Genomic DNA, 144,179 nt, shown 5'->3' with positions numbered 1-144,179 from the left:
ATGCAAATATGTGAATACTACGATACTTTTTATCTTGCATTCCTGTCTGGGCAATATTGGAAGACTCAATTTACGGTGAAAATCTATCATTGATGTTCGAATGTGTTCTTGCAATTCTGACAATTCTTTCATTATACAATTTGATTACAATATTTTTATTCATTATTGTCAGGTAATTGTATCCTAATATATTCAACAAAATACTTCATTGTCCAATCAGATGGATGATTGTTGAAGTAGCAATAATAGTTTTCAAATGACACATCAAAAAAGAATTCCAATTGATCAAATGATGATGACACCAAATCGGATTTGGAATGATGATATCTGTCATTTCTCCTGATATATGTGTTTGTCACAATAATCTCTTGCAATGTATTGATTCCTTTAATGTCATCTTTACTCAATAATTTTATCCATGTGTAATTTGTTTTTGGTATTGTACCACTTTTTCTTCCTATTCTCATTGCAACTTGATTGTTGAGAAACGTTACAGCTTCCTGAGCTTGTTGAGCTTTAAACTGAGCCAGAGCTTGTTGTATTTGTGTTTCAATATATGGTTTGATGATGTCTTCATTGTTGTTTATTAATTGTTGGAGTGAAATTGCATGATTTGAATTAACTCCATCTTTGAAAATAAATGTCTGTTTTCTGTATCCAAATGACCATCATCATTCAGATGTATTGGTTCTCTATATTTGAATTCATCTGGTAAATTTTCATAAGTGACTGTAAATTCAATTTTATTTCCATTTTCATCAAGAATATGGTTTCCATTTTCATCTTCAATGTATGGCATTATATTAATAGTGTTGATAAATAAATTTCAAAAGTTCCTGTGACTTCTTGGTTTATAGTTGGAGAAGTAAACCCTGGACGTCTTTTAAAAATCCCCATTTGAATTATCATGGGTTTGATTGTTGTATTTGTAGTTACAAAATTTCTCCCAATTTTCATATTAAATTGTATTAAATGGGAAAATAAAGTTTTACTGTTAGCAATGGCGACAAAAGAAACTTGGTAATGATTTTTTGTATTAATTACAATATTTTTTATTTTAACCGGGCCTAATGTTCCAAATTTGAAACCATGAACATTTTCAAAAACTCCATTTTTTATGTTGCCGTTAACAACACTTGAAGTTTCAATATTTGACAACCAACTTTTATTGACAGCATGATATCTTTCAAAAAAATCAGAGTGTAATACTTTCAATTCAAAAGTTCCATTAACAGCAGTTCCTTCTCCAATATTATCCAATATTGACATAGAATCAATACTGACAAATTTTCTTGATTTAGGCAAAGCGAATGTATTGCTTCCACTTATTATGTTTCCAATTCTGTGGTATGTGTCAGTGTTGCTTGTTTCACCTTGTTTTTTCCCATTTATCAAAATTTGTGCATTTGCAACTTGTTGATTGCTTTGGAAAACAACGGAGTATAGATTGAAAAAGTTATTTCCATCAGCAGCGATTTGAAAATTATTTGTTGGATTTGTTCTTTGGAAAACACCACTGGCAATAGTTCCAGTGTATTTCGTTTTGAATAAGTTGGTAAAATAACCCAAATTCATTGCTTCAGAATCATATAACGGATTTATTAAACCAGAAATAATCTTATTATTCATATCCAAATTGACTTTCATGTCCATATCTCCATTTTTATATTCAAACATGACATTGTCCAAGCCATCATACACTCCTGGATAAACGCTATCTGACCAATCTTTGACACCGTAAACAACCAGATGACATTGTACTGGAGTCGCTGTAGCTGTTCCATGCATCGTCAAATAGATGTAATTTGGAGTTTGTTTGCTGTTGTTATTGAATTGAACCAATAGCTTGCTATAAGCAGTGAAATCACGTTGTACAGCTTTGTGGATGTATGCTTCAGATGCAGTACATGATAATTGAATATTAGTCATTTCTGGTGGGTAGAATTCAAACACAATTGTGTATGTTCCAATAGCAAGAGTATAAATATTGAAACCTATCCTTGATCTGTAATCATTACTTCCACTGTCTTTAATCAATGTGATATCATAAGCTTTTTTATTCTGATGTGGGGATTGATTGAAAGCAGCTATTCCATACACTGTGATATTATATTCTGAACTGCTTTCATCGGTATCTGTAAGATATTTGAATTCATTTGTTTTATGGCTGCTGACAAGATGACTTTGCTCCAATTTGTCATCAAAATATTTTTTGGTAGTAGCATCATTATCATCAGTTGGTTGAGCCATATCTTTGATTTGTTTATTATTCATATCAAGGTTTCCAGTCATTGCAACACTTCCATCTTTTTTCAAATATACACTCAAATCACTTCCAACAGATGGTATTTTAGCTATTTCTGTATCAACATATGCTTTAGTGGAAGCATCATTGGGATTGGAAGGATTTCCAAGAACGATTATTTTATGACCTCTCATATCTAATTCACCACCAAGAGCATTGGGTGTTAACCTGTTGAGAAAGTTATGATCAACGTAGTGTTTATTAACAGCATCGTTATCATCAGTTGGTTGAGCCATATCTTTGATTTTATGATTGTCCATATCGAGGTCACTATTGGAGACTTTTTGTAAATATTTAGTATCACAGAAACCTAAATTAACGACATCATATGTATTTTGTATATTGGCTCCAAGATTAGTAATTTGTTGATTACCCATATCCAGATTTCCAGTCATTTCAACAGTGCCATCTTTTTTCAAATATGTAGATAAATCAGGTGATGGTATTTTTTTAATCTCATCATCGACATATCTTTTATTCGCCGCTTGATCGTTATTATCGGGTTTTAAAACACTAATATCAAAAAATGTTTTCCGTCCAGTAATATGTTGTTCTGTTGATGTAACCATTATTTCACTTTTAGCTCGTCCACCATGGCCATCAAAGTTTTTCAAATCTGGTATATTAAGATGAATGTTTTCAGAAGACTGATGCTCAGTCAATAATCGAACATCATTGGAGCTGCCAGCACCGTCTGGTGTGTCTTGTAGATAGATACTATTGGTATGAACACTTCCACTGTTGCTGTAAATTACTGCTTTATTAGCTCGCACATCACCAGGCGCATTATCCAACAATTGTATTTGGCTCTTTGTGACAACATCATTGGGATCAGCTCCTTGTTCAACATTAACAAGTTTTTTGTTTTGTATATCATAATTGCTATTTTGGGTCAATTTAAACCCTATTCCTTGAGGCCCAGCGGCTCCTTGAAGAGGAACCGTTGTGAAAGAAGACGATGAACTATGTTCGTTGAATATTCCCATTTATATCATTTGGTTATATTGTTCCATAAAAATTTCTGTTAATTCTCTTCAGGGGCTTATCAACATATAGAAATGAAAATGGCTCGTTTGTTGCTTTAATGTATTTATCCTTTTCGACACCCAACTCACGGGATATCAGACTTCTTTCATTGCTGCTAGGAAAGTCATAGACACAGAAATGAGAGCAATTGAGTCGAATATCTTTTGGTGTTTTGTAGAACGATTGGCTCAGATAAATAAGAGAGCAGTTCTTGTGTCTGCCACGAATGAAATAATCAATCAATGGTTTCTGGTTTTTTTCACAAATAAAGTCATCAAATATTACTATCTTCTGGGCATCATCATCCTTCAATTCCTCCACTGGAATTATATCATCATTGCTACAAACAAGGACATTATACCCGACACTATTTGATATATCAGTCAATGTTTGAATCATATCCTTGTATTTTTGTTGCTCCAAATTTTTGGCATATAAATGTATTCTATCATAATACAAAAGTGGTTTCATCAGCATATGGTACAATAAATTTGTCTTTCCAGATCCTGAATTACCACATATTAACATCCGAAACGTGTCACTTGGCATGTAACCATACAATCTTTTGAAATTAGTGTTTTTATCATGTCTATCATAATTTGGGATTTCCATGTATATCAATACATTATATAAGTTGAAAAAGTTAATATAAGTTAATAATATAATGGATCTACAAAGATTAAAACAATTATCTGAAGCCAAGATTAAGGCTGGAACAATAACCAAACAAGTTAGAGATACATTGAAGGAGTACAAGCATGATAAACAAGATTTACAACAAGGTTTATCAGAAATTTTCAAACCAATTATTAAAGCTCAAGAGGAAACAAAACAAACAATTGATGAAAAACAAGACAAACTGATTGAACAATTGGAGAAAAACCAAAAAGCGTTGACTTCAGGTTTGGAAGACATTGCTATGTTAACTTATCAACCAGAAACAAAACCACAAACACAATCACCAGAAGCAAAGCTACCAATTGGCTATCAACCAGCAATGTCAAATTTGGATGCTGGTTTTGATGATGATGAGTTCCAAAAATTGATGCAATACGATCTTGCACCTCCGAGTTCTGTTCTCCAAGCTTCTATGCAAGGAGATATTGACATCAAGGATTACGATGCTAATATTGGCAAAATGTTGAAAAAACTTGGAATAAAGAAGGGTCCTTTATCCAAGGGCCAAGGAAAGACCAAGAATAAAGACAAAATTGATAAAATAGATGAAGATATAAAATTATTGCAAAAATACAGAGGGCGCATTAAAATAATCCCAGAAGGAATGAAAACCATCAAAAAAGGTTCTGGTTATACTCAACCAAAGAGAAATGCATACAAAATATCATCTTCTGGGAAATATGGTGGACTGATGATTGATATTCCAAAATTAATGGGACAACTCAGACTTGTGGCAACAAAAGATAAACGCAAAGTTATGGACAAAAAGGTTGATTTCGATACAATCGATTTATTGACCAAGAGATTTAATTCAAAGAAGAAATACAGTGATATTGCCAAAATGGTATTTGATGAATTGAACCAACTCAGTGAGATTCCAATCCATAAATCCAGCAAAAAATTCAAGAAATTGGGCTCTGGTGTTGTTTATTTCAATGATCCTAATGATTTGATTGACAGAATGGAATTGCTTGGTGGATCCATTTTGGCTGGCAATAATGGAGTCAAAGAGGAATTTTCACAAATAGCCCATAAATTGAATCAACTTGGCTTAATAAACAACAAACAACTCATTGATTTATTGCAACAATATATAATGTAATGATATATGCAAGAAAGAGCGATACATATTTCATCTGTTAACCGACAGAAAATAGGTCGAAGTCGGCCTGAAGACTTTATTATCAAATTTGATCCACCATTGAAGCTTGACACAACAATGAGACATGAGCTAGCTGTTGATCGAGTTTCAATGACATATTCATGGCATAATGTCAATGCAGGATACAACAATAATACAATAAAATACAGCCCAGATAATGGTACAAAATGGAAGACAATCACATTTGTTGATGGAATGTATTCATATGATGATCTTGATGATTATATCACTCAATCAATAATTCAAAATGGAGATAAACCATCTTCCAGCAAGGGCATCAATCTATATTTTGTGCTTTCATCATATAGAGTTGTCATTGAGCTAGACAACCAATGGAAGCTTGATATTAGAAACTCTAATTTTGGAGCGCTTATTGGATTTGAACCAAAGTTAATTAACCAAACTGAACATGGGACAAAATTGCCAAATATTACCAATGATATTGACGTTTTGAACATTAATTGTGATATAATAACTGATAGCCTCAGTGATGGACGATTCACAAATACACTGATAATGATACCCACTGACAATTTAACAAGGAGTTATCCATTTACTTTTGAGCCAAAAAGAGCATTATTCAGTCCAGTTTCCAAATCAATTATTTCAGAAATGGGGATAACAGTGACTGACGCTTTGGGTCGGCCAATTGACTTGAATGGCATTGACTGGTTCATGAGCTTGATTCTCAGGGCTAGTTTAATATAATATATCAATATATGGTACGACAAAGTGAATTTAAACCACGTTTTGACCCAGAATTGGGTCGTTATGCGATGAAACATATCCATGGTGAAGGAATTATGGATGTTTTCAGATCAGTTGGATCAAAACTTTTCGGAAAAACAGCAAAAGAATTAGCTAAGAAAGGAGCCAAAACTGCAGCTGAAAAAGCAGTCACCAAAACTGGTGAGTTTGCTGGTGATAAAATAATTCAATTATTGAGCAAAAAACAACCTTCCAAAACAAAATCAGTGACAATGAGCCAACCAAAAATGGAGCAGCCACTGACTGATTTTCAAATAGCTGAGAGAGTCAATAGGATGATATCTGGTGGAAAACTCAAAAGAAGGAGGAAATGAAAATAATGTAACATATCTGTATAAATGAAATCATTCAGAAATCCAAAATACATTGAGAGATACGAAGATGTCTTCTTCCAATTGGAGACACCATTGAATACTGGTAATCCAGGAAATAATAGGTCACAAAAGAAAGATGGTTATCGTTTTGTTGTTGACAACACAGGAGAAGTAACACCATTTGATTGGTATAATGCAAGAATATCAGTTGGTTTTAAAGTCCAAACAATGCAGAATGCAAATCTTGCAGATGAAGACCATAATGGTATTGTTAATGGTTCACACAGTCTTATACATGATTTCGATGTAAGATTGAATGGTAAAATGGTATATGATTGTAATGAAGCAAATCATTGCGTCAATATCAAGAATTTATTGGAATATAGTCCAGGATATGCTCAATCCACTGCAACCAATGATTTTTTCTATTTGGATACAAGCCGGCACGCTGAAGAACGATCGGCTGAAGACAACTACAATAAAGGATTTGCCACCAGAAAAGCACTTTTGGGTCTATCAGTGGTTGTCAATACAGAAATACCATTGAATCGATACTCATTCTTTGAAGCATTGATGGATGAGTTATTGCCATCAACAAGATTGGAATTAAATTTGCAGATTGAATCTGATACTATTCTAATATGGCAAGCTGGGGCTGATTGTCGTGTAATTATTACCAGAATGGAGTTGATTGTACCAAGAATAACTTTCAATTCAGAGGGGCAATCACTGTATATGAGTCAGTTTTTGAAGCCACATAAATGGGTTTATTTGCGAGAAAATATTGAGAGAAGTAATTCTTCAACACAAAGAAGTGGTCATTTTCAGATAACAAGTGGGATTTCAAAGCCAAGGCATGTATTTGTTTTCATTATCAATGATGCAAATCTTGCTGCACAAACAGTAAATCCATTTTTGTACAATACATTTAGTGTATCAACAGATCCCAGAACATTGCTAAATTGTCATTTATCTGTGGCTAATGGCAATGAATATCCTGATGTACATTACACTCCAGAGGCTGATTTGACTCGAGTTTACAGAGATGTCCTCAAATATGTGCATGCAAATAATGAATACAGTCAGGGGACTTTGTTGAATATCAATAACTTCAAAACACTATTTCCATTCTTGTATTTCGATTTAACAAAACAAAAAATGGATATCAAAGATGGTACCACAAAGCTGACATTCCACTATGAATTATCTGGTACAACTGCAACTGCATATTCAGTTTATGCATTGACATTATACGAGCAAGAAGCTGAACTCATCCAGAAGGATGGCAAACTATTGTTTCGATAAATGGAATAAATTTTTAATGTAACGTTAGTTATATAAAAGATATGACAACTTATCATTCACATGGAGTAAACCTATCAATTGGGCAAAAAGATAAACTAGCAAAAGCATTAAAAAACAACTCAGCAATAACAATAAGATTATCAAATTCGGAATTAACTGGACCGGATCAGCTGATGTTAACCAAAACACAAATAAATAGGCTGAAAAAGGCAATGCAAAACAAAACTAGAGCAGATATTAAAATAAGCAAAACACAGATACGAAAAGCTGTACAACAAGGAGGCAGTCTTTGGTCATCATTATTCAAAATTGGCACAAGATTGCTACCAATGGCAACGAAAGCAGTTGGACCATTAGCTACTGGAGCACTTTCTGGACTTGCAAATGTGGGAGTCAATAAAATATTTGGTAGAGGACAAGCTGGTGGTTTCCTCATTCCTCAAAATAAAATTGATCAATTAATAAAATACAAAGATTGGCTCACTGAAGCACAAAAGAAGCAAATTGTCAATGCAATACATACTGGTGGACAGATTGTAATTAAACCAACTAAGACACAATCAGGAGGTTTTTTGGGGACATTATTGGCTTCAATTGGCATTCCAATGGTTTTGAATGCATTAATGGGTAAAGGGTTGCAGGTGGATAGAAGTAGATCCAGAAGATCGGTCCCAGTTTTTGTTCCAAACACAACCAAAAAAGATGGTGGTTTGGTCCTACCAGTTAATTATAGGCCGCCTCCATTTTTCGGTACATGGGATCAATATGGCAAAGGGAAAAAAAAAACCAAAAAAGGAAAAGGTCTGTTATTAGGCAAAAACAGTCCATTCAAGGGGATTCCATTAATCGGAGACATTCTATGAAATTCATAAATAAACCACTCAGTAACTTTGAACTCATTGATTGGGTCAAAAAACTCAAAATAAAACACTTCAGAGGCATTTACAGCAGAGATAATCTACCACAAAAGATGAAAAAAGATGAAGTTGGTATCATTAACCTGGATTCACAGATTGGACCAGGTACACATTGGGTTGCGTATCGAAACGGAGACAAATATGTAGAATATTTTGATAGTTTTGGGTTAATTATGCCAAAAGAAATTATGCAATTCATGTCAACAAGTGGCAAACGATTAATGTATTCAGGTGATGAAATCCAGGAAAGAGATTCAGTATTATGTGGCTATTGGTGTTTGTATTATTTATTTGAGAGACAAAAGGGTACAAGTATATTGAAAACAATCCACAATGCACATTATGACATGAACAATCAAAGTGTCAATCATAATTTTATAATCCAATATTTTAAAAAATTATCTAATTAATTTGTATAATGGTTGATATAAGATATTGTGAAGAGTGTGATGAATACACAGAATTTTCAGGAAAATTATGTTTATGGTGTACATTGGTAACAGATTCTGAGTCAGAGGATTATGAGACGGATTATGAGTCTGACTCTGATGATAATTAATCTAATATAGTGATATAAAATGGTCAAATCATATTGTGTTAAACAAAAGAAAGAAACTGAATGTGTTCAGCCTTCAGGTTACAAGCAAGCCAAAAATGGTCGGCTCATGTTCTTCTGTACATGTGCTGAATGTGGTATAACTAAAACCAGATTTGTTAAAAAACAGGGAGACTAAATAGCCCGTTCGAAGGGGCGGGCATAATGGATACTTTAGCCTCAACTGGTGCTGATATGTTAATTCAACATGCAATACCATGGATGGGAAAGAAAGCAGTTGAAATGGGTCGATATTATGGGTCTGAAGCACTTAGAAACCCTAAATTGCAGAAAAAAGCTATTGATTATGCTATCTCTAAAGCAACACCTTTGTTCAAAAGACTGGATCAGAGATGTTTGATAAATTATCAACCAAAGTAAGGCCAAAAAGAAGGTACAAAACTGACCGAAAAGAACTTGATGGTGGTAATTTGAATACAATTTTGGAACAACTCGGTACACCAGGTAAGGTTGCGTCAAAGTCAATGGATGTTGTTGGAACATTAATTCCATCAACAAATGAAGTCTTTGATAGATACAAATCTGGAGACATTGCCAAAAGTGCATTTAGCACAGATACTGGCATATTGTCGAGTCAATTTTGGTCTGGCAAGGCTGGGAAAAAGACATTAGAAAAATACAAAGATTATCCTTCTGAAAGCATGGTCAAGATTGGAAGCAAATATCACAACACACCGAAATGCTCAAGCTATGATTCAATTGGTTGGCATCCACCAAATTGGGATGAGTATGAAAAGGGAATCAAAGGACGACCCAAAAGCGGTGGTTCAATTGATATACACAAAATGATTGGTAAGCTCCCAAAACCCAAAGCTGGGTGGGTATTACCTGGTCATAAATACACTGGTCCATACAATGATTTGGAGAATCAAGTAAAATATAACCCCAAAACAGGGCAAATATTGGAAATATATGATAAACCAACAGGCAAAACAGATGCAATAGCCATGCAACATGATGTTGATTATTCAGTCTGCAAAGATGACAAAAAATGTAAATTAAAAGCTGACAAAAAGATGGTAAAGTCATTGGATGCTGTTCCATATTCCGAACGACAATGGGGACATTGGTTGGCAAGAAATGCAATAAATACAAAACAAAAACTGGGTCTTGGGGTTCCAAAAAACGTCAAAAGCCGTCGGGTAAAGAGGAAAACTGGCAAGAAAAATTAGCTAATGAGCTGCATAAACCCATAAGGCGTAACTTTACTCGGCGGCGTGTTATTGTAAATAATATTGATGAAATATGGGCTGCTGACCTTGTTGAAATGCAACAATTCAGTAAATGGAATAAAGGTAGTAGGTATCTTCTAATGACTATAGATGTTTTCAGTAAATACGGTTGGATTGTTCCATTAAAAGATAAAAAAGGTGAGACCATAACTAAAGCATTTCAAAGCATATTCAAAGAGGGTCGAAAACCAAAGTATCTATGGACTGATAAAGGCTCAGAGTTCTACAACAAACATTTCAAAGACTTGCTCAATAAACATAACATTACACTATATTCGACTGAAAATGAAGAGAAGTCATCAGTTGTTGAGCGCTGGAATCGAACGATTAAAAATAAAATGTGGAAACGATTCACTGCCCAAGGCAATACAATGTATCTGGATATTTTGCCTGAAATATTGAAGCAGTATAATAACACTAAACACAGTTCAATAAAAATGACACCGACAGAAGCATCTAAGAAAAAGAATAAAGGGACTGTTTACTTCAATCTTTATGGCAATTTGAAGCAATTATCATCTTTGCCAAAATTTAAAGTTGGTGAAAAGGTTAGAATATCAAAGTATAAAAGAAAGCTGTTTGATCGATGTTATACAGAAAACTGGACAGAAGAGGTCTTCATTATCGATAAAATTCAATACACGAATCCAATCACTTATAAACTGAAAGATCTCAATAATGAAGAGATTAAAGGGAGCTTTTATGAACCAGAATTATTAAAAGCCAAACAGGAGATATTCAGAATCGATAAAGTCATCAGGAGAGATTACAAGAAGAAACAAGCTTTGGTAAAGTGGAAAGGATACAATGATGCCTTTAATTCTTGGATCCCAATCAAGGATTTAGTCGATGTGTAAAAATAAATAAGCTCATTTCACGGTTTCACGAATATTCGATAGCGAGTCGATCCAATAAAAAAATCTATTGTTGTGTGCAAGATAAATGATATTCTTACCTCAAAAAGCGTCTACAAACATCAGAACGATGAAAGTGGAGAAATAAATGTCCAAAAAATCCCAAAACATCAAAACACAACCTCTTCACAAAATGGCGACAAAATGGCCGACACGTGTATTAACAAACTAGTGTCCAGTCCCCTTTGGGTTGTGTCATCGTGAACATGATGATGTCATACATAAGGGACTTTCCCTATGAAATGAGTCATCAGAATTCTATTGTTTACAAGTCATATGACAGTCGTATGATTCTCTCAACCAATCACAATCGTCACAATTTTGCTTCACAATTGTGAAATTTTTCAGTGAAACACATAGTCATTTGTGACATTTTTCAGTGAAGTTGCGTGAATAAATTACAAACATTTGAAGTAAAGTTTACTCTTAAAGTTTATTTCAGATGTTATAAAGTGACTAAAACAGAACCGAGGAAAATTTAGGTTTTGAAAACCGAGGAAAAAAATTTAGGTTTTGAAAAACCGAGGATTTAGGTTTTTGACGTCTCCGTTGCAGGAGTCATTGTTGAATCAGGTATGAATTTTGCGAATATTTTGAAAGTGGGCTCATACACCCAAATATCTAACTACTCCCAGGTGGGATCCCGAGTGGGATCCCAGATGGGATCCCCAGGTGGGATTTTGGAACGGGATCCCAAGTGGGATCCCAGGTGGGATTTTAACTCTCCAAACATTTTCTATATATGTTGGGTTCACAGCGGGATCCCGAGTGGGATCCCAAAAACAAGCCCTTGCCAGAATTTCCAAGGTGGGATCCCAGGTTAAATCCCGGGTGGTTTTTGCCGGTTACGAGTTACTCAGTCAGATCTGCAACAGTGTCCTCTGTGAGAGACCGGGGACCTGACTTAATTGCCAACTGAAGTTCCTGCAAATATTTTAAAAGATCCTTGTCAGATTACGCAAACCAGTCAAATGATCATTCAGATGAGATATCTCAGACATTTATTGCAAAGATCACAAGAAATATTTAACAATTTACAAACTTCAACCAGGCGGGATCTCGCCGAGCGAGCATCCGCAGCGGTGTACTGAAAATTTGATCGTCAGACGTGAAAGTAAAGTTGAGATTTGAAATTTACGCTAGCGTTTTGGTTTGAAATTCTTAATCAGCGGAATAACATTGGAAGGATACTCATAACCGAGCTAGGTTCTCTAGACTCCGCTAAGCATTTTCCACGAAAAAGTGAATATGTAACTTCTTTAAGAAAACAACCACTTACTTTCTACCGTATCATTTGAATCATTACGGCTGGGAAATCTGGACAACCCGTGTAAAATATTTGTTGGGATCCCACCAGGGATCCCAGGTGGGATCTCAAGTGGCATCCCAGATGGGATCCCAGGTGGGATTTTGGAACGGGATCCCAAGTGGGATCTCAGGTGGGATTTTAACTCTCCAAACATTTTCTATATATGTTTGGTTCACAGCGGGATCCCAAGTGAGATTAGAATCCCAGCTGGGATACCGAGTGGGATCCCAAAAACAAGCTTTTGCCAGAATTTCCAAGGTGGGATCCCAGGTTAAATCCGAGGTGGTTTTCGTCGGTTACGAGTTACTCAGTCAGATCTGCAACAGTGTCCTGTGTGAGAGACCGGGGACCTGAGTTAATTGCCAAGTGAAGTTCCTGAGGGAATTTTAAAAGATCTTTGTCAGATTACGCAAACCAGTCAAATGATCATTCAGATGAGATATCTCAGACATTTATTGCAAAGAGCACAAGAAATATTTAACAATTTACAAACTTCAACCAGGCGGGATCTCGCCGAGCGAGCATCCGCAGCAGTGTACTGAAAATTTGATCGTCAGAAGTGAAAGTAAAGTTAAGATTTAAAATTTACGCTAGCGTTTTGGTTTGAAATTCTTAATCAGCGGAATAACATTGGAAGGATACTCATAACCGAACTACGTTCTCTAGACTCCGCTAAGCATTTTCCACGAAAAAGTGAATATGTAACTGCTGTAAGAAAACAACCACTTACTTTCTACCATATCATTTGAATCATTACGGCTGGGAAATCTGGACAACCCGTGTAAAATATTTGTTGGGATCCCACCAGGGATCCGAGGTGGAATCCCGAGTGGGATCGCAGATGGGATCCCAGGTGGGATTTTGGAACGGGATCCCAAGTGCGATCCCAGGTGGGATTTTAACTCTCCAAACATTTTCTATATATGTTTGGTTCACAGCGGGATCCCGAGTGGGATCCCAAAAACAAGCCCTTGCCAGAATTTCCAAAGTGGGATCCCAGGTTAAATCCCGGGTGGTTGTCGCTGGTTACGAGTTACTCAGTCAGATCTGACACAGTGTCCTCTGTGAGAGACCGGGGACCTGAATTAATTGACAACTGAAGTTTCTGCAAGTATTTTAAAAGATTTTTGTCAGATTACGCAAACCAGTCAAATGATCATTCAGATGAGATATCTCAGACATTTATTGCAAAGATCACAAGAAATATTTAACAATTTACAAACTTCAACCAGGCGGGATCTCGCCGAGCGAGCATCCGCAGCGGTGTACCGAAAATTTGATCGTCAGACGTGAAAGTAAAGTTAAGATTTGAAATTTACGCTACCTTTTTGGTTTGCAATTCTCAATCAGCGGAATAACATTGGAAGGATACTTATAACCGAACTACGTTCTGTAGACTCCGCTAAGCATTTTCCACGAAAAAGTGAATATGTAACTTCTTTAAGAAAACAACCACTTACTTTCTACCGTATCATTTGAATCATTACAGCTGGGAAATCTGGAGAAACCGTGTAAAATATTTGTTGGGATCCCACCAGGGATCCCAGGTGGGATCCCGAGTGGGATCCCAGATGGGATCCCAGGTGGGATTTTGGAACGGGATCCCAAGTGGGATCCCAGGTGGGATTTTAACTCTCCAAAGATTTTCTATATATGTTTGATTCGCAGCGGGATCCCAAGTTGGATTAGAATCCCAGCTGGGATCCCGAGTGGGATCCCAAAAACAAGCCCTTGCCAGAATTTCCAAGGTGGGATCCCAGGTTAAATTCCGGGTGGTTTTTGCCGGTTACGAGTTACTCAGTCAGATCTGCAACAGTGTCCTCTGTGAGAGACCGGGGACCTGAATTAATTGCCAACTGAAGTTCCTGCAAGTGTTTTAAAAGATCTTTGTCAGATTACGCAAACCAGTCAAATGATCATTCAGATGAGATATCTCAGACATTTATTGCAAAGATCATAAGAAATATTTAACAATTTACAAACTTCAACCAGGCGGGATCTCGCCGAGCGAGCATCCGCAGCGGTGTACCGAAAATTTGATCGTCAGACGTGAAAGTAAAGTTAAGATTTGAAATTTACGCTACCTTTTTGGTTTGCAATTCTCAATCAGCGGAATAACATTGGAAGGATACTTATAACCGAACTACGTTCTGTAGACTCCGCTAAGCATTTTCCACGAAAAAGTGAATATGTAACTTCTTTAAGAAAACAACCACTTACTTTCTACCGTATCATTTGAATCATTACAGCTGGGAAATCTGGAGAAACCGTGTAAAATATTTGTTGGGATCCCACCAGGGATCCCAGGTGGGATCCCGAGTGGGATCCCAGATGGGATCCCAGGTGGGATTTTGGAACGGGATCCCAAGTGGGATCCCAGGTGGGATTTTAACTCTCCAAAGATTTTCTATATATGTTTGATTCGCAGCGGGATCCCAAGTTGGATTAGAATCCCAGCTGGGATCCCGAGTGGGATCCCAAAAACAAGCCCTTGCCAGAATTTCCAAGGTGGGATCCCAGGTTAAATTCCGGGTGGTTTTTGCCGGTTACGAGTTACTCAGTCAGATCTGCAACAGTGTCCTCTGTGAGAGACCGGGGACCTGAATTAATTGCCAACTGAAGTTCCTGCAAGTGTTTTAAAAGATCTTTGTCAGATTACGCAAACCAGTCAAATGATCATTCAGATGAGATATCTCAGACATTTATTGCAAAGATCATAAGAAATATTTAACAATTTACAAACTTCAACCAGGCGGGATCTCGCCGAGCGAGCATCCGCAGCGGTGTACTGAAAATTTGATCGTCAGACGTGAAAGTAAAGTTAAGATTTGAAATTTACGCTAGCTTTTTGGTTTGAAATTCTTAATCAGCGGAATAACATTGGAAGGATACTCATAACCGAACTACGTTCTCTAGACTCCGCTAAGCATTTTCCACGAAAAAGTGAATATGTAACTGCTGTAAGAAAACAACCACTTACTTTCTACCATATCATTTGAATCATTACGGCTGGGAAATCTGGACAACCAGTGTAAAATATTTGTTGGGATCCCACCAGGGATCCCAGGTGGGATCCCGAGTGGGATCCCAGATGGGATCCCAGGTGGGATTTTGGAACGGGATCCCAAGTGGGATCCCAGGTGGGATTTTAACTCTCCAAACATTTTCTATATATGTTGGGTTGACAGCGGGATCCCAAGTTGGATTAGAATCCCAGCTGGGATCCCGAGTGGGATCCCAAAAACAAGCCCTTGCCAGAATTTCCAAGGTGGGATCCCAGGTTAAATCCCGGGTTGTTGTCGCCGGTTACGAGTTACTCAGTCAGATCTGCAACAGTGTCCTCTGTGAGAGACCGGGGACCTGAATTAATTGACAACTGAAGTTCCTGCAAGTATTTTAAAAGATCTTTGTCAAATTACGCAAACCAGTCAAATGATCATTCAGATGAGATATCTCAGACAGTTATTGCAAAGATCACAAGAAATATTTAACAATTTACAAACTTCAACCAGGCGGGATGTCGCCAAGCGAGCATCCGCAGCGGTGTACTGAAAATTTGATCGTCAGACGTGAAAGTAAAGTTAACCATGGGATAATAACCACCAAAAACTGTTTTATTTTTTCCACGGGGCTAATAACGACCAAAAACTGTTTTATTTTATCCAGGGGGCTAATAACCACCAAAAACTGTTTTATTTTAACCACGAGGCTAATAACCACTAAAAACTGTTTTATTTTAACCAACCAGCTAATAACCAGCAAACACTGTTTTTTTTTTAACTACGACGGTAATAACCTCCCAAATTAACCTTTTTTATTTTAATTACGAGGTTAATAACCACCAAAAACTGTTTTATTTTAACTTCGGGGCTAATAACCAAAAAAACTGTTTTGCTTTAACCACGGTATTAATAGACACCAAAAAACTGTTTTATTTTAACTATTGTATTAATTACCACCAAAAACTGTTTCATTTTAACCACGAGGATAATAAGCACTATAAACTGTTTTATTTTAACGACAGGGCTAATAAGCACCAAAAATTGTTTTATTTTAACCACGAGGGTAATAATCACCAAAAACTGTTTTATTTTAACCACGAGGCTAATAAGTACCAAAAACTGTTTTATATTAACCACGGGGCTAAAAATCACCGAAAACTGTTTTATTTTAACCACTAGGCTAATAAGCATAAAAAACTGTTTTAATTTAACCACGGGGCTAATAACCACCAAAAACTGTTTTATTTTAACCACTAGGCTAATAACCACAAAAAACTGTTTTATTTTAACCACTAGGCTAATAACCACAAAAAAACTGTTTTATTTTAACCACTAGGCTAATAACCACAAAAAACTGGTTTTTTTTTAACCACTGGGCTAATAACCACCAAAAACTGTTTTATTTTAACCACTAGGCTAATAACCACTAAACACTGTTTTATTTTAACCACTAGGCTAATAACCACAAAATACTGTTTTATTTTAATCACTAGGCTAATAACCACCAAAAACTGTTTTATTTTAACCACGAGGCTAATAACCACAAAAAACTGTTTTATTTTAACCACTAGGCTAATAACCACAAATCACTGTTTTATTTTAACCACTAGGCTAATAACCACAAAATACTGTTTTATTTTAACCACGAGGCTAATAACCACCAAAAACTGTTTTATCTTAACCACAGGGCTAATAACCACCAAAAAATGTTTTATTTTAACCACGGGGCTAATAAGCACTAAACTGTTTTATTTTAACCACGGTGCTAACAAGCACCAAAAACTGTTTTATTTTAACCACGGGGCTAATAACCACTAAAAACTGTTTTATTTTAACCACGGTACTAATAACCATCAAAAACTGTTTTATTTCAACCACGAGGCTAATAACCACCAAAAACTGTTTTATTTTAACCAACCAGCTAATAACCAGCAAACACTTTTTTTTTTTAACCACTTGGCTAATAACCACCCAAATTAAACTTTTTTATTTTAACCACGAGGTTAATAACCACCAAAAACTGTTTTATTTTAACTTCGGGGCTAATAACCAAAAAAAACTGTTTTGCTTTAACCACGGTATTAATAAACACCAAAAAACTGTTCTATTTTAACTATTGTATTAATAACCACCAAAAACTGTTTCATTTTAACCACGGGGCTAATAACGACAAAAAACTGTTTTATTTTAACCACGAGGCTAATAACCACCAAAAACTGTTTTATTTCAACCACGGTACTAATAAACACCAAAAACCTATTTTATTGTAACTACGAGGCCAATAACCACCAAAAATTGTTTTATTTTAACCACGGGGCTAATAACTACCAAAAACTGGTTTTTTTTTAACCACCGGGCTAATGACCACGAAAAACTGTTTTATTTTAACCACCGTCCTAATAACCACCAAACACTGTTTTATTTTAACCACTGTACTAATAACCACCGAAAAGTGTTTATTTTAACTACTTTATTAATAAAGACCTAAAATTGTTTTAGTTTAACCACCGTACTAATAACCAGAAAAAACGTTTTTTTTTTAACTAGTGTATTAATAATTACCAAAAACTGTTTTATTTTTGCCATTGTTCAAATGACCACAAAAATTGTTTTAACCATCGTACAAATAACCACCAAAAATTGTTTAAGGTAGCATAATTATGTTGCTCCGATATAAAGGAATTTGAAAACTTGGAAGATTTCTTGTTATGAATGAGATCATAAAGAAAACGATGGTGAAGATAAATATAGTTAGAGGTAGTGTGGTCATGAATAGGAACGTCGTTAATTATTCTCATTACCTTATTTTTTAATCTGACAACATCCCAAGGCGGATTTTCATAGTTATTACCCCCACAATATACAACCATTTGTCAGATAGGGATAAATAAGCTGGAAAGGGCTATACTTCTGCCGTTTCATCAGACCAGGTCTTGCCTATCTCATATTGACTCGTTGACGCTTGAAAAAATTCAGGGTAATTTAGCCGAAGCACGAGCATAGAACTGACTCAAAGAACTACCCCGCCCGGCCCCCGAGGGCACGTCAGTGCGGAGGGGGTTGGGCGGAGGGATGGTACACTCAACCCCTTAGTCTACACACTTGGTGCACTCAGTGGCTTGCACATACTTGTCTTGTTGGAGTTGTCGAGCTTGAAGATTAAGGGGATTCTGTTTTATTTTTTTTGTGTGTAATGTTTATTAATAAATGTTTTAAACGTACATGAATGTGGTACACATTACACGTAAAATTTAAGCACTGTGTGAGGGAACTCGTGAATTGAACAAGTGTATGAAACGAATTACTTGTAAAGTGGAACTTAAAGTGATTTGGTTCTTCGATTTTTATAGTATGAGCGGCAGTTGTTCGCGAATGTATTAAATAAACATCTCTGTGGGCGGTAATTTCTGGGTTGGTGTTGTGGTAACTCCTCGAGGGTGTAATCTGTACCTCCCGGGATCGCCTCCCAAAGGGCATATACTCTATCACTTTTTTTCTCTGCTTTTTTTTCTGACTGAGAGGTATTATACCGCATTTACCGTTCCGAAAACAACATTAACCGTCATGTAGCGCTCTCCATTTCAGTATTTGAAAATCCTTGTTAAGTCCGCACTTCGGTTTAATCGTTCGAGATCTCGTGCAGTTTATCGAATTGAGATTCTCAAAATCCCCAATGTCCTATTTTTTGGTGGTCGAGTCTTCTTTTGCAGCCTTAGGCTATTTCTTTTAATTTCTTCAGACTCTTTTTGTTACTATTTTTTCTCAGAAATTATCATTGCGGCGAGGAATATTTAAGGAGAGCGTTTACGAATGTACGTAAACAAACAAGTTGAATACCGTCGCGTTCTACCAATTTGCCAAACGGAGCACTTCGGACCTCTTGGCTCCCTATTTTTGTTTTTCTTTATGGCAAGGGGTGGGAATGTAAAAGTGCCAACGTTGGAACGAGGTGGCTTGTTCAAAGATTACGATCTTCACAAAGTCCTGTCCTTGGATGTGCCTTTAGCTGAGATAGAGGCTTTAAGCCTAAACTACTTTTTTCGATGACAAAATGTGTTCAACTTGAAGTTTTAAAGCCGTCCAAAGAGAGATATCTTCCAAAGGCGCTGTGTCAGATTGCATGTGTGCTATTTTGTTAACGTTGTTGTTGTGTTAGTTAAGTTTATGAATATGTAAGTTAAGAAACATTTTCGACATGTGTTTCAAATCAGCTGTTGAAACACAGCTAGTTTTCAACTCGTGTTTCACTGGGTTTGTAAACTCATTCACCTGACCTGACCAGAAAAGTAGCATCATGAATCATTAATTAATGAGTCTGAGAAGGTCAGGTGTGTGCCACTGTGAAGGATATGGTTTTACAGTTGGTTTTCAAGCAGTTCAGTCTGGGATAAGGTTTAGAAATCAGAGAGTTTTCTGTCTAGAATAGGGTATCATTTTCCTGGAAACTGATCAATAATTGAAAAATTTAGTGTACTAGGTTTCCTGAGTATTGACGCTCAAAAACTGTTTTTGTTGTTGTTGCATATTCACTTCAAGAAGATTTTATTTTTGCTGGACTGTAATAGTGACCGAGTTTCTGGAAAATAGCGAATCTGTGATAGCGTAGGGTTTTTGGTCTTTAGTCTAGTACAGGGTTGCAAAATGCAGCTGAATTTGTTCTGGTTTACTGGGTAAGGGTTTCAACGGTCCCAGCGGCAACCCCCAGCCCAAATTATTTTGAGTTCACTCCCCTTCCCCCAAGGGGGTCTCTTGATCTTGGTTTGGGAATAAAAAAATGTTAAATTCCCGTGGGTTTGCTCCCCGGCCCCCATCCTCTACTTTTATTCAGGACAATAAAAGTGGTTTTACATAAAGTAGTAACCTCGTTCCGGACTGTTGTTTGACCCAAGCCCCCGCAGGCACATACAACCCGCGATTTTTTGCTTTTTCCGAACAGGGAAGAGGAATGAAGCATTGGAAAGATCGGTTGTAGAGAATTTCTCTGTTGCCTATGGATATTAAGCAGTTTGTATCATGGAGCGCAACATTATCACAGCTTGGGCTTCTTTCGACTGGAATGTAAGTACAGATCGTTTAGATGAATATGATAGTACAATATATCTTATATGCTGATGAATATCAAAACTTGTAAAATGAGCCGTAAAATACAAGCTGTGACCGATCTTGAAAATTAAATTTACACGTTTACAATGGAAATTCCATAACAAAGAGAAATAAGGAAAGGATTTGTTCTTTTGAAAAAGCGTATCATTGAACCAGATTTTTTTCCAAGCGATATCAGTTTGAGATTACGAACGTACGCCAAGGTTATATGCTAGACTAGCTGAGAGGTTTATTTGTCATTTGTTCATTGGTTGAACAAATTTATTCAATGAATCTCGCTTTCTCGTTCGTTGCGCCTCAGTTAAAGCTTCGGTCCTTGTGAAAAATTGTGTTTTGTTCCTTTTCAGACAAGTTTGTTTAAAAATAAGACGACAAGGAAGTACGAAGAATATAACCTTCTTTCCATTCTTGACTACCTGTCTCAGGTAACAGTATTTCTGTAATGCAATGATCCATAATTAGTTTCATTATATTAAATTCTGGTCCCATTCTTTAGCAGGGGAGAACGAACTAAGAATATATTTCATGATGAACAGCCTTGTAAATTTTCTCTAAAATTAACGTGCTTGTTGTGGACATCCTTGGCTATTACAGCCAAGGGATCATACCCTCCCTCCTGATCACAGGAATTAACCTTATAGGGCGTTTTTCATCTGTCAGAACTGGCCGGCCAGAGCAGGCAGTTCACAAAGAGAATGCGCAAATTTGAAAGTCTGTTTACATGCTAGTCGTTCAAATATATTCTTCAGAATAAAGGGTACCATTTTCAGAATGTTCAAGTGTGAATCTATTTTTGTACAACAATGCCTTAAAATTGACCCACACCACTTAATAGCTGACTGGTCAAGCCGGCCAGTTCTGGCAAATGGAAAGCACCCTTATTTGAAGTCAGTGGCAACCCAGGACAAGGATAGGTGGGCAGGGTCAAACTAAGCCGACATGCATTGAATCACGCATAACAGCAAATTGTAAAGCAATTTTCCACATCTTGAAACTTTAATGGAAAATGTTTCTTGAACCTGAAGTAAAGACTGAGATTATCCTATTTACAACACAGAAAATACTATTAAATACTTTTTCTTAAGTTTCTACCTAGAAAACAGGTGCTGCTTTATTTCAGTCTATTCATCATAATTTGGGGATGAAAGATTTGCTCACAGGGACGGAATTGCACACCTGCTAATGTGCCCATTTTGCTTGCATGTGAGATTCAGTGCATGCTCTTAGGGTGCCCCCTGAACAAATGTTTGGTTTTGTCAACAGGGTTAGAGCACAGTTTTCAATTGGGGAAAGTAATTTCGTGTTTGCTTTGGTTTTCTATTACTACGCTCTGTGATTGGTTAACAAAACTTGCGCCACTTTCGAAACCAATGGGAATCCAAACAAAAACAAATCATGTTTTCGCCGCAAGCGCTTGCCAGTGCTTGGCACCAGTTACATGTATTTGCTTTGAATTCTGATTAGCTCGTTGTGTTGTTTACATCAGTTGCGATTGGCCAGTCAGAGTAATTACTTTGGTTTTAGTTTTATGACACTCAATTGGAAACCGCTCTAATAAGGTAATTTGGCTACCGTAATTATATTTGAGAACTGATGTTTCAAACATTAGCCCTTTGTCAGAGCAAATTGATTCACTCTGGTGAAGAGCTAATACTTCAAACATCAGCTCTCCAACCTCTTTGTGGTGGCCAAATTTAACCTTATCAACTCTAGAAACCAAACATTTGAAGGGGTGCACGGAATACGGCCCCAAGTGACTTTTAATGGAAGGTGAAATTCTTCTTTTGTTTCACAAGCCTATACTTGACAATTTGGAAGGAGAATCAAGCAATTTATCACAAGTCACCTATTGGCTTTTCTCCAGGCACCCCTTCATTTGTTTTATTCCCTACTGGCACAGCACCACTGACAGTTACTTTAAAACCCAACCCCCTTGCCCTTTTAACAGTCCTATTCCACTTTCTGCCTTTGGTGCTTGTGGTTAGTAACAATGCAATCCACCTACTCTTGTCCCAGGCTGTTTTTAACAGGATTTGACCATACCAGTCCATAGCTATCAACCCCACCCATGCCCTATTCCGTCAAAAACTGTTTGGTGTTTTTTGTTTGGATGTAAGTAGAAAAATAATATTGTTATAATAATACATTGTACTGAGTACTCTAGGAAACATTTTGTACAACTTATCTGTATCTAAAATTGTGACATATCAAAATCAAATCTTCATTTGCTTTCAAGAGCGATATTTACGCCATCCATTTTTTCTCACCATTTATAGTCATCTGACTGGCCCATGCCTTATTTTGACCATTAAAAAAGTTAAAAGCTACTCTGATATTAATGAAATGTCAGCTATCTTCTTTGCCGCTCCCCCTGTGGGTTAGGAGGAGGAGATTGCTGACATTTCAGATCATCTTAAGTTAGAAGTAGCAGGTAAAGGGGGCCACCCAATTCAGACACAGAACAGAGTATCATGGATGCTTTCTTACAAACTACAGACCAAAACATTTGTCTGCTTTGTATTTATAGCTGTCAGCTTCTACACAAGCATTTTTTGTACTTGCTCAGGAAACACAATTCTCTCCCCTTCCCTAGGGGGGAGGGGACTTATCGGCAACGATTAACAATATTTGTTTGTTGGTGGGCTAATTTTACAACAGAAATGCTTTAATACCACATGTACGTCTGCAAATTTGGCCTGAAAATACACATAATGTTCAGTCCCTTGCCATACTCAACTCTTCAATGAAGTTATTGCTACAAGCAAAACTTTGAGTAGATTTGTTGAAATTGTAGGTAATTTTGATTACAGTGTTGCACAAAAATTTCTCAAACTCATTAATAATTCATCAAGATAAAACAAAGAAAATCACTACAGTAACTGTGACCGTGGTTTGGATATGTGTTCCTAATCTGATAATAAAATTTTGCCGAATGTAGCCCTTGAATTTCTCCAAGATTTATTGATCATTTGAGAAGCCATATCAAACACTTGAAAGTGTGTTTCATCAGATATCCAAACACCCCGAAGGAGTTTAAAAAACTCGGCTGCACCTCGTTTTTTCAACCGACTTCTCAGTGTTTGGATATCTGCATGCATGACTAAGCACGCTTTTTCGTATTTGATATACAGTATTATGTAAAAATTAAAAATGTCATAATCCTCCTGTCATGATTAATTTTTGTATTTCTTTTTTGCCAGCTCCATTCTGTGGACAAAGTACGGGCTCCTGACAGATGATGTTCCTCTGTGTATTGTTGGAATTCTAGGAATTATCTTACAATCCACATATCTTCTATTTTATTACTTAAATACAAGAGATAAGGTAATAAGTTAATGGCATTTTCTTTTTCTTCACTTAATAAGCTGCTGCGTTGTAACTGCAATATCATCCTTCAAAAATACCGTCAGAAGCTATTTTTTGGACCCTCACATAACTTTGTTTTTTGAAATAATTTTAATTTATTTGTTTAATTAAAAAATAAATTTATACAGGAGTCCAATTTTGCTAGCTTGACAACAGCCCCTCCAGTAAGTGGCTGGCAATAAACCCTGGCTGATAAATTTTTGTAGCACCCTAAAAATAACCTAGTAGTATTCAGTTCTGATTGTCCAACTCCACTCAGAACTGCTATGTAATGTTTAAAACATGAGCAGCAGTGTTTTATTGGGATTTAAAACCGCAAGGCGCAGCCTCGTGGTTTTAGACCCGATAAAACACTTGCCGGAGTTTTTTGAACGGCTTCAAAAACATTTCTGGAGAAGCGTGTGTCAAGAGATCGAGTTCATAACAATGATGCTTTTGGGAACGTTGGAAATTAGCATTACGAGAAAAACATTAAACATCGCACACTAATAAGGAGGAGGTTTTATCGGATATAAAACTACTGCACGTGATGTTTTATCGACCATTTCATAGGTCAATGGCTTGTGAATTATTAATGAGCTGTTGAAATTTTGATTCACCCAGTGGGCTCATCAAAATACAGCTCAATATTCGTAAAAATGCTTCCCACCAAAACATCTAATATCCTATTTCTTCTTAAAAGGATCCTTTGACCCTGCTCGGCCAAACATTTTTGTTTTCTTAGAGGTCCACTGCAGTGATTGATGGCAGTGAAAAGCATAACTGTTGTTTGAATCTTGAACTTCACGGTCCACTTGTTATTGAAAGGCGCAGTAACTTTACATGCTAAATCAAGGCATGTTTGCGCATAAATTTGGATCATCAATCCTGGAAGTAGGAACCACTCAAAGAGCAGGATTCACAGCATGCCGCCTGCCTGCAAAATAATATTTTATTATAAATTTATTGTTATTTTGTTATATTTACATGTATGCTTCTGGTTAATTCATCTTGCAGAAACAGCTCTCTCAAAGACTGATGGTGTCTTTCCTAACAATCACTTCATTATTAATTTATATAAAATATTACACTGGAGATCATGCCACTGCAGTGTTTCATCTTGGTTTTGTTGCTAGTGGATTTACGATAGCAGTGTATGGATCGCCTCTTATATCTGTGGTAAGTTGATTCGTGTACTCATCATTAATTAAATAAATCCTTTCACTCTGGGCACCCATTTGCAAGTTCAGTTAACTGAAAAAAAAATTGAAGACGGACTGCTTATCGACAAAAGCTAATTATTTCTGATCAATGGTCATGCTTAAAAGCTCTTTCTCTACACAGACAACTGCTTTAGATGAATCATATAGCAAGGAAAGGGAATAAAAAGTCTTAGTTATTAAATTTTATAATTAGCTTTTTTCACTGTGGAATACTTTATGCTGCAACAGGAGTAAAATATGTCTTCAGTGTTGTGAATGAAAGATATCAAGACAGAAAATGGGTGAGGTGTATGTAGCAAGATTTAAGGATGACAAAAAATCTTTCTATTGCAAATCATTATCATGTACAGTACAAGATGTCATGCATTCATGGTTGAATGTGAGATTGAAGGAGTAACTGCCCGTGGATGAGGGTAGCTATTAAAGTTTGAATGTTTGTGGTGAAGTCTGAATACTTACATTGTAATGAGTGTCAATGTGGAGCAGGGTTGTTCCCAGACAGAATTCAGGATTGCCGGTTAACACCAGCAAACTTGTTTTAATTATTAATTTCCCGCACAACATTGATTTATCAAATTACAGCACTAAGCTTTAATCTTCACATCTCTGTACGGATGAACTCTTGCTCCAATATACATACACTTCAAGGCTCTAGAAATTTTTCTAAAGAACTAAACTTTAGCAGTACTACACGGTTTCTAAACCAGGATAATTACAGTCGACTCCCGATAACTTGACTGTACACAAGAAAAAGAACGTCCCAGAATGTTCAGATTATAGGTGACAGCTGAATCATGTACGGTTCTCAACTGTTCTATAGAAAGTTCTTGAAGTTTAACTTAGACAATTTTTCTTAACATACATAATTAGTAATAGTTATTTCTTTCCTTTTCACAGGCAAATGTGATAAGATACAGGAGTACAGAGTTTATGACATTTTCTATGTGCATAGCAACATTTGTGGTCTCATTTCTTTGGACAATTTATGGACACCTAGTTGATGATAATTTTATTCTGGTAAGTTGTACGTTATAGACCATTACAGAAATTAATAACATTTGGATTCCTGAGTTTCTCCAATCTTCATTTCAGCGTTTTTAGTGGCATTCAAATTCACGTGGTGTACTTGTACTCATAAGCAAGGCAAACTCAGAATTAAGTTTCATGATATATCATATTTACTCAAAAAAGAGCTGTAGCTTGTATAATTTGTATTACTTTTTACAGTGGATGATTGAATAACAGTTGTTACAGTGTTACAAGTAAATGATAGCTCTGTTACTTATCAGGAGAGGCACTTTTTCAAGTAATTTACAGTACTTATGTCCTCATTGCACCCACTTACATCATTCAATAAAAAATATTGTTTTCCTGCTCTGGAATCATGATTTCAAAAATAATAATAAAATTAATTTCCTGTACTCAGAGCGCAATAAAAGTTCAAAAGTGGAATATTTTTTCGGCTTAATTGAACTGCATTAGCCACAGTAAAGAATGTGAATGTTAGAGAAGGGTTATATCATGATCATTAGTTTCTCAAGGGGGCTAAAATATTGTCATAGATGTTGGATAATTTGCAGACATTGTCCCTATTCTCAGAGGGCTTTTGTAACTGGATGTCAGTTGCCTCACTTATGCAACATTGGGGTAATTGTGAAGAACAACTCACGTCCACCGACTGTTGGCCGACTGTCGCTCAATAGTTGACTGACAGTTGGCCGAAATTCGACCCACCATCGGCCGACAGTCGGTGGACGTGAGCTGTTCTTCACAATTACCAACATTTGAATCACGTTGTTTGTTCCCTTTCAGGTTCCTAATGGGATTGGTGTCATTTTAGGATCAATACAACTGCTTCTATTTGTAATTTATCCAAGCAATTCACAAAGAATCATAACTTACAATACGAGCGCAAAACCTCTCAAGCCTGTTTAGAACAGTCAAAAGTTGACAAAATCCAGCAAGTCTCACATGGTAAACAAAGGTTTACCATCACCTGGAAAGGTTTTAACTAACTGCATCGATTCGGCTAGGAATAAAACTGAAACAGGCTTTCTGGACTGACAAAAAAGGAAACTGAAACATTTTGTTTTCTGGTGTTGTTCTGTTTTTCGTTCACCATAGAGGAGCTTATTTGGAATGCTATGACTCGGAAACAGAAGAAGAGGTTTGCATTTCAAACACTATTAAATCTGATGGGTGAAACAGCATTTTCCCCCAAAAAGAAAAGCCATTTTCCCATCCATTTTGATAAATTTGGCCATCAGACAAATAGTTGTTGGTACCAGTTATCTTTCTTTAGTTGAATTATCCTTTCAATGATAACTGATGCATTAATTTAAATGAACAAGCTGACAATCAAATACGTTGTACACTCAGTCTGGTAAACCTGTGGCCCTAGGCTGTTGCCAGTTTTTAGATGGCAGCGTCAGATTAGTGATGTACTTGAGATTAGGTGCATTCTATTGCTCATTTTCCACAGTTAGAATAACTATCGATAAATATCCTGCAAAATCGCGTGGATGGGGTATTCTGCAAGATTGAGCAGGATAATTGTTTTATCATTCAACACATTGATAACAAAGCACAGTTTTATTGCACAGAAGCTGGAGACAGTCGTTATTTTGCCATTTTTCTCTCTGACACAAGAAATTACATATATCACAGGATATTTGTTGAATATTGAGCGTACCATGAACATATTGGCAATAGTGAAGAACAGCTCCCCCCTACTGACTACTGGTAAACTGTCAGCCTACAATTAACCGACGGCCAGTCGACAGATTACCTACAGGCTACCAACAGTTGCGTTCTACTTAAATTTCTCTGCAAAATAACTAAATGAACAAGACTCTTACTGAAAACATTATAAAAAATTATTATATAACCACCAATGAAATACCAGGTGAGCTTTCGCGTAAAAGCATGATATCTTCACACGTGAAAGTAACATGTTATCTTCACATGTGAACAGATCACCGCTGCTATGGTTACAAAATAAATCGCTTTTTTTCCAATGATTTAGTATTTCATTGCTGTTTATATAATAAACAGAACATTACATGGCCACTTGGAGATACAAAATTTCTCATCTCGTGTTGAAAAATATTTCACTCGTTTGCTGCGCTCACTCGTGAAATATTTTTCAACACTCAAAGAGAAATTGCATATCTCCGTGCGATGATGTAATATCCTCTATTTATTTCATTGTATATATTGTATAACTGTCGGCTGACTGTTGGCCGTTTGTTGGCTGACTGTTTGCAGTTTGTCGGCTGACAGTTGACCAACAGACGGTATAGGAGAGCTGTTCTTCACAATTTCCAACATATTTGGGCAGTGTTACAATGTGTTGAATAATACTACAGAATGGTTGCTACTTGTTGTTCAATAACTCTTTATGTCATGATTATATTCTAGCTACTGGAATACTCATTACAATATATTTTAAAAAAACTGTGTTAAAGTTAGTATTTTAAATAATATTTTTTAATGAAGAAAATACAAATAAATCAAGTCTGAATGTAAAGATTTAGCGAGATCCTGTGAAAAAAATCAAAATTTCACCAAAAAAGTGTTATATGCCCCTTATGAAGGAAGCCCTTTAATTATCATTATTATTACTATTATTATTATTATCATTATTATTATTATTATTATTATTATTATTATTATTATTATTATTATTATTAAATAGAAGACCAACAACATTTTAAAAATAGTAAATCTGTATTAGCAGCATAATTAACTCAGTGCTAATTGGCTGTTAATAAACTTCTTATAAAATAACATCTTTGTCCAGTTTGAACAATTTGTTTAGAGCAAAACAGTGAGGAGATAAGACACATTTAGCCTTCAAACAAAAATGCAGGTTCATGTTTAACCCTTTAACCCCTAATATCAAAGCACCAATTCTTCTATCTTAGTCCCATACTTTTCTTACAAAAGTGCTGGCGAGAAGTTTTTCATTAAAAACATGAAGAAAATTCACCTTGGGTGATCATATCCTTAATTCTCAAGACCTTAGGGGTTGAATAAGCATTGACTTTACAAGGAGAAATTTGATGCTGATCACTGGGCTTAAAGAGTTAATAACTAGTAAGGCTGGTCTGCAAATGTTCAGTGACTTCTGACAAACATGACAGTCTCTAAGGGCCTCTTCATATGAGCCCAGAAACCAGGCTGGCCCAGTAGGCAGGACGAATTTTGTCTTCTGTTTATATGGGAAATTTAATCCCGGCTACCGAGATGAAAAATGCCCAATAGGCCCCCAAAATAACCCGTGGAACTGCATTCCGACTTGTCAGTGACCTTACAAGCCATGCGCAGTTGAAAATGTTTCGTCACGGATGGTCCTGGTATCCAGGCTGGAGTGTTCATATGGCAAAAATTTCCAGCTCAGTTACCGAGATCTCGGTAACTGGGCCAGCCAGCCTTCTCATATGAACACATTGAAATTTTTGTAACGAAAAGAGTGGCGAGGCGAGATCTCAGAAACTGAGCCAGCCCAGTCGACCGGGCTCATGAAAAGGCCCTAACTCCCTTTTTCACACAGTCCAGCTTGTTTTGAGTTCAGTTGTTGGAGAGTTGAGGCACTGGCACAACAATGGGTTGGGCTACCTGAGTCCCACCAGTCTGCGGCATTACTATGACAATAGGCTGCTGGGCTTGAACTGGCGACTGAACCTGACTTGACATCTGCTGCGGCATGAGTATCACAAGTTGCTGCTGACTCTGTCCATCACTGCCTCCTTGTTGCGGCAACTGAACTGTGACAGTCTGTGGAGCGGTAGTGGTACTGCCTGTAACCACTCCTTGGCTTAGTGGAGTTTGGGGTTGAGCTGCTTGCTGGGTGCCAGACCCTGAAGTTTCTGAGGGAACTGTTGGGACTTGCAGTACTACAGGTTTAGGTACTGTCTGTTTCTGTTCTTGTGGACGTTGGGAGAGGCCATCTTTCTTCACGGGTTGAGAAGAATGGTTAACGCGCATGTGTTCATAGACGCCAGACTTGCGGATGCAAATTGCTCCACAAATACAGCAATGATAATGGGAATTAAAGACTTTGGTTCCACTCGGGCGTGAGCATCCTAGTTTACAGCGCAACATCTGATAACCTGAAATGAACAACATGGAAGAAAGTTGACAAACTTCTAAGTTAGTAGTGTGTGATATTGCATTCATCATTCAATTTCGTGTGAATTAATGTTGATCCTTTAAGTTCACTAGTGCACCACCATTTAAGGATGGTGCCTACTATTGTTACTGCGCATACGTTCTGCGCATCTCAAGATTACTTGGGTTTCCTATGGACGGTGCCTACCAAATAAATACAGGGATATTTTTTGCGCACTTTAAAACTATGCGGAGAAAGCAGAACTTAGCAAGTGATTTTGGTATCCAAAAAGAAAATTGGGGGTAACCATGCATTTTCCGTGGTTACCCCCAATTTTCTTTTTGGATTTCAATAGCCGCTACTAAGATCTGCTTTCCCCACATAGTGATAAACTGTGCAAAAATACTTCGCTATTACTAGGCACCATCCTTAGTTTCTTCTTACAATATCACTTCTTGAGTGAATGTCACAGGCATAATCAGGAAAAGGATCATCACACAAATTTGCTTTCCCTCCCTCCTGGGGGCACACAACAATATCTTTGGTCGCACGTTTTGTAGTCTGAATAAACAGATTTTCAGGCCCAAACGTGTCTCTTACTCATTCAGCGTCATTGTATTGTAGGTTGGTTATGTTGTGTCTTGATGGTTTCAAAACACAATATGAAGTCTGACAGTCCATCAGGTGAATTGTCACAATCAAGATTGAGTGAAACCATTCTTGTAGTTGTTGAATAAATTAAACTCACCGCAAAACATGTCTGCAAGCCTATACTACTTTCTGGTCAACAGTCGTGGATCATACTATACCCATGGATGGGGGTGGGGGTATGGTTTTCAAGCAGTTTAGTCTGGGATAGGGTATAGAAATTATCAGAGAGTCTTGGTATACAATAGGGTATCATTTTCCAGGAAACTGATCAATTGCTTGAAGAATTTAGTCTAGACTAGGTTTCCCTAAAACTGACACTTCAAAAAACGCGTTTGAGTTGTTGTTCCACACATAGCATTAGAAGACTTTGTTTTGGCTGGAACATGATAGTGACTGAGTGTCTGGAAAATAGCAAGTCTGGGATAGGGTAGGGATTTTAGGTCTTTAGTTTAGTATAGGGTTGCAAAATGAAGCTGAACTTGGTCTAGTTTAGGGGAAAGGTTTCAGAGCCCCAGTGGCACATCCCACCCAAATGTTTTTAGACCTGTGGACACCCCTCTCCTGGGGTCCATAGACGCTACAGAAACTGGGTAGAACTCTGATCACATGGGCCACCTGTAAGTAACATGGATGCATTCATGAATCTATCTCTTCCTCTTACCCTGATATCTGATGACAAGATCTTGGGCATGAATCTTCTTGAAGTGTTCTCTTATCCTTCCTGGCTTGTTTGGCAAACAGGTACACAAAGGACAGTGGTACAATCTGCAGTCACAGAAAGTGTTCCTGCATCTGCGAACATCCAAATTGTTCTTCTCGTTTAGAACTGATGGGTGGCTAAAACAACTCGTAGCAGGAGACAAGTTATTCAGCAGAACCCTAAATACCTGATCGTCTCCCTTTGGTGAAGACGCCGCATCAATCAACATCAGAGAATCCTGTCTGACTGCTTTTGCTTTGGGTGCCTGAGTTTGTGAGCTGGCAGTCTCTTCATCAAACAATGGTTTGCTCATTGGATTTACCATAATGAGCTCAGAAGAACCTCGAACTGGCTGCATTGAGCCTGGTGTCTGAACAACACTATCAGGAGTTGGTGTGATTAAAGGGGCTGTTGTTGTCGCCGCCCGTAATTCAGCAGCTTGGCTCGTAAGGACATCAGAAGCTTGTGTGACTTGTCCCAATTGAAGGTTACCTTGTTCCATGCTAGGTACCTCTGTTATGTTAGTGTCACTGATGTTGTTAGCTGCAGACAAATGGAGATCGGTTACCTGTAAGCAAGGTTCGAACTCCATAGCTTCATCTTGCACCTGTTTAGGTAGGCTACTCTGGGCATCACCTGCGTCAGGTTCCATGTCTATAGCAGATGGCTGCTGTGGTGTGTAAGACGGCATGCCTGTGCCTTCCTCCTCATCATTAAGATTTTGAAGATTATTCTGAGAGGTTTCTGTTGTCATTGAAGTATGTTGGGTATTTTCTCCACCTAAAAGAATATTTATTTTATCAACTTGTTAGGCTGCAACATTTTCTGCAAATCTCTTAATGACAGCTAATACAGGTCGGTCTCTTCACATGAGTTATATTTTCCTAACGATATATAACATATTTTCCTGAAATGCCAAAATAATTAATAAATATATATAAAATTAATAAATATATAAAATATATATAAAAATGTATATAAAGTATATATGTTAAATTAATAAATATATATATATAAATAATTAATAAATAATTATTAATTAATAATAACTAATAATTAATGGCAAAATAATTAATCTCTGGCCAGGGGTACCTTTCTTCTTAAAATGACATGCCAAAACATTTTTGGAAAACCAACAATATTTATTTAATAAATCCATCAATTTTTAAATGTCAAACTTTCAATAAAAATATGTAAACCCTGCAGTGTTGGTGGTGGTGTGGGAGGGGTGGCACAGTTATAATTATTTACATTACCTTAATTTATACATTTAATCGGAGATTAACGTTTATCAGCTTTTGAACAACAAGACCCAGAAGACTACATCAAAAAAGAAAATGCTCATAAATTATTTACCTTGGTTCAACATTGCCTCAACTTGCTTGACTGTTAACCCTTGTGGCAGCTGCTGTTCGGTATCAAGACTGGATGAGACTGACGTAAGAGCCTGAAGACCTGCACTTAAATCACCAGAGGTGGAGACAACAGTGTCATCAGAATGATCCCCAGGCTGGCTGAGCTGCAGAGCGTTAGATTGCTCATCAAGTGGAACGACTGTCAGTGTTTCACTGTCCTGAATAGACTGCACAAAGACAACCTGCAAGTGATTCAAAGTACAAGTAATGCTTGAATCTGAAATTGCAAAACTTTATTCACAACAGCCACTATCAGTCATGAATTCATTTGTTGATAATGTTGGTGATTATTTCTCGTGTGCCCTTCCACCTGAAGCCTGCAAAAGTGTTAAACAAAGCCTTATTATTGTACCTTAACTGTAACTAATATTACTACTTGGCTAAGAAGTAGAGCCTATTATAAATGCAAAAAATAAATTATTACAGTTACCTGAGTTCCATCAGATAAAGCTACGACATTGTCCTGTTCAGAGCCTTGCAATCCTGTGATCTGTGACGTGTCTAGGGTAGTGTCATTATCATCTTCATCATCCATTTCAGAATCTTCCAAAGGTCCTTCCTCTGTATCTTCTTTTGCATCCAACATCTCGTCAATTTCACGCATGCTTCCCACAGCATGAGCTTGCAGGTGACAGTAAAGGTGAACTTTTCTGACGAGAACTCTTCCACAAAGACAGCAATGGTAGTGAGAGTTATCAGTTACTCTTCCATTTGCTTTAGTGCACCTCAACTTACAACGGAGCATTTGGTAACCTGAGAAAATTAACAGGAAGAGGACAATTATTGTCATCCTAAATTTACAATGAAATGTAACTTTGCTAAGTTTAAATTTACTTTTTTCAAAGTTCCTGATTTTTCCCAAGTACAGAGCTGATCAATAAGCCAATGTCAGAGAAATGTGCTAATCAATTTGAACATTCAGCATCCCCCCCCCCCCCCCAACCCCGCAGCATTTGACCATGTACCATGCCCGGGGAGTGGGGCATTTAATTGAACTGGATTTTTTTTGGTCTAGCAGAATAGGAGTATGGGTTTTTCCTATTTTTTGCGTCTTAGGAGTTTTTCAAGGACAGAATTTCACCTTTTTAAGTGAATGGCTCACTCTAAAGGGTATTCAAATAGTTTTTGAAGATATCAATATATCTTTGCCTGCTAAACATGAAAAGTGATTGATTGAAACCAAAATTTTGTCCTTGAGGAGAGGCCCTTAGAGTACTTAAGGGAAGGGCATTTGAACAGCTTTTTGGCTCCAGGAGGCAGGAATTTTAACAATCCCTTGAGATAACCCTCTACCATCCAGTCCTCAAGCTTCAAAAGTTTAAATGTCTAGGGGGTTGCCTAGGAGAGGGGGTGGGTGGTGTTGAAGTTTCAAATTGATCAGCACATTAGCATCTTAGTTTGATTAAATTCAGGTGTGTCCTACAAAGACCTCAAAAGATTTCCCCTTGATTTATACAAGGAATATGAGGAAATGCAATAAAACTGTAAGTTCACTCTCATTTTCCCACTCAGATGATATTGTTGAGTTTGATCACAACTCAGTTAAGTTTTATGCCTGTTCTAAACCGTTGGTGCAGCAATAAGGTTTACATGTTTGATAGACAACAGTTTTGTGGTCAAACTCAACCAAAACTTATGCCCTGTTTTTTAAACATTTTCTGGGACAAGATTTACCCAGACCTCACTAGTCAAAAAGGACTACATGCCTTCGGTCGTTACAAAAGTCTATTCAGTGTCAGTCTAGCATCCAATAACATATTAGACCTGCTTTCTTCCAAAATAAAATTAATACCCATTACATCCCTGAGCGCTTTTGGAGGCTACAATGCCACTGACAGCACTGTGTAGACTGTCCATTACATGTACACCAACCCAGATACATGTAACTCTCTAACCTCCATGCTGTACAATCTGCTTTCCTGAATGCATTTTTTCAAAGTGTCTCCGCATGCGCCCCGGTTTCTGTGGTTTGTTGTTGCACAGTGGACAGTGATACCTCTTGTTGGTCTTGGTACAGAAGTGTTCGCAGCCTGGATCAGCGCACTTGTAGATGTCCAGGGTTTGGTCTCTACCCAGAACTGAGATGTGTACATTGTGCTCTGTGTTGTTGCCATCAGCAATGCCAACTTCAGCTTCCCTGGTAAGAGTATAAAAAAAGTGGGTGAAGTGTGAGCTGCTTTTAACATCTCTATACCTGCCAACTCTCACGCATTATGCGTGAGTCTCGCGCCTGCAGACTAAAGACATCGATCTTACGCATCAAGGACAATTTCTCACACCTGCCTCACAAATCCGGACGAGTTGTTCTAGAAAAACTTCATTTCATTTCAGATTTGTTTTGTATCATATTTCTTTGCTCTTTATAACAATCGCAAAAGCTTTCAAATGCATACAATCTGTTCGAATCGTAAGTGTTCCATAGTCGTCCCAATATCTTTGGACAATTTCGGCAACATTCGGAAGTCTTGGGAAAATCTTTGGAGGTGGCATTTGACTCAGAAAAAGTTGGCAGGTATATATCTCAATCAATGTTTCCGATAAAAGACCCTATCTGTTCAAAATCTTAATGAAACTCTTGCCAGAAGTCTTTGAATTCAAAGTAAGTGTGGCAGTCTTACTTGAAGTTGGTTACAGTCAGGAGGAGTGAACTAAAAAGATCTTGACTTGATTAATGAAATTTTGCAACCAGTGACCGTTTTGATGAAACCATGATGATGCACCAGATCAATGCTAAGCCACTGAGGGTAGGGGGGGGGGGGGTGTTGCTCAGCAAATTAAGATGAGGTCACCATAAACTTTCATCTGACTTCCCCCTCCACCCTTGGGCATAATGTTTTTGTTCAGACATATGTGGCACGGGTACATTTGAGAAAAGGAAACAAATCACCCCAAATGAAGGGATTTGACCTCATCTGAGCCACTTTGTTGCTCTGAGGAGGGGGTCTTGATGACACTCAGATTCTTAAAGAGTGACTCAAGAGTCAAATGCCAACATCTGCCTGTCCTACACCCCCTTTTGAGGCCTGACATAGCTAGATGGAAAATGTAAAACATTGAATGCATTTCAGCTGATTTTACAGTTGTACATATATGCAGAACCAGGCTATTCAAGCTATGATTTGACTGCCACAGAGCAACCATGGCCAGAAAATGGTGACACAGATTTGAAGACATCCCTTGAGTTTCTTTCTGGCCGTGCTTACATGTTAGGAAGTTGGGCTTTAATAACTCTGAAACTCAATTTACAAGTTGGAATATGGCCAAAGTGGTGCCACAAAACAGGGCAGGTTGGACAGACAGTGTGACTGGCTTACATGTGTGCGCCTTCAGGTGTGGAGAACGATGATGATGATAAAACTCAATTAAAGGGTTTTGTACAAGACTAGTGCAAGTGCCATTTTTTGCCTTAAAATTAAAATTGCTCCAGATAAGCCTTATTTTGGCACAGAGAGCGATTGCATATTAAAAATAGCTTATCACTTTTCTTAAAAACACAAGCAACTGACCCACATAAAAAATAAAATACTGATACCCCACTGATTTCTTTTGTATGTAAGACTGAACCAAGTCAAGCAAAGCAATGGCAGTAGTGAACAAAAGAAATCAGTCAAGCGTCAGTATCTCTTATGTGGGTCACTTGTGTTTCCAAAAAAAGTAATAAGCTATTTACTCTTTATTCAGCATTTTGCTCAAAAATAAGTTTGTTATAAGCAGATAACAAACAGGGTCTCTGTGCCAAAACGGGGCTTATCTTGAGCAATTTTTGATCTCAAGGCAAAAAAATCACTTATCCATTACAATCCTGGTCAAAATGTTCAGAATGGAGGCTTTCATTGCTGGGCTGTAATCTAGTTCCAAATGAGCGACATAAAGCAGAGATGTTGAGGCAAAATTAAGTGGAAAAAGTTTTTTGAAAACAGCAAAGTGCCCCTAACTCAATTGGCCAAGATTGTAGTAATTCACAAAATACTTTTCAATTTCAACAAATAAAATAAATAAATTTTCTCATCATGGGTGATCAATTCATTTGTCCATGAATAACATTTACAAATATATAAAACGGAATTCTAAATGGCAATTTTATTTTCAAGAATAGATGTCAATATACCTAACAAGACATGACAAAATTATTAAGGCCCCAATACTGACCTAAAAGTAGGTTGGCCAGTATTTTGTTTTCTGTAGCCTGCGCCGCAGATGGAATCAACCACCAGTTAATACCGTCTGCGAATTAGTGCAGAAATCCTTGTTCTAGCCACCCAACAAAGAAACAAAATGCCGGAAGTCACTTTCAAAATCCCCTTCAATCTAACTGGTTATAACCAGACCAATTGAACAGTGACCTTATGCAAAGGCCAATCACAGAGTGCACTCAGATCCTGGTATGCCATTTGTGGTCTAGAACAAAGATTTGGGTGCTAATTGGCAGAAGTTATTTACTGGCGGTTAATGCTGTCTGTTGCGAGGCTATTTTTCTGAGGAAAATGAAAACTCCAACTGAAGGGGAACTGATTAACTTACAAGTACATACAAATATTGAGCTGTCTCTTAAGGGAGTTTTGTTCTATTTCCAGTAACAGATGGTATACAACACTTGTTACAACCTCTCTTTTAAAATAAATCCTCATCACCTCTGTCAAATCTTAATTGCTGTTGGTGATAACTGGCAATTCATACCATTACGGAAAATTGTTTAGTACACAGCAACTTGACTCTTGTAAAATTTGAAGTCAAATGTTAAAAATACTGGCCCTGTGACATTCTTGAAGATTCTACACAAATATAGAGTGTTCAATTTTTGTAGACTGTAAACATATGAATAATGCCAAAATGCATAGGAAACAGCAAACAATCTGAAACATGTGGACCAGGTGAAACTTAGACAAGTTTGAACATAATAATTATTGGAAATTAAGAGTCTATTCTGTTGCAGCTAATCAAACTGAACTCCTTTAGCTGGTTTTAATCTGTTGAAAGAAAAAGAGACAGACCGTAACTCATGCAGTTTGCCTTCTGTTGAAAATGTCCAGTTAAAACCAACTAAAGGCCCTAATTTTACTGTAAGTTATTGTTTTATCATCATCATCATCATCATCTTCACCGTCACCATTACTCAAATATCATATTAATTAAATCCCTTGTGGCTGCAAGAACAGCAAGTTGTAACAGACAGACATCATACTCTGACTAATCCTCTATATAATATATATGCTTTGATAAAAAAAAAAACTGTCATTGAGTTTACACTCAATTGAAAAAACTTTGTCCCATGTAAAGTGCAAACAATGTGATCTGATGGAATTATGAGGTGATCAAATTAGCATGTGCGTATTTTGTATCTTTTTTTCATTTTATCATCCACAAGCAACATAATGTAAATTTTAAGCCCTAAAAACCCTGTCAATATAACTTTAAATCCTTACTTTCTACTTCCAGGGTTGATGAGGCTGTGACCTTGCTTTCTTTTCACAGGAAGAGCTTGGCTTGTCTTCTTTGATGGAATATCTATACAACAGTTCAAACAAAGTAACACACTTCACACTTATGAAGGGAATTTTTTCTTGGTAAATATGAAGAAAGAAAGTGCAGAGTTAGTCAAGGTGTAGGTTCCTTCGCAGATGCTCGTTTGGCTCGTCACACATTCCTCCCCACAAACCCAAAGAGCTTCTACCTAGGAAGCTAGCCAAGGTAATGATGGTGGGGAAGTACAGTGTATAGCACCGATTTTATAAAGATCAGGAACAAACCTAAAGGGCAATTTACACGGTACGACTTTGCGGCATGTGACAAGCTTATGACAGGCCTACGACACGAATTGTTTCGTGTACATCAAACCTAAAACTCGCTTACGACTGTCATGTACGTCACAAAAAATGTTGTAGGTATAGGCAATGACTATGGTTGTATGATGAGAGTTGAATGACGAGAGTTGGGTGCATTTTTTTTGCATGACAAGAGCAGCGTGCCCTCTAGAAATCGCATGCGACAGTGGTAAGCAAAAGTTGTACATTGTAAATTGTTGGCCTCAAGAAGACTTCAAAAACTCACCAAATATGGATGATCCTGTTGCAGCTCCATCCTGTTTAAAAACAATTTTTTTTACAAACATTAATATACAGGACAACCTTTTGAAAAGTCGTTAACTCAAAGTGTCATGTGATCTTAGACTCACTAGTCACCTCACTTCAAAAGAAGACTATTCAATGTTCTTCTAAATAATAAAATATATAGAGAAAAAACACATTTTGTTCCAAGGTCTATCATTGCGCATCCCTCTGGTTTGTATAAGCTCTCACCATTCATATTTACCTTATTTTGAATATATCATTAATTTTCAGTAAAATTTGTAATAATCTATAACTACAGCAATAATAATAATAGAAAGCAAACACTTAATTCTTCATTTCTGTGATAAATTTGATCATCCATTTGATGATTATTATAGTCACATGTTAATTTGCACAAATAAGAAATGACAAAATATTGTTTTATTGTAAACATTTATAGATTATAATAAGAAAGTTTTACGATACAATTGTAAAATGCAGTTAATGGAACGTGACGCCCTTACCAGAGGGGGGGGGGGCATCTTGATGTACTGTACTTTAGACTTAACAATGTAACAAGTTACACTGTAACTTGTCTCCAGACATCGTCTGGAGACAAGTTAGTTCACTTTTTCTGTATGGCTAAACCAGTGAATGGTGCATTCATGCCTGGTTTGCTATGATGTAAAGTCTATCGTAAGCATAGTGCAACCCTGGCCATTGGCCCTGACCTTGAACGCTGTCTAGCTTTAAATACTGTATGTGATAGAAGGACCTTCTAAGTCACACTTGGTTACGACGTTGTTTTTAAGAAAAAGGAAACCAAAGCCTATATATGTACCTTTTGGTTCTTCAATCTCTCCAATGAATCTGATGACACTGTAGAAAACAATCACAGTCACCATTTTTTTTTTTTTAAACAAATGACAAGTAAGTCATGGACTTACTAAGCAAGACATTTGTGCGTAGTGGTTTAACATGTTTTTGGTTTGAAAATTTTAAATCAGTTTAAAGTTTCTTCTTCTCCTTTGTCTCAGATTCATACCATAATTAAAAAAAAAAAAGAAAAAAGGAAAATAAAAGCCAAACTAATTTGGAAACTTTTAAACCAAAACAAATTTAAACCACTTGTAATGTGTATCGTTCTACATGTAGATCTTTATGATTTTTTTAATTTAGAGTGTGTACATTTTTTTTTAATTTAGGTATAGTCAGACATTTACCGTTTGGTTAATTTACCAAACTAAGGTCATCTGCCATCATCATCATCATCATCATCATTGTTTTTAAGAGTTGGTACTTTGCTTTGCATTATAGAATGATTTACGTGGTACAATGGACTGACTTTTGATCCAACCCTTGAATAAGGTTACTTGTTTAAGGCTTCCCAACGTGCATAAATCATGTTGACATTTTCTTAGGAATACTTTGACTTGAATCCCCATGATTTACCTAAAATCACAGCCATTTCAAAGTTTATTCAGTTCAAGGGAACCTTTTTTTACTGGTAGCCAAACAAAAGATGGATCAACATCATACATACACCATGATATGCATTTCTCAAACTCATTAATAATTCAAAAGCCAAAGACAAACTAAGGAAATCATGGACTGTGACGTGTTTGGATATCTGATTTTCTCCTTCAAAATCAGTTTGTTTGGGAAGTTATATCAAACATTCGTCACAGCGTTTCATCACAATATAACAAACCTTGAAGTTCCTCAAAAATACTCTGTTACGCATCGTATTTTCAACTCTCTTCTTGGTGTTTGACATGTGATGAAACACTGTGTCTCGTGTTTGATATATTACGTCTTAGAGAATCTTAAAATGATAATTATAATTATAATGATTAATAATATTTTATTGTTATTCACCAACAAAGATTTCAGAAATTTAGTGTGACTGCTACTTCCAGCCCAAGGGGGAGGGGGTTGGTACTTGCTCCCCTACAGTGTAGGTGTGCCTGGTGCCAAAGCGTATGGGTTTTGAACCATTTTGGTTTGAAAATGAGTGTAGATTTTAACCATTTTGTCTGCAAGTCTGAAAACACACAGGTCCCGATGTTAGAGACTGGCTTTAAAATTAGCATGAATTTTAGAGGCCAGGGACCTGTTTCTCGAAAGTCCCGGTAACTTACCGTTCAATCGGGCCCGGTAAGTTACCGGGTCTTTCAACAAACGGGCCCCAGGCCCCAGTTGTTCAAAGAGCGGATAATTGGATCCACTGGATAAGTTGCTATGCGGCAGATAACATGTGTGCAAGAATTTCCCTATGGCCCTATAATTTGTGTATAAAGTAGAAGCATAGAAATCCCTGTCTTATTCAAATATATATGGCCACGGGATTGTGTGAAAAACTTACCAAAAGCTTTGGTTGGAGTATATTTTATCCGCTGGATAGCAACTTATCCACTGGATATTAAGTTATATGCTCTTTGAACAACTGGGGCCTGGTCTGAAAAGGGTATTAGAAAATGACATATTTTGTTCTGACAATATAGGGTCACGGTTTGGAGAGCTGAGTCACACACACCAACCAAAATATTCCAAGTACATTCATGATTTGTTAAAAATACTCACCACCAACTGAAATTAAATATTATACATACCTTTCAACTGCTCAGTGAGTTCTGAGACTCTGTCGGCTAATCTGAAGAGGATTGTCTGTAGTTCAGACTTCTTTTCACTAGCCTTTGCTTCATACAGGTCGTAACTCAGAGATGGAATCCCTGTACCAACTGTTACAGTTACCTTGTTTGGTAATTGTGCCACAGATATGGCACCAGTCTGGAAGTCTGACCTGTTGGATAAAACCATGAAGTTCAGCTTACTGCTGTGCATGTCTGTCTGTCTGTCTGTCTGTCTGTCCATAGTGTTAAGTTTTATCAACAGATTGAGTTGATAAATAAAGGCAATTTGGCCACCATGAAGAGATTTGAGTGCTGATGTGATGAGCATTAGCCATTTGAAGGGGTGCCTGGAAAAAAGCCCTAAGTGACTTTTGATAAATTGTCAGATTCTCCTTCCAAATTGCCTTGTATTCACTTATGAAACAAAAGGAGAATTTGACCTTACATCAAAAGTCACTTAGGGACTTGTTCCACACACCCCTTCATTTTTATTATTTTGTCAATTCACTCTGACGAAGTACTAACACTTGAAATGTCAGCACTCAAATCTCATCATAGTGGTCAAATTACCTTAGTTTAGTTATCAACTCTGTTGATAAAACCAAACAATAAAATTATTTGCTTCCACTTCCCACCAACAAAGGACCACAGTTTCTTTAGAAACTAACCCCCTACCTATCTATCTGTCTGTCTGTCTGACGGAAGTGCAGTTGTCAAAGGGTAAGAGTAGTTCATAATAATTATTTCAATTTCAAGGTTTATGGCCCAAAATATCCACAACTAGTCTCTGCTGTCACTAAATCTAAATCTGCTTTCAGGAATTCTGAATAACTTTCTGTCACCCATTTTAATAACAGTTTTACTTTCTGTCTCCCCTGAAGTTTAACAAATAGCATTTAACTTATACAGTGTAATTGATACAGAAATAAAAATTGCACCAACAAGAGTCACACCCACCTGAATCGTGCAAAATAAGTTTCATATTTATCGAATTCAGCCAGTTCCCTCTGTAAAGATGCACAAAAAGTGTAACTAAAAGACATAAATGGCTGTAGTACCTTGCCTAGTGGCTCACAAAGGGGAGCAAAGAGCAACACTTTGCATTATTTGAGAAAACATGATTTATATATCCCTTGCATGGAAGGTGTTTTGTTTTAGAACCCCTCACCCTTCTGGAAATCCAGTTAATTGAACTTTTCTTCAAACAATAATTCCAGTTTAGCTCTGTACTTTTCTCTGAAAATTTGTCTTTTGAGACCGGCCAGCCACCCTTTTTCCCTTGGAATTTCCCATCACCTTCCCTGAGGTGAGTACCGTACATTAATGTATTTTTTCAGAAGCTACATATTACAAGGAGTATTGGCTGGGGTTACTGCAATATTAGTGCCCTTGATCCAATAAGCACTCCCCTTTTGCTAATAAATGTTGTATTCCAAAAATCACCCCTTTGCAGTAACCACTCCTATTGGGTAAGTGCCCCAATTCTGATAAGCGACCCATAATTCAATAAGCAGACATTATTGCATAATTTGCATAATCAGATGAACCGCTGTCATTTGGTTCCCTTCCTTTATTACATTATCAATAATTATTACTGATAATATTGGCTTAAAAACTGCCAAACAAGGGAATGCTCTTCTAACTATGTGAGCTAGTACAACATTTCAATTCACAATCTGACATTGAAAAAGAAATAAGCATCCCCACTCCAATAAATGCCCAACCTTGACCCTCCAAATTAAAAGGAACGAAGCACCCTGCTGGTAAACTGAATCATTATAATAGCCATTTATTCACAAATCCAAGTGAAAAGGTTTATGGTGGTATGTTTCATAATACACAATTTGAAGTGACCAGTCTCTCGGGAAATCAAGCCACAAGGGTAATCACTGTTAGATTTACAGTAACTGTAATATGCCCTGTGCGTCAAACTTGTTAATCTGATGACACATAGCGTATAGCCACCACTGGTCTTCCTGCGAAGACCCAGGTATTACACCACAAATGATGTCTGTTTACTCAGATCAGGTCATATGATACAACAAAAGAAGTAATTTCTACATTTCATGTAGTTTTCTCATTCTCTTTTGTTTGTCTTACGTGTGAATCCAGTTGCTCCTGATCCAGTCGTAAGTGCCACACATCAACTCCATCTGATGCACTTAAACAAAGAAGATTATAACTTACAGTTTCTCAACTAAAAAACTGAGATCACAACCAACTTACATCAAATTTTAGGTACTTTTTTTGCTTTGCTCAGAAACTGCAATCAGCCTTAAATAAGTTTACTGGAAGGTGTACTATTAATAACACTTATCCCATTTTTTTTTTTTTTCAAAAATACGTGTAGGCCAGGTCACAGGTGCCATTGACATTGCTAGAAAGAGTGCCTGATACAGCTCTGATCTCTGGCTCTGCTTTAGAAATAAACTTACCAGGGGAAGGGAGGGGGGTGGGGGTGGAGGGTAAAAGATATCTAACATGTCCAACACTACATATTTGTAGATTGCACAGGACCATACAACTATACATCATAAACTCAAGTTTTTCATAAGATTTGGGATTAAAATGGTAGTGAAACACAGCATTTGGTAATGCATTGTGAAGATGGTAATAACAGACCCCGTCACTGATGGGTTTTTGTTTGAAAACACATATTTTCAACCTGTATTGGCCAAGTTACGTCCACACCAAATGATAAAATATCACTGACAGGTTCATAGAAAATGCACAAATTCAAAACTGTGAGTGGAACAAAGCCAGGTATCACACTTATAATACTGTGGGGAATGAAAACATGCGGTTGTCACGTTATTTCAAATAATTTATTGTAAATGTTGTGGGCGTGTCTATTTATGTGATGTTACAGGAGATGATTTGCAACAGCAATTTTCAACATCGCAAAGTTTTGAATCGCTTTCAAATAGTTTTAGTGCCAAATCCAACAAAGTATTTCAGAAAATCATCTACGTGATACGTACACGAGCATCAACTTTCTACACAACAGATCGATTGTGTCTTGAAACATCATCTTTTGTCGCACATGCAAAATGACTGTTGTAATAATAATAATAATAATAATAATAATAACAATAATAATAATTAATAATAATAATAATAATAATAATAACAATAATAATAATTATTAATAATAATAATAATAAATTATAATAATCTGACTGTGGATCGGAGAAAATGAGGAGGAAATGATAGTGTGTATGCAAAGGTTTTGGTGCAGGTTATCTCATGTAATATCACCTTTTGTCGCATGTGAAAATGGCTGTCGTATAGAAGGATCAGAGTCTCACAGCGTTTGAGCTTGGATCAGAGAAAACGCTGAGGAAATAATAGTGTGAACGCGAAGCTTTTGATGCGTTCGGTAAAACGCAAAAAGGGCGTTACGTTTCGAAAACGCATTTGTGTGAAATGGGCCTGAAAATATTCTGTTTGTTTTCAGGATTTACCAACTATCTGGGGTCCTCTTCTGTTTACCTCAGTCAGCTAGCTTCGCGAGGAACTACGAACAGCAACGACCATAGTAACATATTTCAGCTGGTAAAAGGCAAATCGCGAGATGACAATGTCCCTGATTCGGTGATTGAGAACTGGGAGAAATTTGAAGGTTCAAAATTAGAAACTTACTTTATAATCCACGACGAACTGTCCTCAGGAAGCCGCGTCCATACCAGATATTTTCCAGGTCCACAAACGACTGTAGTGTGAAGTGCCTCCACCTTATTTGTCCTCAACAGCGAGGCCAAATCGGTGGACCCTTCTGAAGCCTCCGCCATAATGGTTACCTATTGAGTACACGAGCGCTAGGCCGGGCCTCGGGGTGGTCCTTATTGCAGAGGGCCGTAAGGGTTCGGATTTCCTCGTGCCATTACAGTGATTTCATATTTTTATGGCTTGACAAAGAGAACAGGTAGCAGAGAGCGTACTTTCGTAAGAGTAAAGATAGAAATATCATTTTTCTTGTAAATTTGAATGCTGGGGGGAACTTTATATGGTTGCAGAATGAGCTTAAATTGTCGTGTGCCGTTCGTCGATACTTCGGCAATCTTCGGAGGTTCTTTCGCAGTGAATGCCGGTATAGTTATTCTTCTTTGCCCGCCATGCGCCATCTGCTCTGAGTGCATCCGCTAAACGAAATCGGCTTCTTTGTGTGTGTCTTTAGCTGTTTTACAACCAAAATGAGTGACCCTGAAGATAGAGATCCTTCTGAAGAAAAGGTAACGAGGGTTTTTGGCTTATAGCATACGTCAGTGTGTACACAACTTGAACAAATTCATGCTGACGCCTTGCGTATTTACGTGCAGCTCAACAGTTTCCAGTGAGCATTGAATGAAGTTGTAACCTAACCTGTAGCTTGGGATGGGTGGTTTATACATTTCAAAACGAACTAATCTTCTTCTGTGGTTTATTTGCCTGCATATTTCTATGACCGTCAGACTTAAGGCGTTTTTATCATCAGAGTTGATAAAGTAATTTGGCCACGATAAATATAAAGGCGTTTATGGTTTGTCAAAGTTGCTCCAAACAAGCGTAAAAGCTTACAAGACATTCATTGTGTTTTGAGCTTGAAAGCGAACCACTAAAACGTCACACTGCCGTGTTATCTGTTAATAAATGTGGCCAGATACAAGTGCGCTAGCTATATAAATAACTTATTATTTTGCAAGTGCCCTCAAATTAAACTTGTCAGCCCTTGACACCCGTTGATTCGCTATGACGAAGGGCTAACGCTCGAAACGTTAGCACTCGAATCTCTTTACGGTGGCCAAGTTACCTTTAGTTATCAACTCTGTTGATAAACCAAACATGTTTTTCAAAGACTGCTATCATATGGTAGTATACCAAATGCTTTTGAAATCTGTGTCTAAGATTTCTGGCATAGCCTTCATAAAGGTTCTCTTACACGTGTACTAGGTAGTTTTTCTTGCAACTTGTCTCGCAATGTAACACAAATTGTAGGGATCATTTAACAATTTTTTACAGTCACTGTTGCAGGAAGTAGAACTGACTTCTTCTCTCAACGATTGTAGCAACAAAAGCATTGTGAGACATGTTCATGTAACGGCATGTTACACTAGGCAACAATTCTTGCAATTTGTGTTGCAACAAAATTTCAAGACAAGGAGCAACAAAAATTGCCTTGTGTAACAGTGCCGTAAGTTGCAGCTTGGGACAAACTATGATTGTGAATGTATGGATGTTATCCCTGGTTTCTGATGCTTATTACACAGGAAGCCAGCGAAAGAGACGAAGAAGACCAAGGTGATGGCTACAATGGTGCAGCGTCAAGGTCATCGGGTTCAAGATCTCGCTCAAGGTCCCGCTCCAGATCACGTTCCAGATCTCGTTCAAGATCCCGCTCATACTCCAGATCCAGATCTCGCTCACGATCAGGCTCAAAATCTAGATCGCGTTCACGAAGCCGTTCACGCAGACGCCGCTCCCGATCTCGTAGTAGGTCTCATTCACAGTCACGATCAAAGAAAAGGCGAAGATCTAGATCTCGATCTGCTAGTCCATATTACTACAGACACAAAAGGTATTTCTTGTCTGTTTAGTATTCTATATTGTGTAACTGAAAGGAAGTATTTATGACAGATATTTCCACGCCTGTATAACATGGCTTATGTGGCATATTGGTAGGTTTCTTATGAAGATTTTAAAGAAAGTTAAAAAAATGATGATACATGGATATGGATTGGTAAAGACCATTGCTACTCCCCCTCCCCCTCCTTGAAATTATGGATGAGACTTGTGTGGTGAAATGAACACGCAGAGAGAAAAACCAGCCCCTGGTCTTGAAATGATGAGTAAAATTATGTGAAAATGCAGTTGCAGATTGCATGTTGTCAAAAAAGATGCAGCTTACAAGTTATGGTTTGACTTGCATGTACATGTAAAATGCTTTGCCTTTTATTTTCCTGCAGAAATCATTACATCACAGATTTTTATTACAGCAGATGGAAACTGAAAACCATTGCAACGTTTGCAAGATTACTGCCCTGCTTGAATTCACATTTTCAGAATTTATTTCCCCTTCACCACAAGTGATACAATAAGTTTTATCAAGCAGCTGCCATTTCCAATTCTTGTGTTATGAAAAAAGTAATGCTTTTTTTTTTTGTCAGATCCCGGAGTACTTCTCCTCTTTCCTCCAGAAAACGTCATGTTGGAAGTCGGGTACGTCCAATGTCCTGCTTTAGTAGTGGTCTTGCAGGTGCTATAATTTAAACCAATGTCTATTGGCATTGTCATTATTTATCATCATAGTTATTACTATTGTTATTGTTGTTATCTTGGTAGGACAACCCTGAATCAAGCAATTGTCTGGGCATTTTTGGATTAAGCTTGTACACGACAGAAAGAGATTTACGACAGTACTTTGAGAAGTATGGCAGTGTTGATTCAATCCAGATAGTCTATGACCGTCAGGTAAGATACATGTAACATTCACATGATGATAATGTGGGTGATGGTGGTGAAAGTGGAAGTCGAAAATTAGCCAATAACACTGTTGTTTTAGGAACTCCATAGTTTCGCAAAGTTCTTGTAAATGATACTTAGAGAATTCAAAAAAAGTGATCACCTTGCGAATTCAAAAAGATGGTTTTAACTAGAGCTGGTTGCTTATGACAGCAACTCTGGACTGAAATAGCAGAGGCTGGTTGCTTTCAAGAGCTTTTGGCACAAAGCTTTCTTATTAAATAGTTATTGCATATCACAGAAGAGGTTTGTGAATGTACAGGTCATGCATCCAAAGATATTGAACGTTCTAATCTGTTATTCAGATGATTACAATGTCTGATAAGTGCACAGCGCAACAACTGCCCTAAAATGTGTTAATGTATTACTACTATACAGTAATACTGCACACTCGCTTACCAATCAGTGCATTGTCAGTGGAAAACAAACTTTTTGAATGGTCTCTTACAAGGGACGTGTAAAGAACTCTACGTTATACGTAGTTTTGGCCTTAAAATTGATTAGTGCAGTGTGCATAAGGCATTGCAAAATTTTATATTATTACATATAAATCATTATTTTGTGTTATTGAATCATGCAGAGTGGCCGATCCAGAGGATTTGGATTTGTCTATTATGAATCAACTGAAGATGCCAGAGAGGTTAGTTGAAGTGATTAGAACCTTTCAATTTCAATCGTAACATGCATAATCTCCCCAGGAGTCTACATTCTCCATATATTTTGTACTGCACTAGTTTGAAGGATATGTTTAAACATCCGGGCCGGGTTGTTCGAAGGCCGATTAACGCTAATCCACTATTAGAAGTTAATCGAGGTTTCCATCTCGCTCATTAAAAAATGGTTTTAAAGGTTAATTTCGAGCTAAAGGTAAAGAAAAGTTGAAGTGAAAACTAAGGGCCAGAAATCTTTTGGAAGAATCTTTATTGATAAGCAATTGAACTCGAGTCATAGTTTGCGTTAATCCAGGATTAGCTTAATCGCGTTTTCAACAACTGGGCCCTGGGCTTGGTTGTTGGAAAGCTTCTTGACAAAATGCTTTTGATAAGCTAATTTGAATTTAATTATAAAGAAAAGTCAAAGTTAAAATTGAGGAACAAAAATCTCTTTGAAGAATCTTTATTGATTAGTAATTAAAACTCATAATTTTATCAAAGTTTACGTTAATCCAGGATTAGCTTTTGTTGTAATTAGTATCAAAGTAGCTCTGCTTTCCAGTGATGAGTAGCACAATCACCGTACCCATTTCTGTAACATGCCGGAAAATAATGATTTTTTTTATTTTGGGGTATAATCACTTCTTTTGGTTTATTTGAAACTCATACTTACAAATCTTGCTGATTTTTAGGAAAATATTACATTTTTGTCTTGTTTAACTGAATTTTTAATTTACCCATGAGCCCTTGCGGGCATGGTCTTTCCCACAAATTATCAATTTTGTGTTCACTGGTGCAAGTAAAAAGTAAAAATGAAATGTTTTGACCTCTAAACAGATCTTTTGGACTACATAGAGGCTAATTTCTCCTCATTCAGATCTACTGGCGCTCTAAACACTGTCTTTCTACTCCTCTTTACAACATGAAGATTGCTCAATATCCGGAAAAATTAATTTCCCTGAAAAATGTCTCAGGCCTCCCCTGTAACATTCATATCAGGAGAGGTTACTAAGCTTTTTCTTCGACACGAAAGCATGGCGTCTTTGCGAAGTAAACGACAGATTTCCAAACGCTCTTAGCGGGGTTAATGGCTGTACTCCGCTTTCAATATGGGGTCAACATCGCGAAAAACGTAGCGACTCAATGAAAAGGTAATATTTTGGCCGTTTTAAAAGCTATGAGGACGAGAGTATGGAAATAACAAGGGGAACTTGTGAGCATTCAGATCTGCTTGGTTTCATAACCCAATTGTACCTTGTTTGGATTACGGCGGTGAATGAAAAGGTGAGTTCTCAAAAAATATTATTGCGTAATTGCGTTTCAATAAACCGTAGCGACTTCTTTGAGCTATCATTTCTCCGCTTATAGTGGATGCCTTTGACTGATTTTTCCCTATGTTAAAACATTAAGTATGAGCATTTAGTTGATATGTTTTTATTCCCTCAGATATCAACTTGAGCTCTACTACGGACAACAACAGAGTGAACCTCTAAATTCTTCGACGCAGCGTTACAGGAAGGATACTCCAGAAAGATGAATCCTTTAAATGTGTTTTAATAAACTTGAAATGTTGAAATTTTGCTCAAACGTATTGTTTATTGTGTGTTATCACTAGGTATAATCCGTTTGGCCATACAAGCTTCCTTTTTTATGAAAAATGTTTTTGAAAATTTTTACCGCGAAGATTGTGTTACGCGTTACAGTCAAAATTTGCTCATTTTCTCATCTTTTCCCGTTATTTTTTCAAAAATAAAAATGTAGTTTACAGTTTTTACACTTTTATGGTAATTAACAATGTCAACCACAGCTTTATGCAAAAATCTAGCTTTATTGGAGGTGTTTGATAGAATAAATCAATGAAAGTTTTCCTACCACCCCCAAATGGGCATGGTGATTGTGCTACTCATCAGTGTATTCCCACTATGACCAAAGAGGTCAAAACAAAACAAGAAAATTATGACTACACATAACTGTCGGTATTGTGGATAGTGAATTTCAATGTAAATAATTTCATTTTCTTAATCTTCAGGCCAAATCAAGCACCAATGGCTTAGAAATTGATGGCCGGCGTATACGAGTTGATTACTCCATCACCAAACGAGCACACACACCAACCCCTGGTGTCTATATGGGCAAAGCTACGCAGTATGTTTTTGTGTCTAGAATTATGTTGTAACTTTGTAACTGGCAATAACTGATTACAAGGAGTGATTCTACATAATGTGTGTTATCTCTTGGAGATATGATACTATAAGGCTTAAAACATATAATCTCAGATCAAGATTTTTGCATGTTGGGCTGTTTGTTAAATAATTATTCATACAAACCGCTCCTAATGTTTTTATTCTCTCCTATCTTGTTTTTTGTTTTACCATGGAGCAATAGCCCCCAAACTAAAAAAAATTCCTGTATCAGTATGTTTAAGTCTCTCCCGGATTCTCAAAGTGGCAGATTCAGCGAGGCGACAACAGTTTTACTTAAATTCACTGTTTTACCAGTAGCAAATCTGAGAAACACAGTTGTGTATTTAGTTTTCAAGCAAAGTGCTAAATAAGTGAGGAATAGCTTGTTACTTTTCTAGAAAAATCAAGCAAGATTCTACAATAATGAATAATGTGTCTGCATGTGGCACTTTAGATATAATTTTTATAAATACAGCATGCTATTTTTTTATGATCACAGTTTGCAGGGTTTTAAACCTGTTCCTCAACTGACTTTCTAACTGTGCTTCAGCAAATTTGTTAAGTTACAAAACAGTAGAAGTAGTGTCCCTCATATTCCATTTTCACATTTTTGAATTACTCTGATTTTCAGGCATAGAAACTATCGCAAAGGTCACTATGATGATTATACCCGTGATAAGGAGTACTATTCCAAGGATCATCACCGCGACTACTATGGCAGCGGGTACAGTTATCGCTCTCGTTCCAGATCCTACTCACCACGTAAGTTAACATAGTTATTTATTGCACTGATGTTAGTAATTGTCTCTCCAGACTAAATTACAGCTGCTGTGACAGAAAGTTATGGAAGAATTTACATTTTATGTAAAAAGTTTGTATGGGCAGGCAATGAAATGGGCAAGAATTGATTGAATATAAGAAGTACAAAATGTTCAGTGCCAGTTACTCAAGTTTTTTGTTTGTTTCAATGAGATTTGACATTTCTTCTTTCTCAAGAAGAAAACACCATTACATGTACTTCTAGTTGTAAGTTCATGTCACAAAGTGTTGGCAGTTCTCGAGGGGTGGGCGGGGGGGCTTAAACCTGTAACACAACTTGCCTTGATACTTAACCTTAATGCAACTTTCCTTGATACATTGGACACTGGACACTCCCCCTGCAAGGTATTTGTTTGGTTGTTTGTTCGTTTTTCCGTTATAGACTTGTTTTCTTTCATCCTTTTCAGGCCGTTACTGATGCCAGTGAGATGTGTGGCAGATTAAACACAACTTGTATCTCAGTCACTAGAGAACTAGACACAACAGGTGTAATATAGTTAGATGGTGCTATATCCAATATTCTCTGGCAAGGGAAATGTTTTTAGAATGCTTGTGTCACCCTTTTGATTTTAAGTAGGAATGTCAGTTTGTTTAGACTGATTTATCAGTAACGTGAACAAGGATCAAAACCAGAGAAGATAAACATGTGAACAGCGTTACATTTAGTGTTCAGTATAATTGTTTTGCCGTGTCACACGATCATGCAGTCTGGAAAGACTTTTATGTGAAGTAAGAAAACCTCTTCATAGAAGTCTTCATTGCATAAGGATAAGTTCTTCCAATCACGCAGTTAGCCTTTAGTGGTTTTTTTTTTTTTTTTGGTTCTTCGGACGCCATGTTACTCGCCCCCGACTGTTCATTTTTCCTACTCCGCGATGGCAAGGGAAAATAACCCTTTTGACGGTCTCTTGCTGGTTCATGAAATAAGGCTGCTTTGCAGGATAGCCACACATAGTACTAATGGCCTTCAGCACAGCACTTATCAGTTATCAAAGCCCTGTTGAATGTGACTTGAAGCACGTTTCTGGCTTTCAGATTGTGTTTAGCAAAGAAAAGTTGCTGTGTACGCAAAAATTGCTTGACGTGGGAAAGAAGTCTTCTCTACTCCCTCGTAATTTTCAGTATTCCTGACCTCGCGTTTAATTCACAGTTTGAACGCCAGAAACAGGCTTTGTGATTTTTCTAATTCTAAACTATAGAAGGCAAACTTTCATTGTATTTGCAAGCTCCACAACGTTAAAGTTTTATCTGTGTTTGTCTTCTGTTTAGTCGAAGTGTAACTTGCACCCGGCCAAAGTTTCATGTCAGATTTTCGCGTTGAAGTAAAACGAAAGGCAGCGACGACAATAGTGACGTGATCGTCTAGGAAAAAGTTCTCTTAACAGACCTTTTAACTCACTAATATGTTAGCCGGTAAGGATGATGTTAACTCAAAGTAGCTCACTGAGTTTCCCCCAAAATGTGTTACGAAGTCGTTATCCTATATTGGAGGACCTGTTGAGCATCTCGTAAAATATTACTTGTAACCCAGCATCGCACAAGGTGATTTTTATCCGCTGGCCGCGGAGAATTTCGCTTAGGAGCCGGCAAACCAGCCGATCACAAGCGATTTTTGCGAAGTTGCCGGCGAATTTTCATCGATTTAGATTGCTCGTCGGCAGTGACCAAAATGGCCGTCGCAGTAGCGGTCACATCTGGTGATTTCCACAAGTGGCTGTGGCAAGCGTATAAAATCGATCGCCTAGTGTGTGGTTAGCTTAGCGGACAGTTGAGTTCAGTCTTGCTCTTTGTTGTAAGTATTTGGAAGGTTCGACCCAAACTCCGTTAGAAGGTAGCTTTCTTGCTTGGGTTAGTCACTATTAACAAGTGTTTTTAATTGTTTTTAAAATTTGTAATGGAATAAAGTACAACGTTTGGCGTGCCTGTCGATTTTAACTTAACTTTGTTTTGCCGCAGGGCAGAAACAAGCTTGAAACGAGAAGATTTGAAAGAAAGCGGGCCGAAGAACAACGTTTGGTCGCGAAATTTGCCAAGTAAAACAAGAAAGAAGAGAAATTGAAGATTGAAATGAAGAATTTGCGAAGTTAGAAACGAGGGGAAGATTCGCGATTGTTTCGAAGAAGCCTTTAAGAAATTTGCAAGTAGCGCAAGAAAGAAGAGAAATTGAAGTTGATGTGAAGAATTTGTGAAGTGAGAAACGAAGGGAAGATTCGGAAAAAAAGGGAAGTGAAGATTCGAAGAAAACGTGAAGTTTTGAAGAATGAAGAATTCAAAGTTAATTCTCGGCAAGGTTTTTAGAATTTCGCGAGTACTGCCGGCAAGAACGAAGAAAATTTGAAGATAAGAAATCGGTCCGATTCGGACGGAAAACAAAATGGCGATTGATTTGAAGCAAAGAAAGAAGAGAACGAACAATTTCAAAGTTAGCTCGGAGAATTGAAGTCTTGGCATGAAATTGAGGGTTTGAATGCGAGAAAATGTCGTTAATGCCAAGTTACGAAGAAACCAGCCAAAGGAAGTAAAAATCACTTGCAAACAAGACGAGTGAAGAAAGGAATTTAGCTTGCGCGCTCGGAGTTAACCGGGGGTCATTCGCAAACTAGTAGTGAAATTCTAGCGAGACACGAGATCTGGTCCATAACAAATGAAGAAAGGTTTTTGCAGGCAAGGTAAGAAAATTTTGGAGGTGCGTTGATTTACCGTAAAAGCTCTATTAAGCGTCCCCCTTCCACCTTGCTAACAACCCCCTTCCCCGCGTTTTTATGGCCTCGCATTTTTCAGTTCTTGGTAAAATCGCCCCCTAAACAAATTACCCTTGACTTTTCTCCTCTCCCCTCATTGTTTATCTCAGGCCACTTTTATGAAATCAGTAGTGGATTTTAGGCCCGGGATGAATTTTTTCAGTTTTGGAAAAAAAAGTTTTCTTTGCTCAAATGGCGAGAATCCGGAACCCCTTATCCCCTGGATCGTTGGCAAGATACGTACCTAAGATGTGGGGGAGTAGAATGCTGTAGAAACCGAAGCCGGAAACATTTTCTGTCTTGGTAATTCACAAACGTCGGAATTATCTTTTTGTGGTCACCGACTACTATTCTGCTAAAGAAGGGAGTTGCATGTAGCATTTGTGGTTTCCCTTTCCCAGCAATACTTGCTAATTTTAGTGTCCAAAAAAATGAGTTATGTCAGTATTTAACTCGTAATTGACCAAAGATTACATGAAGACCATTTCTCGTAGTTCAGGAGCCTTAGGCTGCAAACAGTCCCGCATTTATCTCTACATGGAATGTTCAAGAGAAAGGAAGAATGCTCGCTCGCCCTCGCAAAAGTGAACGGCCGCCAGTGAAAGGTCAATGTAGCATGTGTACATGCACACGGCCATCCGCTCCTCTAAAACTCAAAAATTCGGGCGGGAAGCGAGGTTCTGGAACGTGACGTGTTTCGGTTCTAGGTCCACTACCCGCGGAAGGCGTGACTATTATCGCGATTTGTGATAGGGTATACTGTTTACATCAATGTGCTCTGGGATGGCATTGCTCCTCCAACTCGCTCTGTCCGGTTGGTGAGGTATTCTGGCAAAGTGCTTCTCTGCGCTGGCCCTGGCTGGATGGTTTGCAGTCCTGAATAGGCCTTATCACGGTTTTCGACGCAATTGTGACGGGTAGGCAAACAGGCTTGAACTAACGGTGTTTGTATGGAAATCCGATGTCAAATAATTTTCATAAAACATCGCTTCTGAAAAATTCATGAATTGGAAACTTTTGGCACTCGAAAAAGGATTTTAAGAACAAAATTGGAGGGATGTAGTTGTGACCCATAGCGTCCCGGTCGTGTTTGGAACTTTCCATACATTTGTCTGTATAGCGAACCAGCCGTGAACTGCTGCTGAAAATAGTTCGCGGAAAGAACACAGGGAAATGTACAGAAAGTTCAAAACACGACTGGACGCTTTCTGTCACAGCTACATCCCTCAAATTTTTTTTCTTAAAATCCTTTTCCTAGTGCCAAAAGTTTCGAATTCATGAATTTTTCAGAAGCGATATTTTATGAAAATTCTTTGACATCGGATTTCCATACAAACACTGTTATCTCAAGCCTGTTTGCCTACCCGTCAAAATGGCGTCGAAAACCGTGATAAGGCCTATTGACTGGTGGCATAAAAACTAGAGTAAAAGAATGACTGATAGTTGTAGTTTTTCAGTGAATGTCTGATTTTCTTTTTCTTTGTATGTTTGTGTCACCCACTGAAAAAAAAATCAACTGTCATTTATTTACCATGCGTAAAACATAACATTTTTCTTAAAAGAATAAAGTTGCAACTAGACTTGGAATGCCAACGCAAAGCTGGGATGCTGTCAGTCTGGCGAAATGCCGGTCTTTAATCCACAAATGAGTCCTATCTATATTTTCTAGTCCCAAAATGTAAAAGCTATGTAAACGTAGCAACGGCCTCCAGAGTCATTATCGGCTCGGTTCAGACTGTCAAGGGAAACACGACTATTTTGATGGACTGTGTGCCAGGACTGACGATGCAATTGAAAATCGTCGTTCTGTAGATATCTATTTCAGCGTAAAACGTGTATTACTAGGCACTGGTAAGACCTAGGAATTCACGGAAGCAGAAGAGTTGGTATAAGGACAAACGTATCCGTTTTCATTTGAAAACGCCAATCTTTCTTTACTTCTTGGCGTCCCGTCCACACGTATCCGTTGAAAACGCAACTTTTTAAAAACGCTCTCCAGAGTGAAAATTTTTGAAAACGCCGTTTTTGTCGCGTTTTCCTGAAGAACTTTTCGACGACACGACGGTGAATTCAACCGCCATTTTTTCGAAAAGTGATCGTTTCCATCGGATACGTGTGGACGGCAGGCAAAAAAGGAAAAAAAGCTTTTGCGTCTCCAAACGAAAAAGGAAAAGGTTTTGACGGATCCTTAGCACCATTTTGATTGCGTTTCTGAGGATTTGTATGGAGTCTCATACTTGCACTTTTTGTACTTGAGCTTATTGTAGGATATGTGATTGAGGATTAATAAACTGTTATGAACTGCCTGTTATTGTATGCTTCTTTTTATCTTTTATTGCCCTTTTGAGTTGACATCTAATTTGTTTCATTTTCTACATTTTCGTTAATTCCCCCGCCAATCCACCGTGGTGGCTGGTACATTTATCTATAATTCTTAGCGTATGAAAATAAAAATAAAAAGCACAGAAAAGTTCAAAAAAACTTCAACTGTTGCTAGTACGGGGAAGAATTGTGGCCTTCTATTGTGGCTAATGGCTGCGTTAGGTTCGCGAGGTGTTGTGGTAAAGTGTACTGCCGGTCACCTTTTCCGTAGGGTGGATTGTACCTTGGATCCCTGAAATTTTTGTACTGAAGCACGAGGTACGAACCCTGGAGTAAAGCCACGAAGCTCAGAGGCTCGATTTTTTTTTTCTGTCTGAAGCACTGGAGCCCTAATGGTGGATTGGCTGTGAAGAAAGCCCATGGTAGTTAACCTTGGTCGTGCTTCGAACAATTTCATCTCGGCTCTGGTGTTTTCAAATTTTTGGTTTCATTAGCAGGGTTGATAACTGAAGAAATTTGGCAACCAGAATTAAGAGATAAGAGAGATGACGTTTCGAGCGTTAGCGCTTAGAGCAAACCTCTACGGCGGCCAAATTACCTTAACAACTTTGTTAATAAAACCAAAGATCCGTTCCCAACCCCCCTCCCCCGGGGACGCAGCATCACAGTTACCTCGCTCCCATTGGGACTCCTGAGAGGTTCCTTGGTCAGCCTTTGTGTAGGCGGCCGAGGCGGGTACATATACAGCTGTTTCGGCAAAGAAGCGTAAGCGAAAAACCCGAATTGTAGTCTGGGAAATACCCAATGAATTTCAATAAAAGCTCAGAATCGATATTGCCCGCCATCTCAAGTCTTCGCTGGACGGTCGAGGCATTATGGATTCTGAGCTTTTATTGAAATTTATTGGGTATTTCATAGACTTTCGGCATTGTCGCGTAGGCTTTTACGCTTTTTTTTTGGACAACCTTTGTCGAAACAGCTATATACATACGCCAGTTTCGATGTACGCGTTACCAAAAAGAACTCAGTACAAAAGCAATGAGCGTAACCCTGAAAGCAATACAACTGGTAGATATGGAATGAGAAGCTTAACTGAGTTGCTGCATTCCATCAGTTATTGTAACGCAATTGAAACCTGGAGCCAGATCCATTAAGCTCTGTGTAGGAAGGCTGCAGGGGATTCACGAAGCTTAAGCCCAGCTCCTGAGTAAAGATACAAATTTGACGCGTTTTGACGTTGCGTTCACACTAGAACGGTGGAAATCGCTGATCCTGTCTGCGTTATGAAATTATAAATCAAAAGACGAATACATTCGAAAATATTTTGAAAACATTTGAAAAGGCAGCCCTAGCTATAGGTTTAAAGGTGAGGACAGCAAAAACGGAGGCTTTCGAAAGCGCTGTAGTTATTGAAATCGCAAATATCGAGTTCGCGCTTATTTGTCGCATGGCCAGATGATTGATTTCCTGATTTCTTCGTAGTGCATTAGTGTTTTCGGAATGCAGAACGTTTAGTGACGGGGAACAAATGATATCCAGGTTCGCCAACCCTTAAGTTTAGGGAGCTTTAGCAACGACGGCGGCGACGGTAATGAGAACGTGAAAAACGCAATAGGCTTAACAACCAAACAACAACAATTTATTTACAGATTCAGATTTTATAAAGGGCTTGTCCCGCAAAAAGCCACAAAGCTAGTCGAGGCGGGACAAGACAAAAAAAATTACAGTAAATTACAAACTGCTACAACAACAACTTCGTTTGATCTTGTGAAATAATTTTTAGGTAATTTTATTTTTTATTTCATTTTTAGTTTGCAGGGCCCCACTGAAAACCGCCAAGGCGAGTGGGCTCCCTGGACAAATATTATTATTATTATTATTATTATTATTATTATTATTATTATTATTATTATTATTATTATTATTATTATTATTATTATTATTATTAACAACAACAACAACACTTTATTAAAAACGGAAAACGGAAAACTTTACATAATAACGCAGATTTAGATAAGGCTATACATCAAAATTAATAATGGTAATTGAACTGAGTGGAGTGCAATTTGGTCTGAAATCATACGCGTGATTTCAAAATCGAACGAGCGCGCAGCGCGAGTTTGATTTGAAATCACAAGTATGATTTCAGACCAAAATTGCACGACACAAAGTTCAATTACCACTTTATTACACCTATTTTGAAATCACAGAGTATCATTGTCAATATTAATATTCTATTTTTGTTACTTCATTTCCATTTTGATGGGCTAAAGAAAGGATGCGATTTAGAGCAAAAAATGGCGCAATTTGGAAATAAATCGCACTGTTGAGAGCCAATCAGATTGCAAGGATCACCATTGATTTCAAAATGGGTGTAATAAAAGTAAAAACAACACTTCTACACGTGCATTACACTTTTTGGTACATTTCTTTGCCGTCAGTGCACGACTACGACCTGAAGTTTCCTGATGGGACGTTTTATGGAGGACGGAATCACACGACGACGAATTTTTCTTTCTTTTTCTAAACCTGGGTGCGGTCTCCAAGAATTCAACTCCAGGAATTTTCACCTACATTGAGTTGCAGTAATCACGACGACGTTTGAAAAACGCGAACTCATTTTAATAGTAACTTTTTCTCTGCCGTTACCGTCGTCGTCGCTAGAGCCCCCTTTCGTCTCGTGAAGGTGAGCCTTCGAATGCACGCGTGAAGCTTAAAAAATGGCGAAAGCGAGAAACGAACAGCTGACGCACGTAAACAAACGTTCTTCACTTCAACTGAAATCTTACAGAACTGAGTAACACAGATTGCGCTCCATGTTTTAAAAACACTAAGGACGTTACAAGAAACTCGGGAGATGTCTGACGAAAGAACTAAAGGTGTGTAAAAATTGCAAAAGAAGAGCACCATCATGATCAGTTTATTGCGGCGATTTGTTTGTTAATGAGGATTCCTGATTTTTTCGGTAAGTAAGCTTGAGTTTTGTAGCTAACCTTTCTCTGACTTCAAGTTGTATGCTATGGTAAGCTGAAACAATATTTTTACTTTTTCTCGTTTTGCAATGCGCTTACACTCCAGTAAGAACATTAGATGTACGTAGACTTGTGGAAGGTACGCGGTTTTTCTTTAGTTTCTCAATACTTCTTATTTTCACTGTCTCCAATCGCATGGACTCGCATAGTATTTGACCCAAAAGAAATTTCCCGGCGAAAGCCAGTGAAAAATTCACACCCATGGTCTTAAAAAAAAACATCGGGTTTTAAACCAAAAATTGCGTTTTAAGAAAGTATTGTACACTTGCTACAATGATAGGCGATAGTGATGCTTTTGAGTTCTACTTCAGCTAAAGCGCTTATTTCAAAACCACGGGAACAGTACAACTAAAGACATACTCATTAAAAAAAAATGCAAGGGCGTGCACGCTTCCAAGTACCCAGCGAGAACAGGTTACTTGGATGCTTTCTGCGCCTGCGACTAAGGAACCACTGCTTGCAGGGTAACTCATAAAATTACAAAACATCTTTGCGTGTATGCATTGACTCTTCAACTGCGCATTCAGACACTCGTTCTCAATTCGTAAACAGCAACTGAGCGCTTTTAATTTGGGGGCTGTTCACACAGTAAAAGTAATATTTTGTGCGTGAAATAATTTTGGGCCCAAAAATGCACAGTTTTCAGCTAAATCTGTGGGCGCCAAAATTATGTCACGCACAAAATATGTCACCCCTTGCACACCTTTTCGCTTGTTTCCTACATGTAACTCCGCTCTCGTAGGTGCGGTTTTACGTAATGTAAAATTTATTTTAGTCTCTTATGTTGTATTGTAAAACTCCCTGACGAAGTGTGCGTTAGTCACACGAAACGCGTAGGAGAAAATAAATCGTTTTACAACTGTAAAAGAGTTCGCAGACGTGCTGCTCACTAGTTTTATCTTAAAAATTAAGTCCAACCTTCTTTATTACGGACACCAAGGGGACAGGAATATGTGTGCGCATTATAGAGGTGTCCGTTTTAGAGAAGTAGGCTTTATATGGATTTCGGTCTCTTAGGGACCAAGTGAACTGTCCGTAATAGAGAGACGTCCGTATTAAAGAGGTGTCCGTAAGGAGAGGTTTGTATTTTTTTTCGTAATTTTTCAAATTTATGTCCTCTTCTGTTGTGTATTACTTTGTGAAAGACTTCTAGGAACTATTACAAACGAGGAAACCAAACCAAAGAAGGACAAGAGACGGAAGAAATCAAGACGAAGCCGTAAAAACAGTCTCGTGAGTAAAATATAGAGTATCCCTTTAATACGCTGCTTAATCTTACATAGCTAAACTGTAGTTGCAAACAAGGTACAAAACTGCGCCCAATTCTACGTTCCCCTCAGGTGTGCCCTTTCAGTCCAGGAAAAATTGCGGATGGGCACGTACGCTGGTTGCAATTTTACTGCGTACCATGCAATTACACGGTGCAATATCATTAACAATTATCCTGTGAAATCGCGCGGAATATCGCCTGATACTTAGACGATATTCCGCAAGATTAAACAACTAGGACTATTACAACTCCTCCCTGGATGGGATGCTAGTCCATCGCAGGGTTACCCCCAGCAGTATGTCGCCGGCACCCATTTATACACCTTGGTGAAGAGAGACAATGTGGAACAAAGTTTCTTGTCTAGGGCAACAACACAGAAATGAAGAGACCAAACTAGTTGTTCTTATGTTAGAAAGTCGCAGTAACAAGCTTGTCCACAGTTTACAGTGCTGATACAATACAGAAAAGCTCGTTTAGAGAAACTGCATTCCTTTTGGTCTAAAAAGGCGCACGGGTTCTCGGGGCGAGCTCGGGACGAGATAGCAATTTAGTCGGCAAGCTTGTGCGTGTCAGTAACAAACAGAATCACAGAAACGCAACTTGTCAATTTGTGCCTTGTCGTTCAGTATGCTCTCGCCGAATGACTCGAGTTGAGGGTGTGTCTTCTCTCGCTTTCTTTTATTCCAGTTTATTTCCAGTAGAGTAACCTGTTTTTGAGAATGTTTTTTTTTGTTATTGTTGTTTTTTGAACCTGTTTTTGTTGCATCATCAGGAACGATTGAACTGGGAGGCGCGAGCACGCTGTGACGTCAAACTTATGTGGCAGATAACGGTACGAACGGTTTGCTCTTTACAAAACCTTACGGCTGTATGCCACAGTTTTCAGTATCTGTAATTCTCGAATTAATTCCTTATTGCGTCGACGAAGGAGACGTTTCCTAATCGAGTCGTCCCAATACTGTCCATCATGCCCAGCGCGCGTGTTTCTTAGCGCAAAAAATCGAGAAAATATGTCGGTGCAAAATCGCACCGTCACAATAGCATAATGAATATGACAGTCCATCATGCCCAGCGCGTTTCGTACCCAGTGCCTACCGCTGTAAATGTTCAGCGGCAGCAGCCTACCGCTGTAAATGTTCCTAAGCGCGAGTAATCGAGAAAAGAGGTTGTATATCGGATAGGATTGTATATCGGATAGGATTGATATCAAAATAGATATTAACTAGTAGTAATCGAAGATTATAGTGAGTCGACTTAGGCCCCTAGGCTTCTAACTGGGTTGCATAAATCATGTTAAGATTACAGGAACCTGTAAGTATAGTTGCAAAACATTAGGTTATTTTCTGGGAACAATTGTCAACAGCCGTTAGAAACGTTTTATGCTACCTGTCCCAGGTGTTTATAGGGCATCCTACCAAGGATGCGGCGGATATTTCAGAAAGAAAAGGATCTTACCTTGTCTTGTACTTTTCGTTTTGTACTTTTCGCAGCGAAACCACGAGGAACGGTACGAAACGCGCGCGGGACGTCAAGATGCTATTGTGACGTTTTTATAATGAACGGTGAAAGAAAAGTTCCTCGGAGATGCATGACATGACCACACTGAAGAAACGTCTATGTTTTTTAAAACCATTTTTGACACCTTTTGATATTCATTCAGTATAACAATTTAACTTACAGGTTCCTGTAATCTTAACATGATTTATGCAACCCAGTTAGAAGCCTAGGGGCCTAAGTCGACGCACTATAATCTTCGATTACTACTAGTATGTAACTAAAATTGTTTTCATTGTAGTTTTGGACTTGTGCTTGGTTAGTTGAAGAAGCTGTGCTTTAATTAACCAATCAGAACAAACTTACTGTTTTTTAACCAATCATTCGCAAGATCTAATTAATCGTGACGTGCGCTTTGCATCTCCAGTTCATAACTTGGCGCATTTTTTGCGCTTGGCACCGGGTGAATATTTAACTTCTACAGCGTTTATTTTGTTTAGTTAGCTATTAGCGGAAAATTCATTGATTTGTTCAGTGTTTGGTAATTTCTGTCTATCTCCTCCCTCTTTACTTAAGATTGGCGAAGGATTTGACGTATGCCCGGGACAGCAAGAATACTTATATGAAAACGAGTGGTAAGCTTGACATGCGGCAATTAAAATTCTGTTGATTAAAAAGAACTAACTTGCGTGAGGCCTGGATTGTACAGTGCAACCGCGATCAAACGTCTGCTCATGCGTCAGATCAGATCATTTTAATAGGTGAATCGGTTTTCCGAATGTTTCGCATTTAAATAGAAAAAAAAAAAACACATAACACTAACCAGTCTCCAAAAACTTGAAAACTTCTTTTTAGTAAATTGCGAAAATGATTTGGTAATATAAACTCACCGATTTACAGAAACTTATTAAAGCATTGAGTTCTTTCTCGGTCTTTTCTTATATTTTACATTTTGCTGTCGTTCAATCTAAACTTTTTCGTGACACCGAGTTGTTACAATGGTCTGTTTTGAAGTTTTGCGCAGGAAATTCGTGCAGCTGGAGCTAGGCTATGGGATGAAGGCATTGCGCATGCTCACCATTTGACCGCGGTCAAACTGCGGACCAATGTGTGTTTTCTCACGTCCCGCGCTCGCTTCTCGGTAGCTTCTCGCCCTAAAAGCTCACAAAAACTCATCCTACAGCCTCCAGCCGCAAGAATTTCCCGCGCAAAACTACTCGTGTCTTGTTCGGAACGTTACTTTCGCTAATTAAACTGATATGAATGACATAACAAGATACAATTCAATTCACTTATCTGGCTTCTTATTGTTTTAGGACTCCCACAGAGGAAGATTTTAAACTTCTCGATCAACGGAGAAAAAACGCCGAATGTAGTCAGGGTATGTGGTTCTTTCTGAATGTTTTTCTGCCGAAAGCATTTGCGTATATTCTACACTGAATCAGTTCACTTGAAAGAAAACAGTTTTGTTCGGGAACGCAGAAATGCGGATACTCGATTCTACCCGATCGCATTTTTATTCGCCGCACACTATAAGACTATGCTAGTCCCGTTCTGACACGCCAAATTACCTTGCCGTCTTTCGTAATAATCGCGGAGAGCGGAAATTACCTGTTGTCCTTTTTTACCCGAAAATTTCAGGGTGCATTTCGTAAATGCAAAATTTCTGGTTTCCAAAATGTTCTCATCTTGCGCAAATTAACAGCACCCGCCATTTCCGCCCAAACGAAAGATCGGAAAAAGAACTTTGTGGAAGATGTGAGAACTATTGCGAAATTTTGTAGCCCCGTTTGGCCCTTTAGACCAGGACAGCATCTAACCCCTCGGTAGCTCGTGTGGGGTGCGGTGGGGGTAATCCTAGGACGTGCTGAGATGGAAAAAAGACCACTGAAAAAAAAAAAAAAAAAATGAAAATGCACGAGTCTCAGGAAAATCATCCAATAATGATGATGATGATGATAATGATAATGATGATGATGGTACAACCGATTTTCATTGTTTTAGTGATTTTTTGTTATCCTATGTTGCAGAGTTTTCTAGTTTTAGTTACAGCCCCAAACCGTTCCAAGAATCGTGTGGAAAAGAAAACTGCTTCTTCGAAGACGGATCAACACTTTATTTATGACTACCTAATAAACTTGTGTATAACAATTTTAGCAGCGCAAAATATGAACCAATAAGAACTACTCTTCACATATTTAAAGTATGTACTTTGTAATTATATAAATATATCAATATTTTGTTGAAGATACGTCTTTACCAAGGGACATGTTCCCTTGGTCCCTAGCTATATTAAAAAATATCTTAATTGTTTAATAAATCTGTGAATGAAATCAGTTTCTTGAATATTGTTACAGTAAAAGAAACAGTTAAGAATGAAAATTGTACGCAAATTTATCTAAAAAATTGGGAACGTTCAGAAACTTCATCAATTCCCCGCTTTAATCGATTAACTTCAAGCACTCAACAGCCGGAGTGAGCGTTCGTTCGCATTTCCGGAACCATCGTCATTGTAAATCACATACTACCTGAGCGGTTGCAATACAATAATATTGCTGGCGCCGGTTCCGAGATGAGCTCGTACTGATAGAGAGCATCAATTAAGAGAGACAGAAGGACGGATTGACAGTGGCGAACAATTAGAATGCCTTTTCTCATTTGATAGTTCAAAAAAAGGAAACATTAATCTTTCTATTACTCCGCCTTTAATACGGTAAGTTCTACGGTAAGTACCAAGTCGAGACCTGCTGGCGTCATCCTTTTCTTTTTTCGATCGATTGATAACTAAAGCTTTTGACAAATTGCATGGCGTTTTCATTTGCATTTACTGGCGTCATTAAATTTACCAACTGAGCTACAAGGTCAAACATCAGCAGATATGTCATATTGAGATATATTAAGGCGCTATAGAAGGTCTAGGAGCCGCCATCAGTCCCTTTGAACCAGTTCGCGATATTTATTTATTTTTGTCGATCTCCCCCTCCCCCCCCTCCCACGTTCACCCAACCCATGAATAAGCTATACCATCGAGTACAGGTTAGACTTTCTCAAAGTCCGGATATCGTGGGAGCTCAGTAAGGCGTTCACTCTTTCGGCGCATAAGAAAAACGACTTATGACAAATCTAAGTACAGGTAAACGTCCGCTGCTAATTGCGGAAAGTGACGCGGTTTCTCAGTAAATGTCCCCTCAATACCAGATTAAAAGTCAAATATTAAAGTGGGCTCGTTTCTGCCTACGATCACCAAGTAACGGACCAAATGAGTGTCAGTCGAGTCTCAGAATATTGGTTTAGGATCCTTTACCGAAAAAAAAATAATTTATTTGAAGGATTAGGAACTGATCAAAATCCATGAGGAGCCGTAGGATGTAAGGCCAAGAGGTAAATCAGTTTAGCGCTCAATTTAAAGTTTTAGTTCAACAGTGATTTTTCAAAGCTTGTAAGTTCATTAATCTGTTCCTTTGCGACAATCCACTTCAGATATCACGTGATCAGTAGTGCTATGGTTTTGGCTGTAGTCTTAAGAATAAACGCGAATATTTCAGGAAATTTGGTCATTTTTGTTGAAAGTGCGTATACTGATGCATATACTTATTGCGTGTAAAGACAACTCGATCTAAAATGTATTTTTCCCCTAACTAGCTATAAAAAATTGTTTCCAGTGAGCAGAACACCGCCACATAATCTACAGATCGCTCATAGAACGTATCTGTTTAGGCGCGGGCAGTGAGGGGTGGGGGATTGGGGGTTTGGGATGAACCCCCAAAGTGCCCGAAGCACCCCAGTCTACGGCCGCGACTGAGTTGCTAGGTTTCAGCTGATAAAATATTGCAATGCAAGTGCCCGGGGGCTGGGTGGATATGCCGTCATAATTTTCAGCGCAATTAAGTTTTGGCAGCATTTATAAACGTTTGCTGCAGGATCATGGTGAGAATTTCGACGAGAAATTATCGACCAAACAAGAAATGTGCCAGCAGACCCTCCCAGAAAAGAAAGCATAGCTAGCATAGGAGAAATATTTGTACCACTATTTCACCAACCAAACCTTCCTATGCCTAGTTCAAATTATTGTAAAATTTTAATAATATAATTGAAAAGATCAAAGTAAAGAGTCAAAATGGTGGAATGAAGCCGTACGTTATTTTAGGTTATTTTGATACTTTCCTTTTAGTTCCAAGCAGATCGCAATTCACGCGCATTTACTGCATCAGTCAGTGAGAGCGAGCGTGCATAATTATGAACAGGAGCATAATTGGCTATGTTTCAAACGCTGCCTAAAGGCATAACATGTCAGTCCTTTGATATATTCAGTATTATTTGCGCAAAGAAAATTACGTGTCAAGCTAGCTGCAGATGAACGTTTTCTTGTTTGTTTCTTCATCTCACGGCTTTGGTACGCGCATAGAAAAAACAATGAGGTTGGCACATTTTCTACAAGGGATTCCGATTTGGAATGATCAGTGAATGATGGTAGAATGTAAAGCCGGTATTTATCTTTTATCGTATTAATTGATACAGTGTACTTTGACGACAAGCATCCCTTCTGCTCGTAATGGAGAACAATATGCAAAGGGAGGGGAACTTTGCGACGCAGCCGCGTTACACGGAAGATGATTTTTTTTGCTCTGGCTTTCGCGTCAAGCGAGTTTGGTTTTCGCTTAGTAATCTCACTTGACTACCCGAGCACTGGCCGGAGAACGGACTGTTTGTAGTTTACACTATGCCAGAAAAAAAATAAGCTTTTTGACTCGGATAGTTAAAAGAATTAAAACCTCACAATACAGTGGTTTTTTTTAGCCTGCCAATACGGTCGCTTGTCATCGTTCACGTTCCCGGCCACTTGGAGCGCGCGCGAACGGTCAGTAGCGGCCGACTGATGCTGGATTAGGGGGTTATTGCTTTCCTACATTTCAAAACAAACAAACATAGTAAATAAATAAATAAATAAATAAATAAATAAATAAATAAATAGAGAGATAGATAGATAGATAAATAAATAAATAAATATTGTGTGAAATGTTCTTTTAGCGGTTCCTCTTTACTCTCAGCTTAGCGAATCGCGTGATTGCGTGTCAGTGAAAGTCACCTTTCTCGCAGATTCGCGCGCAGATACTCGAAACGCGTGAAGGGAGAATGGTTGGAGATCGAGTAACGAACTTGCCTTCACTCACGCCTTTCGCTATATTCCCGTTCACCAGCAAAGATATGAAAAAAAAAAATTAATAGAGTTAATGATTTAGTACGGCAAAAAATGAGCAGTGCGCACTTTTGCAGAAATTAGACAAATAACGATAATATCATAATTCCCTCCATTTTCCACTTTTGATAGCTGTCTGTAGCGGTTAGGCTAACAAGAAAATTTTACAGGAGCCCATATACAAAATCTCTGAAACGTGGCCTGCAGCTGTGCTGCAGATGTTTTGTCAACACGTGAACTAAAATAGTCATGATGTCTGACGTGACATTACCTTTGAGCATTGTGTGACACATTGTGTGACGCTTGTTTTGAGCTTTGCTCATGGCAAACCTGAGCACCCGTAGTATAAAAAAAAACACTTCTTAGATTTATATTGATTTGCATTTGACAATGCTTAACATTTGCAATTGTTTTGGTTGTGGTTCGGTATAAATTTACTTCGCGCCATGGGGGCTCTTTAATTCTGATTTAATTTGCAATTCTCTTTTCATGCGCCATGACGTCACCACCTCGCATTCGTTGAAATCTAAAAATGGCGGCGAAATCGAGTAGACCGTGAGAGATAAGTTTTGGCTTGGATAAACGAAGTTGTTGTTGCCTGGATTTAATTGTTTGGAACGGTTCATTTCGCAGATAGACAAAGGAAGTTATCAAGAATGATGGATGGTTTTTGCGTTGTGCCAACTTAACTTTCAAGCTACAAATCGTAAAGCGCTTCTCGGCAATGCCGTTCTAAAGGCCCTGAAAGTGAAATATTGTGAGATTGTTCTCGTGGGAACTACTTTTGTTTGCCCTACAGGACGTCTACTCAGGCAAAGAAAATGAAAGATCTTGTATTCTTGGAAGGCATTCTGGCCGCTGTAAGCTGCCAGGATACACAAAAAAGGCTGAAAGCCGCCGAAGATCTTGCGAATTACCTCAGCGATCCTTCCAATGGCATTGAATTTATCGGCTTCGACAAACTTCTCGATGGACTTGTTGGGTGGGTCAGCAGCAGTAATTTCAAGGTAAGAAATTTTCAAAAGCGAATTTTGTCTTCAAAATTCGTTTTTGTTCTTGTGTTTAGGAGATCGAGAGGTATTTTGCAGTGAATTTCGCAAGCTTGTCTAATTTTGGAAACGATGCAACTTAGCTCAAGAATTGGTGCTTGTTCCTCTCAAAGTTTTGCACGAGTTTTGCTCATGATTGGGGGCATTTAACTAGTAAATTACGTTTGTTTATTTTGAACTCAGTGGTCTGCCATCCAGTGAAGACAGGCGTTTATTAATAAGGTTCAGGGTATTACTGCAAATTAGTCAGCCATTCTTTATGGCTTGCCATCGAGTATATTGGCGCCCTGGCCAGCCATTCTTCGTTACAGTAAGCCTAATTAGGTGGATTTTCTTCATATTCTTTCACTAAAAAAAATACAATAAAAGTAAATGACAAGATTTTATTTTGCTTTTAAGATGAGCCTAACTGGACTGGATCTTCTCCATCAAATTGTAGACCGGCTTGGAGCAAATTTTCGCAGCCATCTTTTGCCAGGTTAGTGAGTGAAATATAAAGGAGATGTATTAACTGTCTGTTAATTTATAATTTATTTTCCACATTGTGTTGGCGAAGCAGTAAGAGATCAAATTCGTCGAGTTCCTTGTCTGGAAACGATTCGATGATCGATATTCAGATCTCGAGGCCGTAAAAAATAAAACACGAAAACCAGTATTTATTTGGGCTCTGAAGAAGTTACGAAACATGCTTTGTTTATCATACATTCGCTTCTCTGTTTACTCATGCGCTAGTTGTAATTCAGTGCTACTCCCTCGGGGAACACAAATGCAAACTAAACGAGATCCGAATCTTCTACAAGAGCTTACAGTTTTGATTTTGAACTATTTGAGAAGCATTGTCAAGTTCAAATTGGCAGTGAAGACATATGTTATTAGGTCATTAAAAATAAATAGTCTTTCTGGTGGATATAACCTCCTACCACAAGTGTGTAGGCTGGTAAAGCATTGTACAAATCGAATCCCGTTTCGTTTATCGTTTATGGGAAAGGATAAACTTTCTGTCAGGTAATTTGTAGCGATGAACAGGCCCCAAATAAAAGTGTTTTGCTTAATTTTGTGGAGTGTTTATTCAAGTTCACACACTGTAGGTACATGTGTTTGTAGATTCGGTGTCAATTGGTATGGCGCTATTTTAATAACCCCCATATCGCAATAGCCATTTAGTCACGATAGAAATACATTCCTCATTAACTCATCATTCTTACTTGCTAATGTAACATGTAGGTTGACATGACTTCAAAACTATCTTTTGTCTAAAAGAAAATAAATAAACTGACTTTGTCAGCATTGATTTTTTGCTACAAACTTGTTTAGATTGATAGCAACTTGTTATCTACTTTTGCTTCTCTTTAATGCCAATTGATAACCAGACATTCCTGTTATCTTCAACTCTATTACACTAATTATACAAGTATGACGCCTGTGTCTTACATAGTTTTGTATTCATAAGCGTTGTGTTTACCCAAGCAAAAGAAAAGTTTACATATTATAAAGCATTGCATTAATAATTCTAGTGTGGTAAATTGTAACCAACACTGTGCATAGTGGAGTTGCAGGGTTTGCATAATTATTTTTGAAGGAAAACCTGGAAGCTATTTGCTTCTGGTGGTAAGCTGTTACATTTGACATGTAAGTCTCTGTACTCTTTAATATTAAACTTATTGATACATTTTTTCCTAATTTGTCATGATTCATGAATAGCTGTTTATTTTAGTGTATATTACCACAATGTCACATAGCTTTTGTAGTGGGACACTGAAATGTGATCACTTCCTATACATTGTATCAGAGGTAATTTAACGTTTACTAGCAAGATTCTTTGAGACCTTGTGTGTTATTTTGCAATTGGATGTTTTGGTTCCAGAGTGAGTGAATATTTTATATGAATTCACCAGTCCAGTGACAATCATTGTTTACTTGAAACAAGCAAACTCATGAAATGTTGCTTACGGTTGTTGGATTAATGAGGCTTAAATCTACTTAAAGAAAAACCGCTTGTGGCGGACTGCTTTGGATAAGGTTGCATGTCAATAATTGCTCCAAAAGACCACCTCTAGTCTAGCCTGCCACACATGAACTAGCCAATTTTTTGCTGGATGGTAAAAGAAATAGTTTACAGTGAATTTAGACAAGTCTATGCAAGATTGGAGATTTTTAGGTAGTGCTAGAATTCAAAATGTCTTGTTGGGCCTTGTCTTGCTGGTTAGTGTGCAGCGGATTTAATTTTTAACATTGTTTTTTTGGATATTGTTATTCATTTTGGGTTGAAAAGACATTGAAACAGCTGGAAGGAGCCTGTTAGCAATTCAAATTATTTGGTTTATATGTATTTTACATAGACGTTATTGAAGATCGTCTGATCAATCTTTGACGGATGGATAAAAATAATTTACTGATGTTAAATCCTAATAACATGAACTATCGGGGAAAACAAAATGTATATAATTTGCTGTTTGCTATATGCACATGGAGCATTCAAGTTATTGGGGGTAGGTTACTCACAAGACTGATACTATGCAAGATATGTCCTTCAAAAGTGACTTTGGAGGTTTGGCCATGTCAACATTAATTCCTTCCAAAATAGCTATTAATAATAATATTTTGTGAATAAATATCTGAGATTAATTTGTATTTTTGTTACTTGTTTAGATATTTTTATCTGTTTTTTTCTGACTAGATTACTCCCACAATCAGCTTAAACAAGAAGTTCTGCTTTAAAAAGGACAAGCCCATTTTTGAAAATTTAGTCGCCGTTCAGTCATGGCATGTTGTTGACACAAGCATCCTGCAAAAAATATCCCTGAAAATCTAAGAATATCAACACAGCAATAATTATAGTACAGCAGTTTCTAATTTGGTTAACAGGGTTTATTCTGAAAACAAAACCAATTTTATCAATAAGGGTTGTAAAAAAGACTCAATCCCATGTTGTTTGTCAGTTGTTTATGTTCTGATGGTTGATTGACAATTGAAATTGAGAATGGCCTGCAGGTGAGGCCCTTTATACAGGAATTCATTTCCTGGTTAAGGGTAATTACCTTTTACTGCAGGAGACTTTTAAACATGTCACATAATCACAATGATAAGACTGGAACTGAAACTGAACTGAACTGAGTGTATGCAGTCACTAACCCTGCAGAGTGCAGTTGATTATCATGATAAGTTTTTACACTGCCGTTCAGTGTTTGGAAATACCTACCAGTATAAATTATGTTAAGCCAAAAGCTATCCAAGATTTTGCAGATATTCATTAGTTAGGAACTTGGGTGAGAATTAACTCTGGGATGTGATAAAGTATGCTGCTTCTCACTTTGTGTATCAACAACTTTACCTGAATTGCAGTAGCTTACTGGCTTTTTTGGGGGGGACAAATTCCTGACAGTATTCCAGAATCAGAATACCTGGAAAAATGAAATATATTCTTCCTCTAAAACATTAATAAGAACTTGATTCTTTTACTTTGGCCATTTGGAGATTTTTTTCAGTACTGGGCAACAGATACAATGAACATATAGTTTTCAGTGTATTCCTTTTTCAGAATACACAGAATATGTCCCAAAAAAGATGCCCTTAGTTTATACTTCCGGCAGTAGTCACCACATCAGTATGCTAGTAAAGGAAAAGCTACCCATCTAATCTCAATCTGAATGGCAATCCCAGTCACGAAATTAAACTAATTTGAGCCAATCTGGTTAGGAACTTTCTTCAAATTAAATTGGCAGAAAAAAAAATACATATACATTACAGTATAGTACAATTGATGGGAAAGCTGTGACACATAGGGAGCCAATCACATTAGAAGATGAATACTTGAGTCACATTGTGTTGGCTGCCTTGATTGGGTGTAGTAGGACACTTTAGGATCCTTACATGATCGGTATGTTGAGCCTGGGTGGGGTAGGGTGGAATGGGGAAGAGCGCTTCTCCCCTAGGAAGTAAAGGACGGTACAGATTTATGTAGGTTGTATTTTATTTGACAACGCTTTGTTTTTTGAGTTTAAAGCCAAGGGGATCTTGTTTCTGGGGTACCAATTTTTAACGAGAAGGAAATTAAAGAAAGGCTGTTAAATAATTCCAAAAAGATTGTAATCAAGTGTGGGAGGGAGTGTCTAAGGGAGTTAGTTTCTTAAGAACCTGCAGTGATGCATGCATCGGTGGGGAGTAGAAACAAATGTCTGGTTTATCAACAGGGTTGATAACTAAAGGTAAATTGCTCCCTTAAAAAAGTGTTTCTTTTTATACTCCTTCCAAATTTGACCAGTTGTTAACAGTATCACAACAATGGCTTTTCTTCCGAAGAAAAACAATTAAATTGTGCTGTCCTGTCAAAAGAAAGAACCCTGTTGCTCAAAACCTTAATGAACTCCTAGTGGGAATACAAAATGATTGTTCAATTGTCGTTGTCTGAATTTATAAAAATAATGTTCGTATTTTATGTGATATTAAGAGGGTGACCTTTTGACGTCTTCTATTACCTCACTCAGCAACTGTTACAAGACATAGTAATTTAATCATGAAAAATATTGCTTCCTCAAAAAGGCTGAAGTTTGAGTGGGTTACTTGAAATTTAATAAATTTAAAATATGGCTTCCCTTACTTTAAGAGCACCGCTAACATGATAAAATGCACTCACAACATGTGTCTTTCAGGATGCATTGTAGCCATAACAATTAACATATATTCTGGCTACTACGATTTTAATTTTCGATGGGTTGGAAAAAGAGAAATACATGTGCATGGTTTGTATAAGCTTTATGACAGGGAGTTTAATTTATTTCATGTAAGTAGCAGACATGCTTGGTGTGAAATGTTTAGTAACTAGAAACCTTAATATTGATCCTGCTGCATGGTGAGACCAAACAGTGGGAGATAGCCAAAATGTTCATTTGATTAAAAAGGAAATAGATTTTATAAATAGCATTTTTGTTAGCTGACTCACTGTAATTAACATATGAAATATATTTTGAATACCACCTCTTCGAATACAACATCGAACAATTTACTGCCAACATTTTCGATTGTTAATCTGTGGATAACCTCTGTAGTTTTGATCACTTTTTTCTGATATTTCTACATTTTATTTGAAATGGTGTTCTATATTTGGTAAGATTTAAGCTTATATCTTAATCAGTTATTTGTGAATTTGATAATAATTTGCATGTGTTGGAAAAGGTGAATTTTGAACTTCATACAAGAAACCTACATTTTGAAACGTCAGGTTTGTGAAAAGGGGAAAAAAGCCTGTCGTGAGTGTATGCCTTGGTTTTTTTTAATTTTCAAATGATTATATCCTTTACTTTTCCTTGATAGAGATTAAATGTAAAATTAATTTATTTCTTGATAGTTTGGAAGCACAACATTCTCCACACACATTCTAGCACAACATTCTCCACATCCACAGTTTTTTCCTTTTAATTCTGTTCAAAATCTAAACATTTGTTGTTTTTTTTTAGTTTTTCAGTCAATTGATTACAAATTTCATTCTGGGGTGTTTCTAAATTTAGTTTCAGTTACCGATGTTCTACATTAATGCTCATTTGTACAAAATGTAGTTTAAATGTATCTTCCCCTTTAAATAGGATCTCACTTAAGTGGAAAGTGATTTTCGAGGAATATACATTCAGTTATTGTCAGACAAGTACATTCTTTTCTCATTAACAACATTTTTTTACATCTTAAGTTACAATGATAAATTCAGACTTTGTAAATTGATCGTGTTAAAATGGTAGTATTTTCACCAATTGTGAATTTAATCTAACCTTTATACATTTTGAATCAAACTCATTTTCAAATTGTGTGATTTATTACAGTTGTTCCGGCAATCATCGATAGACTAGGAGACAGTAAACAGCAGGTTTGAACCGTTTATCCTTTTCTCTTGATATAATTTTTGTTATACAGTTATATTAATAATACATAGTTCCTCCAGATATGCCAACTAGCAATACTCAATCAATCCATTGGTTTTGTGTTCTATTGGTTTGTTTTAAAGTTTGTACTTTTTTAAATCCAGTTTAGCTAGTTTAGCCTTTATTTTGATGGTAGTATTTTCAGCATAATAATATTGTAAAGCTTGTCATAATTCAGCGGGCCAGGCCTGGGATCTGTAAGGTACATGTATAAGTTAATAAACTATGTATTATCGAAACTATTTATGACATCTATCTACATGTAAGTTTTTATACAGTCCATGTGTATTTAATTATTTGTTTCTTTTTTTTAATTTTACTGTTTCTCATGTCCCTTTCTCGCTCTTTTAGGTGCGTGATTCCTCTCAAGAATTACTCCAGAAGTTTATGAATGTGTCCAGTCCTCAGGTAAGGTATTTCAGTTACTGTCACATAGCAAGTTTTAACTTTGATTGTAACAATTTTCCTACAGAAGTCAAACTTTGTATAGAGTTGCAGTATAGCAGGAGTAGTAGCCAGTAAAAGGTGATTCTCTTGCCTGTTAGAGGTTCAACAAATTCAAGTGTGCAGAAAGCTAGTTTATTATATAGCTTAACTGGTCTGCACTGAAAAGGGGAATTCTGATTGGCTCCCTGAGCAGTCTGAATTTTCCTATGGACTGCTAACTAAAGATGGACTGGTCACATTACAACATACATTTTAGAGGAGCAAAGTGTCCCAGTTTTGATGAAAATAAAGTAAAAATGACAGTTATTATTTTTATGAAATATGAGCTGTTCAAACCGTCATGTCAGAGTTTTACTATGAGTGCGACAAATTTTATTATCCAGATGAAAAACATAAATAAGTTTCATGCAGACTTGAAAGTTGTTCAGTCCATATATGGAAAATATTGGTCTCCTCCTTTTTTTTTTGCAAGTTTTTGGCCAAGCTGAAAAAAAAAACCCTTGACCAATATTTTCCCAATATGGACCTTACACTAGTTTAATAACGTAATATTTTGAGAGGGTGGTGGATAGTGACAGGATATGTGATGCTGACCACATGAAGGGTGTGGTTCAGGAGGGATGTTAATGTGTATTTTTGACCTGAAAATCTGAACCACTCCAATCAGCTCTATTTTTCGTTACAGACTGGATGTTATGTAAGATTCATAGGGTCACTCATTAAAAGATATTTTAGACGGTGTTTAACAAAACCATATTCTAAGCCATTTTCAATTTTACCACCAATCATACTAATTAAACATTGGCTGCTGCTGATGGTAGCAAGAAGGCTTGCATCGCGGACTAGAAAACTATTTATCAACTTAAAATAAAACACTTATAAAAAGATTTGTAGGACCACTGATTGTGTTAAGCCACAGCCTAAGTTAGACTTTGTTTAAATAACTGGCCCATAGTTTCTGCATTTATTTGAATGTTGATCTAAAGGCTTTAACTTAAAGAATGAGCTCATTACAAATAATAGTTTCTTCTTTAGAGCAAACCACTCAAGTGAGGCAATGTTAATTTATACTGTGTCTGTAGCAAAAACAATTATAGAAATCAAGGAACCATGACTTGGCTTGTCTTTTGTGTGAATTGTTCGAGTGATAATTTATACTGTATCTGTGTTGATAAAAACAGTAAAAATCAGGGGAGCATGACTTGACTCATCTTTTACAAGTGTGAATTGTTCAAGTGATAATTAATAGACAGTGTGTTAGTAAAAACAATGGAAATCAGGCATGCATTGGCTCATCTTTTGTGTGGGTTTTTCAAGTTAAAGGAAGCAGTAGAGATAATGAGTTAATTCCCTGAATATAACCTCAGGTAAAAAAAAAACAAAAAAAAAAAACAAAAAAAAAACAGAACCAAACAGAACTTCAGTGTTTCTTACATGAAGTTCAGTCTGCAAGCCAAAAAAGAGTTGATTTAAAGCTGTTCAGATTTAAAGGCCAAAACTGTACATACACTGTCAATCTTTCACCAATCTGTTCGTGTATATTGCAACATGTGATGGGCTGACTACAGCTGTAGATGAAACTAGAAATAGACCCTTCTCCAGAATGGCGGCAACAGATTCGAATGAGTTAAAATTGAACTGAATGAAAAACTGATACCAGCACTGGGAAGAGCACCTTTACTTTAGTAACCTTGCAGAGTTTCAGCATATTTAGGTGTTTTATCAACTTGGGAAATGTAAGATGAAATTTGACAAAGTTACAGACGTTTGTATGTACCTACAAACATCTGTAAATTTTTCATTTTTCAACTTATATTTTCTCAGCTGATATTACACCTGATGTGCTGAAACTTTGCAGGGTTACTAAAGTAAAGTGCTCTTTCTAGTGCTGGTATACGTTTTTAATTTTAACTTATTTGAATTTTTGGCTGCCATTTTGGAGAAGGGTCTATTGCTGGAACATGAAAATTTAAGTGTTGTTTTAATTTTGCTTTGTAAATTATGGAATGCTCTTCCTTTGGTCATTCGGTCTACTACAAGTCTCTCTTCCTTTGAAGTTAAAGTTAAGACTTTTCTATTTAGGAAAGTCTTCAATTAATCTTTTTACACTGTAAAGCACTTATTAGAACATTTTATGGTTAATGTGCCTTATAAGTATTTTATTATTATTATTATTGTTGAAAAGACTGAAACTTCTTTGTAATATACAGCACTGTGTAACATGCATTTGGTAGTTTAGTTGTTCTGGACAAGTCCATTCATAGTTTTCCATTCAGATATCAGGCTCTTTTCAAGAGCATTGTTGTAAAAAGCTTGTCTTAGAGTATTAAGTTATCACCTTTAAACCATACAATTCAACAAAATCAATGATTACGGCACCATAGTAATTTTCTTTTTTTACTTTACACAGCATGTTCTAGAACAGTTAATTCCTGCGTTTGGTCACAAGGCCTGGCGAGTGCGAGAGGAAGTGCTACACTGCCTAGTTACTTCTCTTAATGAGTGAGTTCATTTATTACATCTTCAGATTTTTAAATTTTTACACTGTACCTTCCCTTTTTACTAAGTTTAATTTTTTGTGTTGACACCATTCAGGTTTGGCCCATCATCGTTGACTGTTTCCAAATTTGTGCCACACATTTGTAAGCTCCTAGGGGACCCAAACAGCCAGGTAAGAACATGCATGTTCAGTTCAGCTAAGACCTGTTTAGTTAAAGTAATCACCTCCAGTATTCTTGCTAGGCCGAGACGACAGATGCTGCACCATGTTGTGTTCTTCTGAGCAACTGCCCCAGTTAACTCAGTTGCTGGAGCACTGGACTGCAGAGCGGGAGGTCGCAGGTTCAAATCCCGGCCCAGACCAACACTTGGGTTCTTAAGGGGGCAATGTCACCTAGCCAAAAAACGTATTTGTTTCAATGGAATCATTAAAATAATGGTTGAGTTGTGTTACAATAACCCTACTAGTGCACAGAAACTAAGTTAACTATTAATTATCCTTAGCTGCAGATGGCTAGGATGGAAAAGGATTGCAACTTGAAAAAGTGGGCCAACTTTTTCAAGTTCTTCCTCTGTATTTTAGAGGAGTTGTTAAAGTAAAACACTGATTATAGGTTGTTCTTCCTGGGAGAAAAACCTTGATATTTTCTTCCCAGTGTTGTAAGAGCAATTTCATGGTACAAACCAGGTTCTTTGTAAAATATGTGGGCAGTTTTGACCAAAATACAGAAAAATCGCCGTGGCAGTGCCCCTTTTAAATGTCTGGGGAGAAAGTGCTGCCTTTGCTTTGACACCAACAAATGGTTAGACTTTCACATGGCTCTGATGACCACATAGAAATGGTGCTTTCATCTCCAATTTGGAGGTTGTAAAAGAACCGCTGACGATGTAACAAACCCATGCTGTGACTGTCCTCAGTGCCGGCATGTGGTTGGCTTGGCGCGATTAGCTTGAAGGGCTTTCTGAGCAACTGAGACAAGAAAATTGTGTAACAGCCAGAAGTCAGGCTGTTCAGTTGTTCAAAGCCCAGTTAAGCCAATCCTAGGCCCAGGTGTATAATAAATTTTTCAGGAAATTTAAAATAATTTGCAAAATAACAGATGCATGTGAGATCTTTTTTGGCTTCAAGTAATATGTCAAACACGAGGATGGATGGGAGAAGTGGGTTGGAAAAACAGGGTGGAGCCAAGTTTTGTATAACTAACCAACTTCAAGGTGTTTGGAAATCGGATAAAAGACTCTTGAGTGTTTGATAACAAATAATAAGTATAAATCTTGGAGAAATCCAAAGCAAACATTCACCAAATTTTTTGATAATTAAGATCTCATCTCCAAACCTCCTTCAAAGTAGTGGTTTCCTAAATGATTTCTCCTCATGAATTATTAATTAACTAGTTTGAAATTGATATAGCTTCTGAAACTGTTAATAACGTCTGGAGAAATTCAAAGCACATGTTCACCAAATTTTATGACAATAAAGATCTCATTTCCAAACCTCCTTCACAGCAGTGGATTTCCTAAAGTTTTCTGCTCGTGAATTATTAACTGGTTTGAGAAGTTATCTTCACTTGCAGCTGTAAACTTGTGGGGATTTGCCTTGGGCTATTCATTTCAATCAACATTAGTGTGTTGTTAAATAACTTGAACTTATTGTCTGTGTTTGTGTTAGGTTCGTGACAGTGCTATCAACAGTCTGGTGGAAATTTACAGACATGTTGGCGAGAAAGTACGAGTTGATCTGAGTAAGAAGGGAATTCCCTCATCCAGGTGGGTCATGGGGCGCCTTTTGTTTAACCATTTTGTTTTAACATCTCAGGCCGAAATAAACAAACAGTTGCCATTTAAATTTAAAAGAACCAGAACACAGTCTTTATAATTTTCTGTAATAGGAGCTTGAATTTTTTATTTTGTAACTTGTGTTTTAAATTTTGTAATGAAACAACTGTGAAAAAGCTACTCAATTGTTATTCTCTTTGTAGTAGGAAGGCAGGATTCCTGGGTGAAATTTGTGTACCACAGTATTATTTAATTGATACTCAAGTGCAAATTTATGGGCCAATGTATTTTTGTGTAATTTTACAATGCTGCAACCGTAGGATAATTTGTTAACAAAGTAGAATAGAACCCCGCTAATATGAACTCGGTTAACTTGAACTCCCTGCTAACTTGCACAAACTCTGATTTCCCCCGGATTTGACCCCATTTTTTCAGTCATTTACTATCAGCTAACTCACTCGTGCATTTACCAACTTGAACTCCCTGTTACCTCAAAACAAATTTTACTTTCCCCTTGGCTCAAATTTACTCTTACTGATAATTTCAACTCTTTTAAAACGTTGGTCAGTAAACCTCAAAAAAGAAGGACATAGCTGACTGATGTGTTGAAATCTTGAATCTTTACTGATGATGTGTGTTATGTATGGAAACAGCCGTCTCAACCTATTTTTGTCCTTAATGTGTTCTTAATATTGGCTAAAATTCCCAAACTAAGCATTCTTATCAAAAGGCCCTTATAAAGCAAACTTAATGATCCAAGGTGACTCATGATTGTGAAAGAATGATAATACCGTGCAGTATTGTTTTTTAGTTGTTAACAGGATACTTAAACTTCAACACCAACTCCATTAACTAGACCCCTTGCTAACTCTGACTATTTTTGGTTTCCTTTGGGAGGTCAAGTTAGCAGGGTTCTAAGTACTGTTAGTAGTTGCTGTTATTCACAGTGTTCCAAAGAGAGTCAGTGAAGAATTTTGAGGGGTCAATAGCTCTGGTTCTCTCTAAATCTTCTTAAGTTTGCCATTCATTCTGTCGGGTCATGAAGCCAGGCTTCTCGGGTTTTTGATCTGGGACCCCTCTCTTATCTGGAACACTGTATTTGTACACCTACATGTAGATGGAGACTGACAACATTTTTCTTATTACTTCCGAGACTAGTCAGGACTCATTGAGAATGACAGGGTATTAAGCAAGTTATTTTCTCACGTATCTCACTACAGATTATCAATTATTTATGCAAAATTTGACGAGGCAGCCAGATCAGGAAACATGGTGGTCAGTGAACCAAATGGTAAGTAACCGTGACTTCTTTGTTTTTGTTTAGATTTTTATTAGCCTTAGACACACAATACAATATTTACAGTACTGCGCATTGCTTACAGTACTCACTGAATTGGCAAAGCCGCACACTTGTTGCACAAACTATATAAGCATATATTTTTTAGGTACGAGGTGGCCTCAACTATAAGCCTGGTGGTTTCTAGAGGTCACCTCGCCATACATTAACCACTCAATAAATTGTAAATATATTAGAAAGAAAGGCGAATAAAACTTCAAACTTCAAACTATAATTGTAACTTTGTAAGTAACTGTGCCTTCATTTAGAGCAGTTTTCATTTGAGTGTTGTAAGGCCAAAACCAAAGCACTGTAACTTGACTCTGGCCAATCACAACTGATGTCAATAGAACAATTAATCAATCAGAGTTCTCAAAGCAAAGTACATCTAACTATGTAGCAGGTGCCAAGTGCAGGGGAACTTGCGTAAGCAAGGCACAATTGGTTTGGTGTTGTGTGTTCTGTAGAAAAATTCCAAGGTTTAATTGATCATTCACAGTACCATATAGAAAATGTTTAGTTATTAATTTTAATACTAGAAACCATGGACTAACCCGACCTCTAGGATGAGCTTGGGGAACTGTGGGGCTTGGGTTGAAGGGGGGGGGGGGGGGGGGAGGAGAAGGGGATAATGGCAATTTGATTTTAAAAAGGAAAAAAAAAACATGGTTTACAGATGAGCAAATACAGAAATCAAGCAGCTACTTTATGTTTTAATCTTGGATTAAAAATAAAATAAAATAAACTTCCATATTTTTAATAAACATTTTGTTCATGATTTTTGTGATGTGGAAAAAAATATGACTTCAAAGTGAAAGCTACTTTTTAAAACATGTTTAAGGCTCTGAACTCTTAGTTTGTTGATGTTGCCAGATGACTGAATGTGAATTTTTCAGCTCTATGTGTCATGCATAAGGAAACATATTGTCTTTTATTAATGTAGAACTCAGGAAATTGTTAAAGAAGTGGATGAGGATGAGTGAAAAAAAATTATGTAATTCTACTTCTAAGATGGTCATGAGATGAAAGTCAATCAAAGGTGATTTGATGGTAAAAAAGTAGAAAGATTTAAAGAAAAAGAAAATTGAGTACAGACTCACAAATTTAATACAGTACACTGAAATTAAAAAAATAATAAGTATCAATGCAAAATACATGTAATCATGGGATAATTTACAAAAGTTACCCTAATCTATTCACTTTTCAAGCAGCTTTTTTGTCCTTTCCAATTATTAATAAAAGTTTTTAAGAAAGGGTGACAGTGATGGTAATTAGAACGCTACAAAATAATACTAGCAAGGTTTAATGAGCAAAAACAATCACTTTGCACATGAGTTTTCCTTTTTTAGTAACGTCCATGGCAAAACAACAGCATGAAATAACCAAATTCAGGTTGTGTGGAAAACATTGGCTCATTATTGTCAAAGTGAAGTTTTGGTTCTCTTTCTTAACTTGAATGCCATTCCTACCAATTTAGTTCTTGAAAAGTTCGTAATTAATGGAGTTGTACTGATAGTGAAGTAGTTTAATTAACTGGATTTATATTTTCAAGTGAACAACGCCATCGTTTCTTAAATTTCCCATTGTAAATGGCAATGAAACATGCATAAATTAGCAAACATTTGTACGTGTGGGATAAACTGTTCCTATTAACATTTGCATTCCTCTGATGCCAAGGAAAGCTATTTTTAGTGCTGTTAGTTCATCTTTCTGTGTCTGTTCCCATTTCAAGCAGTCAAGCTTCCCCTGTTTCTATATTTAGATTTATGATTTTGAAAAGAAAGCCTTAAAGCCCCATAAATAACTAACATTTTTTGTCCTTTAAGAGCTTGTGCATTATACCCATTTTTTTTGTTTGCATTGTGTCTGTTCCTTATTGTGCTTGCTTAGTGTTGTGTAAACTGCTTAATTTAAATTCAACATTTTTCACAGTAGTCATGCAATCTAGAATATTGCTCATCAACAGGAAATGTGCTTAAATATTACTTTTAATAGGCATGGAAAATACCTTTCTACAGGAAGCTCATGTTTTGTTCCTCTTTTGATACTAGCACAGGAAAGTAGAGTATTTTTCACCTCTGTGTGGCATTTGTAATGAGCTTGTGAATTTGAGTAAATTTACATAACGCATACCTCCAAGTTGCGTTCGTTTCTATCCTTAAATTAGCTTTTTATTGCACTATTAAATCAAGGTTTAGCTTCATCTTTAAGAAGCAAGAATCAGTTTGTAGCATAGAACAAATTTTTTTTTTCTGGTTTTGATTAATAAGTAATTACCCCCGGCTGCTTTGATGAAATATTAACCAGTGGTGACCCTTCCATTGGCTGAGGCCACTTTTAAATTTAATTTCAGTTACATGCAAAATAGGTTGCAGAATCACTTATTGGTTTGGGCAGAGAATATTGCTTCACCTGTGAATGTGTTGTTTTTGTGAAATCAGCCACTCAAGCATACTCTTATAGAGTAGATTTCCAATATAGAACAAGAATTACAATTGGCTGCTGGCAGGAAAGGGTGTTCTGAAGATAATTTGTATGCTTTTAGCCAGAGACATTTTAAAATCAACATGGCTTCTTGTGTGTTTGTTCCCTGAGCATGGCAGTTATTTGGCAACTATGAATTGAAGACAGGTTTCTGTGCATGTATGCGGCTCAGTGAAGGCAGCCTTGTTTTAGTTGAAGCCCAAAATTGGGCATCAATTTCACATGTGCCTGTTCATGAAGTGAGAATCATGAGGCAAGGATCCAAGAAAGACCGGCTGTTATAATTTTATGCGCTTGAGGCACGGACATGGTGGATGATCTTTTGAGCTCTGATGGCATTTCAAGGGAATATTTGGTGATTTTGAAGCAGATTGAAGATTACTGTAGTCGGGGACCAGAAATAGATTTGGATATTCAAGGGATCACAAATGGTAATTTGTCTCAACTTTTGAATCAATGTTTAATACATGTGTGCTACAGCTGAACCAGAAGCTTTCAGTTTTCATGTTCCTGTAATTTTCATCAAAATTATACAATCATTTTACAGACCTGCCAGAGTTAAATTTGCATTTTATAAGCTACATCTTATATTACTTTCATTTGACAAAAGACCTGAATGTTGACATGTGTAAACTTTCATTGTCACACAATTTAATTTCAGTCTCATACATTAATGTTTTGTGATCATGTGTATCCACAATGATCACAAAATCAGGAATAGTACTTTTCCTAGTGTGATTTCAAGTTCAACACCAGATCATTAATTTATAAGTCCACTTCTCTCTGTAGTATATTTTGTGTTTTGACTTGGATCTGTGATCATTGTCAATCATTTTTAACCCTCATCATGTTACTTTGAGTTTAGTGTAGTACGTATAAACTAATATATTCAAATTTTGCTAAAATGCAAATCAGTAGTCAAGAGTACTAGTTTCAAAGTTGCACACCATAGATGTATTTCTTGAGTCTGGGGGACCATGGTTTTAGATTAAATCTTCAGTTTTCTCCTGTGTTTATGAGTAGTTCCAGCTGTTACACTATTTTCTTCAAAATCGTCTTTCAATCCATGTATTCTTTGCAAGAACCAGGCCATGAGAAATGTTTTTGTTTATCACTTAATCATTTTATTTTTATTAATATATTTTTTTTCATGTAGCAGTGTCTTAACCAGAACCAATGTAATTCTCTTATACAGTACTTAAAATTGCCGGTAAAATAAGGACTTTTCTCTAATCTCTTTTCTCTTCAGTGCGCAATATTTATCACTTGAAGAAGTATTCTTTTCTCAAGTTGAACATCCCTACTGTGAAGACTGTACAATCATGTAGTCATTTATGACAGCTGTCAAGTCTTCTTTTATTCTGCTTTATTGTGCAGGAAATTCACTCAAAAGGGCAGCTTTATTTCCTACAGCTCTAACCAGTTTAGTTCTTCAATAAACTTCAAGGTTGTTAAGTTATGGCATTTTGAAAATTGGTGAACCGTGAATTGAAAACCAGTTAACTATTATTTACATCTAGTGCAATATACTTGATCTAGAAAACTTGTAGATATTGGTTAGCCTTTGATTGAGGCAGTCCTTTATAAAGTAACTGTAGCAGAAGTAAACAGAACTCTAGTTTCAAGAGCTTCCTCTAGTGTGTTTTCTTGGCTTGACAAATTAGTCTTTGTGTTGAAAGATTTATTTGCCAGAATCGAAGTTTGTACAGTGTACATTTCAAATCTTATTTCAATGCTTGTACTTGTGAATTTGGGCTGCAGCGTCAGTTGAGTAAAAAAACTTTGTTTTAGTCTATGAATTCCAATACTAGACTTTTCGGCTGGTATTCAGTAGCTTCTGTGTTTGATTAATCTGCCTTCTGTGTGGAGCTTTGCCACAAGGTCAATGTTGACGTTGGTGCATGCAGATAAGATCAGACAAGCTGTCTTCAATTGGCGAGGTTTCATGATATGATCTTCATAACTGGGTCTATTTTTATATCATCCATGACAGCATGCAGTTGGTATTCCCTTGGGATTAGTAGCTTTCTGTCATTGACATATGATGATACAGTTTTGTTTTGGATAATTTTCATCACGATTTTTCCACACAGTAATTGATGAAAATAGAAACTTGAATAAGGTTTATGGACTCTGTTCACAGCTTGATGTGGAATGTCGTTTCACAGCTTGTAACAATACACTGGCTTGTGAATTGTTCAGTGTCTAGCACTTGCTTTTGTTTAGATTTGCAGTCATGCGATAACAGTTTTACTGTTTGATAATGTGTAGCCTGTAATATGTTTAGCACAGTAATGAGAAATGATAGTAAAATAATGCCTTAATTAATTTCAAAAACTAACTTGTCTGTTAGGTTCCAAAGTAGGAATTTTATGTGGAATTTTCTGATAAAAATTTTGCTTCAGAAAAAAGTAAAAATACAGATAGCCTCTTAGTACATGTAAGGTACAGTTGTAGTTATCACAACAGGTACTATTTCAAAGGTAACATTTTTGTAGGATTTAATCCACAGTCAAAATGTAGAACTACATGTTTCCTGTACAACAACAAAGCATGACTGGAAAGTACTGCTCAATAGCTTTCATTGGAATGGTCATACTTTAGAATTTTATCTACAGACTCAAAAGATAGAACTTCATTGTAGAGCACAACAAACACCACCACAGGAAAGAACTGCGCAGTAGCTTTCATTTGAATGATCACACTTCAGGACTTCATCCACAGAATCAAAAGCTTTCATCTTTGGTTGGTAGTAGTGCTATTTGAGAAAGGTTTCTTTGCAGGGATGCTTAAATTCTTATTGGATAATCAGTGCAAAAAAGGTTTGTAGATTAAGGCTGGGCTGGTATCAATATCAAGCATTTGATATACTGGAATTTCTCCAAAAAATATTGATTCCCTAGAGAAATATTGGTTGTAGCAATACCTTTTATGCTGCTTACAATTTTTTTTATACCTGACTACAGCTGTACTTGAAATGAGAAGTGGCATATTAATACTTTTTCCAGTATATTTACGTGCTGTTCATACTTCACTTGAACAACACCCTGAGTGATGATGTCACAATAAATTATAAATCATAGATGATGAGACCACAATATTGTTTTCACTGCAAAAATTAATATCATACAGTACTTGTAATGTATTTTATCAATATCAGCCCAAACTAGACTTTTGTCCATTGTGTTGTTAGAGTAGTAATTAACCCTTTAACCCCTAATATCAAATAACAAATTCTCCTATCTTGTCCCTGTACTTTTCTTATAAAAGTACTTGCGGAAATGTATTAAAATATCAAGAAAATTTGCCTTGGGTGATCATATCCTTAATTCTCATGACCTCCTGGGTTGAATAAGCATTGACAGTACAAGGAGAAATTTGAAGATGATCATTGTTAGGGCGTGAAGGGTTGATGTTAATGTATCGATCAGCAACTGGGACCTAATAATACTTCACTCAGTTCATGGGTGATGTGGCTCTAAAAAAATAGATTGGACTGTACTCCTCTCCTGTCTACAAGTCTGATAGATCCATTTCTGTTTGCGGTTTTAGGATCTTCAAGGTTGAATGGTGAAGTAGAGACAGATGGGGCTAAGGTAAGACATTGTTAATAAAATATCAGTTAGACTCTTGTACAGCATCATTTGTCCTAGATAGATACTCCTGTTTTGAGGGAATTGGGGTTGGGTCGGGGTGACGTGGGCGGTGGTGGTTACAGTCAGTGTACGTCATGCATGACCAGTGTTTCTGAGGAACATATGAAATGAGCATTCAAATTCCTCTTTGTAATGTCAGGCATACTTGAATGGAATCTTGAAGATTTCTCTTGAAATCTATCAGAAAAAGACATATCAACTGGAAAAAAATTCAAAATTATACTTGGGAAGGAATCTTTTTGAAATAATGCTCTAATGTTAAGAAACATTTGTAGCTCTTTGACTAGGAACGCTGAAATCTTGCTGGCAATGTTCAAATCTGACATGTAAATTTCAGAACTCTGTTCAAATTTCAAAAATACTGGTCATGCGTGATGTAGATTGACTGTAACTGAGTTCCCTGAATGGGCGATGGATGCCAAGCGGTTAGGTAATATCAAGGGTTGGGCCTAGCACCATGATTGGAACCTTTCAGATGTTGTTTATTTTTTTTTAGTCTTTATAAATACTCAAGCTTTTAATAAACATTACACTGGGTTGTAGTTAAGGTTCAGAGTAAAATGCTAGGATGTAGAAATAGGCACTTTGACAAATGAGTATTTATGCAGGTTTATTAAACACGTCAGCATTTTCACCCAAAAGTCAGGCAGCTCAAACTTTGAAATACAGTAGCTTGTCTTTAAGCAGCTGCTGGCAATAAACGGCAGTACAGGAAAGTACAGCTTGGTAGCTTTCATTTGTAGTGAATTTTACACTTCAGCATTAAATTCACAGTTCAATTGCTCATCATGGAAAATTGTGATACTATATTTGACTTTCCCTGTTCCTTGGTGTGTTAATGTACTGTTATTTCCCAGTTCTGCTAATGTTTTGCTCTTAATTTTGTCCTTGGAAATTTTATCCTCATGTTTTGCTCATAATTGTGTCCTCGCAAATTTTATCTTCGTTTTGTATTAAAAAATGTTTACATAATTGCAGAAGCCTTTTCATTTGATTGTAGATCTGTCATGGTCTTATTTTTTATCTTTTTGTGGCTCTCTTATCAATGACATTTTAAGATGAGGTGAAATGAATGAAATGTTTTTATGAAAATCCAGAGTCTAGTTATCTTATATAATTTTATGTTATTAAGCATAAATTTGTGTGACATCTGTTTGTCTGCTAGTAGTAGTGGATCTGTATAAACAGTATTTCTTTAAGTCCTGTTTTAACTTTTGAGACCATGCAAAATCCTTAGGTTTTTACTAAATATAAGCCATTGAGTAAAGTACTTTCTCCTTAGCTTGCTGTTTACTAATATTTCATATAAAGTAGTTTTAACCTTTGACTCTTTGGATTATCATTCAAATGAAAGCTACTGAGCAGTACTTTCCTCTGGTGCTGTTTATTATGCTGTACAAATTGGTTCTAACTTTTGAGTCTGTAGATAAAATCCTAAAGTGTGACCATTCAAATGACAGCTACCGAGCGGTACTTTCTTAAGGTGATATTTGGTTTTCAAATTTGGTTGGGCAATTGTTTTTACCTTGTAAAGTTCATACATGTGCAAAATGCTAATTTTTTTATCTTAGTGTCAGGAAATATCCATATATTTAATTGCTGTCTGTAAAGATTTCAGTTGTAGCCAGGTGTTGTAACCAGGGATAATATTTCATTAATGATGAAGGAGACAGCTAGTCTGGAACTGTGAAAACATGGGCAGTGAGAGTAAATATTCTGTTGAAGTTTGAGTAACCTAAATTCAGAGATGCTTTGTACAAATATGTAAATTTACAACTGAGAGTGAAAAAAGACATTAATTCAGTGCAGGTAATGTAAAAGATCTTGTGTTTCATCCATTTCAAGTTCTGTTTGCAAAAGGAATATTCATGCTTGAGGGTTTCGTTAATGGCAAAATGACGATGGGTTAGTGCACTTGTAATCAAATGTAGAAATTTATTCACCACAGATCGTTTTAACAGAGGAATAGCTGTGATGAAAATAATTTGGAGCTCAAATGGTTCAGAACAGTTCCCCCTTTAGATATCAGAAATGTCAATTTTTTTTACTTTCTGAAAATCATAAAAAATGCATTCGATGCCAAGCCTAAAACAAGTAAACATTTACATTGTTTTTAGACTTAACCACTTGTTTTGCTTGCATAGTAAATGGAAGCTAAAAAAATATGCATATTAGGTAGTTTTTACTTTATTTCATGGCAGGCGTTTTTAGCACAATAATTATCAAGCAATTGATGAAGGAAACCCTAGTTACTTTTGAAAACTGGACTCCCATTTGTAAATACTGTTCAGTTATTTTTAGCACACACTGTCCATGACTCGACTATGGATGGATCACCAGAAGGCATTCTGTTAGACATGTTAATGTAAGAGCAATTTGTCTACCCGCGGAACATGAAAGAGCTCTCTAGGAACTCGTTCAAAGGTGACCGAGCATTCCAGGTTGAATTGGAACTTGGAAATGTTGGTTTTTTGGAGGGAGGAAAATCGGAGTACCCGGAGAAAAACCCTCGGAGCAGGGGCGAGAACCCACAACAAACTCAACCCACATATGATGTCAACTCCGGGAATGAAACCCAGGCCACAGTGGTTGAAGGTGATTCTCACCACTGTGCCATCCCTGCTCCACCTCTGGGAGAACTCATATGGGAAGCTTCAACCCCTTACACTATCAAATACCACTGTTTTGCCAAAATGATGAATACCCAATTCACATACATAAAGCAGAAAATCGTACCTGTTACTTTCTAACTCTAAGATAAGCCAAAACCTTTATTTTCCAGCAGCAAGTATAATCTTTGTGTTTGGCTCAGTTTTTACAACCCTTTTTAAAACTTGATCTAATTGCTAACCTTTCAGTGCACAGTCTATTTTTACATTTTTTACTGGTGGATAGAGGGGTCGCTATGCAATAAAGACACCATTTTTGAGGTTTAGGAAGGAGGGTGCAGGTAGAGACCACTATCTGTTTTGTGGTTTGGTGGGTCCTGTTTGGGTATACTATAGTAGTTTGACAACTTCCATTACATTTCTGTCAAATCATGACAGAATCCTGTAGGTGATGAATTTCTATATTCTCTTCATCTGGCTGTTCAATAATGCATACGTATTATAAGGAGAATTTAGATGTTGGTAACTATGGAATTGGAGGCTTTGGCTATCGATTAATAATTATTATTACATCTTTCAGCTGTCCACGGCTGCACCGTCCAGAGCTGGATCAACAAAAAAGACCATGCCCACAAGAAAAATCAGTGGAACAAAAACTTCAGGTTCTTCATCCAACTCAGGTACAGCTGATTTGCTAATTAAATCCTCCCAAAGTGTGTGACGTCACAAATATTTGAATTTTTGAAATTATGGGATTTATTAATATGCTTACAAAGAGCATGATGTAAAATGCCTACTTGGCAAAATCCAGCATCTTATTGCCATTTGGGAGCGAGATATTGGGACTTTTATGCTCTAATGACTCCATACAAATCCTTCTAATGTTGTCTCTGTTCCTAACCTTTAGAACAGAGACAAAATTACAAGGATTTGTATGGGGTCGTCGGACATAACAATACTAATATCTCACCTCCAAATTGCAATAAGATGCTGAATTTTGGCAGGTAGTCATGTTTCATCATGCTCTTTCAAAATATCTCAACAAATCCCATAATTTCGGAAATTTAGTTTTTGTGACGTCATCACTTTAGTACTCTACATAGGCACCGTAGGGACAGGACCAAGTGTCTGAAATGTTCCTTGGTAGGGGTTCAAAGGTACTTCATTGTACAGGAACAGTGGCGTAGTGTCTATTGCAACATAGTTTCTGTCTGTAGGGTCTGTTTCACAAACCTGTTTTCTGTTGCTTTGCTGCCTAAGGTCGTTTTCCATTTGTCAGGGCTGGCTGGCAAGATCGAACAGTTCGCAAAAGGGAATGTTCAGAACTGTGCTGCCAAGTGTAATTTACCTCTACAAGCTTCGTGAAACAATTTGTTTCATATGCAAACAAAACTAATTTCCCAATGGAAAGCTTTGCAATTAGCCTCGCTTTCATAATAAGGTTCACAGCAACTCGGAAGTGACCAATTCCCTCTCTACTACACCAATTATTGGTGTAATAGGGTCCGTCAAATCGCATGCACATCTGGTGATCTAACTGGGGTCTGCTTAACTGGGTGCATCAAGGTTTCAATTCTTTTCTTCATAAATTGTTTCAATTTTTTTTTCTTTTCCTAATAGCTTCAGCAGGTGCAGTGGATGAATCAGATTTTGAAAATGCATTTTTCGATTGCCCTGATGTTAAGGTATGTGAAAACAAAACTAATTAACTAGTGTATAGTGCTAGTGCGGTTGTCAATTGAGTGTGGACAGTAATTTCGCGTTTGCTTTGGTTTTGCATTACTGCGTTCTGTGACTGGTTATCAAAACTCGCGCCACTTTCTAAACCAATGGGAATCCAAACCAAAACCAATCGTGTTTTCGCCGCACGCGTTTTCCCGCGCTTGGCACCAGCTATATGTATTTGCTTCGAATTCTGATTGGGTCGTTGTGTTGTTTACATCTGTTGCGATTGGCCAGAGTAATTACTTTGGTTTTGGTTTTACGACACTCAATTGGAAACCGCTCTAGTGCTAAAGTAGGTTGCATCTCTTTAGTTTGAGCTCAACACGAGAGCTCGATTTACTTATCAACCCTTTGACTAACGACGTGATACTTGAGGGATACCTATCTCCGTTCTTATGTTTTCAGATTTACAACGCAAGGGACCTGAACGAAGAAATGACGAAAATACAATCAGTTTTGTCGGACGATAAGAATGACTGGGAACATAGAGTAGCAGCGGTAAGGACTCCATTATGGAACATGCAGACCCGAACTGAAAATCAAATTCCGCGACCTTGCGTTTTTTATTTTCTTCTAGCTCAAGAAAATTCGCAGCTTGGTTCAAGGTGGGGCACTGGAATATGACAACTTCGTCTCGTTACTAAGACTTCAAGAAGGCGCGTTCAAACTTTCGGTGAGTGTCTGGAGTGGAAGCTGTTTACTGGGATATTTCCTCATGTTCAGGGACAGTTTTTTTCCCTATCCTTTCTTTTGTTACTGTTAAATTGTAGTGATTTTTGTCGTGTCTTAGCAAAGGAAAAACTTAGATTTTAGTGCTAAATCCTTCATTATACTTTTACTACCAAAAGTTTTGAATTCAAAACTGGAGAGAAATTCAGAGCGCACAAAATAAATAAACAGGAAAAAAATAAATATAAAAATAAATAAATAGGATTTCATCCACAGACTCAAACGTTTGAACCACCTTGTACATCAAAATAAACAGCACCACAGGAAAGTGCTGCTTAGTAGCTTTCATCTGAATGATCACACTTTAGGATTTCACCCACAGACGCAAAAGTTAGGACCACCTTGCACTGCATAATAAACAGCACCACAGGAAAGTACTGCTCAGTAGCTTTCATTTGAATGGTCACACTTTAGCATTTCATCCACAGACTCAACGAGTTAGATGTCTTGTACAGTATGAAGCGGTACTGTTTTAAGACAGTTTTAATTTAAGTATTCACACTTACTTGAAAGTATGTTTACCTTGCATGTATTTGTTTATTTGTAGACAAAAGACCTAAGATCAACTGTTACAAGGGAAGCATGCGTAACGCTGAGGTCAGAATTTCTTTGCAATTACATTTACAGTGCTTATCAAACTCGTTCTATCAGACCGTTGTGAATTTACTGAGAAAATAACATGGAATTCTCGTTTTCTTGTCAACAGCTATCTGTCCACAGTGCTGAAGAGCCAGTTTGATCACACAGCAGAAGCTGTCTTACCGACTCTGATAAATTTAATACCAAACAGTGCGAAGGTAACAGAACTGTTGTGTTTCTCTCTCAACCTTTTAAGTCGAAAAGACGAATATTAACTAAGGTGGGCCCATGCCGATATCAAATACTCGATATTATCGATACTGAGGTTTACTTCAAAAATATCGATTCTTGCGAGGAATATCGTCTCTTTCGATCCTTCGATACTGTTTACATTACCGCTCACTTGGATATCTGAAGGCTGTTTTAGTGCCGAAAACCGATCTTTTTCCGTTTGTGTTTGTGCTGTTGCACTGAGCTCGAAGAAAGTATCACAAAATTAATATTGGTAATTGAACTGAGTGGAGTGCAATTTGGTCTGAAATAATACGCGTGATTTCAAAATCAAACGAACGCGCAGCGCGAGTTTGATTTGAAATCACAAGTATGATTTCAGACCAAAATTGCACGACACGAAGTCAATTGCCACTTAATTACATCCACTATGAAATCACAGAGTATCATTGTCAATATTAATATTCTATTTGTGTTACTTCATTTCCATTTTGATGGGCTAAAGAAAGGATGCGATTTAGAGCAAAAAATGGTGCAATTTGGGAATAAATTGCACCATTTTGGACCAATCAGATTCCAAGGATCACCAGTGATTTCAAAATGGATGTAATTAAAGTTGAAACACCCTTGCCAGGCCGGGCTTAAAGAGTGTTTTTAGAGTGTATTTGATAACATCACCGAAAAGTCTTGGTTGATGAGGTCACAATATTTGTATCGATATTAAAATATCGGTAAATATCGTATTAGTATCGGATCGATTTGTAAAAACTGGTATCGGCCCACCTTACTTTTCAGTCGAAAATACGAATGTTAACATCACCAGGGTCTATCAGCTTGTCAGAGTTTTCCCGCCAAAACTAGCGTTCACGCCTCCCGGGCTCATTGCCGCGAGTTGGTGCGTTTCTTACAGTGATCGCACTGTCTCTCACTGTCTTGCATTGTTTTGTCTGGTGTTCTAATCTTGTTTTTATTTCCTTTTAGATCATGGCAACCTCTGGCCACGCATGTATCAGGTTTATTTTAAAGGTGAGTTTTTTCAGCTGTTTTCGCCGTACTTGTGGTCAGGGTCCACTTGTTAATGTAAAATGACAGATATCAAATGTCCGATGAGATGGTTTCCTGGCAGCTATCGTCAAAACTTAGTCATAATGTCAAGGAGATGTTTATACACGACACAATCTTCAACGACGATTTTTAACGGAACAGTAAATTGCCCCTGTACGGTGACATAGCGCGGGACGATTTGTACGGTGGCTGTTAAAAATGTCATGTGCGCTGTTTTACACCGCTGTTGATGTTGATGATATTTCGTATGTTTCACTTTAGAGAAATGCCGCGTTTGTCATTTTGTTATCTGTGTTCTGCAAAGTATCAAGATCATTGAAGTTTCTTAGTTCTAGACCCACTAGAGCAAAGAAAACCGCTTCAAAATTTTACTTTCGAGCACTCGCTTCATGATTAAGATTGTCTTTGTATTTTTTGTCAAACAGAATACCCCTGCTCACCGACTTATTCCAATTCTTACGAACAACATGACCTCCAAGTCAAGTATAATTCGACGGTAAGAGGAACAAAGTACAAATTTCTCAAACTTTACTCTTGGAAAACTTTTCTTTTTTGTTTTTGCCAACCTGCATGTCAACCGGTTTCTTTTGCAGGCGTTCCTGTGAATACATCGACTTGATTCTTGTTCACTGGGACACTTCAACAATTAAACCGTAAGTATTTATTTTGGCATCGGTCTGCGGGTCGTTTGACTGGTACCACAGCCTAACTGAAGTGTTGTCCTTCCAAAGGAAGGAAGTATCACGGTTTTAGTTGATATCAGTACTTTTTACGTGGAACAGTTTGGCGTGAAACTTGTCTTGGGTAGTATTTTGTGTTTAGAGGTTCTGCGTGCGAAAGGTTAAATCGGTTTCAAATATCTGCGGCTAATGTTTTCCAGTTACACGGAGCAAATAGGTCAGAGTTTCCTGTGTGTCCAAAAAAGTGAGGAAATTGTTGTAGAATTTTTTTTAAGGCGGAAGGAAGTTTAATTGGAAAATGACTGAGAAAGCTAATATAGAGATAATGAAGACTCGAAAGAAAGCTAAAGGATTGTGGGCAGCGGGCGGAAAAAACGAGGGCAGCGCATCATCGCAATCACTTTATTCCAAAATTTTCCAGTTTAGTTTGGCTGAAAATGTGTAGCAAAATGTAATCAAAATTCGCATTCGTCTATTGCGCTATTCTTAGTTACACATTTACATTTGTTGGAAAGCTTTTTAAATTTTAAAATTTTCGTCCACACTAATGCCCTTGGATTTCTTCTACATTGACTTCTCCTTCGAAAACGGAGCTCTGCCTCCACGCAATTGTATACGCTTTGGATTAAAACGTGCATTTTTTCGGCGTTGAGAAGGGGCGGCCTCAAGGCCAAGTGATATATATTTTTTAATAAACAATGAAAACACATTAAAACACTTGTTGCATTTTCGAAGGCAAAGACACATGAGTGTTAACGGCGCCTCGAGTAGATAGAAAAGTTCTCCAGTCATTGTGACATTCATTTTTATTTGTTTATTTTCTTCCCAGACGGCTAAGTGAAATAGAAGAAGCGATCCGGAAAGGAATCTCAGATGCGGATGTCGAGGCCAGGGCGGCCATGCGAAGGTAAAAAAAAAAAAGAAAAAAAAATCGTTCACATTCTCCTCATAGATTTTAGCCGATTTTTGCCTGCCTAGCTAGGAGAATTGTTCGCGTAGAAGTAGCAAGTTCTGGCGGTCAAACCTGATGCCAACGAGTAACCGTGAGAGGATTGGGGCGAGAGCGAGTTGTTCTCTGCCTTTTGACAAGTAAAAAATACCGTCTGCTACGAAGGCCATACAGCTTTTAGAAATTTGTATTTTTTGGAAAGTTTTGTTGGATATCAAGGGTTACGTTTTTTTTTGTGATTCTCGCAACACAAAGGTCATTTCCAAGATGCTCCTTTTGGAAAACTGATCGTTCCACCAAGAATCTTTTCTTGATGACGGAAATCACCTGCCTTTTCATCCAGAAGTCAACGTTTGAATCTTGTGATGCGATTCTGACGTTCAGTCCCTAAGTGAAATTATTAAGGTTGGCCATAAATGAAAGCTAGTGAGCAGATCTTTCCTATAGTGCTGCTTATTATCTTGCGTGGGCTTGTTCTGACTAAGTTATATGGAGACAGAATTCTCAAGTGTGGCCATTCAATGAATTCCTGTGGTACTTTTTATTGTGTTGTGCAAGGTGGTTCCAACTTAGACATTCACGTACGAGAGACATTTGAATTGTGACCATTAAATAAAAACTACTGAGCTTCACCGTGACTTTCCTGTGATGGTATTTTTGTTTCAATTCTTGCCACGTGAAGAAGTTGTTAAAATTTTTAAGTTGTACTTTTGATCTTTCTGTGAAGGGGAAGCTATAATGGTCGGTTGCTTGTAAGTTTACCAATGTCTTTGGGTAATGATAGCGAGGCAGTTAGCCGTGAAAATAGCTTCACACCCCCTTTGGATTACAACACTATACAATGCCTTTTCTTTTCAAACAGAAGAATGTTTTTACATAGCTGTTGATGCGAACATGTAAACCTCTTAAGCATACAGGATGAAAAGTAGCAACTTTAATGAAGTGCAACTACCTGAATTTCAGTGCCTTTATGACATCGTTTATTTTGTCTGATTTTCAGGGCTTTTTGGCATTATCACGATCATTTTCGGGACAAGGCCGAGATGTAAGTTTGGCTTTACTCATCTTGTATTCCTTTCAGCTGCCTTTGAATTGCTGTTATAAATATTCATCACGAGTTAATTAGCTGCCTGATACAAATCACCAACATAATAGATTCGCTTAAGAATCAACTACTTGACCTTATTTCAGTGCTCGTATCTTGCGCGCGAATCTCGTAATTAGAGGGGTTTTTTTTCGACTTGTGGTCGCAAACGTCAACGAGTACAATGCGAATAGGCAAAGATCTATGTGATTATAATATTGATCGTGACATTGCGGGATAACATGAGTTGTGTGCAAATGGAGTTATGCTACTTCGAAGACCAGCCATCTTGGGTCTATTACTACAAGTATTGCGAAATTCGCCCGTTGAATCTACCATCTTTTTTATGCGGGAAATTCCAGTTTTCTAATCATCCTATGTACGTTTTTTTCCCTTACAGTTTGCTGAAATCTTTCGATGCCTCGAAGCAGAAACAACTTGAAAACGACCGCAATCTTTCCAACCTTGGTCCAGCGAAGTCGTCTTCATCGGGTCGTTTTGTGGCCGTAAAATCAACGAAGCCGTCAGCTGGTAGCAGAGTACGTTCTTCGAGTGCAACGAGTGAAGACGGTGCCGTGAGGTATGTACACGTACTTTTGTGAACGCACGTTTTAATGTTTTAAACCATGGGGCATTTATTTTGTGAATAAACTCATAAGAGGTCGACATGTAAGCTTGTTCCTTGGTTTGCAAGGATGGAATCTTCGGGGGATGAAATCATTTTGCATGTTATGTTGGATTGGCTATGGAAGTTCAATCTAAAGTGTACAAGAGTTCGTTCTGATACTTTGATGAACACATGTATTAATACAATGAAACGTCGATTTAATAATTTAAATTCATAGAGTTTGAAATTATCTTGGGAACGTCCATTGCTTCGGGGTCATTTGGCTAAGCTCTGTTTTGCAAGCTCTTCTTTGAGTTTTGCTGGGATTGCCTCTGATGCCTTTGTGAACGTGTGGCTTAATCCAAGCGGACATTGATCTGGTGAATAAATTCAAGGCATACTGCCCGGAAATCATTTCACGTGCTGTCTAGACTGTGTTGAAAGTTCAACTGTTACGAGATTCAAGTATTCGCTTTATTATTTTTTAGTGCATTTCGCATAGTTCTTGCTAGTAAGCACGAGTAGAGTTAATTAACTCTAATTGTATAGTTGTTCAATTGAACACCATGGGATTTGATCCTATGGGGCTTAGAAGCATGTAGCAATTAAAAACCAGCGTGAATTCACGGCTACTCTTGTACGCTATCTTTACCAGTACGTAAATTATCTTTACAGGCGATTTGTCAAAGTGTTTTATCAGTTCATCCTTTTGAAATGTAGTAAAGGACCCGCTTTAGATTTCTATGTTGATATTTATATCTTATGTTAATTTTTGCCACGGTTCATTTCTTCTTTAACTCTAAATATGCATGAACAAATTCTTTAACACGAACTGGTCGTCCAAGAAACTCTGCTCAATATATGAAAGTTATATTTGCTCAGAAGTAGATTACAGAGATTGATTTCTCGTGGTGCAAAATATTTCACTTTTCTTACACTCGTATCTCGTTATTTTAGTTGGTAATTAGTCAAACATGAGATACAATAGACAATTTGATTACTATAAGTTAACAGAGCGAAGCGCTTGGCGTTAGTTTGATAAATTGTCCAACCTTCAAATTGGGTGAAGACGAAATAATTATCCTCCAATATATTGTTTATGCAAATATTGCCCACTTTTGCCGCTCCTGAAGAACTACGACATACAATTAGTTGTGGTCATTCTTTACGCATAAAATTTTCTCCAAATCAGTAAACTAATGTTTATTCAGGCAGAAAAACACCAGAAATATGATTATTAGACCGTGTGGTTCAAGGATGAATAAGATTGAGAAAGATGGAGGTGAATTACGAACGGCAAACTTGTTAAATTTGGGCTAGCTCTAGTATTTTCTAAGAGTTTCAAACGGTGGTTAAATATATTGTGTATGTTATAGTGACCAATATTGACTCTTAAGGTCAATTGCAGTGTTTACGACCAATTAATATCTTGTTGTAAAATTTAAAATATTCTTAACTGCTCCGAATGAATTATAAACGGTAAACATGGTATCGAAACGTTTGTCCCAGATTTCGAATTTATGGAAGATGAGACTGAAATCTGCGATTTCTGGTCTTGTTTTTGAGTGCAATGAATTAACCGTGTTGTTAAATGGACAACTGTTTAGTGCGGCCACTCCATTACGTGGACACCAGGGAATGTAAAGCCGGCGACACACCTGGCGAATCGCCAGTAAAGTCAGCCAATCAGGTTGGGCGATTTTATCACATGACTTTTCAAAATGCCCCTTGATGGAGCCCGGGCGGGAAACAAGTTTGAAGTGCCACATCGCCGCGATTGGCGATAAAAAGCGCCAGGTGTGAAGGCAAACGAACAAATTCCCTTTGAGATTTAGCTCTTGAAAGTGTCCCCATCAAGTGAAAAAATTGATTCGAGAAAACAGCGCTAAAAATTCGACAATTCATTTTATTTAAGATTCTCGGTATAGTTTGATAGCCATCTCTATTAGCTTTAATTTGATATAGTGGTTTAAGTATCTACAGTTTAAACCGGGCGCGCTACATCGCTTGGACACGGGACACCTTTAAAGGTATAGGGTAACCTTAACTCTTTATATTCTCGTTCTTTTAGTTCCCGTGCGCCTTCCCGTCAAACAGTTGGAGCTTCGAGCCGCGCGGCCAGAACCAATCACAGAGAAGGTAAGAAACAGGGCGGACCCTTTTAAACACACATTTTGAAATCCTTATTTTAAACCCATTTTCTCCTGTCACAAATGCCCTTCTAAAAAATGGTAGCAGATTTTGAAAGGTGTTGATCTTTTTAACTGGTGTCTGGGACAACAGATGGCCTGGGAAAAGTCGAAAAGTTGCGGTGGTGGTAAACCATGTCATGTACTTGACGTGGTTACCTAAAACTAAAATAAGTGTATCTTGCTGAGTTGCTAATAACATGTTGTTGGTATGTTGACTTGTCACAATCTACCAAGTAATGAATGTTTGGTTTATCAACAGAGTTGATAACTAAAAGTAAATTGGCCGCTGCTCTGACGAATGACTAACGCTCGAAACGTCAGAACTCGAATCCCTTGACGGTGGCCAATTTACCTTGAGTTATCAACTCTGTTGATAAACCAAACATTCGTCTCTACTCCCCGCTGACGCAGTACCGCAGTTTTTTTCAGAAACTAACCTCCTTTACCAAGTGTTGAGCGCGATATGACATAATGGCCAAGTAGCACCACCAGAACGGAATGGTTAAAGATAAATACAGCCATTCTACATTTGTTTCTTGTGAGCGTTAAAATTCACTGTAGCTTTAATTTTATACTAGATTCCCGCCATGCCGTGGCTTCCAAGACATCAGGTTCTCTTCTCAGTCCTATGGCTGCTCTCGGTCGCTCCCTCAGTAACATTGATCAGCGGTCTGCAGAACGAGCCAGCGCTCGATCCAAACTTCGATCAGCGGCAACCCGCGTGTCACCTCAGAACCACGTGCAACAACGCCAACCTCGAACCCAGTACCCCTCTAGGGGAACTGTATCGCAACGTAAGTAAACGTGATCCGATCCATTATAGTCTGCTTTAGGCGTCCTGGTTATTGCCCGCGAAGAAAAGGCGCCAAAAGCCTTTGTAACTGGCAATGTTTTGCGCGCGTCAGCTGCTCGAGTTCAAATCTTTGGCTTTACACCTGAACTTTGCCTTTGCGCGTTCCAAGACGTTGCGTTATCGCGAGCGATACCGCCAGCTACGCGAGTTAAGACGCCCACGTTGAACTTGATAAGTTCGAAACCACCATTATTTCAGCAGCCTAATGCCACTTTATGTGAGCGTTCCTTTTGCGTCAAAAACGCGCGCTGAACATGCAGCTATTAGCGAGGCTTACCCTTAAAAAGCTTGAACATACAAGTCAACGCACAATTTTTGTTGCTGATTCTTCCTCGTCAGTTAAACGTTGCAATTTTGTAATATTTTCAAGGGTGCGTGTGTACGAAGCAGTTTTAGCAATCAGTCTCATGGAGCAACCACCACAGCGCTGCATATGTAGACCTAATGTGAAGGATAGTTTTGTTTTCCCAACCCGCTAACAAGCCGGTTGACTTTTTCTTAACAGCTGGTAGCCGATCCCAGTCTCCCGAGCGACTCCTCGCCACCTATCCTCCACGAGAGAGGTCTGAGGCTTACTGTCGAAGAGAAAGCGTGACAGGAAGAACGAAAATACCCACCCCAAGGTACACGACGGACGAACAACATAATGGGTATCAATTATCCTGCGAAGTCGCGCGGATAATCGCCTGATACTTAGCCGACGAGGCGGTAGGCCGAGTTGGATAAAGTCAGGGGATATTCCGCCGGAATGAGCAGGATAATTGCTTTATTTTTCAACACCTTGGTAACAAAGCACAGTCAGTTTTACTGCAGAAAAGCGGGAAACGATTTTTATTTTGCCATTTCTCTCCCCGACACACCAAATTACGTATGATCGCAGGATATCTGTTGACTACGGACGACGAACATTGAGTGCACTATGACCATATTTGGGCAGTGTTACAATGTGTTGAATAATAAGACCGTTTATACGAAAGATATTAAGCCGCGTCGTAAATGAAAATGAGCTGTTGATACGAAGGTTAGTTTTAGCTTTGCCTGGAGTTGGCTAAGTCGCGACCTTAATATAATTTTTTGGCGCATTTATGCGGTTAGTTTGCGATTTAGTTCAACCGCGCAGTAGACCTGCATCCTTCAAAAGCTCTATTTCCACTGGACCCTGATAACCTGCAGCTGCATTGGTTTTAGGATTGGGAGCATTTTTCTGTTGTTCGTTCTTTCGTCCTCTCGACCAACCATCTAAGAGTTGCAAACGGTGAAAGTCGCCCCAAACCGCGGCTTACTCCTCTCGTTTAAACGGTCCAAATATCCTTACTTCCTCTTTAGTTCAACAGGGGTTCGATACGATGAAGTGTTTCAGGAGATGAGAGTACTAAAATTATTTTTTTAGTTGGTTTTATCATGGATATCATGCCGGTACTGTTCCACCCTTTTTGTAAAGGAGTTGTTATATTTAATGTGATGTAATGGTAGTTCACAGTCCAGTAATGTTTGTTCTGTTTCAGTGAATCTTAGTCGATCACCGCTGTGTACTGTTAGTATAAAGCGTCTGTTTTAATCAATCAATCAATCAATCAATCAATCAATCAATCAATCAATCAATCAATCAATCAATCAATCAATCAATCAATCAATCAATCAATCAATCAATCAATCATTCAATCAATCAATCAATCAATCAGTCAATCAATCAATCAATGTTTATTAAAAAAAATAGCTTGCTTGCCCCGCAAATGGCTACAGCTAGTTGAGGTGAAGCAAGACGAACACAAGAAAATGACAAGTACAGCTGAACTGCTAACACGCTAAGTTTTACATAGATTTAAAATATTTAACAATAATAGTCTAATACTAAAAGAAGAACCTGTAATTTATAAGTACAATAATTTTAAAGTTGAAAACAAGAAGTGGTAAGTACAAAATACTAAAAAAAACATTAAGCTTCACATACTAATACAGATTTAAAGAATTTCACAATAATTATCTAATACTAAATTAATTTAAAGTTAAAAAACAAGTGTGACTGATACAGCCGCGTTTGTGGCTCCAAGCCGCTAGGGTCGTTCAAACGCAGAACCCCAGTTAGCCACGAGCGACGAGGGAAAGCCACGCTATATTGACGTTTATTTTAAAGTAAAATATATCAGTAATAATGTTATGTTGTGTGTGTATTCACCACAATCTGTTAGTTTGTTACGTGTGTGATAGTAATTTATGTTGATTAAATTCATTTGTTGTTGTCGGTTCTTTTCCAGTGTCTCGCGGCATCCCAGCGACGAGGCTCTGGATATCCCTGGGTGCCAGTCACCCTACCCCCCTCCCACTAGCTCTCCTTCTTTCCTTCCCGTTCGTAAGCCCCTGTGAGTAGACGTTTAGACTTTGTGTCTTCTTGTTTGATACATCCAACGCCATCCAGTCATTCGTCCTCAATTCTCTCATCCGTGGAAAATACATTTCAATCCTGAATTCACATTCCATATCAATATCCTTGTCTGCTACTAATTTATGTTAATTTATTCACGTTTTTGTCAATGATTCTTTTCCAGTCTCTCTGTGAACTTCAGCGACGAGGTCCTGGTGAGGTCTGGGGGCCAGTCGCCCCAGCCTTCCCCGCCTTGTTCTCCTTCTTTTCTTCCCGTTCCTAAGCCTTAGTAAGTAACTGCCTTGCTAACCGGTTAACGCTTTTTAATTCTTTATTAACTCATTTTCTTTGATTTCAAACAGAGCGTTTTTGCTAGTGAGAATCGTTAAAACCAAAGTTAACTTAACGCGCCAATCACAGCAAATATACATTAGGCAACGATTTAAATGAACCAATCAGAATTCGGATCGAGATCATGCGCTCGGTGTCAAGTGCTTTGGTTTGCTCCTCGGTGATTGGCTAAAAGACCCAGCTTGTCTGTTTTGATTGGTCAAGGCACCTGTTGCACGCGCTGAACGCGTTGCACGACCTCTGCAAAACAATTGCAGATCTCGGCAGGCGTAGACCAAAAAAAAAAAAAATTGCTTTTGACAGTCGACCGTTAACCGCTCTGTTTCGTTGTGTTCAGTTTGTGATTTATGTTTGTAATCCCTTATTTTGCATAAATGTTGTCCGTTAAGTTCTTTTTGTCACACTTTCTTTTACGTCCTTTCTGTTATGTCCGTCTAAACAAGCTCAGTTTTGTTTTTTTTCTGTTCCATTTTGTTTGGTTCAGTTTGGCTTTTAAAGAGTTTTTATTTTTATTTTTTCTTCGACGATTTGGTTGCACTTTATGTATGCAGACGCCATTTTCGTTTTTGTAGGGACTTGTTTTGAGTTCCGTTTCCTTTATATTGTTTTCACTCCTGTGGCGAAAAATTTTGAGTTCTGTTGTCTTCTTTCTTTTGCCTTTGGCTATCATTTGAATTTTGAGTTCTGTCAGCTTATTTCTTGTTTCTTTGGTAATCAGTTGAATGGTACACTTTTCTTTTGTTTCATTACTTTTCCATTGTTTTGTTGCTTTGCTTTTGGATTTTAAATTTTGAGTTCTTTTATCGTCTTTTTTGCTTCTTTGGTAATTATTTGAATGGTACACTTTTCTTTTGCTTTATTGCTTTTCCATGCTTTTATTTCCTTTGTTTTGGATTTTGGCGGCTTTTGTTTGCCCTTACTGTTTGCTATCTTCCGTCACCTTTCGCTATCTCTACTTGTTATTCATATAACTACCTTTACTGGGTTCTCCTTAAACATCTAGAATCTTGCAATTCTCGCCAAGTATTGCCTCTTTTTTCGTCAGAACAAATTTAACTGGCTTAGACAGCCCCGGTTGATTATCAAATTTAATAACCATGCTGCATTCTTTTGTTAAACTGGACAAATTATATTAAAAGTTTGGACCGACCGACCTACCGATCGTTCCAATTTAACCATTGATAAAGCTCCACTAAACCCCTTCGGAAGCCTTTTGTATTTGTGGCGATGAAAAATAAGGAGAACCTAGTCATCATTCGTGTTGGTTTTGACAAAACCAAGCCAGCTACACTCGTAAAAGTTACTCTCGTTTCTGTGATTTCCGTGGACAACTGACATTTGCTATCGCTGTCCTCTTTTTCAGCATTTCTCGACATCTAAGCTTCGAGTATCTGCCCAGGCGACCACCGAGCCTTTATCTCTCATATATTCCTGTTCCTTAGTGAGTAATTATAACCTTCCTTAATTCTCTGCATGATTCTCTCTGTCTTGTGGCTTGTTCGTGTAACCCTTTCCTCTGTAAAGCTAAGCCTTCGATCTGGTTATGGTTTTCTCTGCTGTTCTGTGGTGCTGTTAGTTATGCTGTACAAGGTGGTTCTAACGTTTGAGTCTGTGCATGAAATCCAAAACAATGACCATTCAAATGATGAGAGGTTCAAGCAGTTCTTTCCTGTGGTGCTGTCCAAGGTGGTTCTAACTTTTGAGTCTGTGGATGAAATCCTAATGTGTGACCATTCAAATGAAAGCTGTTGTTTATTACTTTCCTGTTGCAATATTTCTAATGTAATACAAGGTGTCTTTAATTTTCAATCTGGGTGAAATGTGACCATTCAGATAAAAGCTGCCCATTTTCAGGTGCTTGTCCTGTCTAAGTTTTTCTTGGGCAATTATCGAATGTCAACACTATAGTATTGACAAGTAAAGGTAAATCCTTTGTGATTCGACTAAAACTAAAACTTTATCTCAAAAGGCAATGATGCCCCTTTCAATTTATGAAAAATTATTATATAAATGAAAGGTAATTAACGTGTGCTACTGGACATAATTGCCATAACGTAGGCAGTAATTATAAAATTAATTGATAACGCTATCTTAATTGATTTTCGAGTTCGTTTTCAATATTGCTGCAGTTTCTTTACTAAATAATACAACTAACTTTCAGAAGTCGAAGCAAAAACGGGCTCCCGGTACTGAGAGTGGGAAACACTCATTTCCTGCCGCCGGTTACATGTATTCCCGCGCTTGTAAGCCGCAAGCTGTATATTTTTCCCGCGCTTTGCGCCAGCTAGATATTTTCCTGCACTTGTAAGCCGCTAGCTATTTGTGTTTAGTGTTTGTAAGTCGCTATCCACACATTTCCCCGCGCTGGTAAGCCGCTAGCTCTATGTGTTCCGCGTTTGTAAACCGCTAGCTACCATTTTCCCGCGCTTGTAACTTAAGCCTCGATATAGCTTTTTTGTAGCTATATGTTTTTCCCGCGCTTGGCGCCTGCTACTTATTTTCCCGCCTTCGTAAGCCGCTAGCTCTCCGTTTCCTGCGCTTGTCGGCCACTAGCTATTTGTTTTCCTGCGAATGTCAAATGATTGCATTTTAATATACTGTTACCGGGCTAATCACCCGTTGCTGGTTTTTGCTTCGAACTTTGAGCCGCCACATTCCCGCTGTGGTGACTGATTACTCCTAAATCGCTGTCATACTAACGTGTTACTCGGGAAATTGCTCGTACGTGCTAGCGTTAGTCTTTCGTTCATACGTTCATTCCTCCTGACAATCGTTCACTTTTCTCAGTATTCACACAAGTTGATTGAATTAATTTAGTTTTCTCATTTTTCTTTTTCAATTTTATTGCTTTCCTTAGTCGAGCGCGAAGTACGTCTCAATCCAGCTCACGCGCAAGTTCGCGCGCGAGCTCGCGTGGAGCGAGTCGAGACACGAGTCCTGAGAGGAGAGGAGACAGGCGGTTGAGTGTTGAGAGAGGATACAGTCCGAGTCATTTGCCAGTGCTGAAGAAAGCAAGCCCGTTACATAGTGAGTACAATTTAAAACGAAGAAAAGCAATAGCATAATCGGAGTGTTGAAACGCTAATGCTAAAGGTAATAGTACAGTGATGTAGTAGAAATACCTCCCCCCCCTCCCCTCCCCAGCACCTTTGTATGCCTGTGTTTAACCATGCACTGTATCGAACCAGGCAACTTGAAACCGCTAATTGAGAAGCTGTCAGTGTATAAAAGGGCACCGATTGATCCAGGATTGATAAATGCTGGCAGTTTTCCGTAATACAATGGAACCTCCATTTAACGGAGTGCCAAGGGACTACAGAAATTGGTTCGTCATATCGAGGTTCTTTTCCATACATTTTAAAGGCTGGGCTGGAGAATATAGTTCGTTATACCGAGAACTTCGTTATATAGAGCTTCCACTGTATTGTTGATATTATCGGATAACTAAATTTCCAGTGAAAGTAAAATTATTAACGTGTTGCACTGATCGCAAATAACTTAGCGCAGATCAAAAGGATGCGACTTGAACAGTTTTTTTATCTTCCGCTTTTCAGTTGATTGTCATTTCTCTGCTTGATAAAGATTTTCAAAACATCGAAACATCGCCGCACGTTACTGATTTTCATTTTTTTACTCTTGATATGCCGACAAAAGTAAGCTTTTTGCAGAATGCAATAGTAAACAATTTGATAATGGTCTCTGTTTTCATTGCAGATCCGCCGTTAGTTAAACAATCGAGTCAAGGTGATCCTGCGGTGAAAGGCGTCACGGAAGCAGCAGTCTGGGATGCGTGGGTACGTTTCTTTCTTGTAAATGTTAAATTAGTTTAAACATTTTACAGAATAAGAGAATTTCAAATCTCTTATTCTGTTTGTCTTCCTTCACTCTGGCTGTGATATCACATGGTGAGCTTTTGTCAATAAAAAGCAGTCTAGCTTTAACCACAAAGAGAGATTAAGAAACCCGTTTACGGGAAACGGCGAAGGTGAGAGTTGCGTTTATGTTTTCTTAAAAAAAGAAAAATCGGTACATGGATGAGAATAGTGGAAAATGATTCTGGCGTTCGACTGTAACACAAAACTGCTCAATTTTACTGGGAATCCGAAAAACAGCGAGCGGCAAATATAGATAAACATGGTCACGTGGTCATTTCTCACGTTTGCCGTAAACGTAATTTCTAAATCTCTCTGTTATTGTCGCGGACAAACAAAAGCTCACCCATTTCCACGTAACTTAATATTAAATGATAGAGTGGTTTGCAGTTGCGTTTGCTTTGATTGGTTGGCAAAATTCGCGCCACATCCTCAACCAATCAGAAACAAAACCAAAACCAATCGTGCCTCGCTCGCACGGTTTTTCCCGCGCTTGGCGCCGGCTACTTTTATTTGCTTCGAGTTCTGATTAGTTGATTGGTTGATTGCGTTGTAGTCTGAAATGTCAGCCGTCTTCTCCCCTTACCCACAGGGGGCCCGTCCCCCCGGTGGGTTAGTGGGAGGAGGCAGCTGACATTTCAGACTAATAGCTTTGTTTACTTCTGTTGTGATTGATCAGAGCAATAACTTTGGTTTTGGTTTAACGGCACTCAATGAAAACCGCTCAAACAGCAGTTCTTAGAACACATCGTAGATGCCTCAATACGTTTATAATATTGTTAAAAATTATAGAAAATGTAATCCTTAATGCGGACTCCTTCTAATGCGGACCCTTCAAATCCGTGGTACTGGGCTTGCTTGTATTCAGTTTGTGACAAGAACAGTCCCTCACTTTTGGAAAACAAAATGGTAATAAAAATAATAATCGGCTGATCGCAGGTTTTGCGAAAGGCCGTCTGGCTGTTTTCTCGAACTCAATATTTGTATTTTCTCTCGTTATTTCAGCATAAAAGTCCCGCACGAAGGAAATATTCGTTTGGTTCCACGAACTCTCAGTGTTCTGATGATGATAATGACAGTGATGTAGGCAGCATATCATCTGAGAGATCATACAGCTCCAGGGGCTCACGGAACCAGCACAAGGCCCTTGAACCAGGCAATGTAAGTCAATACATTCACTTTGTTCGTAGCAGAATGAAGCTTGTTTAGTTAGCAATTAGCGTCAGGCTAGGAGTAATAGACTATTATTGAACTGTATCTACAGTATATTTATGTAAAAAAATATATATTTGCATGTGAAAATAATCCCCCGTTTGAATCTCCTGTTCAAGGAAGTTCTATTCAGGGAATGGGCTCGTTCAATTCAATCTTATTGGGTTACCTGTGCAATTTTGGAACGCATGCGTGGTGACTTAACCAAACACGAGGTCCTTCGTTCTGCCATGTTGGAAGTTTGAAGCGTTGAACCGTGGAGATTTAAATGCGTTTACAAATGGGTCCTCTGAACTCAAAAGTCTAACCTGTAACGGTAACTCCGGTCAGCATTTTATCTTGAACAAAGAGCATTTTCTGTTGTGGCTGTCGTTTGTGCTCTGTTTAAGTTGTCCTCAAAAATCTTATTCCTAACCAATAGCCTTCTTTCTCGCGTAGCTACATTTGAAATCGAGCATACTTGTAAAATGCTTCATCTAAACACGTATGCCACGGGTACAATCTTCCTGGTGGTAACGTTTCAATATTCGCGTGTTTGACAGCGTGTGTTTTGCTACCAGTCTTGCGAAGCGAATCGGTGTCATATAATTTTATTTTAGTCACGAGATCAGCAGAGCATGTAAACATCTTTAGTCAGGGAACTTCTGGAATAATCTTAACGAATATAAAAGTGCGTGTTGATACGGCAAGCCAGTTTCATTCCTAGATGTTTTACATTCAGAAAGATCTTGCTATTTTTCCTTAACACTTAGCTTGGTCAAAAAACCGAAGTTCGTGAAAGTTCTTCATCTTTGTTTTTCTTTCGTTATGTAAATTGTACCTGTCACAAATAATAGAATAAAGGTTCTTCCTTTTTCGCGGCTTGCCGAAGCGCCAGAAAATCCAACGCAAAAGATAAAAGTGGGAGAATCTGATCTTTTTTTCAATGGTTAGCTTACGCAAACGCACGTGAACCAAAAGCACAAAGGACGAAGTATTCACTACAGCTGTTGGGAAGCTTTGTGTTTTAGCCGAACTCATCAATTTTTCATGAGTGTTTTGTTGTTCGCGAATAACCCTCAAGCACGAACTTTTCAAGATCATTGTCATTATATATAGTCATCATCAAAGAACCATCGATCAACTTTCTGCCGAAATATTTGCGTTTTCAAGTGAATATTGTTCGATCGTTAGTGGTGCCTTTGCGAGTCGCCTGCCTTAAGTCTTGAGGAATCAAATGTGTATGTTAATGCGATAGATGGTGGATAGACGGATTGACTGATAGAAGGCTCATGAATTACACATATATTTCCAACTTCGAGCGCTGTCAGCCATCCAAGGTTTCCTCTCAAAGACCGCAAGCATGTTTATTGGGCTAGACGAAAATTCACGTTGAAATACGCTGAACTGAAAGCTAGGATAGTATGTGGCTACAGTTTGAGATTGGTTTGGCTTCGAATGGCGGAAACAGTGAATGATAACCAGACAATAATATAAAGACCGTAAGCTAACACAAGCTGCTATCAAACATGAGACAGAAGACAAAGAATTGGCCCACTTGTCCGTGCCATCGGCTCCGGGTGTACGTTTATAAACGCTATGTGGTAAGAACTGTTTTTCCTGGCAATCCGCGAGAAGAGTGGCTTTGGTTCAAGTATTGTCGAAGGAAAGGCATTTTTCTCTACATTCGTCCGAGCGGTGTTATTCTCTTTCGCCAGGTAAATGCTGTGAGCCTGCGTGAATCATGAAATTGTATTCATTGCCAAGTACAACAGATATATCATTTGCATTTTTAGGTTTGTTCAAGTATGTTATTTTGGATATATTTCGAGCGGAGCGAGTTCCGTGTTAGATGACTAACGCAATTGTGGTCTGTCGATCGCTCGCCCAACGTATTTTTCTTTTTAATATTAAAACGTAGTTTAAACATATCAAAAGCACGATCGTAAGTGTTTAAATTAACGACCGTGCCGCAGTTTATTTAGGTAATATCTGGAGCCGAAAAGTAAAAAACAGGCCCTGCTCTTCGAAAACGGAAAAACATTTTACTTCACGAACATTCGATAGCAGGAAAGCACTTGATGACCGTAATTGTTTGCGCTGTTTTTGAGGGCAGTAGCTGATGTTTGCATGTTATTCCAGACTTTATTGCACTTTGTCGCTTTTCGCGAAGTTTATTGAATGCAGCTCTGTATTTTAAGTACCTAGCAAATGCAAAGTTTGTTTGCTGTCGGAAGTTTAAAGAGTTCCGATTCACCTGCACGAATATACGGTAGAGTACTTCTGGCGACAAAGTGCTCTAGATCTTGTCGGCTTCTTAAATTTTCCTTTCAAACGACTGAATCGTAAAATATTAGTTGTTTCGAATTTTTAGTGGATTTTCGGAGCTGTGATCGACTTGTTTTTCTAATTTTTTGTACATCGTTGCGTGGTTTGGTTTGGAAGGGTTTTAAATTAATCCACTTAAATCTCTTCTCTTAAAAGGTTTTCGTTATACATGAACTTGGCGTTCTCAAACATTGGTTGGTCGTACTGAGTTATAAACAAATGAATACAAGATTCCCTGCCAAAACCAAACGTTTTTAGCGGTGTTGTTAGAATTGTCATATCTTGGAATCCATTTCTTCTGATTACTGCTGACATTTTCATCGGCACTTGGCGCCGTGGTGTGTAAGGTGTTTTATCAAATGCATCTTTTGTATAAGTATTATTATTATTTTATTACTTTTTGTGGACGGAAGCAAGAGTACATTCTCGATATAGAATTGCTCGTTCGCTTTTCGGTGTATCATTTTAAAATTAAAATTCAACGTTTTCTTAAGTTGTTTGACTTTAATTTATGCAACTTTAATCGCGTATTTACTTTTCAAACTGAGCCTGCTGTGAAAGTATAATTTACGGCCGATTGTTTCACACTAACAGCGGAAAAATATGATCCATTTGTGGCAGGCTTTAAAGCGAAAAGCGACGGTTTTATAGCTACTTGACAGCTACCGGGTAGCGTGTTCTGTTGTCATACTTTATTGCGAAAGAAATTTTAGGGCATAATCTTCATACTACAAATTGAGTTTGTAATAAGCAAAGCAAATTTGGAGAATGCTAAACAGCTAAGTTAGCCGTCGATTTTTCATTTTTGGTCGTTTCACGGCCTTGTTTACACGTGCAGGTGCCATTTTGTCACGTAGAAATGTACAATTTTGACTAAATTTTTAAAGCGCTAAATCAAGTTATGGTATGATTTTGTTTTGTCAACCTCTCAGTTTGGTTCCTGTTTTGGCGCCGTGGGAGTTTTTGAAGTCAGTGCCATTTGATTGTTTAACAGTGTTTACCGTTTACCGGGCTTTATAAAATTTCTTTATCCAAATGTCATGGTTGCGTGGATTTACGTGTTTCATAACATTTTTGACCGCTTAGGTGATACGCTTCGTGATTTTGTCCCTCTGTCAAACTACCACCCCACCCCTTCCCCCCAACTGTTCATGTCTAATTTTTAGGGGGTGGTAGATGGTGAGTTAGATATAATGTATGATCCCCTCCTCCCCTCCCTCCGCCTGGTTTATAATGTCGATTGGATAGGTGTTAGAAGATGAATAAGGATATTTTGTGTGAGCAGGGATGGTGCAGGGGTGAGAGCATTCTCCTCCCACCAATGTGGCCCGGGTTCGATTCCCGGACTCGGTGTCATATGTGGGTTGAGTTTGTTGTTAGTTCTCGCCCCTGCTACGTTGGTTTTTCTCCGGGTTCTCGGGTTTTTCTGCCTCCACGAAAACCAGCATTTCTAAATTCCAATTCCACCAGGAAACAGTGGACGAAGAACCACTCTGTGGATGTTCCACTTGAGTTCACGTTTATTATTTATTTATTTGTCTGTCCATCGTTTCAGGAGGTGGCAGAGATAGTTCGTTTAACAAGCAGCAATGTATGGTCTGACAGAAAGGACGGCGTGCTGTGTCTGCAAAGCTTTCTTCTTAACTCAGGCGTTGTCAGGTATGTTGCTCTCTCCTTTCTCTATCTACATTTTCATTTTTAGGGAAAAAAACCTACATACACAGGAAAGTACTGCTTAATAGCTTCCATCTGAATATATACACAGACTCAAAAGTTAGAATCATCTTGTACAGCACAATAAACAGCATCACAGGAAAGTATTGCTCAGTAGCTTTCATTTGAATGGTCACACGTTAGGATTTCGTACACAGATGCAAAAGTAAGAACCACCTTGAACAGCATAAAATGTAGCACCACAAGAAAGTACTGCTCAATAGCCTTCATTTGAATATTCACATTTGTTTCAACCACAGACTCAAAAGTAAGAACCACCTTGTACAGCCTAATAAGCAGCACCAGAGGAAAGTACTGTTCAGTAGCTTTCATTTGAATGGTCACACTTTAGGATTTCATCCACAGACTCAAAAGTTAGAATCACCTTGTACAGCATAATAAACAACACCATAGGAAAGTACTGCTTAGTAGCTTTCATTGGAACGGTCACACTGTAGGATTTTATCTACAGACTCAAAAGTGAAAACCACCTGGTACAGCATAATTCTATCTTGCTACACTATTCTTTTGAGGTAAAAACTACAACGTGCGGCAATTCATAGCTGAACCCTTGAAAGCTGTTTAATTTGTTTGCTTTCTTTTTTTGTCTCCACAGCCAAGTCGAGCTCGCGCGGATAAAAGAGTGTCTCACTCGACTGTTCTTTGATCCCCACAATAAGGTAATAGTTAATTGAGGGACTGGTTATGAAACCTAGACTTTCGAAAAAAATCCTTCCTCCTATTCAGTATGGCGCGGGACGAACTCTTGCTTCTTCGTCGCTCGCTCAGCCGCTTCGCAGCCTAAAAAGCTTGCTCCTATCGGCTTTTCTACTGTGAGACTTGAGAGGTCGACTTGTGGCAAGTCTATATGAAACCTTGCCATGACAACAATGGTGCTGCAATTTATGTTGGAATGGCTCCGACCGTGTACAATCCTTTGTTTTAACGTTCACACAACAGTTGAATATCTTAACAGGAACTTTTCTTTGCTGTAATTTATCCACGCGGATAAGAACTCAAAGCCGTTGCCTAAGCAATACTCCATTTTATTGTAATTAGTCTTCATTTCCATTTTCATCTTTCAGCTTTTTTCACACTTCTTTTTTTTTTTTTTATTCTCAAATTTTAGCACCCTTTTCGTATATATTTCCGTTTACGCGCCACATTTTTCATTCGTTAAAGGCTATAGACTGATAGCCGAAAGCTTACGTTTTTAATCTTTTTAACTAGAGAACGTTTTTTTTATCCAATATGTCTTATCCTGGTTACAGCTCTATTTTTACTAGGAACTTTTCTATTGGTCATTTGCTTCAACACATTTCAAAATCTTTTGTGGTCTTTGCACAGCCAAGGCCAAAAATGCTCACAAAAACATATTGCAAAGAAGTTTGTCTGCTTTGGTTTTACTTTACTACGGTCTGTAATTGGTTAACAAAACTTGCGCCACTTTCTCCACCAATGAGAAACAAAGCGAAAACCAATCCTGCGTTTGTCGCACTCATTTTCATGCGCTTTGCATCCGTTAGATGGATTTGCTTAGAGTTTGGATTGGTACCTTGCGCTGTTTGTGTCTGTCGTGGGTTGTCAGAGTATCTACTTTGTATTTGGTTTTGCGACACTCAATCGAAAACGGCTTTTGTAAACAAAGTCAAGCAATCAACTATATGTCATTTTTCCGGGCTTGTTTTCCTCTGTAGGTTTACAGTCTGTTTTTGGACGCGTTGTGTGACTTTATAGTTGTCAACAAAGTGGATCTTCATGATTGGTTGTTCGTATTGCTGTCACGCCTTCTCACCAAGCTTGGAACAGAGCTACTGAATTCTTTACAGTCCAAAGTTGTCCGAGTATTGGATGTTATCAGGTGATTTTTTTTAAATAGTGCCTTTCTTTCCACAAGCATTTTACTTACATGCTGCAACAATAAAGACTTATAAGACTGCGTCACGAAGAAATTGTCATTGGAGGAAAAAAGTAACGTTCGATACGAGGACGTTCGTGCCAGTTTTGTTGTTGGAGGCGATGAATTTTTAAAGCAAAATCGCCTAAATACAAACCTAACCCTGTGTTGTTTTTGTTTCGTTTCAGAGATTCGTTTCCTTACGATCTTCAGTTCAGTATTTTAACAAGATTCATCACCGACCAAACCCAGACCCCCAATCTCAAGGTAACTAATGGTACCTTCTTTTCACTGGGTTCATCCTTAATACATCGCCTCTAACGTTGATGCTTAAATTCTTCAAAGAAATTTAAAGCGTACATGAAATGTTGTGCCGCGCAGTACAGCGCAGCGCAGTATTTGTTACAAATTTGAAGCACCTTGACTGCAACGTTACACAAGAACGTACCCATCCGACTCGAAAATGCAAACCTTTACAAAACAATCCCATTATCTTTAACCCTTTAAGCCCTAACAGTGATCAGCATCAAATTTCTCCTTGTAATATCAATACTTATTCAATCCCTGAGGTCATGATAATTAAGGTGAATTTTCTTGACATTTTAAAAACTTCTCCACAGTACTTTTATAAGAAAAGTATCAAGTCAAGATAGGAGAATTTGTTCTTTGATATTAGGGGTTAAACGGTTAAATCTAGATCCTCTCGCCGTTTCCAGCAGAAACCCTTTTGTCATGAATACTATAGCAAGAACTCAGTTTGGCTTCACACAGGACCAACAAGTGTTCCCATTATTTTAGACTTACCTCACGCCTTATATCGCCGGTTTTATCCTTTTAATGACGTTTCTCTTCTCCTGCAGGTAAAGATAGCCATCTTGCAGTATTTGCAAGGACTCATCGGATTGATGGATCCAAGCGATTTTACCAACTCTGGTGGTATCCTTTCAAATCAGTTGAAACACAAAATAGTTTAGTGTCGTTTTAGATTATATGCAATGAAATACTAGTTGACCTTGTATCGCAAGCAACGGAAAATCCCATTTTTCACCTGTTTAGGAAGCGAACTGTGCCGCGCCTTTGTACATGATGGAGTTTTCTCACATTTTTATGTTTACTGTATATCGATTAAACCAAATTTAGTATAGAATACGAAGAAGTACAGTTTCATACGCTGATAAGTAGTAAGTACAGACTGTCGGTGAAGTTTAGTTCAATTTTTAATCGGTCTGCCAACAGTTATTGGTTCTTTGGTGGCAGTGCCTGAAGTGACACCTAGCCATATACACGGTCGAATTTGTGAAAATTTGTCAGGGACGTTTTATGACCTTAACTTGACGTAGAAACACGTTTGGCGGTGTCCCGGATAATCACGTGGACAACAGAGCCCAAGAGCGTAGACGTGAGAAAGGTGATTATTGTTCTTGGTTTTGTCTTAATAAAATAAATGTCTTGCTGTAATATTTCTGTCGCCGATTTCAATGTTTCTTATGTTTTGTCTTCAGGAATCCGCGGCTGTTATTGTGGCTTTGTTTGAACTGAACACCCCAGAATTCAGCATGATGCTAACAGTTTTACCCAAATCATTCCAGGTAATGAAAGAGAATGTTCTTCGATAAGGTGGAACGATGCAGTTGTCGTTTAGAAAGCAGAGTAGACTGCAAGCAGTCCCTTTCTGGATAGTCGAGAGGTCGCGCGAAATAGCCGAGCGCAAAAAAACTGGAGTCTCTTCTAGTTTATTTCTCCAGTCTCGCTGCGCTGTGAGCGCACCCTTTCGACTAACCAGAAAGGGACTTCTTGGAGTCTAGAAGCAAAGTGACAGTATGGTTCATTGCAAAGGCGTAGAATTGATCGTGATGTAGTTTTCTTGTTATTACTCTGCAGGACGGTGCTACAAAGCTGCTTCACAATCACCTGAAGAGCAGCAGTCAAGGTGGAGAGGTAAGCACATGGTGGGTTCAAGGGGAAGTATCGCGCGAATTTGATGTCATTCCAAAACCCAAAAATGTCACCCCAGTGCAGTAAAACTGTCAATTAGTGCCTCTGGCCAGCGACAGAGTAGGGCGGAATGGATTGAAACTTCAAAAAATGTTGGGCTGACGTTTTTCAAGTTCTCGCAATTTTGTTTCCAAAATGCGCTAGAACAGATCACGAGTTGTTCCTTTCAAGAATTGAGTTGATTGCTTTCCTCTGAGTCTCGTTCTAGTCAAGTGAAGGTCTTATTTTTGCCATTTTTAAAAACAGAGGTAAAAAAACAACCCATGGCACTCCCCCTTTAAGCAAAAACATTTAATATCAGGTACCGAGTGTCGCTCGCGGGTGAAAGTCTTGTTTATGAACGATGCACTTAATTATCCTTTCCTCGTAAGGTGATTTTCAGGGATAATGAAACAGGCAGAACTCAGGGTTACCAAGAAACAACTTCAACTAGCGGTCAGAGAGGGACTTGAGCCCTGGACCGCCATGCCCTGGTTGTTCAAAGAGTGGATAACTCTATCCAGTGGATAAGACACTATCCAGCCAACAAAATGTATTAGTTGGAATATATTTTATCCGCTGGATAGCGATTTATCCACTGGATAGAGTTACCCGCTCTTTGAACAACCGGCCCCAGATTACAAGTTCGGCGCTCTAACAAATCGACCACGCTGGCTCCAACAAGTTGCGGTTGACGGTGCCTGATTGTCTTGTTGATTGATTAATTGATTGAGTCACAGGTGCATACTTTGTGTTGAACCTCTCTAAAACATGGACACTTAGCTGAAAAGGGTTTTTCGTCAAGCTCTATAAATTTCGTTTTGTCGTTGCTAACCTCCCTCTCTTTTTCTACAGCCGTTTGCCGCTGGCCGAGGATCACCGTCGTCCTCCTCCTCCAACTTTGATGACGTAGAGGAGCGGCCGAGGTTGAGGCTTGGTTACAGAACCCTATCGTCGTCTTCAATGAAAGGTGTATCTCCGGTAAAGGACGAAAACCGAGGCGATCATCCGAGCTCTCCCGATCATCACACGAAGATACCCACGCCTACGAAGACATCTCAGAGTCCTCGTGGCAGCCAGACAAGGTTTGGGTTTTCTCCGCGGACAGCTGCCAGTTCTTTACACAGAGAAAACAGCGTGGAAGCCGAACCGTTGAGCTCCAACGAATCGCTCGACGGAAGGTACGCATCTCCCCCACCCACCCACCGTGCGGATGCCGCTTCGCATCTGGCGGAAGACGCCCCGAGTGTTTCATCCGGGTACAACAGTGATGACATAACTTCCGTGAATGCAGAAAACCATCCTCGAGCTGCTGGTGCAAGTGGTCCGACAAGTTCGGGTGTTCCCGCGGGCGGGTCTCCCACGGGACAGAAGTATGACCCGAGGCAGTACCAAGATCAACAGGATGATTTCCATCCAGTGAGTACACAAAACATGGTAAGAGGGTGAATTCAAATTTAGGCTCGCAATGCGGACGTGATAAAAGCTACGTGAAAGTGTCGCATTTTTTCTACAGTTTTCTCTTTCTCTTGTCATGGGCTCCTGCTCTTGTCAAGCCTCGCACTCCACGTCACGCACGCTCGGAAGAATGCGTGACGTGACCAGCCAGAGAACGTCTGCGTGGAAGGCTGCCAAACTGCGGATATCTAGGTCAAGGAAACTTTCTCAGATAACTACAGCATTGCTTCCTAAAATACGTTTTTTCCTTGTATTTGAATTACCAGCTGAAATTTATTTACATTCTTTACTAAGAGCTACAGGCTGGTAGCACAAGAGACCCCCACCCCACCTCCCTACTCGTGATGGTTTGTGTCCCTAACGCCTTTTTTTCATGTCACATGAAGGTACCGGAAATGAACGGCTTTCTTACCGCTGGCCGGAAGAAGAACGGCGAAGTTGAGGACGAGCTGGATCAGTCACTGGAGGGAATGGATCATAGTGATGACCAGTTTGATAAAGGTACCAGTCTCCTCTCAAGTGTGACGGTATTGTTGTGAATTTACCTTACAGAAAAAAATGGCGACTTGGTACATTTACCCATAATCATAATTCTTAGCGTACGAAAACCTTTAAAACGCTCATAAAAACACAGAAACTTTCTACAAACTTCAAACCTAGCATACACAATGTTGTTAGTACATGGACGAATTTCGCTTAAAATGTGGGTTTCTCTGTGCCTATAGTCTCTGTTAGGTACGTGGGGTATTGTGGAAAAAACATACAGCTGCCATTATTTTTCGTACGGTGGATTTAGCTGTGACATGACAAAAGTGTCACAATCTAAATGGAGCGTTTCTCTTGGGGTTCACGAAGCCAGTCTTTCACTTGCGTCCAAAGCGATTTTTGGTCTCTTGTGATTTTGCCTTGAACTTTTTTCTTGCATTTTTGTCATTTTAGAAAACCAACCCAAAAATCCAGAAGTTGGACTAATTTTTAAAAATGTTCACTTCCGTAACATTGGAGAAAAGTTACTATGGCGACGGCAACGAGAACGTCACAAAACAATAGGATTTAATGAGAAAAACAAAGGCCCTGCACGTGCTTTTTAAATTTTGGTACATTTCTTCCTCGCACTCGGGCCAAACAACAACGCGAAATGACCAAATTCAAGGTTTTGTGGAGAACGGGAGTACATGACGGTAAATTTTCATTCTCTGTCTCAACTTGAACCCCGATCCCACCCTGTGTTACTGGATAGTTCAGCCACATTGTAAAAGTTCAACGAATTGGAATAATCGTTAAGTAGTACAAGTAACGCGAACATATTTTCAAGTGACGTTTTTGTTGGCGTTGCCGTCGTGATTTCTTGAAGTCCCTATTAAAAATGACAACACAGCAGGATAGCTTTGTTTTGAATGGCCGGTACACCTTGGGGTTACATCGACAGAGAAACGGTAGGACGGCAGTGTATGACTGTTGATGGTTAAAGTACTCAAAATAACTTACCCTGTATGTGGCTCTTTTTTTTGTCACAGATGTGTCCCTAGAACATGCAGACATACTGGCACCTCTTATGGTCCCTCTGGGAGCACCCTCGGGTATGCAGACAGAGGAAAAGAAAGAGGCCCTAGGAGAATTGCTGAGGATGGCCCGCGAGGAGACACCTGAACTGTGGGAGGAGAGCTTAAACACGCTGCTGTCTTTGATCATGAAAAATAGTGGCGATGATGAGGTAACTGCGTGGAATAATAAGTCTTGTATTTGTCAGAAAGAAAACGTTTTCCGCTTGAAACACGTTATGCAGCTTGTTTAGGACAATGAAAAACGAAATGGAAACAGCATTAAAGGTTACACGACCCCACAAGCTTGTTAGCTATGACATTATTATCGTGTATAAATAAAGGTTGTATGTAGTATTATGTATGTAAAGCGGGGTGTCGGTGAATGGAAATTACGCAAAGTTTTCCTTCTTTCTAAAGTGAGTCTGTCTATTTCAAGTCGACAACTTTAAGTTTGGTTCTATGAATGCTCAACAGCAGAGACACAGTTGCGGAACAGAAAAAACATTTTAGTGTTTCAAGAAGCTCGAATAGTAATTTAGCAGAACAAGAGACTCGACTGCCGTGGAAACATGGGTGTTTCATCCGCCTTTTGAAGCTCTCTTAAATTTCTTTGAGTATTTCTTTGGAAACGTGCGTGTGTTTACTGAATAATACTAATCCTTGTTCACAGCCTGCCGTCCGATTGTTGTCTCTTCGCGCGCTGAGGGATCTGGTGCGGACTAAGCCCCATGCCTTCAACGGACCAAACGAGAAAATGATCGAGACAGTTCTGATCGCCCACAAGGACTCGCAGAAGGAGGTGAGGGCTTTTAGGTCGTGTTTACGGGAAGAAACATGTGAAATTTGTATCTTATTGCATCAAATTTTTGCAGACGCTTATTATTCCGTTCTCGTAATTCCCTTAAATTTGGTGTCGCGAAATATCGTCGTCCCATTTCTTGTAGTCAGGCGTATGTCACTCAAAGAGGATAGAATGTGAAAGGGAACCTCCACTCTGACAACAAATTGACGGTGAAGTGTGGAAATAGTATCTAAATTCTAAATTTTAGTCTAAAACGTAGAAATGACATTCAAGTGTGTTAAAAATTAGATATGATTATCGACTACTTTCGCTTTTAAATTTCCTGGGCGCGGCCATTTTGAATTTTATGACGGGTAACGGTTGCCGCTATTGTTGTTCAGCAGAAGTTCAGCAGTGTGAAACAATTGAGCAACCGTATTACGTCATGAAATCCCAGATGGCGGCGCCCGAGGAATTTTAAAAGCGAAAATAGGCGATAATCAAATCATTTTTTGTCCGACACTGAAATATTATTACCATGTTTTCCAACGAAATTTTAAAGTAAATTGTATTTTCAACAATTTACGTTAATATGTTTCGAGAGTAAACTATTCTCGCTGCCTAGTTAACGAGAGTCAAAATTTGAACTTGTGCAGTATTCTCACAATCAGTGTTTTCTGTATTTTCAGGTTGCTAGGGTCTCCGAAGAGGCTGCCGGGACGATCGCCAAGTCTCTGCCTCCAGAGATTTGTCTTCAAGCCTTGTCCCCAGTCCTCAGGGAGGCAGAGTTTCCCGTCAACCTCGCGGCTCTTAAAATGACAATCAAGGTATGGCTGTTGAAAGTAGTTTCGAGTTTGTTTTGAGTAAGGTTGAGGCAGATAGTTAGGTGAACTAAAGTGGTAAGGGAAAAGGGGGAACTTTTCTTGCGCTTTTAGTTCCCTTTCCTTCCGATACGAGGCTGTTTTGAAATGACTTGTGGTTTCATGGAATTCTTCGGTCTTTAAAAAAAGATTTCAAGGCGTGCAAGAGACGAATTTTACCGTGTTGCTTCATATTTTGCAGGTTGTGGAAGATATCGACAGTGAGACGATTGCAGAATACCTGGGAGAAATAGTTCCTGGACTAATTAGGGTAATTTTTATACAATCTCGAATAGAGTGTGTGCACGGCGGCCATGCTGGAGGACTAAAACAAAAGAAGATATTTGCATAAAAATAGAATCTATTTCCCAAAGGAAAGTCATTGTATTGTTTTGGTCCTCCAACATGGCCGTCGTGCACACACTCTATACAGTCACGTGTGCAAGGGCTTGTCACGCAGCCTTTGCGTGACGAGCCGAGGCAGCGTCTGCATACTTGGCTGCCCAAAACAGCATTAACACTGAATTAAAGTGCGATAAGACGCAAATTGTATCGACAGGCTTTGCTTCACGTTTTGTTGCTTAATTTGCTTTACTGCATTTCAACTGGAGTCTTCTTCCCGTGGTGACTCAATAAAGAGAGAATCGCGTTTACGGCAAACGACATACGTGAGATTGGCGTTTATGTTTTCTTGAACAAATCAGGGCATAGATGAGAATAGTGCAAAATAATTCAGTCTGACCTTTGATGCTAACGCCAAACTACTCAATTTTACTGGAAACTGAAAACAGCGAGCGGCAAATATAGGGTAAACATGGTCACGTGGTGATTTCTGCCGTTTTGCTGTTTAAAAAACATAATTCTAAGTACTGTTTAAACCACGAGCAGCAGTGTTTTATCGGGATTTAAAACCACGAGGCGCAGCCGAGTGGTTTTAGACCCGATAAAACACGTGCGGCGAATTTTTTTGAACGACTTCAAAAACATTCCTGGAAAAGCGTGTGTCAAAAGAGTTCATAACAATGATGCTTTTGTGAACGTTTGAAATTAGCATACAGAAAAACATTAAACACCGCATACTAATATGGATGAGGTTTTATCGGGTTTTAAAACCACTGCAAGTGATGTTTTATTGATAGGTCAATAGGCTTATGAATTATTAATGAGTTTTTGAAAACTGTCTTAACATTTTTCTTGTTTATGTTTTAACAGTGCTATGATCACGTGGAGAGCAGTGTTCGTAAGGCCAGTGTGTTTTGTCTCGTGGCGATACACAGTGCAGTTGGTGAGGAGACTTTAATGCCGCATCTGGCTGAGCTATCTGGAACAAAGATGAAACTACTCAATCTCTACATAAAGAGGTCCCAGGCCGGAAACGGTGGGGCTCGTCCGTGAGGGGTCCAGTGACGAGTGTCGAAGATACATAATTGCTACCACCGTTGTCAAGGAGAGCCATTCAACTGAGGCGATCGACGCCAAGAAAGGAAATGATGTTGCTGTTTCTGTGGCTACCATAGGCTTATCCGAGGACTTATCGACTAGTTCCCGAGAATCGAGGTTCCGCTTGGTCTGCCTGAGCCACCAATATTGAGAAATTGTTCTTACCTGACCAGTTGGTTTGCAGCTTGCCAAAACTCGTATTGTCTGCAAAGCCGGTTTCTGTCAAGTTAAGGATTCAAAAAGCGCTTTGTAGCCACCAGGAAACTTGTTTAGCCCAGACTGGATTGTCAGAAGAATAAATATGTATAGCCTGACAAAACGCCACAGTCGACGAATGCCCGTGCTCCAAGAAAAGGGATTAAAGAAGAGGAATTAAATTATTAACAGTTTGTGTTCCTTAGCGATGTGCTTTAAATAAGAGAGTTGATCATCTGGAGGCAGGGTCTAATATGCTTTTAATGTGCCAACTTTTTATCACAGTTGCTTTGTAAATGATTTTTATTGTTTTCATTTTGTATTATATTGTTTGTTTCCTTATTTCGGCTGCACATAAACAAATTTACTTCCTTGAAATTTCTACTGAGCTTTCAACCTTCTAGTGTAAAGATTGGTACCTGGCCCTCTAACAGCGTGACTGGGATATTGTAAAGTTTGCGTGACACGGAACATCACGCAATTCAACATTGAACATTGGGTAAGCGAAGTGAACGTTTGTGCAAGCGACCGGCTGTATGTATGATTTTGTTCTTGAAGAAAGGATATAATATATTTATTTTTAAATAGACTTTGCTTGGGCCGCAGTGAAGTATCGGATAGTTTTATGTGTGAAGTAATTGTTACAGTAAAAGTATTGGTCTGTGTAGATGGCCGTAATGTGCGGCAGTGGTATCGTTTGAATACTGGAACTGCAAAAAGCAGCGTTCAAAACTGCCAGCAACGCAGGATGCACAGCTAGTGAACCCTTGTTACCCAGCGGGGCGATCCTGCTGCTCTGTCGTGATATTCGTATAAGAAGCTCACGGATGACAAAACGAAAAGTATTAAAAAATCTTGCTAAGTACCGTTGTGTGAAATTGCTTTGTTTCCTCGTAGCGCAAAGAGACGGTTCCCTTAAAGGCTGTTTGTACACGAGCAAATTTCCAGTTATATTACGAGAAGGCCCTTGTTTTTCTTGGGCGTGGCCCATTGAGGCAACTGAAGCGAAACGCGCGCGCGCGGAAATTGCCTCCTGCGAGAAGGTGCGACACGCGGGAGACAATTTGGCGCTTGCTTGTGTGTTTCGTTCGACTGTCCCTTGAAAGTTGAGCTTTCAACTGGAACGTTTTGCGTCCCCGGGTGCACGGCAAAATTTGTCTCAACTGGGTGGTGGTTGCTCCTGGCATTGTTAGAGGAATCTCTCCCGGCTACTACTATACCGACATTCATCAGTCTCCAACATTGGTACCCTAAAGTAATTTCAACGCCTCCTTAAGGCCTGGCTAAACTAGGAAACATTGTTGCGGAAACACTGTTGCGGAGGTAAATGTTTCCCAATTTAGCTGCGCGGGAAACATATGTTGCGGAAACAATTTTGCCGCTCGGAAACAAGAAAATGTTTTTGCCTCAGGTCAAAAACATTTTTGCTACCCGGACACGAATTTTGCTTCCGAAACATGTTTCCCAGTGTAGCCACCATGAAAGCAATGTTGACTAGTTTCCAGTACTGCTCATTAAAAATGTCTCCTAGCAACAAAGTCAGTTTATTATCATGCGCATGCGTGACCCACTGTTTTCCGAAACAAAGTCTCCTCGTTTAGCAAAACACTTTTTGTTTGCTTCCCGCTAATTTAGCCACCACAAAAACATAACAAGAAACAATGTTTCCTAATTTAGCCAGGCCTTTACAATTACAGACATGATGTTTTTATGGGGATAGCCTTATTTTTTCGGCAATTTAATTTTTGTTTACACACGGTTAAAAATTCATCAGGTCGATACAGTATAAAACTACAAGATAATCAATATCAAAATGTATAAAATATGTAAAAATTCTAATGTTAAACAATACTACTAAAACCTAAAGAAAACTTGACCCGCTTTCCGCTTTAAGGACAGTAGTTGTTTACACTGATTTTTAGTGGATTCCACGGGGTGGCTCTTCCATCCACTGTTTGCAGGTCGAATTGGAATTTGGAAATGTTAGTTTTTGTGGAGGGAGGAAAACCGGAGTACCCGGAGAAAAACCTTCGGAGCAGGGACGAGAACCAAGAAAAAACTCAACCCACATATGCGCCGAGATCGGGAATCGAACCAGGGCCACATTCGTGGGAGACGAGTACTCTCACCACTGCGTCATCCCTGCTCCACTGATTAACGGTCAAATAGTCTCTGAACTTTGGTTTGAAAGGTTTCTCAGCCCATTCCTTTGATTATTTCAGAATTTTGTCTCCTGTGTTTCCAGCTCGTTTTGTGGCCTTGTAAAGGCATATTGGTGTAAGCTAATACAGATTGATCTGTTCGATAGGATGCTTTAGTTGAAAATTTAAGTTGCAGAAAGTCTTAGCGCACGGAATGGTATTCTCCAAGTTCAGGAGCTGTTATTAGCTTTACGAAAACATTAACTGACCTTATTTCGCGTTTTTAACAACATATTTACCCCTCCGAAATCAAAAGGGATTAGCTTTCCATTTTTAGTAAGATATTTTGAGCTGCCATTTGTCCAAAGAAAACTGTTGGATCAGATTACTTGGCATTTTCTATGGAACCTCCGTTTTAGCGTTTGGAGAACAGTTGCACGTAAAATAGCTTTCAAGCGCATTTCAATACGGCTTTTCCTCGATAGTTTGCTTTGCCAGCTGTGTTTTCATTTATGAGATTTATCATTTTCATCGATGTACGAACAGCGGGCATTAGATTTAGGACGCGGCGATGCCGCAAGCCTCGGCAAAGGTTTGCACATCTGGACCCAGTTGTTCAAAGAGCGGATAACTTTATCCAGTGGATAGGTCACTATCCAGCGGATAAAATGTACTCCAATGAAAGCTTTTGGCAAGTTTTTCACACAATCCCATACTTAAATTAGACAGATGCTTCTACTATATACACAAAATAAAGGGCTATAGGGAAATTCTGGCACACATTTTATCTGCCGTATAGCTTCTGAATTCCTATCCAGTGGATAAAATTATCCGCTCTTTGAACAACTGGGGCCTGAAAAAATCTTCCAGCACTGGCCGTGAAGCCTGGGCCCGAGTCCGGGCGGCGATAAAACTGCATGGCGGGATATCATATTCCTCTTTCGCTGGCAGAACGACTTCGAACAAAATTTACACCGAAATAGAAGATGGGTTTTGGTGATCTTAAAACCAGATCAGGCTTGGAAGCCTTGAATTCATACCTTGAAAATAACAGCTACATCGAGGGGTACGTAGCTTGTTTTGTTCGTTGTTTAATTTGTACACAAATGGCGATTATTTCTTGTCCACGTGCGTTTGAGGTTTGAGAACGATTTTTGAATTTTTTGAATGGTGTACAAGATAAGTACAAATTAAAGTATTTACTCGTTTAAACCTTACAACGTTATTTCTACAATTGTATTATATGAAACCGAGAAAAGTGAAATAATCGACTTCCTAAACTACAAAGTTTAAGCTTAGAAAGTCACATTATTTGAGTTTAAAAGCTTACCTATATTAATTAACAAACCTAACTAGAAATGTAAGCTTATGTTTAAACTTTAACTTAACTACACAAGAGAAAGTATCCCTTAGTTCACGTTGTTTTCCTATGGGTTAAATATATTTCTCCACCATTCTAAGACTGTTCTTAGCAATATTGTGTTACTGATGAGCAATGTTGTGCTTTTCGTTCCATGTACTGCACATGCTGCCAGCTTTATTCCTCTTATCTTATGACTTGATCAACTGCTACATTCCCGACGTAACTACTCGAACCAAAGTGAACGTTTCATTTATTGAACTTAATCGAACTCAATTGAATTTAGTCCAATGATTGGGTTCGATTGAGTTCGATAATTGAACACAATCGAACTGTCACAAAAAAATGGAGCAATCAAACCCAATTGAACTTTGATTGAATTTGATTAGGTTCGGTAGCCCAACTGATAACAATAGTGGATCATAAAATGATGTTTCAGTAAAGTTACATCAATCTTTTGTTCATTTCACCTAATTCTTTGTTGTTCTTGCATGCTAATAAAGACTTCCAAATTCTTGTCTATTTCAACTGGTGGTTTGCACGGTTCAATTAACTTCGATTGGGTTCAGAAATCAAACGCAATCAAACTCTCACACAATTTGTTTGGTCCGATTGTGTTCAATTGCCAAACTCAATCGAACCCAGTCATTTGATTAGGTTTGATTGAGTTCGATTACCAAACAGCTCGAGTACTTTCGATGGGTACATTAAAACCAGTCTTTAGTGGTAACCCTGTGGGAAGGCTGCATTGACCTCTTAATTGATGGTTTGCATGTGACGTCATGGCAGCCATATTGGTGTACAGGAACAATAAGATTTTTCGCCTTGGGAAGGAGAAAAATGTAATCAAACTTTTGTCCACCTACCGTATTATAGGAAATTAACAATGCACTTTATTGACGCGATTTTTCAAAATTCGCGTCAATTTAATGTATCTTAATTAATGTCGATGTAAAATTAATACATGCTATTTTACAACATTGTTATTTTAAAGCACCTTTATTTCATTACAAAACCTTATTAGTACATGACTCCTCTATTGGCTCTCCAGAGTCACTATCTTTTGAATTGATAGGGTCTAGTTAGGCTTCAAAAGCAAATTTTTGACTTTAAAAAAAACTTAGAAGCATCCATGCACTTGTCTTGGAAGGTTTTATTGACGGAAGCCAAAACGCAGTTTGGCATTCAGAAATGTAAAGTGCAAGTTTGCAGAATTATGAAAATCGCAGCAAATAAAGCAAGATGCTTATCGAAAAATTCGCGTTAATTTAATGCATGTAAACCTAACTTTTTCGCGTTAATTTAGTGTAACGTAAATTTTCTTCGCGTTGTCAACACATTGTTAATTTCCTATAATAAGGTATAAAAAGAATGACTGTTTAATTCAGTTTCCGCTGGCTTAATTAAAGAGACATCAGTGAAAATGAGCAAACCCACACAAGATAAATAATTGACCATTGAGAGACTTAAAAGGGCAGTGTCACCTATCTGTGATGTTACTTTGAATGGCCAAAACAATATTTGTATCAACAGAACTGTTAAGATAATGGTTCAATTTAAGGCGTCCATTATTGTCAGAGTATCAGACTGTGAACACCAAGAATAATTTCGGGAAAGTTTATTGTTCCATGACCAATCAGATGCATGATCAAGCTGCAAAAAAACAAACAAACCACAAAAAATAATTAACATTACAGCCTATGGTTTAGATATTTCTTATCTGATTGGTTTTCTTTCCCAACACGGATATTTTTCCAGAAATAATTCTAGTGTTCACAGTTTTCTTGGTTGTGCAGTGACACAGGTAAAGACAATGAAAATGCACTCATTGTGGCTTTGTTAATCATGACCATGACTGCTCTTAGAGGTGTCAGCTCAACAGAGGTCATGGTCATTAACTGAGAGGAGCAATGTTATTTTTGGAACTTTGACAACTGATCATGTGAAAATGGGCGACTGTTAATTAAAGTGCATACCTGCCAACCCGGCGTCCTGATTTAATCAGAATTGTCACGATTTTTGAGCTTCCAAACCTAACAACATTGGCACATTTTCGATTTTTTTAAATTTTTGTGAAGTTTGAACGTGATGTAAATTTCAGTGTTAAACTGTGTGACTGCAGTCAGTTCTAATTATCAAATTATCTCCTCCCTGGAGCTAAGGCGACTGCTAACTTGTATCTTTCACATGACTTACACTGTAGGTCTCTAGCAGAGACCAGCCTCTGCAAGGTGTTCCAGAAGGGTTCAGATGTCCTCTAGCTCTACCTTGAGAACATTTCTCCATGTGCAGTCCCATACAGTGGCCCAACATTATTTTAAATATTTAATATCCTTTACTGTTGCAGCTTTGTCCCATCCCAGGGTGACTTAGTGGTGTTTGAAGCCTTGACTGGCGCCCCATCTGCTGATCTGCCACATGCTCTTCGGTGGTATAATCACATCTTGTCATTCGGTGCTGAGAAGGCAAGCTTTCCAGGCAGCAAAAAAGATCTTCAAAGCTATGGTGCTGTAACTGTAACCAATGGTACAAAAGATGGTGATGATGATAACTTTGACCTCTTTGGTTCCGATTCCGAAGAGGTACACTATTGTCATTGTTTTCTTTGTTTGTTAATGTGCTATAAAGCCCCGTCTACATGAGCAATTTTTGTATGGCAACTCTTATGTGGCAATTTTTATTTGCCCGTGTAGATGATGAGAAATGACCAATTTTTATGTGACAACTGCATTTGCTGAAAAGCTGGCGTGTTAGTTTTTATGTGGCAAATAAAACTTACCACATAAAAAAATTGTCCGTGTAGACAAGATGCCACATAAAATGCGACAATTTTTTCAACGTCTGGCCCGTCTTCTGACTTTCGCCATCTTGCTTTTTGCCTTTCCCTGATCATCTCCGCTGTGCGAAATTATTACATCTACACGGGCAAATAAAAATTGCCACATACAGTTGACAATGTCACATTAAAATTGCTTGTGTAAACGGGGCTTAATTTATAGTAGACCTCAGGTGGTGCTTCTAGTATGCACAGCCACACTTGATCATGCACTTCCACATGTGCACAGCATGAATGACCACACATAATTTATGGATTTAAACTACTTTTGATTAGCTGAAGAAATTTCTGTTTCTAAATAAAGTTATCTACCTACCTACTTACCTTGAGAAATAATAATAATAACACTTATATAGCGCTTATCCGCATGCGTTCTAAGCATTTTTTTCAATAGATGAATTTTTCAGTCAGCAATACAGGTATACTTGGGGTAAAGAAAATCCGAGTTCTGCCAACAGGAGTCGAACCTATGACTTAGGTTCATGTGACATCTATCATTTATTCGCCAGGCTTAAAACATTACATCACATAATTTTCTTTCACAAATACCACTTTGACTCACCAACATTGAATTCCTAGCAGTACACCGTGGGATGTTTGTCCCATGAACCTAGTTTAATGGCCTTTGCTCCCACAAGTCTCCTGTCGCTAAGTGGTAGAGCATCCCAACCAGTAATCGGAAGGTCTTAGGTTTGACTCCTGATAGGAGCACTCGGATTTCTTTTTTCCGAGTATGCCTGTGTCACTTTCTAGAATAATACATCATTCTCATTCATTCACCAGGCTTGAAATATACCATCACATTTATTTTCATATACCACACGTTCCACATTCAAATCCTAGCAGTATGCAGGATATTTGACCCATGAACCTAGTTTAATGGCCTTAGCTCCCGTGAGTCTCCTGTTGCTCAGTGGAAGAGCATACGAACAAGTTATCGGAAAGTCTTAGGTTGATTCCTGTTGGGGTACATAGCTTGTTTTTCATGATCAAACCTTCTATATTAATAAATTATTGATACATTTAAAATGGTTTTTAATACTTTTTATTTTAAGCCATTTTAAATTGGTTTTTGTTATAAAAAAACATATTTCCTGGGTTAGGTTGGGCTGGATGGGAAATATTATTTGGCTTGAGGTAATGGCATACAGACTGAGTGCAGCAAGGTCCACGGTGCAAGCCATGACCGAAAGCCAAATATTTTCTCGTCTGGCCCTCCTGTACATATTGTGCAATGGCACTGTTTGACTCAAGAAACTGCTACAGAAATGTTGCTAGAAGATGGTTTGCATTGTAGGAAACTGAAGAGGACAGAAAACGCAAAGAAGCAAGACAACAGGCATACAAAGACAAAAAGGCAAAAAGTAAGTTTTCCAAGAATCTGCTTGTCAGCGACACAGTGTTACGTCAACCCCCATGCAGGCTGCTTATTGGCTTGATAGGAATCCCATATGGGATCCCTTGTAATTTTGTGAGATGATGTTGCGTGAAAGCTCTTGTTTAGTACATGCTAAATAATTAAATTATTTTAATAATCACTAACTTTTATATTTGCTAAATTATTTTTAAATATAATACTAATTTTACGGTGTTTTTAAATTTTTGTTGTTTAGAACCAGCTGTCATAGCCAAGTCGAGTCTTATTCTTGATGTTAAACCTTGGGACGATGAAACGGGTATTACACAACTTGTTTTACTATGCGTGTGTTTGGAGCTCCCATCCAGCTGAATCCAGGAATAAGCCACTAGTGTCCAAGGCTATCCATATACAGTTTCAACTAGTTGTAGTATGGGTCCTAAAAGGCCTAAGGCTGCGGAGCTTGAGGTCATGGGTACATGTACATGAACCAACACTCTGGTTCTTTAAATAATGGTAGAGGTGCATATTGCATAATGTTTTGGTGAAGAACTCTGAAAGTGTTGTTAAGTTTACCTTGGTTTGCATGCACTGCAGATGTTTGGTGTGAAAATAATTATGCTCAACCATACATGTATTTATTTTGTTCCTCGGTGAATGCCAAGTTTCTAAAGGTATCAGTTCCAGAATGGTAACACCATAGGCAAAATTCTTCGAAATTTAGCCTTGGAACAAAAAACAAAACAAAACAGAAAAACAAACAGGTCAATTAAGCACACGAAATGTTTAGTGCCATCAAAAACTGGGCAGTTGATAATTATTTGGAGTGTTTTTTATGATTTCTCACCCCAAAATGTGTGTAGTTCCTGAATACATCCATGCCTGCTCCCTCCCCCCCTTCCCCCCCCCCCCCCCCCTCATACTTTACAATCTAGTATTTCTGTGAATGAAATGAACATTCAAATTCCTCTTTGTAATGTCCGGCATTTGAATGGAATCTTGAAGATTTCTCTGGTAATCTTTCTGAAAAAGATACATTGTTGAGAATGATGTATTATTCTAGAAAGTGACACAGGCATACTCGGAAAAAAGAAAATCCAAGTGCTCCTATCAGGAGACCTTCCGATTACTAGTTTGGATGCTCTCCCACTGAGCTATAGGACTCCTGATAGGAGCACTCGGCTTTCTTTTTTCCGAGTATGCCTGCGTCACTTTCTAGAATAATCATCATTCTCATTCATTCACCCAACTGGAAATATACCATCACATTTATTTCAATAATTATTGTTATTTTTTAAATACTTTAAGCTACGATGTAAAGATAAAATTCATAGCTTTTATATACCATCAATAAACTAGGAAAATTTCTCTGACATACCACTGGCAATGTTCAAAACTTCAAAACTCCATTCAAATTTCAAAAATATTGGTCATGCTTGATGTAGATTAATCATACAATTTTTGGCCTTTGAGTACCCTCTCAAATTTCCATCTTCTTTTCTGTGGAAGGAGTATGGCTATTTTCTGGAATCACACAATGTTAACCTCTTTTGCTTCCACAACGCCCTTCAGTTAAAGGGGAATATCATGGGGTTTTTGATATTTTTTGTTAAAAATGATAAAAGAAGACCTTCAATCAGCTGCCAAATAATTCTACAATGACGAGAGGAAAGAAATCAACTCAATTCTTGAAAGGAACAACTTGTGATCTGTTCTAGCGCATTTTGGAAACAAAAATGTGATAACTTGAAAAACATAGCCTAATATTTTTCAAGTTTCAATCCATACCGGCCTACTCTGTCTCTCGCCTGAAACACTAATCGGGAGTTTTATTGCATTGGGGTGATAACTCATAACAAGCTGGACAATTATTTCTTTGTTTCTGCTGAGAGACAAGCATTTTGGGTTTTGAAATGACAGCAAATTTGCGTGATACTTCCCCTTTAAAGTCTAGTGAAGGTGCTGCTGTCTTCGCTTGGACATCAGCAAATTGATATATGTCCCCAGTAGGTGCAAAATAGTAAAAAGGGTTGTGTTCATTTTCAGATATGAAAGAAACGGAGAGACTTGTTCGAAGTATTGAGGCTGATGGTCTTCTCTGGGGAGCAGCCAAGCTTGTTCCACTGGCATATGGCATCAAGAAACTGCAGATTAACTGTGTCATTGAAGATGACAAAATCTCCACAGATTTTCTGGAAGAAGAGATTACGAAATTTGAAGACTATGTCCAGTCAATGGACGTTGCTGCCTTTAACAAGGTCTAATGTCATCAGAAATTTGGAATTGATACTAATTTCAATAAAATAAACAAAGCAACTGGCGGAAATAGATTGTATCCTGTGTCAGTAAGAGTCTATTTTGTCATGATGCACCTATCAGTGTTGGGCCTGAGGTGGTGGACCCCAGGAAGATGTTTTTGTTAATTTGTGGATCAATACTCCTTCTCTTGGCCAAAGAATGCTTCTTCTTTTTCTTCTTCTGCTTCTCCTCCTCCTCCTCCTCCTCTTCCTCCTCCTCTTCTTCTTCTTCTCCTCCTCCTCCTCCTCCTCCTCCTCCTCTTCCTCCTCCTCTTCTTCTTCTTCTCCTCCTCCTCCTCCTCCTCCTCCTCCTCCTCCTCCTCCTCCTCCTCCTCCTCCTCCTCTTCTTCTTCTTCTTCTTCTTCTTCTTCTTCTTCTTCTTCTTCTTCTTCTTCTTCTTCTTCTTCTTCTTCTTCTTCTTCTTCTTCTTCTTCTTCTTCTTCTTCTTCTTCTTCTTCTTCTTCTTCTTCTTCTTCTTCTTCTTCTTCTTCTTCTTCTTCTTCTTCTTCTTCTTCTTCTTCTTCTTCTTCTTCTTCTTCTTCTTCTTCTTCTTCTTCTTCTTCTTCTTCTTCTTCTTCTTCTTCTTCTTCTTCTTCTTCTTCTTCTTCTTCTTCTTCTTCTTCTTCTTCTTCTTCTTCTTCTTCTTCTTCTTCTTCTTCTTCTTCTTCTTCTTCTTCTTCTTCTTCTTCTTCTTCTTCTTCTTCTTCTTCTTCTTCTTCTTCTTCTTCTTCTTCTTCTTCTTCTTCTTCTTCTTCTTCTTCTTCTTCTTCTTCTTCTTCTTCTTCTTCTTCTTCTTCTTCTTCTTCTTCTTCTTCTTCTTCTTCTTCTTCTTCTTCTTCTTCTTCTTCTTTCCACCTCCTCATTTTGAACAGTAACAGAGCAGCTTTTTTTATTTTATGAAGCTCTATGTCAAATGTTGTCCACAGTTGCCGGGCCCACAGTAATTGGCACTAGCTGTTGTGGTCACCCAGCCTTAACCCAGTATATTGTTTATGTTATGTTTACGTTTTCATGTTCTGTTTATAGTTTTATTTTAAAAGGCGAGGTCTATATTAGACTTCACCTTTTAAAATAAAACTATAAACAGAACATAACAACGTAAACATAACATAAACAATGTACTGGGTTAAGGCTGGGTGACCACAACAGCTAGTGCCAATTACTGTGGGCCCGACAACTGTGGACAACATTTGACAGAGAGCTTCATAAAATAAAAACATAAGATCACTTTGCACTGGAACACTTCATCCTGGATTCCTAAAGGATGCAGTCTGTAGTTGTTTCTCTCTTCAGCGGTCTGCGCAAGCTTCCCAGTCTGGTATAGCATATCCTATGTGTGTCCTTTGTGGATCATGAAATTTTTAGGATCCCAAACAAGATGCAGCTAAAATCAATAATTGTGAAGAACAGTAAAACCACATGAAAATCGTTGTAAGCTGTTCTTTGTTTTTCGTATGTCTTCTCTGAGTGGTGGCCATTTTCAACAGTTTATGTACAGTCAACTAACGTGAGGATTGGGACCGAGTTTCCTTTTCCTTTCAGGTGGTTGGAACTGAAATGTATAACTTCGTCCCATTCCTCTTGATGCCTCTTGATGAGCCTAAATTATTCAAAATGGCCACCACTTGCAGAACAGTAAAAAACAACAACAAAGGGAATCAATCTTTTGCTGATCTTCTCTTTGGTGTCTGCCAATTAATTTATCTTGCAACTCAGATTCAACCATATTTGTTCAATTATTCAGAATCAAATGAACGCATTTTTAGTTCTCAGAATAATCATTTTTTGGCAACTATACCAATTTATATTTCCGTGTTCTTCGGTGTTTTCACTCGCTGTTATTTAGCTCGAACGAGTTTATGCTGTTGTGTGGCCTCTTCACCACCGACCAGTTAGTAGCCGAGTGCATCGGATTCATCTGGGCAGCCGGCATTGGTGCCGGAACGCTTTCTATGCTATCAGTTGTTGAAGTCGTACATACGCTTATGTGCCAATAAACGGAACTATTTTGTCATCCCTATGTGTCGTGTGTGCAAGCTACATGATTAAACGGACGCGAGTTAGACGCATTCCTCTCATATTTGATAATCAAAGAAGGAGAAGCATGGAACGTAACATTAAATTGTCAAACACGTTGTTTGTCAAGATAAGTTTGTCTCTTATATGCTGGCTTCCAGCTACAGCTACTTACACTTTGCCTAGGTGGTGTCAAAAGTGTATTTCAAGAATCGTTCTGCTGGTAACAATTGTTTTACATGTGGGCAACTCAATCGTCAACCCAGTGGTGTATTGTTATAGGATGCCAATATTTAAGGAAGAATTGAAGAGGTCGTTTTGAAAAATGCAAATTTAACTCACCTCGACATCCTAGGAATGACGGGAAAGGTCAGCCTGAGTATTTTGATACCCGTCTTTAGCTCAGCTTGTTGTTTACAAAGTTAATGTCTCATTGGAATTATTAAAAACTGACTCATTAGATAACGCCGTTCTAGAATTCAATTGGTTTGACGGCCACGGTATTAGACCATTTTGCCATGCCCCACAAACGTGGTAAGAGAACGTGTCAGGGGGAAAAGAAAGCAATATTTAACAACCTTTCCCGGTTTCAACTCACCTCGACATCCTAGGAATGACGGGATAGGTCAGCCTGAGTATTTTGATACCCGTCTTTAGCTCAGCTTGCAACTTTCTGTATATGTTGTTTGCAGAGTTAATGTCTCATTGGAATTATTAAAAACTCAGTCTTTAACGCTGTTCTAGAATTTTGTTGGTTTTACGGTCATGGTATTTGGCCACGGTTATAGCTATACAATGGTGCCCGTCTGCGTCATGCAGTTTTCATCTCTTGTAATAATCTGCATCAGTTACTTGACTATTCGAACAAGACTTCAATTCAGAGCAGTTCCTACCGCAAACCATCAAAACAGACAAAATAACGTGGAACAGAACATGAAGTTGTCAAGAACCTTGTTATTGTTATAGCAGCGTCATTTGTTTGCTGGCTCCCGGGAAGTGTATCGTAGTTATCTATGTTTTCTGTGAGTGTGAATTTTCAGTTCCACTGCTTTATAGTGGAACACTTTTTAATATAGGCAGTTCCATTGTTAATCCAATCATATATAGCTTTAGAATGCCCATCTTTAAAGAAATGCTTAAAAGGTTGAAACCGAGAAGGGCATCAAGGAAGTACAGTGTCAATTAAACTTTGAGCTCGAGCCTCCTGGAGAACAAAAATCTGAACTTTCTCCTTGTGTTCCCTGCAAGTTGTGAGCTAATGTGTCTATTCGAACGTTTTCTGGATTATCTGTTTTACTAGTATCAACATTATTCAGTTTCTCACAAATCTCGATTTGGTAGAACTGAGGAAGGATTGATGCGGCTGCTTGATTTCGTTGTCAAGGTTTTCGATTGAGGCTGGTCGGCTAATGATGAGTACGTTTGATATTGTGAATATATTTATAGCTTACCATTTATTAATTTTATCTAGCGAGAAATAGTAACCTCATCTTATTCCCAGCTTCAGTGGTGCAGTAGTTAACGCTAAGATAGGTCGATGTTTTAAGGTTAAGATTAATATGTATAGATCTCCCTCTGCACTGTCGTATTGTGAATCCTTGCTTAGTACACGACATAAATGGGTCAAAATACTGGGAGGTAACCTTCCAATGAATTCGCATCACATCCGGGAGGGGGAGGGAACTAATTAAAACTTCCATTTACTCCAAAAAACCGGATTAAGCCCAAAAGTGCTTTTTTAATGAAGGCAAGGCCTGAGCTGATTCATAATCAGTGTGCACTCTGTACTGCTACAACAGTGAAACCTGGTTCCTAGGCGGTGTCAGGTCCATCACTCTTAGTTGGGCGTCTCAAAATCAGTCTGCTACCAGTGTTGGTGCAACAAGTATGTACTATAGTATCGGATAGGATTGATATAAAAATAAATCAAAAAGTATAGTACAGTTGAATTAGACTGGATTAAAGGGATTACAGTTGAATTATACTGGATTAAAGGGGAAATCAGTACAAAATAGATGTTGTAGAATTATCCATTTGTTCCACCATGTGTATTGGCAGCTACTTATATAAATTATTATAAACTGGATCATTGCATAATGCCATTCCAGGAATTTGATTGGCTTAGCCGCCATGGTATATGAGCCATTATACCATGGCCGAAAAATAGTGAACATTAAATTGTCTTCTGGTTGTTCTTGCAAAGTGAAATCAATAAGATCTAACAATCTTTCTTGATTGTTTTTTAATAAAATAAAACAATTATTCTAATCACGCTTGTTGGATATGAGATGATTTTAGCCAACTCAGCGCTACGCTCCGTCTTGGCTAATTGTTAATTATTACATTTGATTTTTTATTGACGATTTGGTCAGTCAGCACGGGTAGATATTTGTTTCAGTTAAATACCTTTGTTGTTAAATTGCTCGCTTCATGTGGTAAACAAATTTTACAAGGAAATTAATTCCTTCATTTCCTCTCGTGCTTTTCAGATGAACGGCACTGCTCGCTAAAGAGAAAAATGCTTTGTTGTTGATAAGAAACAAAGCCTAAAGGAACACCTTTCAGTATTACATCCCCTCAGATCAACAGAATACACATCATTCTACCGACACAAACTTACTTCCTTGTTCGCAGTTATGCTAGTAATTTTGTTGTTTTATATTCGGTCATTGACTCGTGTGAATTTATCTACAATCTTAGCGTACTACTAGCTAGCCTTAAGTCATTCAACAACGCAGCAGAAATTCGAGATAAATAATTAATCTCTCGCAGATATAAGAGCCCGACAATATATTGGACATACATACATCGACAAAAATAATAAGTAATTTTTTTTAGCAAAAAAGTATGTCAGTTAATCAAAGGACTTAAGAGTATTGAATGAAATAAAGAATGTCACGCCGTTCCGCTGCTTAATTTACTTTCATTGCACATAGGCTTCATGGGGTTATTTTGAGCCCACCCGAGCACTATACACAGACAAATAAGCTAAATAAACAATAACCTTCACTTCCTTGATTAATTTTAAATCACCTGCTTGTCAAGAACGGTCACTAAACAGTATGCATAAAAAATAGCTATCAGATTCTGATTTACAGGCTAATTCAGGGAATTGAGCTGGACTTATTTTGACCACAAGCGTATTTACGAAGACATGCTGTCTTCTGCAGTTTTCATCGCATTTTGCGTTGTTCTTTCCATTGAAGATTTCCTTATTTGCACTGGGAACACATTCGCTACTTATGTGTTTTGGAAAAAGCGACGAACTCTACAGAAGGCAAGTTACCTTTTGATCAATCTCGCAGTTGCTGATCTTCTCGTGGGTGTGTTGCAGATAATTTCACTTGCAACTCAGGTTCAACCATATTTGTTCAATCTTCCTGAATTTAATATACACAATTCTAGTTTTTGGAAAAGCCACTTTTTGACATTTATACAAATTATATTTGCCTGTTCTTCTGTGTTTTCACTCGCCGTAATTTCGCTGGAACGTGTTTACGCTGTTGTGTGGCCTCTTCACCATCGAACAGTTAGTAGCCGAGTGTATTTTACAAGCATCGGATTCATATGGGCAGCCGGCATTGGTGCCGGAACGCTTTATTTACTATCAGTTGTTGAAGTTTTAAGTCCTATATACTTTGAGGTGCCAATTAACGGGACTATTTTGTCATCCCTCTGTGTCGTGTGTGCAAGCTACATGATTATACGAACGCGAGTAAGACGCACTCCTCTCATATTTGATAATCAAAGAAGGAGAAACATGGAACGTAACATAAAATTGTCAAACACGTTGTTTATCATGATAAGTTTGTCTCTTATATGCTGGCTTCCAGCAACAGTCACTTACGCTATAAATAGGTGGTGTCAATACTGTGTTTCAAGAGTCGTTATGCTGGTAACACTTGCTTTACAAATGGCTAATTCAATCGTCAACCCAGTGGTATATTGTTATAGAATGCCGATGTTTAAGGAAGAATTAAAGAGATGTTTGGCCAATTCCAGATGCAATTTTCTTCGACATCCTAGGATTGACGGGATAGGTCAGCTTGAGTATTTTGATACTCGACTTTAGCTCAGCAAGTACAGGCTTGTAAAATAAATGAAAAAAGTTCCCATTGCAGCCATAAGACTGAATTATGTATATGAACTTTACAAGGTAGAAATAATTAAGACAAGAGGCAAAACGATTATGTATAAATATGAAACACCTAGCTATAGAGGCGAATGAAAGCTATTTACAATTACTATATATAAAATTCGTATTTGGTTTGTTCGTCCTAGAGATGACAAAGTTAAAATTGTGAATTCTTCCTCAAATTTACATTATTGTATGAGTTAAAATCAACAGAATGAAGATTGTACAAATTGTAGCTGGTATTTTTACATATCTCCTTAGCTAGACTAAATGTCAGTTACTATTTGCGATCGATTGAGTTGCTAGTGTTTAATGCGCCTCAAATAAATAAATAAATAAATAAATAAATAAATAAAAATAAAAAATAAATACGAAGTTGAAATAAATAAAAAAATAAATAAATAAATAAATAAATAGGCAGACAAAATAAAACACTCAGATATTTTTTTTCCAGTTAACTGAGCCCGGCTGTGTATATAGAAGTAGACTCGATCTTTAATTTTGTTTTGTTTTGTTTTATTTCCAGCGCTATTAAAACGAAACCCCAGAGATGCGTTTTCTGTAATATTTTGAAAAATATATATTGTTTTAAAGATTGATTTATTAAGCCAGTGCACCGTACACACCATTGATTTTTAGTGAGTGAAAACACAGCATACTTCGGAGCGTTTTGGCCCCTCGTCCACACGAACTAAAAACGATCGAATACGAAATTCGAAAGCGCTCACCGGAGTGCAGAAATTATCGTATTAATATTACACAGTTACATTACATAGTTCATCATATGTTGCTTTGACAAGTTTAAAATCTATACCCCATTTCAGACCAAAACGGCTGCTGATAACCCAGACCTTTTGGCGTCGCACATACCATACCTACTGATGCTTATATAGAAGCCGAACTCCCCCCTCCCCCCTCCCCGGGGGCATCATATCTTTCCGGATTCCGCAAAGGATTGATTTTGTCGTTTCGTTTGAATATCTGTTTCGAGAAGCTACATTAGCCGCCAAATTGTGATCTCTCAAAATTTTCATTGGGCAACTAGTGTTGCCTTAAGCCTTCATTGAGACTGTAAATAGAAACCCAATTCGTTTTGTTTGAGTTGGGCATTTTAAATAGCGTAAATCGTAACCAATACGTTTCCTTTTCACTGATGCCTGATAATAAAGTTTGACGCCTAGCAGGTTTCGAGACGTGTCGACCTTAAGAAAAAGGCAGAGGATGTAAAACTTGTTGACCTCATGGGTTTTCGTTTAGACACCTCTCCACATTTTTATTGCCCATGTTCCTCGCATTAATGTTGTAAATTAGTATGCGGATATAAAGAAACCTGAAACTTGAACAGCAGATTTGGAATCGAATTTTCATCGATAATTATCTCTGTTTGTAATGTTTATACCTTTTAAAAAACTCTTATGCAAAGTTATTTTTTAAACTAAAATTAATCATTTTTTCTTGTCATTATACCAAACAAAATCAAAGAATAATTAATTATATATAAGGCAAATTCAGAGTGCCAGCACCCATCTGTGACAGCTTTTCATTCTATTATACAGGTTATCTTCCCTAAGGAAATTAATTTTCTACAATGCTTTTCATTATCTTTTAGAAATTTTGTTTGCACTTAGCACTTTAACTTTCCTCTCTTGCAGGTATTGTTTACATTAAAAGTTGAATTTATGCTTATTTTTTTATTTTGATTTTCTGATAATAACTCTTGAAAATGACTTAGGTATGCAACCAAGAAAGCTGTATTCTCGAGAATATAATTTTCAGAATCAGACAGAATCACTGGAAATATATAGCTACTTCTCTTGCTAGCTGTTGCCTTACAAATTTTGAACCTGAAAATTAATGAGCAACTATCTTGCTTTGGATTTACTTTCGTTAGACGAGATTATGAAAAATAATTCTCAAACTTACATTAACTGCTAAGCTTTATTCCAAGAAGATGAAACACCAAATATTTAATGCTCACAGAAGTGATTAACTTTTCTCCATAAGAAATTGCAAGAAAATATATTTTATTGAAATTTTAAATTACCATGACCTCCTGGCCGGTGCCAATCAAGTTAGCATAGAAAAGAGAAGTACAATAAACGCACATCAAGAAGAGTAACTTCTGTACTTCTGTGAAAGCGGTCAAGCAAGTCAAAATGAAAGGACTTAAGAATATTGAACGAAGTGAGGAATGTCATGTTGTTCTCCGCTACTTCATTTAGCTTTTAATGTGCATCGGAAGCACTATATACAGACAAACAAGCTAAATAAATAATAACCTTCACTTTTTTGATTAATTTTAAATCAACTGCTTCGTCAGGAACGGTCAAAACCTTGCACAACAAATAGCTATCAGATTCTGAGTCAGCGGCTGATTCAATGACTGGACTAGTTTGTCCACAAACGCATTTGACAAGACATGTCTTTTGCAGGCGAAATCGTATTTTGTGTCGTTCTTTCCATTGAAGATTTCCTTATTTGCATTGGGAACACATTCACCATTTACGTGTTTTGGAAAAAGCGACGAACTCTACAGAAGGCAAGTTACCTTTTGATCAATCTCGCAGTTGCTGATCTTCTCCTTGGTGTGTGCCAAATAATTTTAATTGGAACTCAGATTCAACCATATCCGTTCAATTATTCAAAATTAAATGAACGAATTTTTAGTGCTCAGTATAGCCTCTTTCTACCAACTATCCCAATTACATTTTCTTGTTCTTCGGTGTTTTCACTCGCCGTTATTTCGCTGGAACGTGTTTACGCTGTTGTGTGGCCTCTTCACCATCGAACAGTTAGCAGCCGAGTGTATTTTTCAAGCATCGGATTCATCTGGGCGGCCGGCATTGGTGCCGGAGCGCTTTATTTTCTATCAGTTGTTGAAGTTTTAAGTCGTGCATACGCTTATGTGCCGATAAACGGGACCATTTTGTCATCCCTATGTGTCGTGTGTGCAAGCTACATGTTTATACGAACGCGAGTAAGACGCACTCCTCTCATATTTGATAATCAAAGAAAGAGAAACATGGAACGTAACGTAAAATTGTCAAACACGTTGTTTATCATGATAAGTTTGTCTCTTATATGCTGGCTTCCAGCTACAGTTACTTACACTTTGCCTAGGTGGTGTCAAAACTGTGTTCCAAGAATCGTTGCACTGGTAACAATGGTTTTACAAATGGCTAATTCAATCGTCAACCCGGTGGTGTATTGTTATAGGATGCCAATATTTAAGGAAGAATTGAAGAGGTGTTTGGACAAATGCAAATTCAACTCACCTCGACATCCTAGGAATGACGGGATAGGTCAGCCTGAGTATTTTGATACCCGTCTTTAGCTTAGCTTGGAACTTTCTATATATGTTGTTTACAGAGTTAATGTCTCATTGGAATTATTAAAAACTGACTCATTAGATAACGCCGTTCTAGAATTTTATTGGTTTGACGGACACGGTATTAAACCATTTTATCATGCACCACAAACATGGTAAGAGAACGTGTCAGGGGGAAAAGAAAATAACACTTAACAACCTTTCCCGGTTTTTTTTTTTTTTACAATAAAACAAGTATTCCACTCGTATCGTGCTTGTTGGATACGAGATGATCATACTGGCAACGAGGCGCGCTATCTAAAAAGTATTATGTTGTATCCAACGCGCGCTCGTGGAGTAATTATTGTTAATTATAGTTAATGTTGAAAACCTTCAATGTCATGAAGATCCCTAGTTTCAGTTATGATCTTAAAGGGGCATTGTCACGGGAATTTTGATAAAATTTGGTTAAAACGAAGGGGCTGTTTACATGGTGGGAGTATGATCCTAACATTAGAAAGATCCTAGAAGGAGGATCATCCTAGTGCCATATGTTTTCTGTATTCAGTTTATATGAAAAAGGTTGCACTTGCCCTAGCGCTAGGATCTTCCTAGAGATAGAAACTTCCAAGCTAAGAGATAGAAAGATCTCAGCACTAGGAAGATCCTAGCACCATATAAACTTCCATCGCTTGGAAGATCCTAGTACTAGGAACGAAAAAGAACAAACATGGCGGCAGCCGGGCGTTCCACTTGGTGACCACTTTGACCGAAATTTCAGCATGTAAACTAAACAAAAAGTTGTTTCGCCTTCTAGGATCTTCCTAGTGCTAGGATCTTCCTCCCTCCATCTAAAAAGCCCCTAAGCAGGTGTATGATAAAGCAGCCTTGCTCAAACATGAAATTGTTTTTAGTACACAAATTCTTTTCTACTTGGCTTATCTTTGAGGTGTTAGAAAGAGGTAAGGGTAAGCCACGGAATGCGCATGAAAAGGTAAGGGGTTGAGCCACTGGACGCAACATGCGCGTATGAAATAACTTTAATTAGTATTTCCCTCGGATTTTTCTTAGGTGCTGTATGTTTCAAATATGCAGAATTGTTTTCATTTTAATTAAGCCTGAACACCCACAGCTGAAAAGCAACATCCGTATAATTGAATACATGAAGTCAGTTTCGATTTCTAAACCTCAGGTTAACTCAACATATTTTAAGGCACTCTGTAAAGTTTCAATACGTGAATGAAAAACAAACCCAAGGATAAAGGAATATTCAAGATGCCACATCAATGTGGAAGAAACAGATCATCAAAAAGCTGTTTGAATACTAAAGCTTTTTGCAATTGAAATTGAATGTTCTTCTGATCCATAAAATTATTAGTTTTTCAAAATTCCCATCAAGTTGAATGCGCCGTCGGATATTACATCTTGATTGTCACTATAAACGTTTTTTGCTTGCAATTAAAATACTTAAATGTTAGTTTTTATCAGGAGTCCATGACTAGTCATGGGCTCTTGGTTTTATGTCGCATAATGTGAGGCTGCAGAAAAATTGAATATGGTTCCAAGGCCAAGGGAGATCCTGTTTCTGGAATTTTATTGGTCATCATACTTTAGTACTATAAAATACGGTATAAGGGATAACATTTTTTTTCCCAGGAATTCATTTTATTTTGAAGTCAATATAATAAGATAGACCCTTTGCACGCCTTCGTCTGTGGTTTCGCAGATCACAAACTTCACATCTTCTGTACGGTTGATAGCTCTTTTTCCAATTCGACGTGATAGCCGGCGTGAGATCTCGAATCCGTATCAAAATTCTTCTGCCACAAGGGTGCAACAAGTATGTACTAAAGTATCAGATAGCATTTATATAGAGCGTTTTCATTCACGTGACTACCGGCCATATTGGTTTACTGAAACAAAGGAAAGTATTTGCATAAAAATAGAGTTCAATTCCCAGAGGTTTAGTTTGGGACACCAACATGGCCGCCATTTCTTTGTTTTGGGACACCAAAATGGCCGCCGTGACGTCAATTGAAAACACTCTATACAAATAAATATCAAAAAGTATAGTAAGGCGACTTCAGTTGAATTAGACTGGATTAAAGGGGAAATCAGTACACAAGATCGATGTTGTAGAAATATTCATTTGTGCCACCGTGTTTATTGGCAACTACTAATATAAATTATGAAAAACTGGATCATTGCATAATGCACATGCAATTCTTGGGATTTGGTTGGCTCAGCGGCCATGGTATATGAGCCATTATACCAAGCCCGAGAAATAGCAACCATTAAATTGTCTTCTGGTTGTTCTT

At 38.0% G+C, this 144,179-nt stretch overlaps 6 protein-coding genes across 13 annotated transcripts; 5 read left to right on the top strand and 1 right to left on the bottom strand.

Moving 5' to 3' along the window:
• The first annotated feature begins 20,447 nt into the window (after positions 1–20,447).
• On the top strand, positions 20,448–29,008 carry LOC146474270 (sugar transporter SWEET1-like). The gene is made up of 6 exons (XM_085117575.1): positions 20,448–20,606; positions 20,999–21,076; positions 23,852–23,975; positions 25,014–25,175; positions 26,117–26,236; positions 27,032–29,008. The coding sequence occupies exons 1-6, from the start codon at positions 20,539–20,541 to the stop codon at positions 27,152–27,154; spliced, it is 675 nt and encodes a 224-aa protein (XP_084973701.1). The 5' UTR covers positions 20,448–20,538; the 3' UTR covers positions 27,155–29,008.
• On the bottom strand, positions 27,797–45,725 carry LOC146474269 (uncharacterized). The gene is made up of 12 exons (XM_085117573.1): positions 45,421–45,725; positions 43,879–43,939; positions 42,736–42,785; positions 41,758–41,948; positions 39,987–40,024; positions 39,147–39,177; positions 38,522–38,603; positions 34,994–35,235; positions 33,529–33,851; positions 33,040–33,280; positions 31,645–32,463; positions 27,797–30,333 (listed from the first exon to the last, which is right to left on the bottom strand). The coding sequence occupies exons 1-12, from the start codon at positions 45,567–45,569 to the stop codon at positions 29,792–29,794; spliced, it is 2,769 nt and encodes a 922-aa protein (XP_084973699.1). The 5' UTR covers positions 45,570–45,725; the 3' UTR covers positions 27,797–29,791.
• Positions 45,726–45,867: 142 nt separating this feature from the next.
• On the top strand, positions 45,868–56,978 carry LOC146474268 (transformer-2 protein homolog beta-like). Of its 2 annotated transcripts, XR_014866250.1 has the most exons (9): positions 45,868–46,010; positions 47,025–47,332; positions 47,922–47,973; positions 48,097–48,225; positions 48,857–48,916; positions 50,959–51,074; positions 51,744–51,874; positions 52,339–52,417; positions 53,888–56,978. XR_014866250.1 is itself a non-coding variant. In XM_085117574.1 (8 exons), exons 1-8 carry the CDS (start codon positions 45,972–45,974, stop codon positions 52,347–52,349), a joined length of 846 nt encoding a protein of 281 aa, XP_084973700.1. In that variant the 5' UTR covers positions 45,868–45,971; the 3' UTR covers positions 52,350–53,852. The 2 variants fall into 2 exon arrangements, 1 of the variants encoding a protein (XP_084973700.1); XM_085117574.1 differs by lacking the exon at positions 53,888–56,978 and having other exon boundaries at positions 52,339–53,852.
• Positions 56,979–59,756: 2,778 nt separating this feature from the next.
• On the top strand, positions 59,757–65,123 carry LOC146474267 (uncharacterized). The gene is made up of 6 exons (XM_085117283.1): positions 59,757–59,873; positions 61,180–61,259; positions 62,069–62,128; positions 63,367–63,425; positions 64,107–64,171; positions 64,821–65,123. The coding sequence occupies exons 1-6, from the start codon at positions 59,852–59,854 to the stop codon at positions 64,913–64,915; spliced, it is 381 nt and encodes a 126-aa protein (XP_084973409.1). The 5' UTR covers positions 59,757–59,851; the 3' UTR covers positions 64,916–65,123.
• Positions 65,124–68,493: 3,370 nt separating this feature from the next.
• Positions 68,494–123,278, top strand: LOC146474266 (CLIP-associating protein 1-B-like). Of its 7 annotated transcripts, none has more exons than XM_085117569.1 (44): positions 68,494–68,994; positions 69,436–69,514; positions 74,847–74,890; positions 75,297–75,353; positions 77,803–77,894; positions 77,988–78,063; positions 79,561–79,658; positions 80,888–80,958; positions 87,040–87,083; positions 90,333–90,432; positions 91,373–91,437; positions 91,883–91,975; positions 92,055–92,150; positions 92,754–92,803; positions 92,913–93,003; positions 93,998–94,042; positions 94,507–94,577; positions 94,675–94,734; positions 95,591–95,668; positions 96,711–96,755; positions 97,195–97,374; positions 99,473–99,540; positions 100,172–100,387; positions 100,952–101,069; positions 102,993–103,097; positions 104,523–104,600; positions 106,017–106,186; positions 106,874–106,953; positions 108,037–108,192; positions 112,106–112,209; positions 112,880–112,943; positions 113,961–114,124; positions 114,349–114,427; positions 115,021–115,096; positions 115,501–115,568; positions 115,663–115,749; positions 116,042–116,098; positions 116,990–117,553; positions 117,979–118,093; positions 119,110–119,306; positions 119,807–119,935; positions 120,607–120,744; positions 120,980–121,048; positions 121,990–123,278. In XM_085117569.1, the coding sequence occupies exons 1-44, from the start codon at positions 68,809–68,811 to the stop codon at positions 122,170–122,172; spliced, it is 4,806 nt and encodes a 1,601-aa protein (XP_084973695.1). In that variant the 5' UTR covers positions 68,494–68,808; the 3' UTR covers positions 122,173–123,278. The 7 variants fall into 7 exon arrangements, with proteins under 7 accessions (XP_084973695.1, XP_084973692.1, XP_084973693.1 ...); XM_085117566.1 differs by having other exon boundaries at positions 116,990–117,571; XM_085117567.1 differs by lacking the exon at positions 102,993–103,097 and adding an exon at positions 102,702–102,806.
• A 2,183-nt stretch (positions 123,279–125,461) lies between these two features.
• On the top strand, positions 125,462–132,441 carry LOC146474265 (elongation factor 1-beta-like). The gene is made up of 5 exons (XM_085117564.1): positions 125,462–125,619; positions 128,261–128,495; positions 130,047–130,113; positions 130,363–130,425; positions 132,153–132,441. Exons 1-5 carry the CDS (start codon positions 125,540–125,542, stop codon positions 132,368–132,370), a joined length of 663 nt encoding a protein of 220 aa, XP_084973690.1. The 5' UTR covers positions 125,462–125,539; the 3' UTR covers positions 132,371–132,441.
• The last annotated feature ends 11,738 nt before the right edge of the window (positions 132,442–144,179 follow it).

Source organism: Pavona decussata, unplaced genomic scaffold (assembly GCF_977016875.1).
Source record: "Pavona decussata unplaced genomic scaffold, jaPavDecu1.1 SCAFFOLD_91, whole genome shotgun sequence".
NCBI lineage: Eukaryota > Metazoa > Cnidaria > Anthozoa > Scleractinia > Agariciidae > Pavona > Pavona decussata.
The sequence above is the reverse complement of the archived record's forward strand: the minus strand, read 5'-3'. Positions and strand labels throughout refer to the sequence as shown.

What these genes read in the sequence shown, in the direction of transcription:
- LOC146474270 (XM_085117575.1), top strand. Translation starts at nt 20,539, where the DNA reads ATGGATATTAAGCAGTTTGTATCATGGAGCGCAACATTATCACAGCTT. An exon ending in ACTTAAATACAAGAGATAAG is followed by an intron (nt 23,976 to 25,013) that starts GTAATAAGTTAA and finishes TTCATCTTGCAG; the next exon opens with AAACAGCTCTCTCAAAGACT. An exon ending in TTGATGATAATTTTATTCTG is followed by an intron (nt 26,237 to 27,031) that starts GTAAGTTGTACG and finishes GTTCCCTTTCAG; the next exon opens with GTTCCTAATGGGATTGGTGT.
- LOC146474269 (XM_085117573.1), bottom strand. Translation starts at nt 45,569, where the DNA reads ATGGCGGAGGCTTCAGAAGGGTCCACCGATTTGGCCTCGCTGTTGAGG. An exon ending in ATCAACCCTGGAAGTAGAAA is followed by an intron (nt 35,236 to 38,521) that starts GTAAGGATTTAA and finishes TACTCTTACCAG; the next exon opens with GGAAGCTGAAGTTGGCATTG. An exon ending in TCTTGTCATCAGATATCAGG is followed by an intron (nt 30,334 to 31,644) that starts GTAAGAGGAAGA and finishes TGTTCATTTCAG; the next exon opens with GTTATCAGATGTTGCGCTGT.
- LOC146474268 (XM_085117574.1), top strand. Translation starts at nt 45,972, where the DNA reads ATGAGTGACCCTGAAGATAGAGATCCTTCTGAAGAAAAG. An exon ending in GAGATCCTTCTGAAGAAAAG is followed by an intron (nt 46,011 to 47,024) that starts GTAACGAGGGTT and finishes CTTATTACACAG; the next exon opens with GAAGCCAGCGAAAGAGACGA. An exon ending in CAACTGAAGATGCCAGAGAG is followed by an intron (nt 48,917 to 50,958) that starts GTTAGTTGAAGT and finishes CTTAATCTTCAG; the next exon opens with GCCAAATCAAGCACCAATGG.
- LOC146474267 (XM_085117283.1), top strand. Translation starts at nt 59,852, where the DNA reads ATGTCTGACGAAAGAACTAAAG. An exon ending in AACTTATGTGGCAGATAACG is followed by an intron (nt 62,129 to 63,366) that starts GTACGAACGGTT and finishes TCTTTACTTAAG; the next exon opens with ATTGGCGAAGGATTTGACGT. An exon ending in TACTTATATGAAAACGAGTG is followed by an intron (nt 63,426 to 64,106) that starts GTAAGCTTGACA and finishes TTATTGTTTTAG; the next exon opens with GACTCCCACAGAGGAAGATT.
- LOC146474266 (XM_085117566.1), top strand. Translation starts at nt 68,809, where the DNA reads ATGAAAGATCTTGTATTCTTGGAAGGCATTCTGGCCGCTGTAAGCTGC. An exon ending in GTATCAGGTTTATTTTAAAG is followed by an intron (nt 94,043 to 94,506) that starts GTGAGTTTTTTC and finishes TTTGTCAAACAG; the next exon opens with AATACCCCTGCTCACCGACT. An exon ending in TCTTTGATCCCCACAATAAG is followed by an intron (nt 112,944 to 113,960) that starts GTAATAGTTAAT and finishes TTTCCTCTGTAG; the next exon opens with GTTTACAGTCTGTTTTTGGA.
- LOC146474265 (XM_085117564.1), top strand. Translation starts at nt 125,540, where the DNA reads ATGGGTTTTGGTGATCTTAAAACCAGATCAGGCTTGGAAGCCTTGAAT. An exon ending in CAAAGACAAAAAGGCAAAAA is followed by an intron (nt 130,114 to 130,362) that starts GTAAGTTTTCCA and finishes TTTGTTGTTTAG; the next exon opens with AACCAGCTGTCATAGCCAAG. An exon ending in ACCTTGGGACGATGAAACGG is followed by an intron (nt 130,426 to 132,152) that starts GTATTACACAAC and finishes GTTCATTTTCAG; the next exon opens with ATATGAAAGAAACGGAGAGA.